Source organism: Panthera leo, chromosome C2 (genome assembly GCF_018350215.1).
Source record: "Panthera leo isolate Ple1 chromosome C2, P.leo_Ple1_pat1.1, whole genome shotgun sequence".
Taxonomy (NCBI): Eukaryota; Metazoa; Chordata; class Mammalia; order Carnivora; family Felidae; genus Panthera; species Panthera leo.
Genome location: NC_056687.1, coordinates 95060191 through 95187957, shown reverse-complemented (window position 1 = coordinate 95187957; position 127767 = coordinate 95060191). Strand labels below are relative to the sequence as shown.

The 127767-nt window shown below is 42.3% G+C and overlaps 1 long non-coding RNA gene and 1 pseudogene across 5 annotated transcripts; both read right to left on the bottom strand.

The window, feature by feature from the left end:
* Positions 1–17259: 17259 nt before the first annotated feature.
* Positions 17260–17439, bottom strand: LOC122229312 (annotated as a pseudogene).
* A 4304-nt stretch (positions 17440–21743) lies between these two features.
* LOC122198516 lies at positions 21744–66090 on the bottom strand. Of its 5 annotated transcripts, XR_006193027.1 has the most exons (6): positions 65683–66090; positions 52229–52540; positions 49499–49560; positions 35273–35469; positions 33398–33498; positions 32574–32642 (listed from the first exon to the last, which is right to left on the bottom strand). It is a non-coding gene; the product is annotated as an uncharacterized LOC122198516 (long non-coding RNA). The 5 variants fall into 5 exon arrangements; XR_006193029.1 differs by lacking the exons at positions 32574–32642; positions 33398–33498 and adding an exon at positions 21744–21863; XR_006193026.1 differs by lacking the exon at positions 33398–33498 and having other exon boundaries at positions 32563–32642.
* Between the last annotated feature and the right edge of the window lie 61677 nt (positions 66091–127767).

Sequence of the window (127767 nt, the reverse complement as noted above, 5' to 3'; positions counted from 1 at the left end):
AGCAGTATGATAATGGCAGGGGGGGCTCTTGGGAAAACTGTCAGGAAGACAGTCTTCTTATAGCAAGGTCTTCTGTCAGCCCCCCTGCTTTCTGTCGACCACAGGGTTGAGTTCAGCCTGTGCTCTTCTCTGACACTCCCTTCTATTCCATTCCAGGGCGTTCAAGCCCAATGACTTGTTTTGAAAATGCTATCATTTGTTAACTTAGCTTTTATCTCGGTTGGATGCCTTTCCTGCTTTACTGTTTTCCTTTCAAGGAGGCTGAGCCAACACTTGACTCTGGGAGTTTTATTCAACACACCCCTGTCGTTACGTGAAGCCAAAGAAATTTTGATTAACAAGCCTACCCAGTTCACGGATGGCCTGTGGTGTGTTTCTGCCACCCTCTGAAAGGGAGATGAAGTGAATGGAGCTTCCGTTTGGAATACTGGCCTGGTAAATAAACCCCCCAGCAGGGTGGAACCAGAGGGAGAAATGTTTGTGTCTGTGTGGGGCAGCACCACTGCTATATCAACTTGTTGTAGTTGCCAAGGGTGACACAGGACTCATGACTATAGTTCCAAGATCCTTGTCCTGCCCAGGCCTTTTCTGATGATGGTCTTCCCAGGCAAAGCAGAATTCCTCACTGGGATTCCGGGGGCTTGAGACACGAGGAGGGAACAAAAGGCAACTCAGAAATTCAGAGATGGGATGATTGGAAAGAAGTAGTTACAGATTATTGGCAAGGAGCAGGACTGTTGGAAATATTGATCATCATCATCATCCTTTTGATGATGAAACTGATACTACTCAAACTTTTTGAGTAGTATTTTTTACATTTTTAAAAATTTACTTTTAAAATTTACTTTCAGGGGCGCCTGGGTGGCTCAGTCGGTTAAGCGTCCGACTTCGGTTCAGGTCATGATCTCACGGTCCGTGAGTTCGAGCCCCGCGTCGGGCTCTGTGCTGACAGCTCAGAGCCTGGAGCCTGTTTCAGATTCTGTGTCTCCCTCTCTCTCTGCTCCTCCCCTGTTCATGTTCTGTCTCTCTCCGTCTCAAAAATAAATAAGTGTTAAAAAAAAATAATAAAAACATTCTTTAAAAAAATAAAAAATAAAATTTACTTTCATAATCATCAACCCACTTGTTTTTTATAAACTTTGAGGGCTAGAATCATTCAGGATAGGGGAGACTATGATATAATGGCATTGATAAAATGTATATGCCCTAGAAGGCTGAAACCATCAGCTGAGGCTCAATATGGGTAGAAAGGACAGAATTTAAAAGTTAAAACTTAAAAACAAAAACATCATAAGATTTGGAAAAGAACATAGGAAACTAATTTTAGCACCTTGTTGGAAAAGGGGGCAGGTTTTGCTTGTCAATTCACAAAATCCAGAAACCTTATAGGAGAAGATGATTTGACAACACCAAGATTTTTAAAAATGTTGTTTTGTTCTCTTATCTTTCATTAGCTGTTTGGAGATTCTTGTCTATCTGCTCATGATTGAGATTGCAAGAGAGAACTGACTGGAACCTGTGTGTGTGTGTGTGTGTGTGTGTGTGTGTGTGTGTGTAAGGCTTGTTAACTCAACTTCCCTGTTGGGTGATATGGGCGAGCCATTTCTTGAGGAATTCCCAAAGTCTTTATATTAGTTTCCTTTCGCTGCTGCAACAAATTAGCACAAATTTAGTGGCTTAAAACAACATAAATTTATTCTCTGACAGCTCTGGAGGCCAGAAGTCTTAAAGAAGTCTCACTGGGCTAAAATGAAGATGTTGGCAGGGTTGTGTTCTTTTCTGAAGGCTCCAGGAAAGAATTTGTTTTCCTGTCATTTCCAGCTTCCAGAGGTTGTTTGCATTCCTTCCTCCTGGCCCTCTTCCATCTGCAAAGTCGGCAATGGCAGGTCGAGTCTTTTTCACATCTTATTACTGTGAGCTCTTCTGTTTCCCTCTTCCACATTTAAGGAAACTTGTGATTACTTAGGTCCACCTAGATAATGTATTTTAGGGTATATATATTTTAGTGTCAGATGATTAGCCATCTCAGTTTCCCTTTGCTGGGTGTAATCTAACCTGTTCACAGATTTCAGGGATTAAGATGTGAACATCTTTGGCGGGTCTTTATTCTGCCTACCACAGGTGTGCATACACTCAGACTGATGAGGGATAGAAGCAGAAAATTGCTCATCTTTAGCCCGGAAGGCTGACCTAATAGCCTGCATAGTTTTGATAAGGATCAAATACGTGCTGGTTGTTACATTCTTAAAGGGTCTCATGACTGCCTGTAAATCTCACCGATAGTTAATGTTGAGCTGAATGATAAGCACCAGAGAAATCCTGTGAAAGTAGTTTTCCGAGTAGAAATTCGAGGAAGACATTTATGATCTAAGACTCTCTGAATGTCCCTCCCTCTTGAGCACTAAGCATAGAACCACCAGCCTCCTACAGCAAAAGTATAGCCCTTTCTGTCCATGAGTCCTGTCCCTGTGCTATTTAAATAACCTTACTAACTTACACCGTAAAATGTTTCAAGAATTCTTTCTTGACCATCACACTCAATGATCCCACAATAAAATGCAGAGAAAAAGCCTGGAATGATATATACCTAACTATATACAATAACAGCGATTGCCTCTAAACAGGGAATGTCCCTTGAGAGAGAAATAAGGGAGAACTTTGATGTTTTACCTGAGGATTTATTGTCCCTTTTACCTTGGAGTAACAAACCGTAACTTAAACATGTTGAAACATATTAATAAAATAGTACTGAATTTTAATTATTTATATTTGTCATTTGAACATAATGTATGTGATATTGTGATAGAATAAGAAATATACTTCCGTGTTCAGCTCCACCTCTGGCCAGAGTTCCTAAAACTCTTGTAATTTCCTAAGTGATAAGAGCAATAGGGACATCTTTTGTTACGGTATTTGGTTTTTGTCCCCGGTTCTGAATAAGTGTGCAGTGTATAGAGAACTGTCCTGTCTCCTTTGGGAACTACACTGGAGTCAGGTGGAGTGGAAGGTGGGTGTAGAGGGAGATCAATGTTGAAGTTCACCGAAAGCTGATGTATTTCCTATCACATTCTTCTACCTTGGTTATGACTTGTTAGTTACATCATCAGGTGCTTCCATTTCATGAGTCATGTGGCATTTCCCTGGCTTTTGTTTTTGGTGCACCACCCTCTGAAGAGGGTCTTCTTTGTCTTAGTCTTTCACTTTCCCTCTTAGTCATTTTTTCTCTCATTGAAGCGTTTCTTCTTTCTTCAACTTCTTTTTTCAACTATTTTTATACTCATTGAATCACTTACATTTGATTAAATAAATATTTTAAAATACAGGAAAGTATTTGCAAAAATATATGCTCAGAGATGCATATTTTATCAAAAATGCTTTTTATGTGCTACTTTTAAAGTAAGTGGCACTAGCTTCAGTTACACTTAAAGAAATTCTAAGCTTACTTTAAAAAATGAAATACTTGAGGGGCACCTGTGTGGCTCAGTCAATTAAGCACTTTGGCTCTGGATTTCAGCTCAGGTCATGATCTCATGGTTTGTGGGATCAAGCTCTGAGCTGACAGCAAGGAGACTGCTTGGGATTTGCTCTCTCCCTCTCTCTGCCCCTCCCCTTCTCATGCTCTCTCTCTCTCAAATAAGTAAATAAACATTAAAAGCACCCAAAACAAAAACAAAAAAAAACCCTGAAATACTTGAACACATATAATTCTTCTAAGGACTACCTATCTCACATCTGTGATAGTAAATACTTGTAAATTAACAGGTGTGGTTCTCACACGATCGTAAGATGCTTGAATGTTCATTGGCTAGTGGGACGACATGAAAAATCACATCAAGCTATGCCCAACTCTTAATTTGAGAAAGAGAGAGAGGTTTCCAAGCACAGAAGAATTGGGGTTTGGAATGGGTCAGTATGTGGTACAGTCTAGAAGAATGGCTGCCCAACTCTAGCAGATTAAGAATTGGGGGAGCAGAGGTGCTGGTTAACTCTATTTGTGGACAATGGCTTCTCCAGGCGGCCCTTTGCCCCATCCAGTGGAGACACCGAGGAAGGCCTGCGGCAAGGAATGGACAAGGTGTGACTGAGAACTGAGGTTAGAGAATAGCACCCTCCAGGGAGGAATTTTCATTTCTGCTAAGGCAGAGAGAATAAGAGAGAGAGACTCTTCCTGTTTCCACAGAGTCCAACAGTAGAAACACCATCCTTTGAGGCCCTATCTGTAGGGGCAGGGAGGGGCATGTCAGTGGTCCTAATAAGTGGTAACAGCTATGACCACAGAAAAAACCTCACACTTTCTTGACTTCATGGCCCAAACCACTCACTGGTGTAGTCAACCCCTGGCCATTCATTCTGTAAATATTTCATCCATTCTACCTATTTACAACTATGACATGTTCTTTGGCAGTCTTTGTGTTTTTTCTACATTGTTTTCTATATTAGGTTGTCTTCTTCAGGAATGAGCCTGTGTTTTTATAGCTTCTTATGAATATGCAACACAGATTGTACACAAATGTACACAGATTGTACACAAAATTGTTGATGAGGGTTGGAACTAGAGAAAGGGGAGCCTTCATTATGGGGAAAATGTCAGGGTCTGGAGCCAACAGCCAAGAAAGAATTCTTGAGGTATCTTTGGTGCAAAAAGGTAGTTTTATTAAAGCATGGGGACAGGACCTGTGGGCAGAAATTGCTGCCCTGGGATTGTGAGAAGTGACTGATTATATACTTGAGAGTTGAGGGAGGTAAAGGTAAGGGGAAGTTTCCAGAAGGATTTTCCTGTGCTAAAGAAAACTCACAGGATCTTGGAAGCCTGGCTATTGTCAAGTTAAATTTATTTTTCCCTTGAGCAAGGCATTAACATTAATACACTTGGGAGTTCCTGGAGGAATGTCCTACTCTGCCTGTCTCAAGTATTTGTCAATGGGCTGTAGGTTATAAGGAAATTTAATTTTATCTATCATTTCCTTCTGCTTTTGTTTCCCCCATCATTCAGACTCATGAATTTGGGCAAATTTCAGAACTGAAATATTTGAAAAGAGAGAGTAAAAAGATTTTTGTTGTTGATGTTGTTGTCATTGCTATTTTCCAACAAAGCACAAGACATTTTGTATCCAGTACTCTTGAGGCATTTATTTTACTCAAATAAATAAAAGTAAAGGGAGTCAGTATACCCATAAAAGACATAAAAAAGTAATATTCCAATTAGAGATGCTAAATTGCACATATGTATTTAATTCCATTTTCTCCCCAAATCCCACTAAAACATCAATAAGGTGATTTTTAAAAATGTTTATTTTTGAAAGAGAGAGAGAGCAGGGGAGGGGCAGACAGAGGGGAACAGGGGATCTGAGGTGGGCTCTGTGCAACAGAGACCCCCATGTGGGGCTCGAACTCATTAGCCATGAGATCATGAACTGAGCCGAAGCCAGATGCTTAACTGACTCATCCAACCAGGCACCCCAATAAGGTGATTTTTAAAGCATAAATTCACAAGAAAAAGAAATGGAGGAGAAGACCATGGCAATGACATTTTGGAAACTGGGATACTAAAGGAGTCATGGCTGGTAATAATGGACCAGAGAAAGCTAAATTCTGAGCTGGCAGATAAGAAAAAAATCTGAGCAGAACTGTCGATGAGCTCAGGATTCGATGGCACCATGACTCTAGAAGCGAATAGTATGCGTGTGGTTAAAGACAAGATTCACTGAACGTACACTAAAAAAACAGTTAGATCCTGAGATTCTGGACCCCTCCCCCAATTCAAATGACTGCCATTTGCCTCTCCTCGATCCTGGATGAAGACTGGAGATTTATTCTCTGGATACTATAACAGAGGGTCTTTGGCATGGGGGACTTGAGGATACTGAATATTGTAGTTATTGTTGCTGCATAATTACCTCCCTGCCCCTCAAAAAACACCCTAAATGGGATAGAACAGCCATTTTATTATACTTGTATATTCTGTGTCAATTAATCAGACAGTGTATGGCAAGACAGCTTCTTTTCTGCCCTATGTGTCTGGGGTTTCCCAGCTGGGACGACTCAATGATTTGGTGCTGGAATCATCCGAGGTGTCTCCATTCAACATGTCTGGCAGTTGATGCCCTTGATTAGGGCCTCAGCGGGGCTCAGTGGCCAGAGTGCCTTTCTGTGGCTCCCAGTGTGGTCTCTGCCTGGGATTGCTTGGGCTTCCTCACGGCATGGTGGCTGGATTCCTAAAGCAAGCATCCGTAAGAGCAAGCGAGGAGGATATGGGTTTCTTGTCTAGCCTCCTCCAAGATATGGTATTCCAAAGAATGAACTCTGCCTACAGTGTTGAATTATCCACGCATATCTCAGAACAATAACCACAAAAAACACATTCTCCATGTCAGGGAATTGAATTTTTCTCAGAGGCTGCTTTGATTTTGAGTCCAACTCTGACAATTAATCCCCATAGAAGCCCCATTTGACTCCCAAAATTATTTTTGCAGGGACTTCAGTTCATGTTGATTCAGTCATATTGACTGCCTTTAGAGCTCAATGGGAATGGTTCTTCTGTGTTAAGTTCAATCTTTGAGATGGTTTGATCACTATGTGACTGACATTAATCAGATAAGCATTTACTTTATATCTTTGGTCACTTCATATTTAGGTTGCAAATTTATCACTTAAGTGTCTGCTAAGCCCAACTCTTTACAGAGTGTTCCTGCAATTTGCATATCCTAACTTGAGGTCATTTGAGGTGTCTTAGTTTTGGTGATCTCGGCTCAGGTCCTGATCTCATGGTTTGTGAGATCAAACCCTGCATCTGGCTCAGCAAGGAGCCTGTTTGGCATTCTCTCTCTCTCTCTGCCTCTCCCCCACTTGCTCTCTCTCTCTCTCTCAAAATAAATAAACTTAAAAAAAAGAGAGAGAGAGAGAGAAAGAAAGTACATAGCAAGAAAGTGAAGTGGTAAAGAAGCTTTGCTTTTTACCCAGCCATCATCTTATGAAATATATTATTTAAAAAATGAACATTATGGAACACTATAAATGTGCTATTTGTATAGAGCCAAATTTAAAGAAATAAACTCCTATGTATATTTTAAGCATCTTATTGACTAAGCCTCATTGATGTTTCCTAAAATTTCCTGTATCTTTCTATAGACAGAGCCTTGACGTTTTTCTCTCCCTTTTTTGATTTTCCATTGAAGTCTCTAAGCTTATATGAAGCTTAACTCTGCAATGGAGTAACATAGATGTACTTATAGCAATCCACAGTTGCTCTCTGTTATTTTAGTCTTATTGCCATTCATTAAACTGAGGAAGAACTGTGAGCAGAGCGAGAAAAACACAGCATTACTCCTCTCCTCCTTGGAGGGGTGCCTCTATTCCTTCCACAGAGCAAAACCCAAAAAAGTAACACTGTGGTCACACTATATTCACACAGCAGTATAAAAACCTTTTTTTAATTAGAAAAAAAAAGTATTCTGGGAAGCTCTCACCCCTCCCCTAAATTCATAAACAACTCCACCCTAGAACCTGAGGTGATATTTTAAACAATTCAATATATGCTGCATCTATGTGGCTCAGCCAGTTGAGTGTCTTGATTTCAGCTCAGGTCATGATCTCACAGTTTATGAGATTTAGCCCCACGTTGGTCTCTGCTCTAACAGTGAGAATCCCTGCTTGGGATTCTCTCTCCCTTTCTCTCTGCCCCTCCCCTGCTCGCTCTCTCTCTCTCTCTCTCTCTCTCTCTCAAACTGAACAATTGAACATTAAAAAACCCTCAATAGACTCACAAATATGGAGAATAAACGGAGGGTTACTGGAGGGGGTCTGGGAGGGGGGATGGGCTAAATGGGTAAGGGGCATTAAGGAATCTACTCCTAGACCAATGGAATAGAATAGAAACTCCAGAATTACCCCCAGAAATGTAAGGCCAAATAATCTTTGACAAAGCAAGAAAGAATATCCAATGGAAAAAAGACAGTCTCTTTAACAAATGGTGCTGGGAGAGCTGGATAGCAACATGCAGAAGAATGAAAGTAGACCACTTTCTTACACCATTCACAAAAATAAACTCAAAATGGATAAAGGACCTGAATGTGAGACAGGAAACCATCAAAACCCTAGAGGAGAAAGCAAGAAAAACCCTCTCTGACCTCAGCCACAACAATTTCTTACTTGACACATCCCCAAAGGCAAGCAAATTAAAAGCAAAAATGAACTATTGGGACCTCATGAAGATAAAAAGTTTCTGCACTGCAAAGGAAACAATCAACAAAACTAAAAGGCAACCGACGGAATGGGAAAAGATATTTGCAAATGACATATCAGACATATCCAAAATCTATGAAGAGCTCACCAAACTCCACACCTAAAAAACAAATAATCCAGTGAAGAAATGGGCAGAAAACATGAATAGACACTTCTCTGAAGAAGACATCCAGATGTCCAACAGGCACATAAAAAGATGCTCAACGTTGCTCCTCATCAGGGAAATACAAATCAAAACCACACTCAGATATCCCCTCATGCCGGTCAGAGTGGCTAAAATGAACAAATCAGGAGACTATAGATGCTGGAGAGGATGTGGAGAAACGGGAACCCTCTTGCACTGTTGGTGGGAATGCAAACTGGTGCAGCCACTTGGTAAAAACAGTGTGGAAAACAGTTCCTCAGAAAATTAAAAATAGATCTACTCTATGACCCAGCAATAGCACTGCTAGAAATTTACCCAAGGGATACAAGAGTGCTGATGCATAGGGGCACTTGTACCCCAATGTTTACAGCAGCACTTTCAACAATAGCCAAATTATGGAAAGAGCCTAAATGTCCATCAACTGATGAATGGATAAAGAAATTGTGGTTTATATACTCAATGGAATACTACATGGCAATGGGAAAGAATGAAATCTTGCCTTTTGTAGCAACATGGATGGAACTGGAGAGTGTTATGCTAAGTGAAATAAGTCATACAGAGAAAGACAGTACCATATGTTTTCACTCCTATGTGGATCTTGAGAAACTTAACAGAAGACCATGGGGGAGGGGAAGGAAAAAAAAAAAAGGTTAGAGAGGAAGGGAGCCAAACCATAAGAGACTCTTAAAAACTGAGAATAAACTGAGGGTTGATGGGGGTGGGAGGGAGAGGAAAGTGGGTGATGGGCATTGAGGAGGGCATCTGTTGGGATGAGCACTGGGTGATGTATGGAAACCAATTGGACAATAAATTTCATATTAAAAAAAAAAAAGGAATCTACTCCTGAAATCATTTTTGCACTATATGCTAACTAATTTGGATGTAAATTAAAAAAAATTAAATTAAAAAAAAACCCTCAATATATGTTTACATAATTTGCAAATGAGCTTTCATCCTTACCAAAAATGTTATAAACAGCTGTCGGTTTCAAAGCAAAATAGTTTAAACTTGATTTTTTTAATTTAAAAATGTTATTCAAAGAACTTTATATGTTTTTTAAAAGCACTTTTTTATAAACTATTTTTTATGTTTATTTTTATTAAAATTTTTTTTTAATGTTTATCCTTTGAGAGAGAGAGAGAGAGAGAGAGAGAGCGTGAGCAGGGGAGGGGCAGAAAGAGAGGGAGACATGGAATCTGAAGCAGGCTTCAGGCTCTAAGCTGTCCGCACAGAGCCTGATGTGGGGCTTGAACTCACAAACCATGAGATCATGACCTGAGCTGAAGTCAGCCGCTCAACCAACTGAGCCACCCAGGTGTTCCTATGTTTGTTTTTATTTTTGAGAGAGAGAGAGAGAAAGACAAATAGAACATGAGTGGGGAGGGGCAGAGGGAGAGGAGACACAGGATCCAAGCAGGCTCCAGGCTCTGAGCTGTCAGCACAGGCCCAATGCAGGGCTCAAACTCACGAACCACGAGACCTGAGCCAATGTGGTGCTTAACCAACTGAGCCACCCAGGTGCCCCTTAAAAAAGCACTTTTAATCTCATTTTTTATGTATTGCCTCTGCGTGCTGAGTTCTACCTGATTGATGAAACATCCTTCTAGCTTCTACTTTTGCCCCATAGGCCCACCTCCAGCTGCTGGTCTCTCCTGCTTTCCTCTGCCACAGGTTATAGGGCCTCTCCTGGATCTTTTCTTCCAACTCCATTTCCATCCCCAGCACCATACAGGTCAGCTTCCTACTTTCGACAGGGCAGGAGCCCAAAAGAGAGGATGTGCCCCATCAATTATTTCTCCGAGTTGGAATCAGTTGGGAAAGTCTCCTCAGCCCCTCAGCTCATCATTCCCAGTGTAAACAGGCTCAGTGGGCACACCTTTGAAAGGGAGAAATAAAGGTGAAGACTTTCTACTTGATCTAATCCAGACTGAGGATGGTGATAAGCAAGGAGCTAGGGCTAAGCACCAATTGTTAGGGGGATACAAATGGACCAAGACTGGAAATACAAGGGAATAAGCTTCCATTTAATGTGGGCAAAAAACAGGGGCACGCGTGGGTGGCTCAGTCGGTTAAGCATCTGACTCTTGATTTTGGCTCAGGTCATGATCTCACCATGACCTGAGTTCGAACCCCACATCAGGCTCTGTGCTGACAATGCAGAGTCTGCTTGGCATTCTCTCTCTATCCCTCTCTCTCTGTTCCTCCTGCTTGTGCTCTCTCTCTCTCTCTCAAAGTAAATAAATAAACTTAAAAAAGTTCTAAAAATCAGACTCTTTCAGGAGGAGATGTGATAATGCCAAAGATAGTCCCATTGTTGCCATTTCTTGAGATGTCCTCAGGGACACAGAATAGAGTCCAGGAGACTGTCAAGTTGAGACCAGTTTCTCAATGAGCTTATAGCATATTAGCAGAAAGAATGTAAATATTAAAACATACCACTTCCCTTCCACCTCACTTGGGAGCCAAATTGCAATCAGGAAAAATATATTCTTATTCTCTGTGCCCAGATGACCTCTCTTATAGTATGGAGATAACTTTGGCCATGGCACACTGTGAAAGAGCACGTTTTGCTAAATTGATTGAGACAATCCTCAGTCAATGTTCTCTGCCGCTGCCCTCACTGCAGTCTCCTCTGATGCCTGTTGACTCGCCTTTCTTCTCTACCTGGCCATGAACTCTCTGAGGGCAGGCACCATGTCTAACTCATTTTACCTCAGTGCCTATGCAGCGGCTGTCCCAAGGCAGGAATGTTTACTAAATCAAAGATTTGATGGGTAAAAATGAAAGAGAATTTGTTTCCTAAGGTCTAAATTTTGAGTAGGCATCTATCTTTGCTACATATAAACTCATTGCATTTTTCCTTTTTCTTTCTTTCTTTTTTCTTTCTTTTTCTTTCTTTCTTTCTTTCTTTCTTTCTTTCTTTCTTTCTTCTCTTTCTTTCTTTTCTTTCTTCCTTTGAATCTGGAGTCATTGATTTTTTAAAAATATTCCCTCTTCAATTCAGGAGCAGATTCTCCTGTATTTAGGAAGCCATTTCCAGGAATCTATCAAGCCTAACCATGGAGCTATTAGTCTTTTTTACTTTAGGGTTTGAAGGACTTGTGTGAGGCAGGCCCAATTTACCAAGAGCTGACGCCATTCATTGAACCAGGTGGCCCGAGGAAGAAGAAAGCCAGCAGGAGCCCGGTAAGAAGACTATTGTCTAATACAACAGGAAACTGTGGAATTAAATCTAGACTGGTGAGTGTCAGACTGACAGTCTGTCCAAGGTTTACATGCCCTTCTCCCTCTATAGCTGTCAGCTTCTTCGGGCAGGGATCGAGTCTTCTCTGCATTCCCAGGACCTGGTGCAGCTTAAGCAGAAACATCTGGAGACAGGCAGACTAAGAATGGGAAAGCCCATATGCAGGAATAATGAGAAAGTGGGTTCTTTCTCATATGGCCCCCATCAGTGGGGGAGGAAGGGAGGAAGACAACTTTTGCTAAGCACTACCTGTAAGACAGACACTGTGTATCATATTTTTACATATATTGCAGAAGGTCATTATTTCCAAATTTTCTGAGACTTGATTTGTCCTATGTTAACAATATTTCTACAGTTTGAATATCTTAACTCCAAAGAGCAAAATAATAGACAAATAATTTTCCAGGCCAAAAGATGTGGTAAAAAAATTGTTTTGAAAGAATTTTGTTTTTAAAACTCCTTTATTTTATGTAAATATATCTTGCAAATCAGTTGAAGGATGTAGCGCGTATCCATCATTACTTTGCATAGATTAAAAACATCTGGATATAACTGAAAAAGGGGAAAAAAAGAGTATCTTGTTAAACTCCTAAATCTTTAGACATGTAAGCATGTATACAAAAAGGATACATTCTACTTAGTTTTTCTCAGAATGAAAATTGGAATTCACGATGCTCACTCATTACCTTAAAACTGGTGTGATACAGGGGCACCTGGGGGACTCAGTCGGTTAAGCAGCTAGGCGTCCGACTTCAGCTCAGGTCATGATCTCACATTTTGTGAGTTCGAGCCCCGCGTCGGACTCTGTGCTGACAGCTCAGAACCTGGAGCCTGTTTCAGATTCTGTGTCTCCCTCTCTCTCTGCCCCTCCCTGGCTCATGCTCTGTCTCTCTCTCTCTCTCTCTCAAAAATAAATAAACATTAAAAAAAAATAAAAACACAAACAAAAAATTAAAAAAACTGGTGTGATATACATATATACAAATATACATATATATGAAAACTTTTTATTCTTTGGAAATGCTTGTTGGTCTGTGGCACTTCTCTCACCTTTGCGAGTTGATATAATTGCATCTGCGAAACAAAAGGTGAGATGACGCGACAGCTTCTTGTAGAAGGTTTCTTGTCCGTCTCCTCTAACAGAACCTTTCCTTTCCAAGCTCCCCTCTCGGCCTGTGCATCTGGAATATTTCCATGAAGTCTATGATGTCCTCACAACGTCACCCAGCCTAGGCAGAGCCATGGTGGCCCATCCATCAGGGTTCCTTCCCCTTCGTCTGTGAGCCATGGCGACATCACTCTGCAGTACGGGAAGCCAAGAATCACAACTATCACACCAGTCCCTGCTGGAGGCCTCCTCTGCTCAGACTCCCCTGGAAATGATCTTCTGTCTTGTCTTCTAATCCTCCTACTAACCACCACTCTACAGGTGAGGCACCTGATACTCAAAAGTGTTTAAATACTGTTAATTTGCCTGTCATCACACATGAAGTAGGGACTGGAATCCAGAGAGTTAGGACTTGAATACAAGTCTGCCTGCCTGCAAAAGCTCTACTCTCTCTACTTCGCTCTGGGAGATTCATTGATGAGAACAACATGTAATTAGGGGAACTACTGGGCAATAGGTATAACTTTAAAACCACAAACTGGAGTATGTGGGAGATGTCCCTGCTTCGTTTGTCCATAACTCAAAAGAATTTATTTGACAAGACCTCATTCTGCTGGAGATAGAACTCTAAGTCAATCCAGGTTGCCTTCCTCCCAATTTCTGGCTCTATCCCAGTCCCTGGAAGACTTTGGGGTGCGGGGGGGCAGAGGTAGGCATCTGGTTCTTATTTGTTGTCTGCTAGCTCTGGGGCCACTAAACCATCCATCCTGCTCTCAGGTCATGCCCAGCATTCCTCAGTCTCATGACAAACACCCTTCATACCTAATAGCTCTCTCTGTTGGTTTTGTGCCCCTCTGGGGACGTGATTCTCATCCTTCAGCACCTCTGGGGGTTGTGTGGAATCAGTCTCCACTTCTGGACCATGTTGTCTGTGGCTGGTGGATTTTGTGAGGTCCTCTGAGGCCTTGTCTGCCCAGACTTACGCAGCAGGTATTTAATCTCTAGGGTATTGCTGTTTTCCGGGTCATGTACCTGGATAGCAGGCCACAGGTGTCCTCTCCCCTCAGATCCCACCTTCTGTTCTGAGAGTTCTGCCTCTTTCACCTGATTGTAAAGTAAGCTCCTTACAGGCAGGGGTTGTGTTGAATTCATCTTTGTATTCCAGTGCTTATTATTGAGTCTGGCAGACTAAAAGGATCCCTATAAATGCTTATTAAATTAATAATTGTCATCTTCCTAGATGTAAAGCTGTATCCACTTTTCCCTGTTGTGCTATGGTCTGTTTTCATAGCTTGCCAATATGAATATGGTAGAGAGCATAGACTTTAGATCATGAATGTTCTCTTTTAAGGACTGGCTTGTCACAACTTAAAGCACCAACCACATTCCAGAAGTCAGCTGTGTGTTCTCTAAGGGTAGATTCTAGCAGATTCTGTTGGAATCTCAGCCCTTTGCCCTCTCTCCTACAACTTCGGTGCATGCCAGCAGTCTTCCAACTACCAATACCTGCATTCCTTTGCCCGAGGGCTTTCCCTGGCCACAAAAGCCACATTGCCACCTGTGTCGCTGGAAATGCCAGGGTATTAATGCCTTCCAACAGGGGCTGTCAGTCAGTGACTGACAGGATTTGGTGAATAAATACCCCAGGTCCCCTGTCCCTAGGGTCGGATATATCTGAGGCAGATGTCTACACCAGCTCCAAGTGATTCTCCAAGTGATTCAGGGTACTAAGTGCCAGTTACACATAGTGGTAATTGGCTTAATAAGCATCCTTTAGTGGCTTCCTGCTCTTCCTATGTCACCTTCCCAGTCTTTTAACTCCAGATAAACCACTTGCCCTTGAATCTTTGTTTCACGGAGCTTCTTGGGGAACCCAACCTAAGAAACAGATTTACTAAGATCCTGCGGTAACTTTTAGTTCTGGATCTTCTGGATTATTTTAGGAAGTTGTATACAAAAATAATGAGAGAAGTATTGAGGGAGGAGGGAATGAGTCTAGAAGATTGCTGTGGGTTGACTATGAAGAAAATTGTCTAACTTTCGTAGGATAGGGCTTGGAATGGCTTCAGAAGTGTTTCTTATAGGCATGCATTTCCTATTGGCTGTATTGTTATATATATATATATATATATATATATATATATATATATATATACATACATATATATATATGATATATGTGATATATGTTATATATGTGATATATATGAGATATATATATATATATATACACACATATATATATATATATATGATATAATCTGAATGTAGGCAAGAATTTTTGCATATAGATGTTCAAGGAAGTATTTTTCCCTAATAGTGACACAACCTAATTGAGGGTCTAGTTAAATAATTATGACAAAATATGCTGTGTCTACTAAATGGAATAGAATGCATGCCCTTAAAATGCATACTTTAAAATTTTATTTATTTTGAGAGAGAGAGAGAGCATGCAAGCAGTAAAGGGGCAGAGAGAGAGCGAGAGAGAGGGAGTGAAAGAATCCCAAGCAGGCTCTCCACTGTCAGCGCAGAGCCCGACACGGGGTTCGAATGCAGGAACCATTAGATCATCACTCGAGCCAAAATGAAGAGCCAGATGCTTAACCGACTGAACCACTCAGGCCCTTCTTAAAATGCGTATTTTAAAACATGACATGCTAACAGTATAGACATGCATGTTAAAGACAATTTCCTTTATCCATTGCTGGAAGCAAGAGTCCTTCTGCTTACACTTCTGCTTATAGTTCCTGTGACCCCTTAATAGTGATGACTTCTGAGACGAAGCTTCAGGAGAAGGTGGAACTGGAAGGAGAACAGATATGTAGTATCTGGCCAAGTAGACAAAACTAATGTAAACAGCACAAACTGAGGGGATGGAATCGAAAGGAACTGCATCTGCTGAGCTCTACTCACCACCCCTTCCCCTCGGGTTGAATGTGTGCCCCCTGCCACCAGCACAGGGGTGATTGCATGTCTGCTATTTATTGTGTGCCTGCTGCAAGCAACGCACTATCTTAACAGTTTTAGAAACATCCTTTATAATATTTCCAACAACCTCTGGGAAGAATATCACAATCTCCATTTTCTCAAATATGGAAAGTTAGGATCAAGATGGTGTAAGCAACCAGTCCACGATCATTCAACCACTCCACAGAATCCAAACTCTGGTGTTTCTGTTGGTTAGAAAATGAGGGCAAGGGACAGAAAAAATGACCTCTCTTATGTGATGGAGAAGTGATTACCGAGCTCCAAAATGCGAGTAAGGAAATGTGTCACTGCAGGAACTTAGAAAGTCCTAATCCATGCTGGGCTGGCTTCTGGTGTGGCCTCCTGCAAGGAGGTTACAAGGTAACCTTGTTCTCATCTTGTTTCCTTTAATTATGTATTGAGCCGACAGTAGACTTGCCACTGAATATGGAACAAAAGCTTGGCCTTTCCCTGAAGTTGCAGTTCTCGGGGCAGCAAACTATCACCAAACAGAAATTACAGCTCAGAGGTGTGCATCTGGCCATGCGCCAGGGGCATCTGCTCCTGTGGAAGGAAGTGTTCCCTGGCTCTAAAGAGGTACAACAGGTTGGCTCAGTTGGCTCTTCTTTGGCTGGAGAGAGCAGATTGCGAACATCTCCCAAGTCTTTTCGATGATGTCCCAAGCGTAGCTTGATACCAGCCATGGTGTAGGTATGTGCACCATGGAAATTAGCAAACACTGTAAGCGAAGGCTTTTATCTTGGAGATCCATTGATTATTGGGCCTTTCCCTGAAGGATCAAAGGCCATTGATTAGATACTGCCATCTGTCCTGCTGTGGCATATACAAGGTGGTCCATGGGTAATATCAACTGAGTCTACAAAAACATATTGGGGTTTTAGGGAGCTGATAAATATACCCATTTTCCCCAACCCAGGTCTGAACTAAGTAAAATACAAAGAACAGTCAGATAGATGGAGCCCAATGTATAAGCTCTTTTGCTGGTAAAGGCTAGGTTGGTGAATGTGGTTTAGGTGCAGCAAGAAGGGACTTCCTAATACTATACTCCAGAATCAAGCAGAACTACCCATCTGTCACAAGCTCATCTGGATGACCAAAAGCTTTTCCATATGGAGCTCTCTTCTTGAAAAACTTATAGTACTGAGAATCAGAACAGAAAGCTTGATTTCTTTGGGCAGTTGACTCTCTAGAATAAGGGTAGAGGAAAGGACTGAGCTCTCTTTGCCTGGTTCCTGTCACAAAGTCACTGGTAAGAGGAGTCCTCCTCTCTGGGGAGGAATCAGAGAGGGACCAGATAGACAGTAGAAGCATTTCTTGTACTGAGTGCCCACCACATGGAGGGAGATATCAATTAGGGCCTGATAACCATTGTTCTATGAAAACCTAGAGACAACCAAGTGGGAAAGTGATGAAAAATGTAAACTGGATTCTGTTTTTCCAGGTTCATAATTTATTGTACAAACTGATTATCACATGGTGAGTTGACATTAGCTTGTCCAGGCATGGGAACTTAACAGATGAGGTACCTACTGTTTAGAGTTCATATGTGGCTTTCATAGCTGGAGGTTTTTTAGACCTTAACTTCAAGTATAAAACTACCAAAGCAATGCCACTGCATGTGGCCAGTACACAATTCATTCTCCCTGTGGGAGTATTGGACTATTTTTTAATACCAGTGAAATGGAATTGGGCATCAGTTTCTGGTACTGCCATGATTTCAATCTCGCAAAAGACACAGATTCTGCAGCCCATACACAGCTACCTCTTGGCCCAGCTGGAAGAAGCCCTGTAAACTGGATTCTGTGGGTCTCAATATGGACACACTCTGCCTTCCCAGTATTGATGTTTTAAAAAGTATCAGATTGTCCTGCATCTGGAGGAATATATAGTGGTGTTCTTATCACACATACATACATACACACACACACACACACACACACACACCCTTCTGACTATGACATTGCAGATAGAGTCTACAAAAGTGATCGTAATCTATGCAAGCTTTTTATTTTTTTATTTTTTTAATATGAAATTTATTGTCAAATTGGTTTCCTTACAACACCCAGTGCTCATCCCAACAGTTGCCCTCCTCAATGCCCATCACCCACTTTCCTCTCCCTCCCACCCCCCATCAACCCTCAGTTTATTCTCAGTTTTTAAGAGTCTCCTATGGTTTGCCTCCCTCCCTCTCTAACTTTTTTTTCCCCTTCCCCTCCCCCATGGTCTTCTGTTAAGTTTCTCAAGATCCACATAGGAGTGAAAACATATGGTATCTGTCTTTCTCCGTATGACTTATTTCACTTAGCATAACACTCTCCAGTTCCATCCATGTTGTTACAAAAGGCCATATTTCATTCTTTATCATTGACAAGTAGTATTCCACTGTATATATAAACCACAACTTCTTTATCCATTCATCAGCTGATGGACATTTACTCTCTTTCCATAATTTGGCTATTGTTGAAAGTGGTGCTATAAACATTGGGGTACAAGTGCCCCTATGCATCAGTACTCCTGTATCCCTTGGGTAAATTCCTAGCAGTGCTATTGCTGGGTCATAGGGTAGGTCTATTTTTAATTTTTTGAGGAACCTCCCCACTGTTTTCCCGAGTGGCTGCACCAGTTTGCATTCCCACCAACAGTGCAAGAGGGTTCCCGTTTCTCCACATCCTCTCCAGCATCTATAGTCTCCTGATTTGTTCATTTTAGCTACTCTGGTTGGCATGAGGTGATATCTTAGTGTGGTTTTGATTTGTATTTCCCTGATGAGGAGTGATGTTGAGCATCTTTTCATGAGCTTGTTGGCCATCTGGATGTCTTCTTTAGAGAAGTGTTTATAGAAGCTTTTTATATTATAGGTCTTCTCCAACCCTGAGACATCTTGTGTAATCTGGCTACAGGTGAGAAATTCTTATGGGACCTGTCAGAGAGTAAGCTTTGCCTTTCCCTCTGCTCTGTGGGGTCTTTTTCCAGGGGCCTTGGGGATATCCAGACTTTACCCTGATACCACTGACTTCCAGTTTCTCCATTGGTTGTGAGCTAATGCAGCTTAAGGTGGCTGATCAGCAGACTTTATGAGGGGTGGCATTCCGTAAGGTGTCTTTACAAAGTTTCCTTCAGTGCATATTCCCCTGGTTTTCATTTAGAAAATGTGGAAATATTCTGCCCTTATCAAACTACTGGTATCCTGCCTGCTACAGCATTGTAGGCCAGAGAAGCCTTGAACGGTGTGGTTGAGCTGCTTTCCAGACTTAGCCCTTAACTCTAGATGTATTACAGAGAAAATTCCCTAGAACTTCATATCCTCTTGGAACAATGAAAGGGCTATAACTCTTTCCACAGACTCTTAGTTTAATGTGAAAGACAACACCTAGTTGGTTACTGATATGCTTTTTGGGACATGAATTTGAATCCTGTGGAATTTCTCTTATGCAAGTTGGGTCATGGTATCAGTCTCCTTCCACTAGCCTCAAAAGTCATCTTCTGTCACAAAACAATCTAGAATCTCTTCTGAGTCTAATTATGTTTGGATTATAATTTTTAAAGCTTGGGAGTTTAATTAAAACCAAAATGGGAGTGCACTTTACATGTTATTGGTTGGAGCCCTTCTGATTAATTGCATTAGATTGTTAGTACCTCCAGAAGATTTTCTTATTTTATTGACGTAAGCCTGGACTTTACAGGCAAACTCAGTGTTTGCCTGTTCATCTATTTAACAGCTGTTTAGTGAACGCCCACTGCGTAGTAGGCTCTGTGCTGGGCATGGAGGATAAATGCACACTCAAGGAGTGGAATGAAGAGAAAGGCACACTGGCCAAACATTACAGTGTAATGAGCAATGCAATGGTGGTTTACTAGAAACAGTGGAAGGATGGGAGAGATGTCGAAGGCAGCCTGGGTGAGTCATGAAGCACTTGAGCTAAACTTGAAGAATGATACGGGGTTTTCAAGAAGACACAAAGGCAAAGAGCCTTCCAGGCAGAATGGAAGGCTTAGAGAACATGGCATTTTGGGGAAGTTCAGTATTGGAACACCAAGGGCAAAGGAAGCAGGGGGTGAGGCCTACAGTTGGCCAGATACTGCTCTTACTGCTATATATTAATTCTCTTGCTTAATTTTGACAACACTATGGAGGTGGTTCAACAGAGGAGAAAACTGAGCCTTAGAAGGATTGTATAACTTGCTCAGGATTACTGACCTAGTAGTTGTTAGGGTTCAGATTTGACCCCCATGTAGAAGCGACATTCATCACTATACAAAACTGCCTCCTTATGTTTATCTTCATGCTTCAGCTCACAGACAAACTTGGTTTTCAGTCCCAACAAGTAGCTGCTGAAGTCCCTGTTTTCACTGGAAATACTTTGTCTACAAGGTCAGCAAAGACAGCTGGTGTATGGAATGCAGCCATTTTACATGATCACTCCTTGACTAAAAGAAATGCAGTTCAAACCCCATTCCTCCAAACATGACAATTGCTATGTGGCAAAGCTTCAAGCTCAAATCTGAGGCTCAATAATTATCAGCTAATCAAGTTGTAGTGCCACCAAAATTCAGGCATACCCTTAAAGTAGCTTCTGCAGGGTTTGAGTTGTCGAGGAAGTTTTGGAGAGAGCTGTTTGAAAGTAGAGGAGTGAGCGTGTTTATTAAAAAAGCATGAGAAAAACAAGCATTAGGGCTTTTACCACTGGGCTTCCTGGGAGGCTCCATTCTCCTGATACCTGAGGCCATGCATGAAGGGCCAGCTTGGAATGATGGAAATGCCGGAGGATCTGCAGTCTTAGATCTTAACTTCCGTCACGTCAGACCCCGTTGGAGTTTGGGCAAGAAACTTCCTCATTTTGATTTCCATGCTTGCATAGAAGAGTGGCTCAATGTCCTGCTTCTGGGGCCAACTGGGTGTGCTCGGGCAAGATGCACAACTCTGTGCTGGTTTCATAGCTGTAAATCAGGGATAGAAATAGTTTCTACCTCGCAGGCTGTTGGGAGAGTAACTGAGCCCAGGCGTAGAGGATCTTAGAATGGTGTTGACAGAGAAAGCACAAGTCACATGAGCTTTCATTACTGTTGTTTTGTTCTAGTTCTGGACTTCCTTCCTCCATCCAAGGCGAAGTGATCATTTCTGCAGAAAATCATTCTTCTTTCTCTTTAAAATTTTTTTCTACTTAAGGAAGGCAAACTTAAACTTCTTTGTGTTGTAGTACACTTGCCAACGTTGCATCGACCTCCAGCCTGGGCATAGCATGTCCAGCACTTTGTTTGCTGCAGATCCTCAAGACCAATGGGAATCCATTTTGTTCAGACAAACAATGGTGACCTTTTCTCCTGTTTGCTCTGTGGCAAAAATTATTGTCTTTTTGCCATAACCAAACATGATGATCTTTGTATAATGGAAAAACAAATATCAGTGAACTTTTTATTTGTTTCTTTCGATGAGGAAAAACCTATTTTAAGTTGGCAAATTCCACTGGAAATAAATCATATTGCTATAGAAACCATGCACAATTACCCCTGAAATGTGGTTGCTATATATGTTCTTTAAAGGCACATGCGTGAAGCATTATATTTTAGCACGTATTGACTTTCAATTCTGTTTCCATAGTGTTAGACAAGGACCCGTCTGCTGACTGCTTCTCTGTTCAGCCTTTTAGGATTCCTTGCTATCTTTGGGATGTGAAATCATGTGGTGAAAACCACAAAAATCTTGTGATTAGTTCTGGCTATGCTACTTCTGTCCATGTGTCCTGGGGAAGGTTTTCCAATCTTTCTGATCCAATAAATTTATACATTCTCTAGACTATAAAAATAATGATAATGTCTCATAAGGTCTGAGTGAAGATAAGTGAGATGAAGTGATATCTGCATAGGTACTTAATGCTTTCTAAAATGCTGTATAAAGGTGAAACAGTTTTGCTTTCAGAAAACCTACCCACTGAATAAATTACATATCCCAAGTAATGTTTGGAGTTCCTGTATTTTTCTTAGAGTTCGGTTATGACAAGTTGAAGATGTGTGAATCCATACAGGAGGAATGCAGACCTACTTGGGGTAAGAATCCAGCAACATTACTCACTATCTATGTAATCTTGGGCAGGCAGCATAACCTAGAGAGGTTATGCTTTACTTTCTTCCTCTTCAAACTGAAAAAATAAAATAAAATGCATATCCAGTGTTATTGAATAGATTAGAAAAAATTTACGTGTCAAACACAGCTCTTGACAGGTAGTAAGCACTTAAAAATGGGACTTGCATGAAATAATGACGTTGTGCCCAAGCTGACACCATTAAACAAATTCCCAACTACTCGGCAATTTGGAACTTGTTCTACCAAAGGGAATACCATCTGTCAGCACCTGGAGATTCTTATCAATTCTTGAAGAACATTTGTTTGGAGATAACAACTACTCATGGGTTCTGCCACAAACGTTTAGTGAGCATCTATTAAGTGCATGGATCAGCAAGGTGAAATGGCTATTTTCTTTCCTTTGCTTCCTTTCCTCCCCTGCCCTTCCTGTCCCTTCTCTTTCCTTCTTTTTTTTTTTCCACTCCTTTTCTTCTCTTCTTTTCTGCCTCTGTTTTAAGGACAATGGAATGCCAGTGGAAGAGCAAATCATTCATTTAGAACTGGCAAATCTCTCAGACTGTTATGCCAGGAGACTCATTTGAAGTTTATGGCACTGAGGTAACAACACGGGCCTCTGGATGGCTGGCAGGTCTGAATGTTGCCTCAAAATTCCTTTATGAGAAGCAGCTGAGCATTTCTTGAGTTTTGTCTAAGGAGAAAATTTGCGAGATGATGCAGTAGAGTCAATAATGTCTTCCAGAAAGGATATGTGGAGATGAATTTGGAATAATGTTCTTCTTCATAAGGAAAGTAGATGAGAATAAATTTTTCACTGCATAGAGTGAATGCAGAATCCCAGGAACTCAGATACAATATAGTATCTGTTGAGTGTATAAACTGACCAATGAGGAAAAAAGGAAGAAGTGTTTATGAAAGTAAAAGTTGGAAGATGAGAAGGAAAGATCACTCAAAGTTCCCCATATCTGAGATAAAGATTTCCACCGTGGGCAGAGAGGAATGGCTGGAGGTAAGATTTCATCATTACAGATTACATCATTGCTCTGAGCAAAATACCCCATATCTGCTTACCTTTTCCTTCTTAAATCACAGCTTCTAGGTTTCCTCCTAATACAACCTTTCTGCACTGCACCTGCTCAGTCAGAAACACACACACACACACACACACACACACCCAGCTCCTATTCCTCTATGCCTGAAACCCTACTACTGAACAATCAGAGACCCAACAATAAACCACAGAGTTCCAACAGAACTTGACTACCTAACTTTGGTTTGCCAGGCAATTCTTTTTGTGTCCTGAATATTCCCATCCAACTGGTTTTATATCAAGATCAAGGCCTGATGGGGAATTCTAAGGGACTCATCTTCTCAACTCCCACCCATTTCCTAGAGACCCTCTGTGCAGAGTGGTTTCATGAACTTGACCTGCTGAACTCAAGGGAAGAGGTGTTCAGGTAACAGCTACAGGTATGAAATGTGCCAAAGGAGTAGGTTTCCGAATTGGGGTGAGCCAGGATGGAGCTAAGATGTAAGCCAGGGGGTCAAAAATGGCAGAGTCAATCACTAGACAGCCAAGAGCTGGATGGGATGTTGAAGCTGGTGGTCAAAGGGAGCTGAGGAAAAAGGAGGAGTTGGCATCAAGCCCACACAATGTAAACAGCCTTAAAGGCAGGAGAAAACACAAAATTCTTGTATTGGTTTCTTCATTTATTTGTTTTAAAATCTATGAGTATGAACTGAAGCAGAGCTTACCTCAACCTATAGGCATTTTGGTTTTTGTTCTGTTCTGTTCTGTTTTGTTTTGTTTTCTGGAATAGGAATCTTTGATCGGTCACCATAGATGTGGCCAGTCTAGGCCCTGGGAGTTCAGATGGTGGCACGGTGTAGCAGTCTGGGCATCACTCAGCTCTCGATTTGAGTGCTAACTCGGCCATTTGTTCCTGTGTCAACTTTGGCAAGTAGTTTAGCTGGCTCCAGATCTCAGTCTCTTTATTTTAAAGTTGGAGTAGTAATAGGTATTCATAGGATGGTTGGGAGGCCCGAATGAGATGAAATGTGTGACACGTCCGAAACAAGGGATGTCCCCAATATGTGGCAGCTGCTTATGATTGTTGTTGAAGTCTACTGCATCTCGCAGACTTTGGCAGAGACCTTCCCATGAATTGGTTCTCTTGGCTTTGGAAGGGAGTCGAGGGAACCGAGGGCAACCTTGAGTTCACGCGAGTTACTCTGGCCCAAGGGCACGTCATGGAGTTGGAGATTAGACTATCTGCCATGGCTTTGTAGGAGTGGCAGTTGGCCCTGCTTCCTACAGCTCTGCCTCAGGAACAACAGGGCCTACAAAAGTGAGCCGCATCAAAGACTCCCATCTTGTGGAGAGCTATAGCCCCATTGTGGTCTGACTTCTTGCCCTTTGCCTTTTTCCTTTTATTTTTATTATTTTTTTAAATGTTTATTCATTTGTGAGAGACAGAGCGTGAGTGGGGGAGGGGCAGAGAGAGAGGGAGACACGGAATCCGAAGGAGGCTCCAGGCTCTGAGCTGTCAGCACAGAGCCCGACTTGGGGTTGGAATTCACGGTGAGATCATGACCTGAGCCGAAGTCCGATACTTAACCAGCTGAGCCACCCAGGCGCCCTGCTTTTTTCCGTTTAGACACACATGCCCCTGGCTGCCTGATGAGAGTTTGAGGAGCTCAGAGCAACAATGTAGTCTGTAATGATGAAATCTTACCTCCAGCCATTCCTCTCTGCCCACGGTGGAAATCTCTATCTCAGGTACAATACTCTGAAATGGCCGTGTTCCCGTTTCTTTTTTCTTTAAAAAAAATCTTTTTTAATATTTATTTATTTTTGAGAGAGAGAGACACACACAGTGCAGGTGGGGGAGGGTCAGAAAGAGAGGGAGAGAATGACACAGAATCTGAAGCGGGCTCCAAGGCTCTAAGCTGTCAGCACAGAGCCCTACGTGGGCCTCGAGCTCACAAATGATGAGATCAGACCTGAGCCGAAGTTAGATGCTTAACCAACTCAGCCACCCAGGCACCAACTGTGTTCCCATTTCAAGTCCTTTTTATACTAGATAAATTCCGGGTTCATTATTGTCTATCTGCCGAATGAAATGAAAGGAAAATATCTTAAATCATGTTTTTAGGGTCTTCTTATAAAATGGAATCCTTTTAGACTTGTAGAGCCAAATGAGCAAACCACTGCCACCGAAAAACAGCAAAAAGAAAGTAAGGGCTTTAGATTCCTTAGCAGACCATGGTCAGATCTGGATCAGGCTGGACAAAATGATGAGAAATGAATGCAGAATATAACGGACATAGTGTGGCTTTCCTGTGTGATAGGTGATAGGCCCTTGGGAGCTGATGAGACCCCACTCAAGGCTAGGGTGTCAGGTGCAGAAAGCCAGGGGCTAGTTCCCTATTCCCAACAGGCAGTATTAACTACCAGACCTCAGACGCTAGGGAGTTGCACCCACTTATTCATGTGTGTCCTCGATGCTGGTAGTTTGCTGGTCTGTTAGAGGGCTAAGAATATTGGTTGTCCTTCTAGCCCACCCATTTTTTGAGAGAGAGCGAGAAAGAGAGAGAGCGTGAGCAGGGGAGGGGCAGAGAGAGAGGGAGAGAGAGAATCTTAATCCGATTCCATGCTCAGCACAGAGCCCGATGTGGGGCTCAACATGGGACTCCACGCAGGGCTCGATCTCACAACCATGAGACCACGACCTGAGTCAAAATCAAGAGCTGGACGCTTAACCAACTGAGTCACCCAGGTACCCCTCATCCAACCTTCCAATCACAGTCCAACCTTCACAGGCTGGCCTAGCTCACAACAAGAAAGACCTGGGGGTACATTCTTGCTCTGCTAGTTCACGATCTATGATCACGGGCAAGTTTCTCATCTGTAAAGCAACACACATTTCAAAGGGTTTTTCTGAGCATTTAATGACGCCAAGGAAGCGTATAGAATGCCAGACAAGTATACACTCAGTAACTTCATATATTCCCACCTATTCCACAGGAAAGCGGCTGGAATGGCACTAAGCCTCATCTATAAATTAATAATACCCATGTTGCTGATTCTAAGATACGCGTTTGCATTTTTTAAGAGATTTTTTTTAACATTTATTTATTTTTGAGACAGAGAGAGACAGAGCATGAACGGGGGAGGGGCAGAGAGAGAAGGAGACACAGAATCGGAAGCAGGCTCCAGGCTCTGAGCCATCAGCACAGAGCCCGACGTGGGGCTCGAACTCACGGACCGTGAGATCGTGACCTGAGCTGAAGTCGGACGCTTAACCGACTGAGCCACCCAGGCCCCCCACGCATTTGCATTTTAATGTCTTGTAACTGGCGGCACCTACAGTCTTGGGCAGCCAGAGGGAAGGTGTCCCATGGGTGTTATTACACTGGTGCCAACTGTGTCCACAGACCACTTGGGGGAGTCTCTCTGAAATATGTAGGTATCACATGACACCATCCTTAGGCCACACTGCTAGAAGCAGAGGAAGAGCCGGAGCTCGGCTCTACAGACATGTTCTGTGAGTGTGAACTGACCCTCTAGAAGGTCCCTGACTAGCGACACTTGAGACGCAGACTCAGCCAACAATAGAATGGAGAGGAAGCCAGGGAACCCACAGAAAGAGACAGAGAACGGAAGCCACCTGCCAGTAGAAGCCAAGATCAAAGAAGCAGAGACCCAGAAACAAAGTAGCAAAGGGATAAGAAAAGCAGGAAGAGAAAGAAGCAAAGATGGAGGCTATCTGAAACAGCCCAATTTACTCCCATCTAACCTAGAGCTGGGATTCAGTGTAATGCATTTCTCAACTTTGCGTTACTTAGGAGATTTTTACAAGGGAATAAAGACACTTTTTAGCTGGTTCTTTATAACTTTCTTTTCTAGTCAACTGATTCGGTGGTCTTTTTTCTTAAAGTATCCTTATAAAACGTGTAGAGATTAGACTTAGAGCCAATTATAATGCCCGAGGCAATTAAATAAAACAATCAAAACATTTTCCCAGCTGCAATTCACAATAGCCAGAAACACACTGTACAGACTACATTTAATTCTCAGCAAATTGTCTTAGGCAGTGATTCTCTTGCTTATGAATTTTGAGAAATGGTTATTTCTCTTAACATATTGCATATTTACTATAATTAAAAGCAGATACATTTTGTTCTCAGTTTAAGCTTCCAAAAGTACAGTCTGTATTATGTTGGTGCTATATTTAATGTTTGCAACACATTTATAATTAAACCTATGTATACTTTGTATATATAACTCTACATTTTAATATAATTATATGTGTGTGTCTATATGTACATATATAATGTATACGCATCTTAGTATAAGACAGAAGGGAGAAACCCACTGAATAATACCACAGGCCAGGCATTGAACTAAGTTTTATTTATTTATTTATTTATTTATTTATTTATTCATTTATGTACTTACTTATTTATGTATTTATTTACGTTTTATTCCTTTTTTGAGAGAAAGAGAAAGAGTGACAGAGCGCGAGCCAGGGAGGGGCAGAGGGAGAGGAAGACACAGATTCTGAAATGGGTTCTAGGCTCTGAGCTGTGAACACAGAGCCTGACAGGGGGCTCAAACCCATGAACTGTGAGATCATGACCTGAGTCGAAGTCGGACGTTTAACCGACTGAGCCACCCAGGCACCCTGGTATTTTATATTTATTATTTTAGTATTCACAAAAGTCACAGGAGATAAATTTACCTTTTACAGCAATTTTCGTTGTTCTCTTGATTTCCGGAAAATCGCTTTCCAGGTCTTTTAGAAGCCATTTCTGAGGGACAAAAAAGATCGTGGCAGATTCTTAAAGCTGCTACCACCCTTTGCAGGTGTCCCCAACTGTCTAGGAAGAAACAGGCCAATGGGTATGTCTTTGAGTTATTGTAATGATTTGCTTAATTCTAAGCAGGACTAAATTGGAACCAATTACCTGGAGAAGGAAGGTACAATATATCATTATCAACTCCTGGCATCATTCAATTACCTGTTTCCTTTATAATTAGATACTTTCAAGCGTGTGGTTTTTTTTTTACTTTAAGTAGGTCTGCCTTTTCTAATCAATTTACATGTTCTCTATACAGAGACACATAACAAATAAAAGATGTGCTAAGTATTGTTGGGATCGGAGGTGGTAAGGCATACACAGGAGCATAATACATATTTCCTGTCTTCAGGAAACTTTAGTCAGGCTAGAAATATATAACCACAGGGGGGAATGGTCTTTAATTCAAGACAGTCTTTGCTATGATATAAGGCGGCTTAAAGCAATAAATAAGTCCTGAGGAACGAAAAGGTATCCATCAGGAGCCTGGTAGGAAGAAGGTGTTAGGTTCAAATTGGGAATTACAGGAGACTTTCCTTTTTTAAAAAGGCTATTTACCAAGGTAAACGTTGGGTGGAACAGAACCACAAAGAGTTCAGTATTTAGAGAGTAAGAGGGCCCACCCATGGCACTCGTTTCCTGGGGCTCAGAGCAGGGTGAGGGGTGGAAAGTGGATCTGAAGGGGCAAACAGAAGGCTCTAGCCCTGAAAGTCGCCGAAAGAGTAAAACTAGACCTCAGCTTTAAAATAATAGAAATCGAATATATAGAAGTAAGAGGAGAGATGAGGATGAACACTATTCAGAGTGAGCATAGGACATAAAGCTTCAGATCTGGGAATATGCATGCTCTGGGGCGACCAAGGACAGGGGGAATTGGGCATAAGATTACAAAATAGTTTGGAGCCAAATTGTGAAGGCCTTGAATGTCAAGCCAAGGAGTTTGTACCTGATCCTGAGGACAATATCCTGAGTGTTTTAAAATCAGTAATGAAGCCAGCATCTTAGGAAGATTAATCTATATCGATAGGGAAACTGGTTTGGAAGGAAGAGGCAGAGTGACAGAATATTCATCGTAGATATGTAACAGCCCCGTGTGAAGTGATGGAAAACAGAGGGAATGAGAACGTGAAGAAACATATGAGACATAATGAAGAAAGCACAAGGCTGAAAACCTGCCTCTGGGATGTTCTTTCTTCCCAAATGGTAATCCTGATTGAAAGGCACCATCAGCAAGTCAGGGCAAACGTCCTGTGCAAGCTGACAAGGTGGTCATCAAGCTGGACTCACAAATGTAGAGCTGGTTGGAGTGTGGAAAAGGCTTGACTTGGACCCCGAAGATGTGATTTGAATCACTGCTCTGCCATGTATGAGCTGGATGTCCTTGAGCAGACCACCCGGCCTCCAGCTCACATCCTCTCAAAGTGAGACACTAACACCTGTGGTGTTAGGGCGGCTGTGAGAACTTGGTCAGGGAGATTTGCGGATCGCAGAGAACTACACTGGGTAAGGACCACAGTGGAGGGTTACTGTCACGCCCAGTCCCTCTGAATGCCTTGTCCCTCTGGGCAGGACAAGAGGAGAGGAAGTAGACTCTTGCCAAAACATTAATTTCAATCCTTCCTTGCCGAAGCTGCTGTGTGATCAAATTTGATTACTATAAACCTCAGCCCCCCCGGTTATCTCTCCACTGCTGGGCAAGAGAGTGCACCTTATCTGACAAGGTGTGTGTGTGTGTGTGTGTGTGTGTGTGTGTGTGCGTATGTGTGTTTTAATCTTGGTTTATTTTCATTCTCTCAGCCCATGACCCCAAAAAGTTTTTTCTCTTGTTTCCCTGAGCTTGTCACTAATGCTAGTTTTGGCTGAAGATAATTTCTCCTAATATTTAGTACTTTTTGGCCTGAGTATTTAGCAATATGTTGAAATACAGATTACGAGCAGTGAGCCCATTTAAATAAAATGCATGTGAAAATTAGTTGTTTTTACAGTTTCAAGGTTTGCATGTAGGCATTTCTATGGATTTCGATGCAGGCACCTCTATGGATTTCCAAATGAAACTGCATTTTTAGGCAATTTTTATAGGTAATTCATTTTCTTCCCATCACAGAGATGTAAAGATCTGATAATAGTGATAAAATAACATGGCCACACTGAGAGGTAGATGTTAAGTAGCTGGCTAGTCTCACTCACCAGCTAAGGCTCAAAACCATTAAGTCCAAATTCATGTTTTCACAAATTATAAATGAAATGGAATTCTATGGTTGGCTTTGAATAATTGAAACCATTACTTTAATCCCGCTAGGGCCAGGGATACCCTCTACCTGATTCCAATGGATTGGCAATAATTTTGGGGCGTAATGCAGAAAGTGGTAGTTTATAGCAGAAAATCTGAGTCTCACTGCCCTGATTTTTCTGTATTTCTCAATGGTTGAAATTTTCTGTATTTCTCAATGGTTGAAACACTTAATTCATAAATATTATCAAAGCCCCTGTTAGGTCCATTGACTGTGCTAGATGCTTGGGAAGAAAGGTAAAGCCTTACAAGATATGATTCCTCTCTTGTAAGTGCTTAGTGGGGACACAAGACCCATGTGGTGGTGATGAATGACTGTCTTCTGCCTCACCTCAGTCTGCAGTCACACCCTAGACCTAGCCGTTTACTGCTTCCCACTCTCAGGCTACTGACCCAATCTTTCCAGGCCACTTCCTCCAGTACTCCAACACCAACAATTATTCATCCTCACCAGGACCTATAATCCATCCTTTTCTGTGTCCCTCACCCCCCTACTCAGCTAATGTTTCATGGCCCAACATTAACAATCTCTCACTTGCATTCACTACCTTTATTCACATTCCCTTTGTTGCTTTTCCTTCTGTTCCTTCCTCACATATGCCAGGTAAAACCCTGCTTAAGTCCAAACTCCGTCTTACTCATCACTGGCACCCCAGCAGCTGATGGGAGTGGGAGGGAATGTCCACAGTCACACTGATAAGTCTCAGATTCAACTCATGATTCCCAGCCTCAGTGGGCCCTTCAAGCTGCTGGCCATCCTTCTGCATTGTTAAGATCCATTCAAGTCTCTGCTTGCTTAGATAACCATTTCACATGTTCTCTTCTCTCTTTGAGCCTCCAGGGCCTCCTCCATCCTTTTACCTCCCTTTCCCTCCAGTTCAGTGGAGGGAAAACCAGAAACTCTCAGAAGAGAACCTCCCTATCCTCCCAACTCCCAAATCCCCCAACTAACTGTATCTGTGCCTAAATGTCCTGCTTTCTTCCGTGTTGCTCTGGATGATGGGGTTGGACTCCCATCTGAAGCCAAATCCTTCCACTGCGTTCTTGTTTCCATCCCTTCTTGCCTAGCCACAAACATATTTCCAGAAATTACCTCTTCTCTTTCCTGATCTACAATATTTTTTCTCCTTTGGAGTTATTTCCAACAGCATACAAACCTGTGGAATTATCGTCCGTCCTACACAAATAAAACAAAACCTCCCTTGACCGCTCTTTGCCCTGTAGCTACTGTTCTCCTTTATAGCAAATCTCGTATTTCCATCTCCCTTCTCTCCAGTCTTTCTTAAACACACACCGGTAATGCTTTCCTTCTTAACACTGCTCCCCGCCAAAATGGTTTTATCAAGATTTTCAGTGGCCTCCATATTACCAAATACAAGACACAGTTTTCAGTTTTCTTATTATTCAACTTAATGGCAGCATTTTATACAGTGGATTGTTTCTTCTTTCTTCACATACTCTCTTCATTTGGACTCCAGGGCATCATTCTCATTTCCCTGCACTGGCTGCTCCTTCTCAGTCTTCTGTCTCTTCTCATCTTCCCAAGCCCTGAAATTTCTTTCAGTGATCTCCAGTTTCACAGCTTTACATTTAATTTAAACACTTTTGACTCCCAAATTTATGTTTCAAGAGTAGGTTTCTCTCTTTAACTCCGGATTCACATACCCAACTGCCTACTAGCTCTCCAGTTGGTCATCTAATAGGTATATCAGACAAATGCCAAAATGAACACTATTGTTCCTCTACCCTAAATTACTCCTCCCAATCTTCCCCATCCTCCCAGTTGTTCAGAACAAAGAACTTGGAGTCATCCTTGACTCATTTTTTCTCTCACCTCATATTCTCAATCTATCAGAAAATCTTTTTATTCCTTCTTCACAATATATCCAGACTCGACCACTTTTCACCACCTCCATTACTACCATCTTGTCTCTCACCTTTTACTGCAAAAGCCCCTAACTTCATTTCTCCTTCTGTCCTTGTTCCTCTGAAGTCTATTTTCAACACAGCATATGGAGTGAGCCTTTTAAAAATCTAAGTAAAATAATGTAACTTCTCTGCTCAAAACTCTCCCATGGGTTCCCAATTCACTCAAACTAAAAATCAAAGACCTTTTCATAGCACCTTCCAGGTGCTATCCTTCTGACTGAGTCTTCTGTCATTCTCTCTCTGGCTCACTCTGCTCAGCCACACTAGTGTCCTTTCTAGAGCATGCCAGGCTTTCTCCTGCCTCAGGGCCTTTGCACTGGCTAGATCCTTTAATCTGAAATTTCATCCCACAGGTTCTTCATGGCTCTCTGCCTCTACTCCAGAATCACTGAAGTGAGGCCTTTCTTGACCACCTGATATCCTTCCCACTCTGGCACTCCATTTTCTACTTGCCCTACATCTTTTTTCATAGCACTTATCATTTGACATGGTACCTATTTATTGGTTACTAATTATGTCTCTCTCCCTGCTATAATGTAAGCCCAATGAAAGCAGAGACCTTGTTCACAGCCATATTTCCAACATTTAGAACAATGCCTGGTACAAAATATTTACTACAGAAATATTTGTTAAAAAAAAGGATGAGTGAATTAATATATTTGAAAAAAATCTATGACCTTTACTGCTGTTTCAGAGAAGGTAGACTATCACAGACTAAAATTGGAGAAGGCCTTGGTGAGATGGTAAATCCAGATGCTGTGGGGTGGGTAAAATTTTGATAAGGTTAGGGAAAAGCATTCATGTGAGAAAGGGGTTAAAAAGCTAAAAGTTGGGGGGCGCCTGGGTGGCTCAGTCGGTTAAGCATCCGACTTCAGCTCAGGTCACGATCTCACGGTCCGCGAGTTCGAGCCCCGCATCGGGCTCTGGGCTGACAGCTCAGAGCCTGGAGCCTGCTTCCGATTCTGTGTCTCCCTCTCTCTCTGCCCCTCCCCCGTTCATGCTCTGTCTCTCTCTGTCTCTCTCTGTCTCAAAAATAAACGTTAAAAAGCTAAAAGTTGGAAAAAAAAAACTCCAGCTATATTTATTGAGAACCTACCACATGCCAAGTACTTTACATTCATTTTATCATATTATCTTCACAATCACTACGGCAAAGAGGTATTATTACATCTACTTTATAAATGAGAAAACTTTGTTTCAGGGATTTTAAAAAGTAGCTCTCTCCCCAGAATCTATAACTGGTAAATTGTGAGCCATTCTTGCCATTGAGGCTTAGTAAACCAGACTCCATTCTCCTTCTCTTTTTATTTCTTTGTTATCATCAGTATTACCAGTGTGATTTAAGCTCATGCACTCTCCACCTATCAAGTTCCCTCGCTCACTACATGATGAATGATGACCCTTATTGGGACACAATCAAGTGATACATAAGACATAGAGGTTCTAACAAATGCATTCTCAAATTCTTCTCATTAAGCTAACAAAGATTAACCCTCTCTGAGCTTACGTACATTGGAGGTACCACAAACTTCCGGCACTCTAGCCAGCATTAACAAGTCATTTCCCTGGCGATCATCCCAACATGAAGTGTCTGTTTATTCCCTCGCAGAGCCTAAATGGAATATTCCATCATTGGAAAATGCACCCTCAAGTTTAAATTTGAAATCTTTATTCCTATCTGGCACGTTGGTGATATCCTTAACAATTTGGAAGGAAATGCTGCTTCTGCTGCCATCGGCTACGAAATGTTGGAAGCCCACGGTGCTGTTTATCACATTTTCATGAATTCCAGGTGAATCTGACCCAGTGGTTACAAGGAGTGAATATTAAGCTAATTGTTATTCTATTCCCCCAGAATATCTCTGATATGGAAAAAGTAATTGAATCTGAATGGAGTCAGAAATCAAAATAAGATTTTGTTCCCATTGAAATTCATAGAACTGCCAGGGAGGGGAGAAAGGACATTTTTCGTTGTCTTTTACAACGTCCATTGCCTTCAGAATAAAGTAAAAAACAAACAAACAAAAACAAAACGAAACAAAAAACACTTACTGGTTGGTTTTGCTCTGGCAACAAACAATCCCAACATTTCAGTTACGCATAATAGCAAAGGTTTAATTCTTACTCATGTTGTATGTTAGTTATGGATCATTGTGGAGTCAACAGTGGGTTTACTGTGTAGGTCATCTGCATTCCAGAACTTAGCTGGAAAAGCAGTTTCCCCATGGGATAAGCATTTGGTGACAGAGAGAAAAAAGCAAGACAGCTATTAGAAACAAAGAATGGCTCTTAAGGCTTCTACTCAAACATGGCATATGTGGTCGACATGCCCTGGCCAAAACAAATCACATGACCAAGCCTAAGGTCAATGCAGCAGAACTGTATACTCTTCTTCTTTTTTAAAAAATTAAATTAAATTAAATTATTAAATTAAATTAAATTAGAGAGAGAGAGCGCTAGCGAGGAAGAGGGAGAGAATCTTAAGCAGTCTCCATGCTTAGTATGGAGCCTAATGTGGGGCTCAATCCCATGACCCTGCGATCATGACTGAGCTGAAATTGAGAGTCAGATGCTTAACCAACTGAGCCACGTAGGTGCCGCGGAAGTGTGTACTCTTCTAAATGGGGAACTGAAAATCCCATGGCAATATCTGGAGATGTGTACTTTTTTTGCAGGAACGAATAATGGAAAGCTGGGAACCTTAATAAAATCTTCTATACGCTTATCATCTTAGCATTCAAAGCCTACAGTAGAGCCAGCCTCATCTCCCACCATAGCCCTTATTTGTCTGTGTGCTGGACATATCAGCTGGTCTCCTTTCCCCTGAACACCGCATGCTTTCACACTTGCATGTGTGTTTCTTAACTGAAAATGCAATTCCCTCCATTTTCTGCCAACTGAAATTGCTCTTAGCCTGCAAGGTCCAGCTCAAATTTCACCTATTTTATGACACCTTTCTCAATCACCCAGTTAAAATTAAACGCTTCTCTCTTGGAGTTAACAAAGCCGACTGGTTGTACGTCTATCCAGCTCTAATTTTAATCTTACTTGGAAAGTCTGGATAAAAAAACTCCTGGAAGGCAGGACCCAGGAATCCTATTGTGTTAGAGCTATTCTCTAGCCTCTTTGGGGTCAGAGTCTGGACCATAACCAATGCTGCATAAGTTACACTGAGTGACTAAAACCCTACATATTCATCATCAAGCTTATCCATTATGTGAAATTACAAGTCTTTTTTTTTATAGGGGGTATATATGGGCAAACCACATAGAAGAATCTTTGGGTATTTTCTTCAGTCAGAACAGCCATGAAGATTATTCTGTTGGTTTCACAATCTAGACTCTACCAGTTGTGTGTGTGTTTTTTTGTGTGTTTGTGTTCCTTACCTTCCCACGAATAAAGCATTTTGGGCACCATGTTTTTGCAGCAACACTGTTTCCCTTGTCAATGATTGGTTCATTGAGAATTGGTGTTTCTTTTCCTTCTTTTTCATCATCTCACATTTGGCATTCCGTGTGAAGCACTTGTCCATGACTGCTCAAGAAGAGGTGTGGCAGAGAAAGGGCAGACCATGGGAGAGGTGCTGTGATGCAATGGAAAGAGAAGGAGCTTATAACCAGAGAATCTGGGTTTGGGTCTTGTCTTTGCCCCTTACTAGCTTTACGGCCTTAGGTAATTCACTTGACTCTACTGTCCATTCAGTTTCATTATTTGTTTAAAAACTAAAAATGAAAATGAGACAAAAAGAAAGATAAGAAAGGATGTTGTATAAATTATCATGTTTGAGTGTGTTGTATTAGCATGAATGTGTGAACAGAGCCTAATATATTATAAGACCCCAATATTGTCATTGTATGTTTTATGCTTAAAAAAACAATGCTGTGAGACTCCCTCATCTCATAATAGATCATTGGTACACTTGGTGTAATTACCCAAATGGACTTGATGTATCACCAGTATGAAATGGGCCATTGGTTTCCAACCAACTTAGCTTCCTTGGCCTGATCCCATCTGTTTACCCTTGGGCTTTAATAAATCCATGAGTCAGATGGGTGTGTGGACATGGCAGAGAAAAACCAAGGATAATAATCCTAAGTTTCTACTTCCTGGGGAGAAAGCCAGATTTTACTGGGAAGTTGGGAAGAGATTTACAGGCTCCTGACCCTCCAGGTCAGTTATGTAACAGCTGCCCACCCCACTTGGTGGTCAAAATATGAAACATCCATGATCAGAGAACCAAACTCTCACTTTCAAAATATTCTTTTCTTCTTCCCACTCAATAGATGTGCTGGATTTTATGAAGGAAGTCTGGAAGGACCTTTGAATATATTGACATTGTATGCAAAACGTTGTTCTTATGTCCTGAGTATGGGCAGAAGATTATAGGTTTTATCAGATTTCAGAGGATATTTCATATTTTATTTATATTTCATATTATATATAAATAAATATTTCGTATATATGAATATGTATATATATATATGCACGCACACATATCCTGTTGGTTCTCTATATATGTTGTAATTTGTAGAGATGAAGATAGATAGATAGATTTAGAAGTAAGGAGGGAGAAAGGGGAAGAGAAAGAGAGATTTTAAGGAATTCATTTTTGTCACTGTGGAGGCTTAGTGAATCCAAAATCTAATGGGATAGGTTGGCAGGCTGGAGACTCAGGGAAGAGTTGTAGTTCAAACCCAAAGGCAGTCTGTGGGCAGAATTTCTTCTTTCTTGGGGAAGGTAAGTCTTTGCTTTATTTTAAAAAAAATTTTTTTTAACGTTTATTTATTTTTGAGACAGAGAGACACAGAGCATGAACGGGGGAGGGGCAGAGAGAGAGGGAGACACAGAATTGGAAGCAGGCTCCAGGCTCTGAGCCATCAGCCCAGACCCCGACGCAGGGCTCGAACTCACGGACCGCGAGAGTGCCCAGGCGCCCCAAGTCTTTGCTTTATTAAAGTCTTCAACTGACTAGACCTTCAACTGCCTAGATTAGGCTCACTTACGTTATGGAGAGCAATCTACTTTACTCAAAGTCTACCAATTTAAGTGTTGATTTTATGCATAACACCTTCAGAGAAACATTCAGAATAATTGGCCATTCAGTCAATATTGGGCACCAGGGCCTGGCCAGGTTGATACATAAAATTAACCATCACAGTAATATAAAACAGAAAATAGCCCATTGTCATGAAAAGCAGGAACAGAGAACAAAAAGAAACCTTTGAAAACATCTAGTCTGCCCTTCCCCACCTTGCAGGTAAGAAAACCAAGGCTCAGAGATTACACATCTCTTTAGCCAGAACGCTGGAGCTAGATCACAGGTCTCTGACTCTATGGCTGCCTAATTCATGTTGATTAATTCAACATGAGATACAATGTAATGCCCTTCTATGAAAATCAGGCAGGGTCAAGTTTAGATTTGGGTTATTTGTGTGGCAGTTACAAAGCACATTGCAACTAGACCCAAGTTTCCTTCTTAACACGATATAAAAAAATATTTGTGACAATAACAACATAAGTGGGATGGAGCGCATTAGGAAAAGAATTTTTGGTATACTATTGAAGCTAAATCAATATTAATTCAGCCCAGATTGTTATACATTTAAGATGTTAACTGCAACCTGCCTTTTCTGAGGTTGCCCAAGCCATGCATTTGGTCTAAATGTAAAATAAAAAATTGAATGTTTCAGTGGGAAATGATGCCTTGTCTAAGGCACAGCCTTCTGGGTTGTCTGATTCTGATTCCATGGGAGGTATTTCACTCAGAAAATTGTAGATAACTGATAGCAATGCAAAATAATTCTTGTCTATAAACATGCAAATGGATTTTGTCCAGGAGGGGGACCAGCCTCCAAGAAAAGGGTTTTGCCTCCATTTGCACATTAATTTCAACATTCTTTTACTTTATATAAATTTGGAGCAGAAATTTGTGCTTCTTTGACTTCTTTAATCCAGTTATAACATCTGCCTGGTTCTCTCACTTAATTAATGAGTCAAATAAAATCTTTAACACATGTTCATTTTATGGCTCTATGAGAGACATAATTTTGCCCTTTTTGGGGAAAATTATCCTTTAATGAATGTCATGTCTTTTCCAGCACATAAAAAGGATGCTCTGCTGGAGGAAAATCAACCCTCTGCACAGTATCCATTCAGCTCCATTCTGCTCTAAATTCTCACATTGAAAAAAAAAATGTTCAATTAGGGTTTCACAGAGTTTGCCGCATTAAAATCTGGGAAAAAAATAGAAGTGGAAATGGAGATGCTGGCAGCAAAAGAAAATAGGTTGGGGAAGAGATGGACGAGCACACGGATTTCTTAACCACTTGGTAAAGGATCTGGGAAATTAGGCAAGCCTGGGAGAAGGTAGATAGAGGAAAATAGGATAAATAGTGGCTCAGAGCAATTGCCTGTGAGATCCGCCCAAACCATCAGTTATCCTACTAAAGAGCTGCTTTCCTCCACCCCCACACTCCACATAAACTTCCAAAATGGGTTATTAGCAAATGTTTGAAGCTCCATTCATCTCAAAACGCTTTAGTCTGCACCAAAGTCTGGGCTCCACCCCTCCTAGGAAACAGCTAGGGAGCATCTGGGTGGGAAGTGTTCAAGAAGAGGACTGAAAGGTGGAAAAGGAAGGGACTCAGGCAAATCTCTGTTCTGAGGTCAGTTCTGAGGTCTTTTCATCCTCCTCTGTTTACTCTGTAGCGTGGGTCCCCCAAAGCCTTATATGCATGTTGGGTTAAGGAGAGAGAGGCAAATGGATGTGCAGGACCTACTCCCCAAGCTAAACCTGGGACCCTCAGCTCTGCTTTGCCCAGGGAGTCTGAACTGCTTCCATGATGTCTCTGCTCCGGAAGTTCTCCTATTGTGTTTGTCTCTGAGCTCCCAGCTTCTGGATGGCTTTGCTGGATATCTGTCGCCATGGCTACTACTTTTTCTAACAATGACTCCACCATCAGCTCCATTATCTGTTTGGCTACTTGTTTGTGGGTCTGTCTGGCTGCTCATTCCTTCCAGACAGTAGAGCTTTCATTTGACTCCAAAGGATGCCTCACTCCTTAACTCCTCACCACCCTCTCTGATGAGGAATATGGGAGAAGCTCCTGGGGGTTGAGCCACAGTTTACTTTTCTTACTCTATCCCCTAAGTCCTCATCTCTAGTCCAGATCCTCATCATCTCTCTTCTGGGGCATGTAACAATATTCTAAGCAAATTGCATTAACTTGTGGAAATAAATGGATCCCAAAGTGTTGATGGTTTAGCACAATACAAATTTCTTTCTTGTTACAAGGTTGATGGGGAAGCTTTCTCTGGCACAATATTTCAAAGACATTGAGTGATGTAGACTTATCTGTGTTCAATATGTGGCCCTCAAGGGCTCTCTGGGTATGAACACTCTAGTTTTCAGAAAAGGGGAACAAGAATGGAAAAACATGCATGGGAGTCCTTTCTGTGTCAGGAATGGAGAAGGCACACCTCCTGTCTGCCCTCATTCTCTCAGAATAAACAGTCATGTGGCCACACCTAAGTTCAAGTAAGTCTGGGAAACAGACCAAGTGTGTGCCCAGAGAAGGAGAGAGGGGTGGAAGTTGGGGGGTGGCAGTGGTGGTCTCCACCATGAAGTTTCCTGCCTCCAGTCCTTTGTACCAACCCCTTTGTGAGAGGTTGAACATGCAGAGTCCCACAACTAGTGAGTAGTAAAGCCATCATCAAGCCCCAGGTTGGTGGACTCTGAATCCCCATGCTTCTGCTAAACCTCTCAGCCTCCCATAGCAGCTTTCCCTCCCATCCCATCTTCACCTCTTCCTTGTTTTCCTCTTTTTTTCTTTAAAGTTTATTTATTTATTTTGAGAAAGAGAGAGGGAGCCAGAGAATCTAAAGCAGGATCTGCACTGTCAGCAGAGAGCCTGACATGTGGCTTGAACTCATGAACCATGAGATCATGACCTAAGCCCAAATCAAGAGTTGGATGCTTCATCTTAATGACTGAGCCACCCAGGCACCCCCACCCCCCTTTCTTTCTTCTTTAAATCTCACTACATTCCCCAGAGTGGGGAGACATAATAAGGGACATAATACATTCTTCCTCCTTCGCTCAACAGAAGCTTGGTGTGGGTATGAAAATCTTTTTTCTTTCCCACAGCTTCTCAGCTGCTTCCTTCCCAGGCCTCTTTCCACGGTTTCACCACTGTGTTCTCAGCTTTGCAAACCCCAAGTATAGCTCTACCCCAGGGAACTGCTAGAATGATCTGCCCATCATCTGTCCCCTTCGAGGACCAGGCGTCTCCCTCCTCTGTTACTGCTTGCCTCTGCTCTTCCCCAGCTTCTGGTTTGTTGGTCAAAGCCAGTCACAAGGCCAGTCCAGATTTCATGTGTTCATGTAGGAATGGAAATAGACTCCACCTCTTGATGTCAGCAGTGGCAAAGAATTTGTAGCTACCTTTAATCAGCCACAAATGCAATAAAAATGAATGATAATAAACATTGCATAGTGCTTTGGAATTATGGCATTTTTTTTAAAGTTTATTTTATTTTTGAGACAGAGAGAGACAGAGCATGAACGGGGGAGGGTCAGAGAGAGGGAGACACAGAATCGGAAGCAGGCTCCAGGCACTGAGCCATCAGCCCAGAGCCCGACACGGGGCTCGAACTCACAGACCGCGAGATCGTGACCTGAGCCGAAGTCAGACGCTCAACCGACTGAGCCACCCAGGTGCCCCTGGCATTTTTTAATACACATTGTCTCATTTGAAAAGGATAGTCTTTATTTTTTCTCCTTTTTCCACATGGGAAAAAACCATGACATGGTGGAATTAGGTGTCTTACCCAATGTCACTTGTCTAGGAAGTGACAGAAAAGGGGCTTGTATGAGGTCTCCTGGCTGTTTATCTCATGCTTTCCCCCATACTTCTCATTGCCTAGTTCTAGCCATAAGGGAACATGCAAGAGAAGGCTTTTATTTCCCATTTGCATTTATTGTAGCAACCTCAAATAAAAATGCTAAACAGCTAGTGAAAGAGTGAAGAGCTATGAAAAATAGACTGAGCAAACAGATGGACTGAAACACATATTTATGACCCTAAATTGTGACTTCTAGGCTTCACTGAAACTATGTTGAATGTTAAGTAAGAGGCAAAGCCCCAAGCAAGCTATTAACCACCCTGTGCTATGTATATGGCTTACATTTATCAAAGAAATGATTACAGACATTTCAACGATGGAATCTTATAGGAGAGGAAGGGTGGATCTGGGCAAGGTGTCCCTTGAGCTGATGACCCACCAAATTAAGTGCAAGCATATAAATCTTGGTTTGTTATTCTGAAATAGCATCTTAGTGCCAGGATGGGGACATGCTAACCACTTTAGCTGACAGAGAGAAAAGAAAGAATACACGAGGAAGGACGTGAAGGAGGCAGGAAGAGACAGTGAGGCAGCTTAGAGAAGTCCAGATCTCACTGAGCTAGCCACTCATTCTGCCCTTCCCTCAGCCATAGTGAGGACATAGCTCTGCAAAAGGCTGCCCTGGATAGTTGAGCAGGTTGTTCTGTAGAAGGGCACCCAGCAGAGGGTTAAGTGGTAGCCGAAATCCCGCCTGCACTCCACTTGCCAACTATGCATTGTGGGAATGCTATGCCTACTCAGAGTGGGAAAGGAGAGGTCCCTGTTTAACTCAAAAGGTATGTCTCTTTCCCAGTGTCATGTACTTGGAGGATGTCTTTTTCTAGTTTGCCACAAATGTGCCTTATATGCTACCAGAAGCCCTGCCCCAGCAGCAGATGAGCTGCTTACTGCAAAGTAGCCTTTGATTCCATGAATTAAAAGGCCATGCTCCAGGGATGCTCTTTCGGAAACCTGTCATCTTTGACCTTGACTCTCATAAGAATCACAGTGACCTCACAGCATGAAAACCGCATAGACTGTATGGGGTTATTCCATTGGCTTTTCCATGGGCCAATGGACAGGTCACTTAGGTTTTCTGTTTCTCTCCTTCCTGTCTCTGAAATGAAGAAGTTGAATCAAGCGACACTGGTATCCCTTCCTGGTTATAACATGTTGTGGCTCAGAATTCTGTCAATGGCAACAAGTCTAGGAGTGGGTCAGACTTGAAAGTCAGTCTGGGCTTTTCTCTGGATAACTTTACTTATCTTCTTCTGTTTGGTCACTTTGTTAGTCTTGACTAACACTGTGCTCAGAGGACTACAGGTATCCAGAGAAAAGAGATTGCAGTTTGAGATAAAGACTACTAAATACTAGCAAACAGTAAGCCTTTTCCTCTCTCTCAGTTCCTCAGTTCACTTTTTGGTCTAAATGCATGCATATACATGTATGTGCACACACCCGTGCGTGCATGCACACATGCATGCACATGCATACACATGCTGAGCTTGGCATGGGCTTCCCTCATTTCAAAGCATAAACAATAAGCGAGCATGTCCCACATATAATCATTTAATGCACTCTAATCTGTTTCTCTAAAACCCAGAAGCAACTAAAGTGCAGACAATCCCTGCCCAGGGCATTCTATTCACATATTTCCATGCACGATTTTGGAAGGAAGTAGTTCATATTGATAAACGAGTTGGTTTGCCTCCATCGCTTTCTCCTCACAGTAAGTACTATCAAAAACCTCATAAATCATTCCAAACCTCCCAGGCTCGTCTTTGTATCACAAAGGAAGCCCTGCACCACTCCGAAGCCTTCTATTTATCTTGCATACACTGTGTGCATTTCCATTATTTATATTTTTTCCAAAAAGCAATGATTCCCCAGCTACCTGAGACAGACATTTTATTCTTTGTGCTATAAGGAGTGGGAGAGAGAAGAGTAGAGGTGGAGAAGCAGGCGGAGAAAGCCAGACTTGGATTCTGAAATGCATGACAATGAGGGAGAGGGAAAATTTGGAGGCAGGGAAGATAAAGCAATTTGATTAATACTGATTAAACGCTTATCCAGTACTGAGTGTGCCACTGCCTGCTAGAATGACTACCTGGTTGTGCCATGGGCACCTGATAATCACAAAGTCCCAGATTGAGCTTGTTACCTGCTACTGTTGTGCCCCTCCCCTCCCCCCATTGTGAAGGATACCACCATCCATGCAGGGATTTTCACGTATTATCTCATTCAACCCTCGTATCTTTTTGTCAACTAGAAATTATCACTCTTGGTTAACAGATGAGAACACTGAGTTTCAGAGAGGAAAAGGGTGATAGGGTGCTAGAGTTTCCGTAACAAAATACTACAGACGGGGTGGATTAAACAACAGAAATTATTTTCTCACAGTTCTGGAGGCTGAGAAGTCCAAAATCAATGTGGTAGTAAGCTTGGTTTCTCCTGAGATCTCTCTCCTTGCTTCACACATGACCTTGTCTCTATGCACCCGAATCCCTCGTATCACCTGTTCTTAAAGAGACACCTGTCTTATTGGATTATGTCCAGCCACATAAACTTATTTGATTTTAATTACCTCTTTAAAGGTTCTATCTCCAAATAGTCATATTGTAAGGTAGTGGGGGTTAGGACTTCAACATATGAATTTAGGGAGACACAATTCAGTCCGTAATGCCAAAGGACACACTCAGCACGATTCCAAAACATCTTTTTCTGCTCTCCTTTACTTACTTTTCAGAATAGATGTAGATGGTAAATTGAGAGGAGGGGAGACTTCAGGGCTTGGAGGATTCGGTGTGATAGGCATGTCATACTCAGGTCTGCATTCAGTGGCCACAGAATTGGCCGCTGATATTCGCTAAGTGCCTATCGTAGTCCAGGTACTTTTTCTAGGTGTAGGCAATATAAAAGTGAGCAAAAGAAACCGAGTCGTTGCACATTGACAGCGCAATCCATACTCAAAGTATTAAATGCACAAGTAAATGAAAAATGTACACTAACGTTCAAATAAATCACCCCTGGGGTGAGCTGTGTGGAGCAGAAGCTGAGGTCTGTGGTGTCATGGGAGTGTGGCCGCGGGGCAAGCCCAGTCTGGGAGGATGCAGTGGCTGCTTGTGGTGCCTTGTGGCTCCCCTGCAGGGCAGGTCGCTGGATCCCCAGTCCTGTGGCTGGCTTTCTGCTGAGTCTTTCTGCAGGAATTGCTATCAGTCACAGAAAGTCTTCTCACACAAGGTACGCCGTCCCACATTCAACGACTGATCTGTGTTGGGAGGAAGGGGTGGTTGGGTCTCAAGAACTGACCTCCTCTCCTTACCTCCTGATGCTCAAGATAGGACACCTCCAAAGGACTGTCCCAGCTCCAGGGTGACTTTGGAATTAGCCGAGCTCTCAATTGCAAATGCCTCACGGTTCAGCTCCTCCCCCTGTCCAGTCTCCTTCTGCCACTCCTCACGGGGGTTGATTCCCAAGGACTCCCCAGTACACTTGCTTAATGCAAACTTTCATTTCAGATTCTGTTTTTCTGGGAATTCAGGATCAGTTTGCCGGCGCTACCATAACAAAGTACCCCTGGGTGGCTTTAACAGAAGTTTATTGCCTCATAGTTCTGGAGGCGGGAAGGCTGAACTCAAGCTGTCTAAAGTGTTGGTTTCTTCTGAGGCATCAGAAGAGCATCTGAGGGGGTCTCTCCTTCGCTTGCAGATGGCCACCTTCTTATTTCTCTTCGTATCATCTTCTCTTTGTGTGGCCCCTTTTTATAAGGACACCAGTCATACTGGATTGAGGCCCACCCCTAAAGACCTCATTTTAACTTGATTACCTTTGTCAAAACACTTATCTCTAAATAAGGTGAGATTCTGAGGTACTGGCAGTTAGGACTTCAACATATGAATTGGGGGGGGGGCACAGATCGACCCATAACATTGCCTAACTCGGAAGACTTTTCTGGGAAGCAGCATTTGAAGAATGGGTTGTGTGGGTAAAGATAGGGGCAGTGAACAAGGATTGTGAGAGGAGTCCCAGGGAGAGGGAATATTCTAAGTAAAGACAAGAGGGGGGTGGGAGTGGGACACAGCCAAACACATACACTTCATGCTGAGGAACTTGAGGCTGCAGGAAGGGTCCTGACCATTCACACACAAGCCATTCACTGCCCATCCCAGCAGGAGCTGACTGCCAGGGTAATACTCAACAGAGTATCCCGGGGCTTGCCAAGTAAAGATGTTGCTCCTTGAAGATTGTAGATTTGCTTCTGTGTGCATCATGACTTAGGCAATAGCTGGGTTTGGCTGGACCAGAAGAAGTGAGATTTAGGTTGGAGTCAAAATATATACCAAAAGGATCTTCGAACTCTATGAATGAGTAGAGTCAGGCAAGGAGAGAAGCTGCCATGAGGACACAGTCAGAGTGGAGAGCAGTACTTAGAGAAGAAGCTGGACAAACGGGACTATTTATAACTAAGGCTGAGGATGCCTGGGGTTCCCCCCACCAAGCCCTGAAAGGAGAAAGAAGCGGAGGAGGAGGGATTAAGCCAGATTACCTCTACTTGACAGTTTTGCCTTCTCCTGATACCCACTGAAAGACACTGGCTACAAGATAAGGACTTTTCACCATTAGGTAATATGGAATAAACTGTCAGAAGAGGCCAGACCAAAACTACCCAAATAAGAACAACACCAAGCAGAGGGGTGGGGGTGGGGTGGGAGGGACTCAATCTTAGCTTTATTCTATTCTGAGCCTTTGGTACACAACACAGAGTCTGCACATGGTAGGAATATGAGGGATACTTGAATATTTGTCTCTTTTCGGGCACGTAAGAGGACATCCCAAGGATACCAAGAGTTTCCAGGTGAATCCTCTGAGGCTGTCCCCAGACTGGGAGAACTTCCCCTGGAAAGGGGGAGACTATCACAGTTTACTTCATTTTCAGGTCTTTTCAATGCCAATTTCGTTTTTGATAATTTATGGCTGCCTGAGGCTTTTCAGTAAGGAGACTGAGATCGCATAGTACACAGATCTTGGAGTTTAATAGCTCTTCTCCAAGAATGAAATCATATTCTTTCTAAAAATTATCTAAAATACTTGGCTTAATTACACAAGGAGAGCATGCTCCCTGGGAAGATGTGGATATTTTTAGAGCATGTGTTTTGAATTTTATATTTTTGGTTCTATTTACCTGGCTAAGTCACATTTTTAACTTTCCTTACCTTCTACCTCTAAACCTTAGGTTTCTTGTTTCTTGGAGGAGGTTTGCTTAGAAGAGTACACAGAATGCAAATATTCCCATCATTAAACTGCTACACTATTTATCAGACCCACTGTTTGCTGGGTTTTGTATTGAGTGGCATCATAACATCGAGAAATTGTCAGGCCAGCTGAATTCTTCACCCCAAAAGGCAGCTCTGAGTAAATAAAGTATAAAGACACCGCTGGAGGCCTGTAGAATGTTTTTTGCCTTTCCTTTAACAGAGGGCTTTCGGCAACTCTAATAAGAGAGCAGAGAGAGAGGTCGGGCCTCCCCAAGGTCTTCTGGGGGAGAAAGTCTGGCAGAAGTAGGAGCTGCTGAGAGCTCACAGAAAGTGGCAGAGGTGAGTGAAAGACTAAGGGTGCAGATGAACAGATTGCCCAGACCTGAGAACATGGATTGAGGAAGAAGCATGCCGGAGATTTTTTACTGGATGTTAGCCATTGACAATTTCACCTTGTTGAGTGCTGGATATTTTTGTATTCCTATAAGAATTTGTGGGATTTGTTCTGGGACATGAGCAAGTTACCTAGAACTAGTTTGATCTTTCTGGGCCTTGATTTTAAGGTATTTTAGGTGGGATTATGGCAGCATTTATTCCAGAACTAATTTTCCTCCTCTCTTGAGGCAAATACTTCTTCAGTACTCAGATGCCTTGTGGATTTTGAGGTTTTCCACTCTAGCCAGTGGGATCAGACACTATTTCCTGCTCTATGGAAGCCCCAGCTGTGTTTTCTTTCACGCTTTTGGTTGGCTCATTTACTGGCCCAGAATTTCCTCTCCTACATGTGCCAATCAGCAGGAAGCTGAAGACCATCTATAGACACCTAGAGGTCTCAGTGAGTGCAACTTTCTCCTCTCTGCCACTCTGCCCTGAAAACCCTAGCTGCCTTTGCAACCCAAGACTCCCCACCACATATCCTCAACTCAGAGAGGCTACAGGACACCTGCATTTCACCTTCCTATACCATAGCTTGACCATCCTCTCCAATAAGCTGGGCAATCATAGCACTTCCTGTCCTTCCTTACTGATGTCCATTGTCTTGGTTGTGTCATATATTTTGTCCAGGCTCCTTTTTTTTCAGGTGGAAATGTAAATCTTACCCTTATTACTCCATCTTTGGCTGGAGTGGAAGTCAGCTCTATGTTCATTTGCTTTTATGAGGAAGTCCTGAGCCAGCTTAGGTCACCCTGTCTTGACAAAATTCCACAGCAGATTTCATTTCTTCACATTGCCTGATCATTCTGTTTAGTTAATAAACAGAAAAGAGTCCACAGGATCTCTGCTGATTAACTTTTCTGTTCATGGTGATACTCTTTCTGAAAAAAATCAGTGCTAGCTAGTAGTGTTTAAGTAATAAAACAGAGACAGACTAAAGTGTCTTTAGTTAGACAAACGTCTAACTGCCTCTTCCACTGATGCTGTCAGCAAAATAGCAAGGGTGACAGATGAGATATGTTAAGAAAGAGACTTTCAATTTATATTATGCCTACCTCTGTACTCTGTTACAAGGAGAATGCATTTTCTTGTAATTTAAAAAAAGAACTGGAAATAATAAAGGACACCATAAATGGCAGTAATATCTGATCGACAAGACCATCGTATTAATTAAAACGATAGGCATGCTCTTAAAGATGGAGTTATAATTTAGTCCATCTTTCCACCATTCCAAGTACGGAGCAATCATATTCTAAATAGCCAATTCACAGATAATACAATCTGTCTTCTACAAAGGTCCAGTTTGCTGTCTTTCTTTTCTGCAAAACCTTGGGAGCATTCCTAAGGGCCCAGTAGGGTTCTGCAAGAATAGTTTGGAATTCCTTAAATGTACATGGACACTGAAGTATAGATTTCCACTGAACGACCTTTGATTGGGCAAACCTCAAAAATGTTGCTGAAGGAAAAATTTAGGCCATCTTTAAAATGGATGGGTACATGGATTCATGATGTAACTTGTTGAGGAGAGATGAGGGAAGGAAGATATAAAGCCTAGTTAGAAAGAAAAAAAGTCAACTTGGTGATTAATATTTACTGCATGCATGCAATTAACCCTAAATTAGCCATTACCTCTAATTCTTTGAATTTCTGGGTCATATCTCATTTTGGTTTTCTCAACTCCTTCCATAATCTTTGAACAGGTATCATAAGCAGGCATATAGCACATTTATTACTTTTCCTTGTTCCTATGGGCAAAGATTGCTAATCGTACTCTTTCTATCTGACCCTGAAAATGGCCCCAGAATCCTTCTCAACACAACAGTCTGGGCAGCCAGAAAATTCAGTCATAGTTGGCATAAAATCCAAAACTTCTTTCCCATCCTATGAAGTTTTCAAAGTTCATTTAGAAGACTCATCCAATAACCTAGCCCTGCAATTCTTATACCTCCTTATTATACTAATATAATTAATTCTTTTCCACTTCAGCCACCCACTCTCCGCCTAGAAACTCATCAGTTGGAATAGTTGCCTAATATCCTTCTAGGTGATAACAATTTTCAATCTTTCCAATGCTTTCATGACTCCACTTCCTCTGCCCTTATTCTTTGACCATGGCGGCTCCATTTTATCCGGAAGTTCCTCTCATGGCTTTTTTTTCCAACCCTGAAGCCTGTGGTAAGAGCCTAAACTACTCTCTGCTAGCATTTTCAAATTCTTTGCCACTGTCCATTCCCTTGTCTTTTGCTATGCTCATCCAACAAAATATGGTACTAGATTTGTGTTATAGTTTCCTTTTTCCTTCTCCAAGAAGTTGAGCACTGATGGAAAAAATCCTATGACCACACAGACTTATGCAATCACAAACTTATGGCACCAAACCTCAGCCAGGCTCTCAGTGTTGCCAGTCAATTCTTGTACTTGACTTTGATCAACAACTTCCTCTCTTATCCTCACCGACTCGAATTTTCTCCATTTTCTTTAAAACTCTTAATCCCTCCATCCTCAGAAAATAATCTTCTCTGTTAATTTACTGCAAAAATCAAAGAAATAGCATTTTTCTGATCTCTTCAGCTTTCTGAGCTATACCTGCAAATATGTCTATAGCAGTGCCTACCCTTACCATCAGTATGCAGACTGTGGTAAATGGCACTGACCCATTTATGTAAGAATATGGTAACAGTTATTCTTACGTGCTTGCTGAGAATCCCCAAAGGCTTGTTGATTGACTTCACCTGAATTCTTATTACCAACTTCAGCTGTACCTCCGTGGTTACCCACAAACCCTGGGATCTGCTTAGGGCATATTTGCCTCTCTCAGGTCCCCAAGACTACTTTAGCACCTCGTGCCTTCTGAGCAGAAGGGGACACTCTGATTCTTAGGTGTCCTCTTTGATGTCTCCTTTCCGTTCCCCTAGAGCTCTTCCTTTATGACTGTCACTGAAGAAGTAACTCCGTCCCTGTGACAGCTATTTCCACCTGTCCAGCTATTTCCCTGGATAGTCTTTCCATCTATGGTTTTGCACCCTATCCATCACTTACTTTCTCTATCATCAGCACCTTTCAGTCTCTCTGTATTGTCTTCTTATTGAAGTCCCTCAAGCCTGAAAAGTAAAATAGAATAAAAATTTAAACTTCCTACTTAATTAAATTACTTCTTCATTGTTCCCTTTTTTTCATCAGAAAACACTTTGCAAAGCTTCACTATTACTCTCCATTTCTCTAAAATCTATTTGTTTCCTAACCTCTTACTGAAACTTGTCCCCTGAAGGTTAACAGTGAGTAACCCACAAAGCTGAGAGTCTCTGTGCTATTATCTACCCAAACCCCACTTGAAATATCTGTAATTTTTTTTATCGTCCCCTTTTCAAAAAGACTTTTTTTTTATGCTAAAATAAAATATGCATACAAACTGTGCATACTACATAAATATACAGCTTGATGGATTGCTTCCCAGGACAAGAAATTAAATAATGCTGGTACCTCAGATATGGGCTGTGACCCTTCCAGTCCCATCCCCACCCTCCTAAAGGCAACCACTACCTTGACTTTTATGTCAATTGCTTCTTTGTTTGTCTCAATTCTTTTACCACTAGGGTGCATCCCTAAATAGTTTTGTCTGTTTTTGAACTTTATATAAATGCAACCACACACTACATACATTTTTGGATCTGGCTTCTTTCACTCAATGTTATATTTGTGAGATTTGTCTGCCATCTTGCTTTCAAATGTAGTTGATTCATTTTTGTTGCTCTTATAGTGTTCCACACAATATACCACAATTTATTTATACATTTTCCTGCTGATGGTCATCTGGGTTGTTTTCAGATGGAAATAGTATGAATACTGCTGCTATAAACATTTTTGTACATGTCTTCTGATGCGTGGCACCCACATTTCTTTTGAGGATATGCCTAAGAATGAAATTACTGAGTAATAGATTGCATGTATCTATCACTTCAGAAAACAATGCCAACATGTTCTCCAATATGTTTGTTCTAGTTTACACGCTCGCCAGCAATATATAAGTTCCCACAGTTCTAAATCCTCACCGAAACTTGGCATAGTCCATTTTGTAAATTTCTGCCATAGAAGTAGATGCGTGTTTTTAACTTGCTTTCCCATTATTACTAATTGGAATCTTTCATACATTTTTGGACATCTGGATAATGCATTTTTATGAAGTACCTTTTCAAGTCTTTGCCTGAATTGCTTTTCCTTTTGTATTTGCAGTAGTTTTTTAAATAGTCTGCATCATGTCCAGTGACAGTCATGTGTGCTGCCAACATCTTCTCTGTGCCTCATCTTTTCCCTCTCTTAATGGTTACGTTTGAAGAACAGCATTTTTTTTTTTTTAATTTGCAATGACATTGCTCTATCTTTTCCTTAATGGCTAGTGTTTTCAGTCTCCCCTCCTTATTCTGGAAGTCCTTTCTTTTCAATGTCTCTGGGACGCTGCAATTTCTCAATTCTCTTCTCCTTTGCAAGGACCTGTCTCAGTTTCCCTTGTGGCTATATCCTCATGCGAGGGCTGCCTTCTGCCTCTTTGCTCCACACTTTCCCCCCTCACTTTCACCTCTGGGAGGGTGCACCCCCTCCCTGGCACCAGGAAAGCACCTCCTTGTACTGAGTGGTCCAATGCAGCAGTTCCGTGGCACAGCATCTGCCAACCAAGTTCTCAACATCAGGTGTTATACTGGGGCCAGGGCTATCAAGGTGAACATCACACAGTCTCTTCCTTTGGGCCAACCACCAAATAGAGTAGCCTATAAGCTGGTCACACTGATGTCTCAAACACTCCAAAATCAACAGTTGTCCATTTCCCAGCATGCTGTCACTGCTGAGATAATGGCACCATCATATTTAAGCACCCAAAGTATGAGGATCTTCCTAGACTCCTCCTTCCTCATGTTCATCTAATTTCCAGTGTCGCTTTGAACCCTACACTTTCAACTTCCATCTTCTATTTTTTCCATTCTCACTGGTGGACCTCACATTTAGTTCCCTAACAGGCTTCCCATGGAGCACTGAGTTAGCCTCCTCACTAACGTCTGTCCATCCAGTCTCTTCCCTCTCACTCCGCCACTCAATTTTCATTGGGTCATTTTACCTTGGGCACAGGCTTTCAATGATCATCTGAATTACTCTCTTATGCCTCCTATTTCCCTGAAATCTCTTTGAAGGCAAGGCTAAACCGTGTCTTGCTCATCTTCATGAAAGACTTACTGGTTTTACCAGGTAACATAAACCTTGAGGTTCTCAGGACTTCATAAGTAACTGGATTTGATTGACCTGGGCACTACACAGCACAATAATGTTGATGACTAAGGGCGAAAATGTTTGGCTTCAGCTCTAAGTGCCATGGAGGCAAGAAGCACTTGAGAAAATCTCACTGTGGCTTTCGCAGTGGATCCAAGAAAATCCTCTCCTCTCTCAATGTTATCACATCCTTCAAAACTTTGTGATTCTGGATTACATTTCATCAGGATACTTTTTCCTGTTCTGAGAAGATGAGAAACACCAGGATGATTCATTTATGTTGTTCACTTTGTCAAAAATCTTCCATGAACAACTCTTTATAGCCCGGCATTCAAGCTCCTTAGGTTTTGACCCCAATCTACTCTAACAGCTTAATCTCCTAGTTAGCATGCCTAATACCAAATCAGATGTCTGGCCATGCCCCCTCTGTGTTCCATGCTTTCTGGCTTGTTATTAGGCTGTCATGTCCCCTTACAAAGCTTCATGCAACATCTCACCATGTCCAAATCTTACCTCTCATTCAAATTTCAGCTCAAATGCCCGCATTTCCCTAAGGTTTCATTGAGGTCTCCAGCCAGAAGCACATATTCCTTCTCTGAACCTCCAGCATTTAATTTTCACTTGCAGCCCCACCAATCACTCTTCCTTTTTGCTGAATGTTGTGGAATCACTTGTCCTCTTAGTCTACAAAGCTGTGTCTTACTCGTCTTTGTGTTCCTCCCAGCCCTGTCAATGCTTCCCACACAGCAGATGTTCAGTAGGTATTTGTTGCATGATCAAGATATTGATTGAGGACACATTATGGGCAAAGCTCAGTGGTAAGCTCTGTAGAAAATACATAAACAAATATAATTCCATTTCTGCTCAAAACACTTATAATCTAATAGGCATTTACATAAATACTAACATAGTGAATACTGGTTTGTTATACATTACATACACAAGGTTCAAAATACTGTATTTTGTCCTGAAGCCAGTCTTTCTAACTTGCAAAACAACACACATAGACCCTTTGAAAGGAAAGAAACTAATTGCACGTCATCAGGATTTACTTGAATTATTCTTACACGATGCTACTTCGATAAGAAAAGACTTAAAGCCTACGTGTATAGCTCTTGATACCAATAAAATCAAAACTCATTTCCAACTTATAATCAAGAAGAATTATTTTTTATTGCATTAGCTCATTCATACCACAAACTGCTTTTAACCAGTCAGGAGGAACTTGGTAGAAAGTGATGCTGGGTCAAGGAGACGTTGGACTCTCAGGACTCACGGCAAAAGCTTCTGCCCGCTAAGCGCTGCTTGGGATCACTCATTCCTGGGAACTAGAGCTTCAGACTGGGGTACATCAGTCTGCACCTCCAGTTACAGCAATGAATGAGGAACAGAAGTGGCAGAGGCAGCCAAACAGAGGAGACGCTTAAGATCAGGGACTCTAGAACTATGAAGAATTGAAAAAGCCAGAATGGATCTCAGGACGCATGTGAAAAGAGCCCCTCCGAAGAATGTTCTTGGGGAACATTTATTCTGAGTCTTTACTCTTTGCTGGGCCCTTTGCTAAACACTTGCCATTCATTCCACATTTAATCTTCACAGTAGATGTAGGCACTATCATCAGCCCAATTTTATAAATCAGGAAATGAGCACCAAGGAAACTCCACAACTGGTCCAAAGTCACAAAGCTGGCAAGTGAGAGAGCCTGAACTTGCACCCAGGTTTGCCTGACGCCGGAGTCTGAGCCTGTAACTAATATGCAGGACCACCCCTTGGCTGGCCTCCTGGTCTAGTGGCCCCACGCATTTGTTTTCTTTTCTTTTGAAAGGCAGCAGGGAAATGTTACCAGGAAAGTAAACCCCAGGCACTCAGCAGTCAGCATCAAGCATGCCTTGTGCTCTCCCAGGCAATGTAGAAAGGGGAGTGGGAGAGCAGGGTTGGAGTGTCTTCAAGAGGGGGCCTAGGGTAAGTCATGCTCACAGGATCTGAATCTTAGAAGGACTTCCTGAGGGTTCTCTCTTGGAACATTTGGTTTCAACTCTAGATATCCTCTGAGCTTGTATTGTGTGCCTAGCCTTGCGCTTAGTGGTGGTTTAATTCAGAATTTTTGAACTATCCCAGAGGTTACTATAGCTCTGATGATATGAGCATGGTATCATGGATGAGCAGTATGTGTTGGATGTATAAGAGAAAGGTCTGGGGTTTGATAAGCTAGTGTTTACAAGAGCCATTTAGGGAAGCGTGAAGGAAACCCTCTCCCCATGTGTGGGTGCTAACACCGATCTATATGTTCACACTAAGAACAATTTTGATAAATTGGTAATATGCCTTTATATGTCTCTCAAAAGCACGTATTTAAAACTCACTGAGTGCATAAAACCTAAGGTATACAGATTTCATATCAGTACTAGCTATGGCCTCTCCACCTCTCTCTGGTTGACAGTACAGCTGAGGAGACATGAAGATTTCAGCTTACAGACCAACGTAAACAACTCAGATTGAAAATGGCACCAGCCGCTCCTAAAAGTTACTGTCCCCACAGATAAGGCTAGTTGCAGATTATGTAAAGGAACTAGGTAGGCAGAGGAACATTGGTGTTCTCCTTACCCCTCTCCCAAATCTTTCCCTTGCGTCCACAAAGCCAGGTTGCAAGACAGATATCTGATTAAAACACTCATTCCTTTTAGATTTTCAGTTCCATGGGACCCAGAATGGACTCATCGTGGTGGTAAGGGCCTGATACCTAAGTGTCCTAGAGGCCCCAAAGGATTAAGAATCAATAGACTTTGCCCTTGAGGATAGAGACTGTGTTTGGGTCATCATCATTCATTACCTGGGGCAGTGTCCAGCACATAGCAGCTGCTTAATAAATGTTGGTTAATGAATGAATACATGATGGAGGGACTTCAAAAGCTTAATGAACATAGCGTGGTAGCCAAGCAATGGGTAGGAGGATGGGAAAAACTTGGTAGCACTTGCCAGGAGTTTCTGATGCTTATTAATGATGCTTGACTAACAGATTCAAAGCAGATAACTGGGTTCCACCAGAGGCCTCATGCTGCTGCCTCTTTCTGGAGCAGGTGCCATCCCACTCTCTGATCACAGCAGGAAAGCAGAAGAAAAAAAACGATATTTTGCCTGAGGCCATTTTTAGAAGATGAGAGAGAATAGAATCATTGCTGCCTGTCACTGCTGCTTGTTCAATTTGAACGAGCAAGATTCAGGAATGAGCAAGCCATTAGTGGAAAAAAAAAAAAAAAAAGTCAGTGTGAATTGCCCAGACAAGAACTGCCGTGTGATGTTTTGAAACGTGGTTTGGGTAAGACTCAAATTCGGCTTGCATTATCATTACTGTTTTGGGACGTTTTGTTGTCCATTTTAGCTTACTTGTCTCACTTTCTACCTCAAAAAAGTACTGAGAAGTCTCCTACTAGTCTATTCAAAGATTTAGAAAGTAAATATCTCACTCTCCCCAAAAGGGAGTTTTGAATATAAAATAAGATATGACAAGGTATTTTTCCTCCTTTAGATGCACAAGCAAATTTGCTTTGGTATTTATACATTTCGTAACCTGTGATACACATTCAAAGAGAAAGCAGCAGCCCGCCAGGGATTTGCTCACGTGAAAAGTGCAGTTATTACATTAACTCAATTAGCTCTGCATTAGAATCTGTTCTCCTGGAAGAAACTGAGCAATAACACATAAAATCACTGTAATCTGAGGTCCTGAGCAGCATCTTGGGTTTCAAAATGACTCACAGAAAAATAACAAGCACCCCAAAACTCACAAATTGGGACCAAAATATTTTCTCCATAATTCTTCCAATATGGTGGGATAACAAGATTGTAGTAGTGGCCATAAAAATAATGACTAATTTAAGATGTTTGTAACACAGAACAAGAGGGGAAATGTTCCCCAATTTTTGAGTCAATTGACAATAGCTTGCAAGAATTGCCAAGTAAAACTGAGGATTTCAAATCATCATTAAATGTTACTGAATTATTTTTCTTATTTACTCATTTGCCCTGGAATTTATTGGTAACATTTGTATACCTACATTTACGTTACCAATGGCAAATAAATCCATTTGGGGAGCAAAATGACAATGATTCATCCTTTGCATATATAAGCAATGTGTACATAAAAGTATATGTGTACGCATTAGTCTGCACATGCATACACATATATGGATATACACACATGTACATTACATTTATATACATATACGTGTGCATTCTTTTTATCATACCCCCTTCTGAGTACACTATGAGGACAAATTGTCCTACAGAGCCACAGTACTGGGATAAGATATACTTGGAATGCCACAGTCATCATTTTATTCAAGTTTTGTTGTCTTTTCTCCCTCTCGGAAACTTCTGGAAGAATTATACATGCAAACCCACAATACCAAGAAATTGTTGGTCAGAAATAAATGGCCACAATGAAACCACCCCACTGATGAACTCTGACTTTCTTTACAGCTTCTTTAAACGAAAACAAGAGGATTGCATTAGTGTATCGGCTTTGCAATTTCTTCACAAATTAAAAATCCTCTTTTATTTTCCCTCCAGCAGATCTGAAACTTCCGCATGCCTGGTATCTAAATCAGTTTTCTGATAGAGATGAGTACAGGCAAGTTTTGAAGCAGCTCAGTTCAAGACAAGAAAGAAGTGATCACCTTTCACCCGCATAAAAATACCCATTCTAAAATGTGCTGATTTGACAACAATAATAATTGCTATGGGTTGAACTGTACCCCTCAAAAGATATGTTGAAGTCCTACCCCCTGGTACCCATGAATTTTACTGTGTTTGGAAATAAGGTCATTGCAGATGTAATTAGTTAAGAGGAGGTCATACTGGAGTGGGGTGGGCCCTTAATACAGTATGACTGCTGTCCTTGGAAGAAGACGAGAAGAAACACAGACACAGACGGAAGACAGCCAATGTGGAGATGGAGGCAGAGACTGGAGCTATGTTTCCACAATCCGAGGAGTGCCTGGAGGTACTGGGCGCCGGAGGAGGCAAGGAAGTTTCCTCCCCCAGAAACTTTGGAAAGAGCATGGCCCTGCCAACGGAATTCTAGCCTCCGTAATTGTTAGAGAAAAAAAATGTTTTATTGTTTTAAGCCACCCAGTTTGTGGTATTTTGTTCCAGCAGTCCTAGGACACTAAAAGAATGATTATAGTGATGATATTAATAACAAGAACAATGTCCCATATAGTGAGTGTTTTTTCCTATGTGCCGGTAACAATTTCAAGTGCTTTATATGTATTGACTTATGGTAGTTACTGCTTATTGCTCTCCACTTCCCAGCTGAGGTAGCAGGCGTAGAAAGCAAAGGAAAGCTTGACTGGAATGTGCAGGGGGGAATTTGTTTTCTGGTAAATGGAAGAAACTCTCCAAGGAGGCTTCAAGAGTAGGCATCTTTCTGCCACAGGCCTCCTGGGAGGAGCGTGGGATAGGGTATCGGGAGATGCTGCCTCTGGCCTTGACTTTGCTACAAACTGCCATGTGGTATTTCTAGGGTATCCATTTCCTCATCTGTAAAGTGAAGGAGATTGGACGCTCTCAGAGGTGCCTCCTAGCCCGAAAACTCCACTGGAGTGGAGATTCTACCGGAAGCTTGTGATTTCAGAGATCAAAGAATAGTGACTTGCTAGGGGCTGAGAGGTAAAGGAGGAGGGGTTAGACCCTCCGCAAGACTGGCTGTGCAAATTCTCAGGACATGAGGCTCTGGTTTTCCATGGAGGCCTGTGGACAAGTACCAAGGTGTGGCTCTGCTCCTCTATCCCCAAGGCTGAGGGACTGACAGGCCACTGATGCTGGGGACCCTGAATGGCCAACACTGGTGATCCTCTATCCTTTACCGCACAGGCCTCAGCTTGTTGGGGGGAGATGTGTGACCTCAAGGGGCAGGGATTTTCCCAGGGAGGCAGCAGGAACGGAAGGCCAGTGGGGACATGTCTGCAAAGCTTGATTCCCAATTGGGAGACTTGAAAACAATGGCTGTTCAACCTCTTCCTGTATTTCTAACCGATTCCATTACGTGACTCCAGGTCTACGGAGTCCTAACAGAGGAAATTCTAGAGGGTCATGGCCACACCTCCTGGCAATGCCCGTTTGATCTCCCAGAAAACCTACAGTACCAGACAAATTATCTTAAAATGTGGAAAATTCGAAAAGCCTCAGATTTGTCACCATAGGGTGGGCTGTGATGCTGGGCCCTGCAAATACCTCCTCCCATTCACTCACCAGCAGATCAACCTCACTGAAGTTTTAGATGGTCTAATGCCATCCGTTTTGCACTCTGGCCCCGTACAAAGTTAGAGTACACAAAACCAGTGTTTTCAAGGGGATGAAACCAGTCGGGTAAGAGGCATATTGGAGCATAAACAATATATAGGCAGGTAGAATACTGCAGCAAAACCTGGATGTTGAATCCAGCCTTATCTTGTTTAGAAGGTAATTTTTAAGCCAACACAGGAAACATGAAGTCAGGTTTAGCTGTCACAGGCTACACCGTTCTCTTGCTTGGCTATGTAGGAAAACTGGAGTCTGTTTCCATAGGATTTCTCCTCCAGCTTTCCACAGAGGCCGTAGAACATAATCATGTAGGCTCTAGAATCAGACTGCCTACCTTAGACTCCCAGATGTACTGCTTACTAGTTCTGGAAGCTTGGAAAGTTACTGGCCTTCTCTGGGTCTTGGTTTCTACATCTATAAAATGGAGCCTAAAGGCACTATCTTTTTCATGGATGTTGTGGGTTAAATTTTGTCCCTCCAACACTCATATGTTGAAGTCCTAACTCCCAGCATCCCAGAATGTGACCTTATTTGGAAGTAGGGTCATTACAGATGTAATTAGTTAAGATAAGGTCATACTGGAGTAGAGTGGGCCCCTCATCCAATATGACTAATGTCCTTATAAAAAGAACACCAAGTGAAAAGAAAGAAATATGCACACAGAGGGAAGACAATGTGAAGAAATACAGGGAGAAAAAGGCCACCTGCAAGCCAACCAGAGGGGCCTGGAACAGACCCTTCCCTCACAGCCCTCAGAAGGAACCATCCCCCACCCCCAACACCTTGATTTGGGACTTCTAGCCTCCATAGTTGTGAGGTAATAAATCTTTGTTGTCTAAGACACTTTGTTTGTGGTACTGTGTTAGGGCAGCCGTAGCACATTAGTACAAGGGGAGATTAGTGAGAATTCAATGAGCTATTGCATGTAACGAACGTTAAATGGATCCTGGCACCGTATGAGAGCAGAGCACAGCAGACGCGGCTTTTGCTTGTTGATACATTAGACTTCAAGGAAGTGGGGGAACAAGGTTCAAATCCCACATTTAGACCCAAAGAAGCTTCAGGATATTTCCCCATGTTCTCCAGTGGCTACACCTCTCTGACCTAGCTCTGCTCACACAATTTGTTGTTAGTTTAATTTTACTTAAAAAATCGATTCATGGGATGCGGGGGGTGCTCAGTTGGTTGGCTGGGCGTCAGACTTTTGATTTAGGCTCAGGTCATGACTTCATGATTCAGGAGGCAGTGCCCTGCTGTGTTGACAGCACTGAGCCTGCTTGGGATTCTCTCTTTCCCTCTCTCTCTCTGCCCTTCCCCCACTCTCTCTTTCTTTCTCTCTCTCTCAAAATAAATACACAAATTAAAAAAAAATTGATTCATGTTCTCCAAAGAACATTCTAATTTTCAGAAAGAATAAAAACATAAAAGCAATCTGCTTTAATTGCTCACTTCTCAGAGGCAGCCAATTTTGCCATATTTATTTTCTATCTTTTTGATGCTTTTCTTATACAATTGGCTTTATTCTCTCCATACACACAGTGCAGTGCCCTGTTTTTTAGTTTTCCATGCCACTCAAGCACTTCATAAGTGTAACTTTTAATAGCCACATCACAGTCCGTCTTATGCAGATGCATGGCTTATTTCCAGCATCCTTCTGTTGGTGCTCATGTACTGTATATCTTTTCACTTCCAGATTGCTTTCTTCTTGTGCCTGAAGTCAGTACCTTGAAAACTGAGTTTCTCCTCACACCTCACCCTCTTGTCCACACTAATGTCTTTCTCTCCTCTCCTCATACTGCCTCTCTCAATCTCAGCTTTATACATTTACATTTATAATGGCTTTTCATTAATACCACATTTGCAGTCAAAATGAGTTTTTTCGCCTTCTACATCTTATTCGCTGTCCGCAATAACCCTCTGGGATAAAGCAGGAAACATAGAAGCTAAAACTCAGAGAAGTGATTTGCCCAAAGTCACTTAACCAGAAAACACCTGTCCAGTGTCTACATCAGACCACTCTAATGATGGTTCCTTTGGATCCGTGTTTTAAAAAGCTACATGAAATACAAAAACATTTAGGAAAACCATTGTTTATGTTTATAGGCTCTACGGAGGGTTTTAAAAATAAAGAAAAACAAAATAATTGACACAGATAAACTTTAGCAAAGACCTTTAAGGGGCATAAAGTGGTTACGTGTGGTTTTTCAAACCTCCTCAGCAAGTACTACACTAGCATCAACATTCAATTCCCCACCATGCTTTAAACTGACCCCCATCCTTTTTTAAATAAGCAAAATACCCTATTTGTTAGTGAGTGTTGAGGATTGTCTCCTGTGACCTCCAGCTATATTAAGTTCTCTCGCTGCAGAGGAATAATGCCCTTCCTGATCACCCCATTAGCTACATCTTTCCAGGTTTAAAAAGCAGCTTTGTTCAATTATGAGGTCAGATTTCCCCCTTGTGCAGGTCTTTCTGGGGCCAATGGGCTTCCTGAGGAGTGTGAAGATAACCAGATTTCCTGGGGCTTCCTCCCATCCCAGATGGTGTTCCCAAAACATCATCTCTGAATTTTATGTTTCCTTTAGTGAAAGAAAAAAAATGAAACATCTCAATCTATGTATGCCTAGAGATTAAAAGCCTTGTGCTTGACCTTGATTTTATCAGTTTTTCAGGACAGTGTTATTAAAACACACACCTATTTCAATAGCTGGAAGAATGCTAGCGTTTTTTGGTAACAATAGCAAGCACCTTTATAGTGCCTGTCACATGGTAGGCACTGTTCTGAGCAGTTTTATGAATTCATTTAATCCTCAAAACAACCCTGTAAGGTGCATTCGATTATTGCCCCATTTTACAGATTGGCAAACTGAGGCGCAAAGTTATTTGGCTTGCCCTAAATTACACATACAAGCAAGAGCCTGAGGGAGAATTTGTAGACACTCCGTGTCCAGTCTGTGATGCCACTTGCCACACTGTGCTGACCTCTCTCGGGCACTGTGCCAATCACTTCATATGTCCTGTCTTATTTAACCTTCACATAGTGTAAGGGGTGATGTCACCTCCGTTTTACAGTTGAAGAAAGTGAGACTCAGTAGGTCCAAGCATCTTGTCCGGACCCCACATTGGCAACCTCAGAGAGAAGTTGTCCATTTGCCTTTCTTATTTCTTTGGTATATAAAGCTATTGATACAGTGATAAACATTTCAGAAAATGATCTGAATACTGATCATAGGATCTTTCTAGAAATAAAGTGGTACAGTCAATTAAAAAAAAAAGTCTAAATAAGGCTGCTCTGCCACTGCATTTCTCCTTAGAAAGTAACTTTTACCACCACCACACAAAGCTGAGCAAGTCCCCAGGGAGCTGGGGAGCAAGGGGGATTGATGGCCATCTGCAAATAGATACCAGAGAGAGAGAAACACTTTAAGGATGGGCTATTATTTTCAGATTAGGTAGAAAAACAGAGGTGGTGAGACAACTACTGAGAGAGTCTTTGAACTTGACCTGAGGCAGGAAGTAAAGTTCAGTCTAATCACTTAATAAAAGGCATTCATCAAAGGGACCCAATCTTACACGGTTATTTCCCACAGGCATCTTGCCCTGGTGGAAAAACAAGCTTGGTTTCCAAATTGTTTTAAGCTTGCATACGAGAGCAATGGGGAGCTTGATTTGGGAGGTAATGAGACCACCAAAGGAAATGAGAGCCATTAGTTGAGGCACAGTGAAAGCATGGAGCGGTTGGTAAAGGAAAATGGTGTTTGTGGAGCTCTGGGTGGGGGGCAAAGGCAGGGACGAAGAGAACAAGAGGGAGTGGTAACTCCTGAGATTGGTAGCAGGAAACTGGAAGATTCTTAAGCACGGAGGAAGATGTTTTTTAATACAACTTTACAAAATGAGGACATAGGTTATTTTTCAGTTTATATCAGGGAGGGTTTCATGTGGAAACAACTTCTCAGCTACAGCTCAGAAGCACAGATCCTTTGGGTGTTTTATTACACTCCAGGGGGTGCTGTTGCAAATAAGCTAGATTTCTTTATGAGCTCATTGGTGCTGTGGATACCTAGGCATGCATTGTGGCTCCATCCATGCTAACCGGACCAGCAGTCGGCTTGGAATTCAATACTGTAATTTCTCTTCTTTAAGATTTCCTCCCAAGCCACCCCAGTCAGTCACGCTTTCTACTCCAAGGAAGCAGGAACCATTCTTAGCAAGAAATATTGACCCTTAAACATTTCAGGACTGACTCATGTCCCATTCCTCACACATGGTTCTTTGCCCCTGTTCCAGCAATCTGTCCCAGAGAACTGAGAGGCTTCCAGGGAGTTGGGGGTGGGGGTGGGGGGGTGGAGCAGGGGTAGGGGCACTACTTATTGGACACAGACAGAAATGAAAGATAATGCAATACATAACTTTCATGTGACCATAGATCCTTGTGCTTTGGGGAAGGAGCAAGAGAATAACAAAAACACTGTTTTCCAAATGTGTGTGGTTGGACTCTGAGTCATCCGGAACCTGATATAAAGTCGAAGTGTTTGGAGAGGCCCTCGGTGGTATTTCAGCTGACCCATTGTTTCCATCCTTATGGGGTCTGGTCGGTTACTTGACAAATGTTAATTGAATGATGACCACAGAGAGAAAAAGCCAGAAATGTGATTAAAAGTCCCCTAAGGAATGCACTAGCCACTGAAGCTGCAGGATTTAAGATTTTGATTTTTAGAAACATGTAGTGTGTTCAGGGGCACAAGCCAGAGAACCAACTCTCATGGAATCATAATGCTCAAACGGGCTGTGTAAGGTCCTTTATTGTCCATCCTTAACTTCGAATGTGACTTTCAAAGCATCCAAGGAGACAGTTTCCTTCATTTCACAAACTTTACTCTTTCTATTGAGAATTAAGAGACAATTCTCCTTGTCCTTTGTCCTGTTTTTCATATTCTCTCTTGAATTTTACAGTTCTTTTCTTGACTAGAGCCAACATCTTTATCTTATATTCAATGTTTAGAACAACCTTTCCTTAATAATTTGGTGTTTTCCTGAATACACACTACAAAGATTAATATTCATTAATTGATATTTATTAATTTATTCATTTTGGATCCTATCCCTGGATCCCACTGATTTCAAAAATGGCTTCACACTGTTGACCCCTATTCAAACCACAACTATTTCCTATTATTCTCTTACTTTGTAGCTTGCAGTTTAGGGAGCTGCCTTAGGTTTACTATCAGGGATTTTCTCCAGTTTCCAATCCCACTTTTTTTCTGGTTGTTTTATGGTCACATATCCCAGATTGTGAGATACCTAGTTGCCTCACACAGGAATTCACAAACTCAGGTTGCAGATGCTAGAAACCACACTTCTCCAAGGACACCCGTCTGCCCCTTGAAGCAGAACATAAATCCCAATATTATTATCTTTGCACAGAACAGTCAGCCTGTGAAATATTGTAATAAAGGTAACATAAAATTAAAAAGCAGACTAAGGGAACATAAAGGAATGTGAGAATCCCCTATCTCTGGATTTACTGTGAAATTCAGCTGTCATTCCATTACACTCCATTAGGTGATCTCCAAAAAAGAGCCATCATACAGAAAGGAAACGAGAAATAAGATAACATTTTCTCCTCAACTGCTTGTGTGTTTCAGCAGTAAAAACAATAGTTACTACTTGAGAACTTCTTAAATGCTCTGCATCGCACTTACTACTTTACATGCATTAACTTACTAAACAAATTCTAATAGGCTCAGGTTGTAGGCGGTTCATCCCTTTTCACAATGCAATAATTGGGTTAAACAGCTTGCTCAGGGTTGCATGGTTACTAAATCCTTAGGCCAGGACTCTGCCTTGGGTATGCCTGACTCCCAAGTTCACACACTTGACCACCAGGCTTTCAACTCCTATGCTTCATGGACTGTGAAATCTTGTCTCATGATTAACAAACAAAAAAATCGACTTGCTCCCACAGGATCTTCCCAAAAGAAAACGAACCTGACCTAAGCAGATGTTCTGTGTATTCTGACAGTTCAGTGGGCATCCTGCCCCTTGCCTACGTTGGTAGGAAGCCAGGGACGAGTGCACCATATAGAGTCACATCATATGATCATTTCCCACCAGCACAGGCCCTGCTGTCTCATGATCAAAGGCACAGACCCCACCGGCTTTATTCTCTGCCTTCCCAGAGTCCCACCACAACCTGCAGTGTTCAGGCCGCCCGAGATTTCCTCTGCCTTCCGGTTATCACCTGACGGCCCCCAGGAAGTCCCTTCCAACATTGATAACAAGATCCTCTGGGAAGTGGAATCACTGTTGCTGAGTGTTGTCTATGCACCAGGAACTTTGCCAGATATTTTGCTTAGGCATTTAATAATAAGCTAATGGTAATAATAATAGTGAGATAATGCGTGTACAGTGCAGGATTCAGAGTCAAATACGGGTTTCAATCCAGGCTTTGCTACTTTCGAACTGTAAGACCTGGAGCAAGTTAGTTATCTGAATCTCATCTGTAAAATGAGGATAATAGAGTTCTTGTGAGGACTGAATAAGATACAGTAGTTCCCCCTTATCTGTGGTTTCACTTTCCATGGTTTTGGTTACCCACAGTCAGCTGTGGTCGGGGAGTCTCCTCCTTCTGACTCAAGGTCAGAAGGTCAATAGTAGCCTAATGCTCATGGCGGTGCCTGTGTCCTTCACCTCACTTCATCTCGTCGTGTGGACATTCGATCATCTCACACCATCACAAGAAGAAGGGTGAGTGCAGCACAAGAAGAGATTTTGGAAGAGACCACACCCATATAACTTTTATCACAGCATGTTGTTATAATTGTTTTCTCGTATTGTGAGCTGTGGTTGTCCATTTCTTACTGGGCCTGATTTACAAATTAAGCTTTATCATAAGTATGTATGTAGAGGGAAAATGTAGTATATATAAGGTTCAGTATTAACTTCAGTTTCAGGCATCCACTGGGGGGTCTTGGAAAATATCGGCCACAGATAAGGGGGGCTACTGGGGTGTATAAAAACCCCTAACAAGTGCCTGGCCCATAGTAGGTACTGAATAACTGTTGAAACTCGAGGATTGAAAAGTAAGTTAAAACTGAGATTTAAGCATCAGTACAACACCAAGAGTGAATCATAATGTAAACTATGGATGTGCCAATGTAGGTTCATCAATTGTAACAAATGTACCACTCTGGTGGGGGATGTTGGCAACAGGGGAGGCTGTGCATTGGGAGTGGGGGTTTGATGGGAAATCTCTGTATCTTCCACTCAGTTTTGCTGTGGACTTAAAACAGCACTAAAAAATAGTATATTCACACACAAAAAAATTGTCTTTCAGAACTCACATCTCGTTTGCAAAGAAAAATCTCAGTTATCTATGTATTTTTTGGTCTGTTGAAAGATTATCTATAACTTGTATAAATAAAGTTTATCTTGGGGTGCCTGGGTGGCTCAGTCGGTTAAGTGGCCGACTTTGGCTCGGGTCATGATCTCGCAGTCCGTGAGCTCGAGCCCTGCGTCGGGCTCTGTGCTGACAGCTCAAAGCCTGGAGCCCGTTTCAGATTCTGTGTCTCCCTCTCTCTGACCCTCCCCCGTTCATGCTCTGTCTCTCTCTGTCTCAAAAATAAATAAATGTTAAAAAAAATTAAAAATAAAGTTTATCTTACCGTTGGGCCTCTATGTAGGAAAAACTGTAATGAAACTTCATTAATTCTTATTTACAGAAATTAGACATTCCAGGCTGCCATCCAGGTTTTTAAAGTTTTTTTTCGCGGCACATGTCACCACACATTGCTTCCTGCTGGCCAGATAGAAGACGGTGTGGTACAGACATGGGTCTCCAACCTGGTGAGGGTACAGCCTAGACACCGGGACTTTGAAACTCTCTAGTGATTCCCATAATTAGCAGCCAAGTTGTCAAAGCACTGGTCCAGGGACAGCCTGGTCACAGCTCTGGTGCTTGCTGGCTGTGTGGCCTGGGTAAGTCACATGGCCTCTCTGAGGCTTTGTTCTTTTATCTATAAATTGAGATAAAAATGGGGGCGCCTGGGTGGCTCAGTTGGGTAAGCCTCCTATTCTTGACTTCAGCTCAGGTCATAATGTCACAGTTGGTGAGTTCTAGCCCCACGCTGGACTCTGTGTTGACAGGGCAGAGCCCGCATGGGGTTCTCTCCCTCCCTCTCGCTGCCCCTCTCCCTCTCATGTTCTCTCTGTCTCAAAAAAAACACTAAAAAAAATTGAGATAAAAATAACTACACTTCAGGGTTGTTTCAAGATTAGAAATATATGTAAAATATCCAATGCCAGTTTCAATATATAATAGCCACTTTTAACAGTTTTATTGAGACATAATTTTCATAGAATAAAGGTCACCTGTTTTAAATGTACGATTTGCTGAGTTTTGGCAAGTATATATAGTTTTGTAACCACCCCTCAATCAAGACATAGGTAGGTCTTAGCTTTGCACAATAGTATGGAACCATAAAAATGACCATGCAAGCTGAGACCATGCAAAGTGATTTTAAATAAATGATGGGAAGAATTTTTATTGTTCCATGACCTACAAAAATTTTTGCCAAAATACTAAAACCTCTTCTAAAGTCCATTATAAATGAATAGAGAAATTTTTTAAAAAGTAGAACAGGTATTTATTTAGTACACTGTAGTTTAAAACATCAGAAACATTGAAAATGATTTTGTTTACTTGTGAAAAGCTTACCAAGAGTAGTTTGAGCAGGGCTGGCCTTCTTGCCATGTAACTTATAATACAGAGTGAGCATCTTTTCTATACCCTGGCCACTGGTCAGCCCCCTCTCTGAGTTTGGATCAGCTTCCAACAGTGTATGCTTGGCACCTTCAATGTCTTCCAACTCATGAAACATCCCTCTGAGGATGCCTTCCGTGGGGGGGGGGGGGGGGGGGGGGGGGGGGACAGGGGGTTGTTTTGTTTTGTTACCAGTGTCACTTCTGAGACATCTCCAACCTTTCATCGCAACAATATTCTTCATTTATGTCGACAATACATTCACCTTCACTGAATTCCTCTGGCTGCTTATCCCGAGTCTCTCAGCTGGTGGCAGCTGTCCTATTCCCACCGTCAGCTATTTCTTCCGCAGCCCCATTTACATTCTATTTGAATTCCACTTCCAGAATTAGCTCTTTTCATTTCTTTGCTGCACCTCCATGTTTGTTGGCTAGTTCCTTCTTTTGATTATCCATGTAAAATCCTATGGGTCTATCACTGGGAACAAGGGGGTAGCACAAAGATCCACTCTGTGAGTGACTTGGAAAACAGGTGGGCAGTGACCAAAAATCAACAGACCGAAAGTGATGTGGTTGGACACTGGTCCTGAGGCACCTCCGTTCTTTACACAGTGATTTGTGAACCGAAGAGCTGACTGCAAAGTTTTTCCCTTACGCGATTACTGCTAGTGAAGGTACTGTGGTAGCTGAAACTTGAACCGTGTTGTTGGGGGGCCAGAGCTATCTAACTGATCTGTGGTAGCTGAGATCTGGGCATTTTTCAAACACACACCCACCAGGGACTGCCTCCCCTGAGCGCTTCCAACACCTCAAGTATCTTGCTGGTGCCCATTTGCAGTCACTCCCCATGCCCAGCCCCCGGTCCTTGGCAAACACTGATCTGCTCTCTGTTGCTATAATTTTGCCTCTTCTAGAATTTCATATAAATGGATTCTGTCTGAAGTCTTTTGTGTCTGGTTTCTTTATATAGCATAATGCTTTTGAGATTCAGTTAAGTCATTGCATGTATATCATGGCTGTTTTTCTTTCTTTTCTTGTAAACCGCTATACCAATCTCTCATCTGAAGTGCTAAATACGGTGAAAGAAAATAAACAGATAAGTAAATTAGCTTCCCTTGATTCTATAGCTGCCCTCCAGCCTCCCCTCTCTCTCTGTTTCCAGAGCCAACCTTTTTTTTTTTTTAATGCTTTTTTTTTTTAACGTTTATTTATTTATTTTGAGACAGAGACAGACAGAGCATGAACAGGGGAGGGTCAGAGAGAGGGAGACACAGAATCTGAAACAGGCAGAGCCAACCTTTTTGAAACAGTCACGCCTTTGCTTTCTCTCCTGCCACTCCCTCCTCAGTCCGCTGCGTTCTGGTTTCACCACACCTCTAACACTACCTTTGACAGGATCACAAACAGTTCCCTTTTTTTTATGTTTATTTATTTGAGAGGCAGGAGAGGGGCAGAGAGAGAGGCGGAAAGAATCCCAAGCAGGCTCCACACTGTCAATGAGTGCAGAGCCTGATGCAGGGGCTTGAACCCATGCACTGTGAGATCATGACCAGAGCCTAAACCAAGAGTTGGATGCTTAATCGACTGAACCACCCAGGCGCCCCAAACAACACCCTTCTTGTATATCCACACACTTCACTTTTATCTTTCTCACCTTTTGAGCCATGTTGGATGCAGTTGAGGGCTCTTCCTTTACCATCTTCTGATTATCTTCCTTCTCTGAGCCCCACCTGCTCAGGCTCCCTTGTAGGCCCCTTTCCTCCATACGCCTTTAATGTCAGTGTTCCCTGGGGTGTAGTCCTGGGACCTCTGTTGTGGCCACTTACATCTGTCTGCGCAATCTCAACTATCCCCATAGTTTTCTCTAGCTCTAATCTCTTTCCTGAATTCCAGGTAAATGTGTGCTATTGTCTAGTAAGCATCTGCATTTAAATGTCCCAGAGTTACCTCAGAGTCATATATTTAAAAATAAACTCATCATTTCAATGCCCCTACTTTCAAGAAAAAAACCTGTTCCTCCACCTATGTTCCCAATTTTAGTGAGTGGTTTTAGTACCAACTATTTGTCCAAACTAAAAACCCAGATTCCCCCCCGCCCCCGCTTCCTTGTATCCCCAACCCCCCATGTTCAATAAACTACAAAGACTAGTCAATGCTACCTCCCAGGCCCCAGACATCTGTACCTTTCTCTCCATTCCTACTCATACTACTCCTGGTTATAGTCACCATCGTGTCTCCCCACAACCACTTTGTTGCCCCATAATCTATTTTCAGCACTATGTGATGTTTCTAAAAGACAAATCTGATCTTTCGCCTTCTTGCTTAAAACTATTTAGTGCGTCTCCGTCCGAAGATCCTAAGGAAGAAAAGCCCTCGTGACGTGTCACATTCCCTGGCCCCCAGCTCACCACCCCAAATTTACAGATAGTCAGTAAATACGTGCCAGCCACTTGGGAGTAAACATTTGACCCTTTGTCCCTTGGGTCCTACACAGCAGAAACTAGGAATGTAACAGAGTGATAGGTTCTTGGTCATTTCCCAGGAGGCTGGGTCTTGAGCAAATGACTGAGGTGGTGTTCACTTTCTGCCTCAGAGGAGAGGGTATGTCCCCCGGCCCAGAGGCACACGAGCTGTGTTCAGGCAGTGAAGGAACTTATAAGGGAAGAGAAGGACACAGTGACGGGAAGAGGAGAGGGAGGAATCCAGAGGCCCCATCCTGGAACTGTGGGGCTCAAGGAAATGGACAGAGCCTTCCTTGCTCTGTACTTTGTACTACCCAGCAGCCCCCACTCCCAAAGAACTTGGTCAAAAGGCTCCTAATGGGAACAAAAGCATAAATAATCTCAGAGTTTTTCTCATAATAATTCAGAGCATCTTTTTAATCAGCCAGCTTGGGTTTAGGTAGTGCTGAAGGGGCCCATGAGGCAGACACTACTCCCTTCCCAGCTGTCTGGATTAGAACAAGGACCAGAGATCCAAACCTGAGCTGGGACCGTGGGATTCAATTTATCACTGAGTACTCATGGTTCCAGCTTTTTTCTCAGAATTTCTTTCTACTCCGCACTTCACATGCTAATTCCTCTTTTCTGAGCAGAGTTACTTCTTTGTGAAAAAGGCTTACTTACCAGCAGGATGTGTGCAGAGACAGCAAGACCATCTTTCCAGTGATGAGACAACCAGGAGATGGAATAAACCCACAATCTAGCCTCCTGCAAATCAAGAGCACCAAAAAATTGTTTTTAAAGAATTTGGTGCCTGTTCCCAAGAAAACATGTCAACATAGTCACTGTGGGAAAAATGAGAACTCCACTGCATTTCTTAACATTTGTTTTATAGTTTCATAGTGTTTTAATTTTAAATTATAGCTGAAGGCATCCCAGAAGTTTAGTCCAGCCAGTTCTGCCGTATGATATGTGCTCAGAAACCAGTTCAACCTCTCACAGGCCCTTGAAGGAATTCAGAGCAAGAAACGGTGCTCCTGAGTAAAGGCAGTTTTCCTCTCGATAACTCATAGACATGACTAGAGCAGTCAAGATGTCTTTAGGGGTCACCTGACCCCCACCCTCCATTTTACATTAAGGAGAGTGAGTAGCTGTGAGGTCAGGTGACTTGTTCAGGGTCACAAATTTAGGCTACTGTCAAAGCCAAGATGGAAAAATCTGGTCTAACTCCAGCATAATATTTTCCCCACAATATTGCATTTGGCTCAGCAATGGTCCGTGTTTCCCTCCCTGGCCTCTATTCTCAAAAGCAGACACATCCCATTTTGGAACTCGAAAGCTGCATTTGAATCTGTACATCCTTGGCTTACAGAGTTGGGTCACGTTGTTTCCTTCTCTTTACGCAGTGTCAGGGTTGTGGGAGGGGTGATGACTTCATCACAGACCACGCAGTGAGTCAGGGACGGAGCCAACTCCCCAGCTCCCTTATCCCTCATTTTCTTTTCTGTGTCTGAGTCAACAGAGCTGGTCAGCCGCCCACGCTGTAAACACCACAGAGCAGAGAAACAATGAGGCTGCTTATTTAGAAAAGACCTGCTTCCCTGCTGAGGGTCACTACACGTCTCCTTTTATGCACTGGAACAGTCCCTTCCTGCAGTTGATCACTACACAAACAGGCCAAGGGATGCCCACCATAAAATAGCTCCTTGAAGGGACTCACCCCATGCCCTCATTGACCAGAACAAGCACCAGACTCTCTTCTGCTCAGCATAAGTGAGCAGCCGATCTGAAGTGGAGGCTGTGGCAAAGGACCAAGTCATTGGTCCATAAGCCAGATGCACCTTTATCAGATCATGCCGCCGAAGAGGCACATCAAGAAATAAACATTACCTCCACCCTGGAAAGGAAACTGTCATCTTTCTGAACAAAGCCAAAGCCTAAGCTTGCAAAGTAGCCACGAAGGAGGGAAGAATCTACCCTCCCTTTCCCATAGGCAATGTTTCTCAAACTGTAGTGAGCACTTCTTCCAAAGGCAGATATTTGGGTCTCACTTCTAGGTGAAGGGAGATCTGGGGAGGGCAGGATGCCTGGGCATCTGCATTTCTGACGAGCATCCTAGGATATCTTAGGTTCCCTTCCCGCTTTCTGCCACTGCCACTGGGTGGCCTCTGAAGGGTGCTGCTCCTCATCTGTTACTCTTACTCAAGTATCTCCCCTTCCACACAAGGCTGAAACATTTAAACAAGACTATGCTCAAAGCCTGGGAATGAAAAACAAGCAAGCAGAGAATAGCTTGCAACTAAACAATCCCATTTGCAAGAGATAGTTTTCTCATCTTCAGTGTGGGGGTCACCTTTGGGGCTATCTCTCAGCTGGACTCCAGCTTGTCCATGCAAGAGGATGTTTTTTACCACCCAGACAGGCATGTGTCCCTGCATATGGAGATGGCTTGAAGTTCAGACCCAGGAGAGGGGAGCTTAGGAGAAGCTGGGAGTTCCCCCTCTGGCCTACCAACACTTTACCTTCTGAGCCCCCCTCTTATGTTATGAAAATACCCACCTCTTTCCTTGGCAGTTGATTGTAAGAAAATCTAAATCAGTCAGGGAAGAAGACAAAATCCCCTAAATGCTCATGGATTTACCTAAGCCAGTGCCACATCTGGATAAATATCAATTCCAGAAAATAGATACAAGAGAAAATTTGGGTGGGGGTGGTGCTTAGTAGAAGGGATCAGTTCCTTTCAACTCAATCTGGACAAATCTTCATGATAAGATTTTGGTGATTTGAGAGGCAGCAGCTTGCAAAAATAGGCCAAGTTTGACATTTCAATTTAGCCACTTGTTTATTGAACCAGTATTTTTTGAGCACCTACTACATGTTTGATCCCATGCTATGCATTGTAAATACTGTAGAACAATCAACAAGACAGACTTGCCCCAAAGAATAAAACGGAATAATTTTCTTACCTATAATTATATGGTCAATTAATCTTTGACAAAGCAGGAAAGAATATCCAATGGAAAGAAGACAGTCTCCTCAATAAATGGTGTTGGGAACACTGGACAGCAACATGCAGATTGAAACTTGACCACTTTCTTATACCATAAACAAAAATAAATTCAGAAGAGGTTAAAAACATAAATATGAGACAGAAGACCATCAAAATCCTAGAGAACACAGGCAGCAACGTCTTTGACATTGTCCTTAACAACTCTTACTAGACACATCTCTGGAGGCCAGGGAAACCAAAGCAGAAATAAACTATTGGAACTTCATCAAAATAAAAATCTGCACAGTGAAGGAGTGCACTTGTGATAAGCACCGAGTATATATGGAAGTGTTCAATTACTATATCGTATACCCAAAACTAATATAACTCTGTATGTTATCTATACTGGAATGATAATAGATAGGTGGATAGATGGATAGGTAGATAGATGGATAAGACAGACAGACTTGCCCTTATAGCCCAGCAGGGTAGACAGTGAAGACAACTAAACAGGAGTTTCTTCTGATGGTCCACGAGCTACATACGGGCTTATACAGAATGTTCAACGTCAAGGCATATCCCATAAAATCTGGATTCCTAACTTCTCTTTAAAAATCAGAAAGATGGCAAAAGTGGGATGGTATTCCCAAATGGCAACACTTGTCTGGAGCTGAGAAGGGACTGTCCATTTGGAGAGCATGTCCCTCTTCAATTCAGTCTTCACCGGTCTTAACTGTCTCGTGTAGGGCCGGTTTCACTCATTTGATTTCCTGTCCTGCACCCAAACAAATTCATTTGAGTTGCAGACTCCTTACAGAAGAATCTGGAAGAGGACCTGATGCAGTCTGGAGAATGAAGGAGGAAAGGGGGTTTCCAGGGTGAGGAGAGCAAGGAAGAGGGCAGGTTTGAAACAAGAGGCAGCGGAGACAGAATCTGCCAGGGCCCAGAGATGAAGACTGGAGATTCTGAGAACAAGGGGACAGGTGTGTCTGAGCAAGCTAGAATACTGCTCACAGCTGGAGCTCCAAGTGAGAAGTGAGACTCAGAGCTGGAGAGGTAGGGGTAAGTCATATTTAAAATGTTGCCCTTCGGGATGCCTGGGTGGCTCAGTTGGTTGAGCATCCAACTTTGGCTCATGTCATGATCTCGTGGTTTGTGAGTTTGAGCCCTGCGTCTGGCTGTCTGCTGTCAGCACAGATTCTGCTTCAGCTCTTCTGCCCTCCCCTCTCACTGTCCCTCTCCCACCCTCTCTCTGAAAAATAAATAACATTTTTTAAAATGTTGGCCTTCATCCCATTACACAGAGGAAGCCACTGAAGGTGTTCAAGTGGAATAATGACCACCATCTTACTGTTTTTGGAAGGATACCTGGGCTGCTGTGTCAAGAGCAGATTGAAGGGAGCAAGACTGTGTTGGGAAGAGGTATTTTAGGACATTCATGAGCAGTCCCCCTGCACAGAAGCCCCTGAGGAATGCCGAAGGATTGTGTCCTCTCTTTTCTTCCTCTGAGCGCCTGCCCCTATTACACAGCAGCAGGTGCACAGAGCAGGAAACGGTTCTGGCTCAAATCTCTGGCAGCAACAATGACATAAATGTTTTAGTCCAGTGGTCACCTCGCTTTGCACAAAGAGTATGCTATGGATTTGCATAGAACTATGACCCTTTCTGCTTGACACAATGGAAAGGGGAAATTTTTGTAAAAAATCACAAAAGTGAAGCCGTTCTAAAGCTATTGACCTTCTCCACCAGGTATTCAGCTCGTCTTTGATTTGTGTGACCCCCCTGTCCTAGACATGACTTTCTGAGAAAGAACACATCGGAGCTGTCAAACCTCCCTCAGATGTCCATCAAGTTTAAGGAAAAGACACGAAAATCTTGCAGACTAGTGAAAGGGGGAAACGTGTGTATGCAAGGGTGCAAATAAAGTGGAAAATGGCACAAACGGCTAGAAAAAGGCCAGCTTTTTTATATCAGATAATGGAGGCGGGAAACAATTTCCAAGGAAAACTTTTATTTTTCAGCGTGAGGCACCTGATTGGGCTGGAGGTTGTAGATCCACTAAAAATTGATTTAGAGGGAGAAGAGACTGTTCATTTCAAAGATCCAGCTCCCCCCCGCCCCCCACCACACAAGTGTCACATTCCGGCATGGGAGAAACCCATTAAAACTCAACTTTATAATGCTAAGGTGGTCTGCTGAGATGCCATCTACTGGAATGTTTATTTTGGATCAAATGCAAGTTCTCTGTGGTAGCCTGAGGGAATTCCGGTAAGATGGAACACACAAGGCATTTTATACACGCACCCAACCCCCAAGTGCGTGCTCCACTTTAAGTTTATTGACTCTCTCGCATCTCTCCTCCCTTTTGTCTAATCTTGGGTTATCTGGGCTTTATTCTGGGATCTCAAAGCTCTTCTTGAGCAGCCATTTTCTGCTTATTATGACAGAGGTTTGAAGTGCATTTCAACCAGTCAAATCAAGACTTCCACTTACCTTGAGGTGAGGCTTGGGGCAAAGTACAGTGTTCCCAGTTGCCTTTGTGCGTCTAACTAATGTCCCCCAAGAACTCCTCCCCTTTCAAAGGCTCACAGTGACCATAGCCATTGGTCATTCACACCCCTGATATTAGGGGATCCTTATCATTGATTATAATAAGAAGGAAATTTAGCTTCCAGGAAGCATCTGATGTTCTGCAAACCAAGGAATGCCTGGCCTTGTCCTGCTGTTTACTTAAGTTGAAGACCACACACTACAGCCCTAATACCTCAGTCCCCATCTTATTTGCTTTAAGCTAATAGAATAAATCCTAGAGACATCCATAAAGCTCTACAAAAACCTATATCCCTAATTTTCACTCAACAAATATTTATGGAGCTTCTGTTATGTTGCCATAAGCTGTTCTGGGGATAGCACTCAATGAAACCGGCAGGTCTCTGCTCACACAGAGCTTGAATTTTACTGTGGGGGAAGACAGACAATAAGCAGATAGCTACATAATGCACCAGGCAGTGATAAGTCTATAAATGAGAAATAAAACAGGATAAGGGGATCAAAGGCAGTTGGGAAATGCCTTTCTGAGCAAGGTGGCATTTGAGCAGAGGCTAAGTGGAACAAGGGAGAAGACACACAATCTGGTAAGTGTTCTGAGGGTAAGAGCCAGCAAAGGCAGAGTCCTGAGAGGAGTGCATGTAACACCTGCCATCCTGTTACACGGCATGTGTGACAGGTGCGTTCCACAGGCTTAGCAGAAAAGGGCGCTGCCTTTCCTTCCTTTTCTACGTTTCCCTTCCTTCTTTTCTTTCCTTCTCTCGCTCCCAGTCCAGACCTTTGCTTACTGAATAAGCCTCCCCAAACCCTTTGCTCTGGGGTAAGTGCACTACAGATGACAAAACTCAAATGTGTTTTGGCAGGACAGGTTTCTCTTTTCTGGAAACTGGTGGCTCCTCAGACTCAGGGGTGGAAGGAAGGCTTTTGCATTGTATCTTAAAGTTGGCAGGAAGCGGATACTCTTGTTAGCACGATCAGATTTATGGCTCATTGTAGCAGGATATCTCAGCGGGGATTGTGTTTGTAAGGACTTTCCCAGGTCAGGTTCTAAAGAAGCATGGAGCATGTGCCCCATGGAGCAGAGGAGCTTGGGGTGTTATACCAGAGTTCAAAGAAGAGGAGAGGCAGAACCTGGAGAGGGGAGAGAGGACAATGAAAAGGCTTAAAAAGGCCAAGGGACTGTGTGTGTGTGTGTGTGTGTGTGTGTGTGTGTGTCGTGCAAAAAAGACAGGACAGGAAGGATGAGTTCTGCTGACTGAGCATTTAACTACAAGGTAGACCCCAAGAGTCTAAGGTGAAGTCTATGTATCTATGGAGAGATCTGGGGACAAGATGAATGGTGTAAAAAAGCTATGTCTGAACCTCTTTCAGGTTCTCCCATTGCTTACCAATCCTGCACCCATCCCTTGTCCACTTTATGTGGGTGAGATTATCCCTTGAAGCCCAAGAACTGAACTCAGAATTTTAGGATTCTGTGTATTTGCTGACTTGCTGACAAGTCTTTTTGGTACTCCCAGTCCCACCTCTTCTTCATGTGTTAAGGAGCATAGGGCATGGATGGCATTCTCAAAACAAGATGACCCAGAAGCTGGTATCCTTGTTTTCCCAGAACAGACTGTGATGAGGGTTTTCTGTTATTTTGCTTCTCTCCCAGTTCTTGCCTGCCTTTCTGCACCTGCAAAAATCCCATCTCTTCTTTTAAACTTCACATTCTCTCAGAGTTTCAGTCCACATCTTTGCAACCTAGCCATAGTGCTAGCAGATCTAGCTGCTAAATCTGCATCCATATTTCCTCTGTCAGCCTCTTATCCATTATGTCATGCACACACAGATCACTGTGGAGCCTCCTTGTATTATTCAAGGAGTGAGAGTTATCATGGATTAGTTTGAACGAAACCTCTGTGCTGTGTTCAGCTAGGGGCTTCCCTGCAGTGTATAAACTGATAACAGGGAGAATTATGAGGTCAAGCTTCGAGTAATCCTTTGTTAATCTTGGACCCAGTGCATCTCCGTATTGTCGGATTACGTGCGATAGAATCATTACATGTTGGATGTCAGGATATCCCACCTAAATCTGGCATATTTGGATTGTACATGATTTCTTTTATTTGTTCTCTTTCAGTGAAAGAGATATCCCTTACTTGAGAAAGTCCTTATCTACATGAACACTGATTATCACCTGTCTAGTTTCACTAGATTAAATTACCTCTGTTCTGGCTGTTTTATTTCCCAACCATTTATTCACCTGGATCTTCCCTTCCCTGGGCTTCCACATAACACTCAGTTTGCATCTTAAAATTCTGTGATCTAGACAATGGGATGCACGTCAATTGGTCACAAAGCCAACTAGACTATGTATCAAGAACCTCAGGGGCAGGTGGACACATAGTTGATCGACTTACTGTGGTTTGGTGGTGTGGCAAGAATTCTTCCATATTCGTGGGAAAGGATGGGACTGCCCTCATAGAAGGAACAATGTCCCTTCCCTAGGAACCAGTTAAGAACCTCCTGGTGGCATTCTTTTCCACATGGCACATGATTTACTGCTGAACACTCCCTCCTCCCCGTGTATCTGTGCCAATGGAATTGCTTTGTAAGATGCCAGGTGTTACTGATGGGAACTTATTACATATATAAACCACCAGGGCCTAAAAGAAGTTGAAATCTTAGAATATAGGTCAACAATACAGATTATGGAAACTGAAATGGAGGAAAAACAGGTCAGTTTCACTTTCACTGCCAATGAGCTCCAATAGGTTCTACCAAACTACCCTTTCTTGGGACTCAACCAAGCTGATTAAAGTCCTATCAGGTCCAGAAGAATGCTCAGATATGAAGTTTCATCTGTGCCCAGAAAATATGCCCTAAGGTTTATCCCAAATCCAATCTAAGCATTGCAATATACTAAAACCAGAGATAGGCTGACCAACAACCTCTTGTGCCCAGGACTAAGGGGATCCTGGGATGTAGGATTTTCAGTACCCAAACTGGGAAAGTTCTGGGAAAATCATGATGAATTGGTCACCCTATTAGAGATCATAATTGTGTAAATAGTTAAGTGCCACCCTTTTTATTTCCAGTGCAAGAAGATGCTTTATTTGACTATAGATATGGAGAGCCATGGTACTTCATGTATAAACTATATACGCTTTGAGGCTTATTTAAATTAAAAAAAATTAATGTGTCTTCTGCAAATACTTGGAACTCAATCAGTGACACTCCAAAATTAGTTTGAAGTGATAAAATTTTATGTAATTATGACAACCATCTCTAAAATAAGGGATTAAATGCTTCAATAAAAAAAAGGAATGGTCTGAAAACAAATCTCTCTGGAATTATAAATATTCTCTAAGATATTTGCCCAATTAGGAGCTCTTTGAATCTTGTTTTTACATTTCTTGCCAACAAAGGTTGCTTAGCAACGGTTAAGCCATCTCTTTTCTCTCATTAGTTTCTTCTCCCACCTTTGCAATTACAGACTAACGGGAAAGAAAGCTACTGCTCTGTGATGACCTCCTCGTCTCAGTTCATAAACAGAAAAATGAGGGTTGTTTAAGTGCAATAGTCCCTAATGCTTATACAGTCCAAAAGGATCTGTTACTAAAAGAAGCTAAATTCTCATGGTGCTCTAACTCATCACGACTCATATAGGAATCAAAGAGGTTTGGGCACCAATCATTCTGGAAGGGCCATTACTTGACTAGCCTGGCATTTCTGTGTCCAAGAATTCTGGCCCAATTATCAGCTGACGAAAAGGCTGAAGACTAATATCATTGAGGTCCAGCTTTGTGCCATACCTTAGATTGGACTGGGCTAGCTCAGGTGAGTTGTTTTGCTTTGTTTTGTTTGTGGGAGAAAACCAGGCAGGAATTCAGATGGAGAGAAATCACGACTCCCAGAGCAGGAACCCCAGCAGGACCTGTCCTCATAAGCCTGGAACCACACTCTAGCCATCCTTGGGGATCTTGGCAAAGATCTCACCTATCTTTCCTCTAGTGTTCCATCTTTAAGAACTCCACTGTGCTCTCCATCTGCTCTTTCTGCATGGCTTATAAAGTTTCCTTTTGCTCCCACTCTCTGCCCTTTATCCATAACCACAAATCTCAGTGTATTTAAGACTCTGCAAACTTTCTGGTTGTCTCTAGACTTTTCAAGCCAAATGCCCAAGAGTGACCTTCTCAATCAGCAATGTCATAGGCCAATGGCCAACTGTAAATCAGAAATGCTGGCCCAGTCAGCTGGTACCAGGGTAAAGGAGGTATTGTGGGTTAAATTGTACACCCTCAAAATTCATATGTTGAAGTCCCAACCCTCCTAACCCTAAAAATTCATATGTTGAAGGTACCTCAGAATGTGACCATATTTGGAAATAGGGTCATTGCAGATGTGATTAGTTAAGATAGGATGAGGTCAAACTAGAGTAGGGTGAGTACTTAATGCAATATTATGGGTGTTTTTATCAGAAGGGGTAATTTGGATACAGACATGTACAGGGGGAAAGCTATGTGATGGGACAAAAGAAAAAGACAGCATCTACAAGCCAAGGAATGAAGCCTGGAACAGATTCTTCTCTCACAGCCCCCAGATGGAACCAATGCCACCAACACCTTGATTTCAGACTTCCAGCTTCTAGAACTGTGAGACAATCAATGTCTGTAGCTTACACCCAGTTTATGGTGCTTTGTTATGACAGCCCTAGGAAACCTTTGCAGATTTGGGTGCCTGAAAGTGGGGGTGCTGCTGTAACAAATACCTGAAAGAGTGGACGTGGCTTTGGAATTGTGTAATGGGTAGAAGCAAAAAGAACTTTAGGGCACATGATGGAAAAAAGTCTAAACTTCTCCGAAGAGACTGTGGTAGAAATGTAGATGCTACAGGAGATTCTAGTGAGAACTCAGAAAAAGAAGAGGGGAGCTATAGAGAAAGCTTCTATTGTCTAAGACAATACATATGTTATCATAAACAGAATGTTGCCAAGAATATAAATATTAAAATGCCTTTTATGAAGTCTTAGCTCAGGCTGCTATAACAAAATACCATGGGCTGGGTGACTTAAACAACAGAGATTTATTTTTCACAGTTCTGGAGGCTGCAATTCCAAGACCAAGGTTTCAACAGAAACCTTGGGTCCTGGTGAGGGCCTTCTATCTTACCTATAGGTGGCCTTCATCTTGCTGTTTACTTACACGGTGAAGAGGTAGCTCTAGTCTCTCTTCCTCTTCTAATAAGGACACTCATCCCATTATAGGGGCCCCACTCTCATAACCTCATGGAAACCTAATTACTTCCCAAAGCCCCATCTTAAAATACCATCACATTGGGTGTTAGGGCTTCAACATAAGAGTGGGGAAGCACAAACATACAGTCCATAACAGAGCTCACAGACAGAAATGAGGGACATGTTGTTGGAAACTGGGAGAAAGGTGATCCTTGTCATAAAGTGGCAGAAGACTTGGATGAATTGTATTCTATCGGATGGAAAGTAGAACTTTTAAGCAATGAACTTGGATATTTAATGGAAGGGATTACCAAGCAAAGTATTGAAAATGCAGCCTAGTTTTGGGGCACTCAGTCAGCTGAGTGTCCTACTCTTGGTTTTGGCTCAGGCCACGCTCTCGTGGTTTTGTAAGTTCAAACCTGTGTTGAGCTTTGCAATGAACAGTGTGGAGCCTGCTTGCGATTCTCACTCTCCCTCTCTCAGCACATCTGTGCTGTCTCTGGTCTCTCTCAAAATAAGTAAATAAATAAACTTAAAAAAAGGAAAAATAAAGTGCAGACTGGTTTTTCCTTGCTGCTTATAGTAAAATGCAGAGGAGAAAAATAAACTGAAGAAGGAACTGCTAAGCCAAAAGGAACAAGCACTTGATGATTTGGAAGAATTCTTAGCCTATCCAGATAGCCCATTCTGGAAAGAGAGCCAAAGGTGTGACTGAACAGCTATTTGCTGAAGAGATTAAGCATGTGACTCAATGGATCACATCCATTGGATCCAATGGATCCAATCACCCATTTAAGCAGAAGCCAGGAATAGAGATGTGGTTATGTAGGAAAAACCTGTGGAGGACCCTCTTGTCTGGTGGCTTGAACCCTTGTGTATTGCATGAGAGGCCAACAAGTTTATTGGCCTATGGTTCTCTATCAACAGAAACACTGCCAACCTGGACCAAAAGAGACAGAGATAGGATGAAATGAAGGAAGAATGAATTTAAAGACAGAGCCATCAATGCTGAGGCTGGCAGCATTACCTCAGCCACTACAGGCCCAGAGGACACAGGCCAGGGGACAGGGCCATCTCCTCCTAAGGTCCCGAGGATGTGGGCCACCCAGGGCCAAAACAAAAGCAGGACCTGGCTGACTACTCCCCGTCAGTGGCACATTTGGTAAGGAGGCTTTCCTTTGAGTCACGGGCATAGAGAATATCTGAGACAGGAGCATTATATATTTTATATAATTTCATTCCAATGGAAAACTTGGCATCAGTTTTATTCTCCTTGGTTTACCAGCTTGGAGACTAAGCAATTTTCCTGAGGCCTCAAGTCTGGTAAATGGAAGAATCAGGGTTCAAACACAGGTTTGATTTCAAGGTCTTTTCAGTTCACCAGAAAGGGTATTGAACCTGGGAATTCGTAATAAGACCAAAGAGGGTAAGTAAAATTAAGTCAACTCATTCAACGGAATGGAAACTAAACATACTTTACCATTCAGATTACTTAAGCATGAGTGGATGAGTATGTTTGTGTGCAAGTGCATGTGCACGTGTGTGTATAGGAATCAGGTGTACAAAGATACGAGATCCTTCCAGAATGAATGTGCGTGCGTGAATGTTTGTGTCCATAAAACAAATAATAAGTAGCCTAGGCCTAGTAATAACTGCCAGAGTTTCAATCCTTCTTAACTAGGAATTGCTGAAACCATTAGCCAGGGATGGCCAAGGGAAAGGTCTCTTTTTCATTTACTGTCAGTCTATAGAATTGTTTCTCTTTGTGAAGGCATTCACCACCCTCACCACCTGCATTTGAAATGGCTGCTTCCTTTTAGCAAAGATTTTAGTACTGTTTTAGAGAATTCAAGAATCTCTTGGCAGCAATGATCTTTAAAGTTCATTCTTTAAGTCTTCATTACATGCTAGAATTTAAGATTTACTCTTCTTTAATACATTCTGCAAAATGCCAGCTGAAGTTACTTATTACCTGGAAGAGGTCTTATCTCTATTTAAGTGGCATGGGATCTCTCTGCCCTTCTTTTTGAGCTTTTTACTCTGATATGTGCCGTACTGCTGTACGTGATGGTAGGGAGAGTTATATTAACTTGTGCCTTTTGAACTGAAAGGCAAATTCTAGCTTGATTCTTCCCTTTAAAATGTCTCCCTAGTATAATAATGCCTGTATTTTACGCTATTGCCCTGATGTACTCCCACTAAACAGCTTCCTGTGTGTAGAAAAGCAGCATTTTGCCGTTTATGCATTTCCTGGCCATTATGACATAAGCTTCGTTAAGCCATAAATAGCCAAAATAAAATTCCAAGGACTCAAAATAACTATTTCAAGATCCAACCTCAAATAATCTCAGAAAGTTAGTCTCTGCTATCACTGCAGTCTTGCTTTTGTTGTCTTGTTTCATTCTGTTTTGTGAACAGAGATGAATACATTTCCCTTTTGTATTTGTCTGTCTTCCAGTGCTGGGTTTTGGGACTTCCTGTAGTTTTTTTTTTAAAAATCAATCCAAGGGTACCATGAAGTGGCAGCTACAGTTTTGCCCAGAGGTCCACAGAGACGCCTGTTGGAGGTCCTTTTGTTTTAATGGTGGAGATCTGACAATTTCCGATGTAAAGTGCCATGAGAATCTGCTGTGTTTACTTGTATATCTTCAATGACCAGAGAAGCATTTGGCACATAGAAAGTGCTAAATGAAGAGAAGATAAATGAAAACAAATTACAAATTCTAAAAATACCACAGCAGAGGCTATAAACTCAGGAGCTCCAGTAAATTCAATTTCATGTGATTTCCATCAAAGAAGGAAAAATGTATGGCACATTTATAACTGCACATGCTGTATTATCAAATATATTCTGGATAGGAGAGCACTTCTGGTTTGATCAAGTGTTAATGAGACTATCATTACCATTTCCTATATCTGATGCTTGGAAGAATTTCCACAGAGTAACTCCTGACTTCATACACTTCAAACCATGTTTTTTTCTCCACTATCCATCCCCAAGTCCTGGATGCCAATTGGACACACTTGTTCACAGTATGATCTTTGACACTGCATCTTCCTGTCAAGATGTCAGGTAAGTTGGCTCAAAGTCATATAGGAGTATTTCTGGAGCCATTCCTATACTAGAATGACTAGAAATATGTGAGCCATACATGGGAGCCATTGCAAAGCAGGTAAATATATCTCACAAAAGCCAAACCAAATGTATGCTCAAGTTGACCGCCCCTATAAATGCCTCTGGTCACTCAACATTGCTGAACACAAAAGAAGGGTGATGGAGAGGAAGTCAGAGTGGAAAGAGATAGGACTAAAATATTCACATTTGCAAATTTTACACTTCAGCTGCATCGGCTTCATCGTAAACACACCTCCTATGTGTTCAGAAATGAACCTGTTACCCACAGCCTGTGAGAGGGCAGAGCTAGTGGGCATCCCAGTCTTTCTTTAGATTAAAATATGGAAGGAAGGACAGGGAATTTCTCCCTCTGCAGAGGTTGCTAGACTGAAACACTATGATGAGGCAGCAGTGTGAGAGCTAACAAAGCCACAAAGAGGGAAACAGATGAAAGGGGAGAAAAACAGAGACATTTCAACACCGTTTGAACTCCTAAGCTGGGCCATGTCTGAATCCAGCTACACTTCTGTGCGTCCCTGTTTTGTAGTTTGGCAAACTTCCTTAAAACTTGAATTCAGGTTTCTGTCATTTAAAGCCACGAGTCCTGACTAATATACAAAATGATAGGCTGTCAGTATTATCTTGCTAGAAATCTGAGATAGTCATATACACTGAGAAAAGAAATAATGTAGGGGCATTTAGATAGTTTCTCCAATGAAGGTCTGGAAGCTGAGTGTACCCTTCAATGATAATCATACGGCATTCTGCAGTTTCCGTGGGATTATATATACATTTTACCTTCTTTCTTCTTCACAGAAGACAAACATGTTCGTCAAAGTTTTTCAAACGAAGAAACTAAAGACTCAGAGAGGTTAAGCCACTTGCTTAAGGTCATCCCGCTGGCGTAGGAAAGAGCTAGAGCAGAGCCTAGGTCTTGTACTTCTTGTCCAGCTTGCTTTCTATGTTATTCCATGTCTCCCTGTGCACACCTGCAGACCCAGAACCTCCATGTCCAGCTGAAATTGTAATTCCTGTCAGGAAATAAACCATCCAATACTTCTGGGCCAGATCCACTCCTGGCCCATGGCCACTACTTCCTTCATCTTCATCATCTACCTTCTAGATTATTGACCCCAACAACTTTAATTTCTGTGACTACGTTCTCTTAATCCTTTACCTAAATTCCAAACTTTCAACCCTTTGTCCATATCCTAAGTGCTGAGAACCAAAAGTACCTGGCCTTTGTGTTCTCAACTTAGTATTAAACCCTTCTTAAATTTTTGACCACCAAGGTCTTCAAACATGACTTCTGGTCTTACTCTGGACACATCTCTGGCTATCACATAACATGGGTTCTTGAATCTCTAATGTACCTAGCTCCAATTCTGATTATTATTGTCTCCATTCTCTACTCTTGTCTCTTTCTGAAGCATTCAGCCATGTATTATTTCCAGAGGAGAGGGAGACACACATAGACAGAGAGACAGAGGGAGAGAATGAGCCACATAGCAACTGTGAAGCTAGTGTTCCATCTTGTGAGTGAGGCTGGCAAACAGAGGTCTACCAGAACTTAGGGGCTCTATTTCTAGGACTTGGAGATGAGGCTTTTCCTCAGGAATGAAACGCCAGGAAATGGCACAGTTTCATAGATGCCATTTTATTGGCAAAGAAAGAAAGTGTTGATTTTAGAGAACACTTTATTACTGACCATTTCAACCACAAACTGCCTAACTGACAGCCTAAATAGAGAAGCCTTCCTTCTTGCAGCATGGTAGAATCAGAGGCAGCCCAGCATGGACTGCTAGGAAGTATTCAAAGAGGCTACTCTGTGGGTCATATCACTGCCATCCAGTCAAGGGGTCCTCCCAAGGCGTTTCCCACCTGAAAGAAGGGAGTGGCCTCCACAAGCAATGGCGAAGACAGGCCTTCATGGAGAAAGGGTTCTGCAATGCATTGCATCTGAAAGGCAAGAGACTGTGGATTTATCTGGGAGTATCTTCAGGAATGGAAGGAAAGCTGGGAACAATGATCCAGCAAGCAATCTCCTACGTAAACACAAGGACCTTATATGAAAAGAGCTGTGCATTTTCAGGAGCAATAAAAGCAGCTAGGAACCCCAAAGCCAGGAATCTCAAGGGATGGGATGGGAGGTGGTATGAGAGCTTTAAAACTTCAAGAGAAGAGCATATAGGGGCGCCTGACTGGCTCAGTCGGTTAAGCGTCCAACTTTGGCTCAGGTCATGATCTCATGGTTCATGAGTTCGAGCCCCGCATCAGGCTCTGTGCTGACAGCTCAGAGCCTGGAGCCTGCTTCGGATTCCGTGTCTCCCTCTCTCTGCCCCTCCCCTGCTCACTCTCTGTCTCTCAAAAATAAATAAATGTTGAAAAAAAATTAAAAAAAAAAGAGAGAAGAGTATATAGAGTGTCTGTTCCTGACACATGGTGCTAGGACTTAGTAATAGAAACACCTGAGAGACTCTCCAATGGAGGTGGACATGTTTGTTGTCTCCCCCAACCCAATACCTAATACCCTTTTCCATATGAGGAGAACCAGATTTTGTTCCACACCCTCCTAATGACAAATCCTGATTAGACCAAGCTAATTATAGTGGCACCATTTCCCTTATCACTGATTAACTTAGTGGTAAGCTTATCCTAACTAATGAAATATGTTTGGGATTCTACCGGAGAGCATGTATCTAGTAAAATTTCTTCTACTTTTTTTGCTTTTTTTAAAAGCTCTTAAAGAGAAACAAAAGGGAAACAGATCTTATTTTTTGGGATGTTGCATATCCATGTGATGTCTGGACCTGTGGCAGCCATCTTGGAAACATGAAGGGGGTTAGTACAGGGCGACTACACCAAGGGTAGTAGACCAGGTTCCTGATGATGTCACCACAGACTTAGGGAAAAAAACAAACATATATATATATATATATATATATATATATATATATGTGTGTGTGTGTGTGTGTATAATAAAATGTATACATATGTACATATATATGTATAATAAAATATGTAAAGACTGATATCCAGAATATGAAAAGAACTCACACAACTCAGTAACAAACTGACAAACAACCTGATCAAAATGGACAAAAGATCTGAAAAAAAAATTACCATAAAACATGTTGAATTCTAGTTTATAGCAGATGAAGCATTTAAGTGTCTGAAACAAAATTTGAATTATGGAAACTAAATGTTGGGTGTACGAATGTTCAATGGACAACAACATTGTGCAACATACAATTCTTTAAACTTTTCTGTATATTTGAAATTTTTTTATAATAAAGTGTCTGGGAAATAATTGTAAACCTTGACTCGTTAGTGGGAAATGAAATCAATTTAATGGGTTAGATGAGCATTTTTAAAATAGTAAAATGGAAGAGGACACAAATAGTGATTTCAATTACACATAGCACATATGCATATATACACCCTAGATCATGATGTAAAATTATTGTCTTATGGGGATCAGGTCAAAAGTATTTGAGAAATAACTACTTTAGTGTCAGAGGTTTCCCAAGATTCTACTTCTTCTCCTCACCATATTGCACTAATATTCTTATTCTCACATCTAATCCATGCATCGTTTGCACAAATTCAGAGTTCTTGTTCTAAAACTGCCTGCATCTCCATCTATCTCTGATCCATTATCACAGTTAATGAACCGCATTTTCTTAAAACAAGTTTCTTCCAAGGGAATTCATAAGGGTCTTTGTGAGCTGTATTTATACCTTCAAAATCCCAGGGTAGCATTTAGTAATTTTCTGCATCAGGACACTAAATGGAAGCTTAAAAGAATTAGCAAAACTCTTGCCACATGGTCTTCCTTTGTTATTTTTTGGGAAGACAGAGGCAAAATAAGCTAGCACCTCAAGAAAATCTACTTTTCTTCCAATCCCTTCCAGCTATACCCTGTGGAAGGGGGTCTCTATGCACAACCTGTACTTATGGAGTGAGGAGTTATATTCCACCTCCTTAAGAGTTGAGTAATACATAAATTATTTGAGATTCTTCTGCACAAATGATTTATCTGTTATTCCATATTTATTTTCCAATCATTTATTTGAAGCACTATCAACTCATAGGTATTTATTTTATGCCTTGGGTTATAATCAAATACTATGTTTATTTTGTAGCTCAGGTTTTTCCAGCTTTGGCCACTGGGAGCTCTTTCAGTTGACTCATGTGTCCCTTTGACACATCCCCATTATTGTGAGTTATTTTTGAGCACTTTCTAACTTTTTGGCACTAGAGAAGCATCTTGTGTATTTCCTGCTCCAGGAAAAGGAGACTTGATTTTTAAGTTTATTTATTTTGAGAGAGAGACAGCATGAGTTGGGGGGATGCAGAGAGAGGTGAGGAGAGAGAGAGAGAGAGAGAGAGAGAATCCCAAACAGGCTCTGCACTGCCAGTACAGAGCCCAACACCGGGCTCCAACCCATGAAACTGTGAGATCATGACCTGAGCTGAAACCAAGAGTCAGACACTCAAACGACTGAGCCACCCAGGTGCCCCTGTTTTTTTAAGTTGGAGAATGGTATTGGAAACCAAGATCTGGGCACAAGGTGTATTCATTACTCTTGGGGTATCATTGCTTCTAGTCCCTCTAAGCTGACAGAGCAAGAAGATATATGTGTGAATATATTTCCATGTGTATAAACTTCCTTGTGTATATACACATAACTATAAATATTCCTAAGGTAACCATGTGAATCTCTATTAAGCTAAGCATGAGTTCATATGATATGTCCAACTTAACTCATTACCACAAGGATCACTCTAACCTCCTCCCCTTGTAACCTCTAACTTTGACAGTGAAAAACCTGTCTCCCACTTTCTGCCATCTATTTGCTTAATTGTTCAATTCTAGTATAAATGTCCAGTGGTTTCAGAATTCTTAACTTCTACCTCTAGGGAAAACAATGTTATCAACTAGAGTACTCTGCTTATGTAAAGTTAATTTTGCCTTTAGTTTTTATAGACTGCACTCATTTTAAAAGATACTTAGATCAGCACTCTCTCTCCCAATGAACAGTAATCAAGACAGTGTTGTATGGGCATAAGGATAGAATTGAGAGTCCAAAAATAAACCTTTGTTTTTATGACCTATTTATTTTCAACAAGGGTGCCAAGACCATTCAATAAGGAATGAATAGTCTTTTCAACAAATGATGTTGGGACAACTGGATATCCAGAGGCAAAACAGTGAAGTCAGATCCCTACCTCACACAAATGCAAGAAATAAGCTAAAATGGACCGTAGACCCAAATGTAAGAGCTAAAACATAAAACTCTGACAGGAAAACATAGGAGTGAAACTTCATGACTAGGCATGGTTCTTCCTTCATGGCATGGCAACTAACCATGGAATCTTCATGGTTAAGCAATAGTTCCTTACATATGACACCAAAGCACAAACAACAACAAAAATAGATAAATTGGATTTCATCAGAGTTAAAAAATGTTTGTGTATTAAAGGATATCATCAAGATAGTGCACAATCAACCCAGGCAACAATTCAAAACACTGACAACACTAAATGGTGGCCAGGACATGGAGCAACGGGAACTCTCGTTCATCGCTGGTGGGAATGCAAAATGGTACAGCCACTTTGGAAGACAGTGTGACAGTTTCTCACAAAACTAAACACACTCTTATCATATGATCCAGCAATCTTGCTTCTTGGTATTTACCCAAAGGGGCTGAAAACATGTCCACACAAAAACCTGCACATGAATGTTTACAGCAGCTTTTTTAAAAAAAAATTTGTTTTTATTTTATATTTGAGAAAGAGAGAGAGAGAGGGAGAGAGAGTGCAAGCAAGGGAAGGACAGAGAGACAGAGACAGAATCTGAAGCAGGCTCTAGGCTCCGAGCTGTCAGCACAGAGCCCAATGCGGGGCTCAAACTCACGAGCAGTGAGATCATGACCTAAGCTGAAGTTAGACACTTAACCCACTGAGACACCCAGGTTCCCCTATAGCAGTTCTAATCATAATCACCAAAACTTGGAGCAACCAAGATGTCTTTTAGTAGGCAAAAGGATAAATAATTGTGGTACGTCTAGACAGCAGAATATATTTTAACACTGAAAAGAAATGAGTTGTCAAGCCATAAAAATACATAGAGGAAACTTAATTGCATAATATAAAGTGAAAGAACCCAATCTGAAAAAGCTACTCACTGTGTGATTTCAACTATACGGCATTTAGGAAAAGGCAAACTATAAAGACTGTAAAAACATCAATGGTTGCCAGGGGGAAGGGAGAAGAAAGGGATGGATGAAGAGCTGGAGGGCAGAGTAGTTTTAGGGCAGTGAAACTATTCTGTGGACACTACAATGGTGGAGGTACGTCATTACACATTTGTCAAAACCCACAGGATGTACAAAACCAAGAGTGAACCCTAATGTAAATTAATCAACTTTGGATGACAATGATGTAGTAATGTAGGTTGATCTTTTGTAACAAAGGTGCCATTCTGGTACATGGGGATGTACATAGTAGAGACGTTGTGCGTGTATGGTGGTAGAAGTTATCTGAGAACTCTCTGGTCTGGTTCATTTTGCCATGAACTTAAAACTGCTCTAAAAAAGAACGTTTTTCTTGGGGTGCCTGGGTGGCTCAGTCGGTTAAGCGTCCGACTTCAGCTCAGGTCACACTCTCACAGTCCTTGAGTTTGAGCCCCGCGTCGGGCTCTGGGCTGATGGCTCGGAGCCCGGAGCCTGCTTCTGATTCTGTGTCTCCCTCTCTTTCTGCCCCTCCCCCGTTCATGCTCTCTCTCTGTCTCAAAAATAAGTAAACGTTAAAAAAAAAAATAAATAAATAAAAAAGAACGTTTTTCTTAAAGTCGATCCATAGGATGGGAGAAAATATTTGCAAATCTTATATCTGATCAGAGAGCCGTTTCCAGTGTAAAGAACACTTACAACTCAGGAATAAAGGCAAATAACCTAATTAAAAATGGACAAAAGATTTGAATAAACATTTTTCTAAAGAAGAGCTGCAAATGGTCAAAAAGGATATGAAATGATGCTCATCATTATTCATCATTAAGTAATTGCCAATCAGAACTACAAGAAGATAGCACTTCACATCCACTCGGATGGCTACGCTACACAAGACAGATGGTAACAAGTGTTTGTAAGAATGTGAAGAAATGAGAACCCTCATACATTGCTCTGGGAATGGAAAATGGTGCAGCTGTTTTGGAAAACAGTTTGGTAGCTCCTCAATCATAAAACATAAACTTACCATATGATCTAGAAATTCCACACCTGGGCATGTATCCAATACAGCTTAAAACTGTTCAAACAAAAATTCCCCACTAAAGTTCAGGAGCATTATTTATAATAGCAAAAGATGGAAACAACTCAAATGTCCATCAACTGATAAAGGAAGAAATGAAATGCGGTATATCCATACAACAGAAACATATTTGGCAATAAAAAGAAAGGAAACAGTAATGCATGCTATATCAAAGAACCTTAAAAACATTAAAATACTAAGTGAAAGAAGCCAGACACAAAGGCCACGTGTTGTATGATTCCATTCACACGAAATGTGCAAAAGAGGCAAATCTATAGAAATGAAAGATTAGGGTTGTAACGAGGGGACTAGAGGGGAGGATGGGGAATGACTGTCGGTGTGCGTGGAGTTTCTTTGCAGGGAGATTAATATGTTCTGCAACGAGATAGTGTTGAAGGTAGCACAACTCCACATGGGTAAATACCACTGAATTTTATACTTTAAAAGGGTGAATCTTAGGGCATATGAGTTATGTCTCAATAAAACTATTGTAAAAACAACTGACTGGCTTGGCAAAAACTCAATAGCTAGAGTGTGGTAATACTTTATTAAACTATCCCAGAGATTCCAGGGGATTAAAAGCATACTTACCATTTCTAAGAATATGTATGGTCAAATTAAATAAATCAAGTAAATACTTGATTTGTGTTTAAAACAAATTAAAAGTCCGCAGCACAGTCCCCAAACTACTCCACAAAGATTATTATTTGATTTGTTGTTTGGCAATGAGTACTGCATTTTCCTTATCAAAGTGCTTCTCTAGACAGACACTATAGAACTGTGTATGGGAGAATTAAGTTCTGTTTATTTCCTGAAATCCTACAAAAAATTTAAATGGAGATCTTTCAGAATAACTCATTCAAAACCTCTTTAATCTTCACTGAGTATAAAGCCATAAACATTGCCAAATTAAGTGAAAATTTTCTCTCCCCAGGATCTTTCATTCAAGAACATAATTTAATGTCTGATCAGCCATGTCTATGAGCTGGTCGCCTTATCAACTGCCCTTTTAAAAAGTTCCGGGTGGAAAGTCTATCCATAGTTTGCATCTACTCAGCCCATTGTCCCTCTTCTTGTTGCTAGGATACCACTTTTTAGTGATGTCAACCTATTGGAATATTAAAAATTTATTTCTAATCAAGTTTTTATTCTACATGGCCTTAGGAAAAGAAGAAAACAAGGTCTGTACTCACATAAAACAGCTTCCAGAAGGACTTTAAATACCTGGTAGTAAATCTAAACTCATTTTTTATTTAAAAATTGAAAAACCTGACTTTGTCATTAAAATTGCAAGTTTTAGCTTTGTGTATTAGTTTGTCCATAAGTGGAAGGGGAAAAGTATCATATCACAGAAACTTTTCCTTCCTTCTAAAATGGCTGACTCATTTTGTCACTCAAAGATGAAATCTCCAGGGTACAGAAAAAGTCCGCCTTCAGAGAAGATTCATTTCCTCCTTATTTCTTAGGGCTCTCTGCTTCAAAACTGGAAACTGGAACAATTTATTTCCCTGAGTTCTAAAAGTGACAGTTTAGAAGGTAAAAAATAGGATATTATACAATTTATTTTTATTCCAATTAATTCAGTTCAGCAATGTGTATTGAACACACTCTATGCATGAGTTCCTAACCAGCCTGTAAAGATGACTATGCAACCATTATGGTCTTTAAGATGTTCATAACCTAGTGAAGACACAGACGTGTGCACAATGTCCAATGTCAGTCTACAAAGGAGCAGGGGACTGAGCTGCTCTAGGCCCAGTGGGTAGAGTCCCAGTATCTGCTTTGGGGTCTGCAGAAACACAAGTCTGGTGCCTGCATTGGTTAGTTATGAACCAAAAGGGACAATTAAGATATGCTGCATTGTCAGGGTACCAGAGTAGCATCAGAGTTACAGCTCAAAGTGGGTTACCACACAAGGGAAGCCAATGTGTGAAAAGATTCATAGATCGGGGCTCATTTGAACATTCTTAGGTGGGGCCTATGGCCTCTGCCTTGGGCACTGAGGGGACCTGGTTAAGAAAGACATGACCAACCCTCACCTATGGTATTCTGGTTAATATTGTGGGACAGGGCGAGTCTATCTGAAAGGAGAATGGCTGGGGTTCAAGAAGGCTTTGCAAGCAGCATCGTAGTTAGGCTGGGTCCTAAAGGATAGATAAAAGACTTCATTAAGCGGAAGTAACAAGGAGTGGGTGTGCAAAGTACAAGGAAGAGGAAAGCAAAATATGAAGGCTAGAGAATGCTGCTGTACTAAGGTTATGACTAGTAATGGTGGACCAGGAATGTGGAATGTATGCAGCTGTGGGGAGGAGACAGGAGATTAAAAGGGGATCTTGGTCTAGATTAAGAAGGGCTTGAAATGCCATGCTAAGTAATTTGAACTTTATATGCGTAATGAGGTTCCATCCAGGATTGTTGACTAATACAATGTGAAATACGACCTTTCCGTAATTAGCTGACTTATCAACCTAGCTCAGGAACAGTTAAAAATTATTTGCTTTTAAACTTATCCTAGTTACTCTGTCCGCTCAGACCCATTTTTCACCATCTCTCTCTTACACTGTGCCCCAGCAGGCTGATTCCAACAGGCTCCCTTGCCCTCTGTCTCCCAGTAGAGTGTAACCAATGGGAGGTACCAGCTGAGTGTTGGAGGTCAGGAGGAAGGAGAGGTAAGGATGTATTTGGTCACGAGTTGTATTTTTCCACCAAGGCATCAGCTCTTGTAAATTGTCTCCTTTCTACATCTACAGCTCTCACCAAGTTCTGCTAACTTCTTCCTTTTCCTGCTCCTTCAGGTTGTAAGGAAGGTAATGGCTTCCTGCTGTTCCTGGTCACTGGATGAGCCCTCCCCTAATGTTTCTCTTTACTCTGCTATATTGGGAGAGGGGAGCTAAGACCACCCCCAGGTAAGATGGTTCACTATGAGGACACACATGGCTCAACATAGAGTCATGTTCATGGTTCAGATTTATTACAGCAAAAGGGAAAATCTGCGAAACTGAAAGGAACACAGGGTGAAGTCTGGGAGAAACCAGGCACAAGCTCCAAGGATGCTCTCCCAGCATCTCTCAGTCACACAAGATGTACTTACCTCTGCCCACAATGAGTTGTGTCAGTGTGTGTGACATGTGGTCCACCAGGAAAGCTCATTAGAGAACTAGTGCCCAAGATTTTTACTGGGAGCTGGCCACATAGGCACCTGTTGTACAGCACCTACCACAATCCCAGACTCTTAGAAAGAAAGTAGGTGTTTAGCATAACCACTATTGTTTGCGGAAAACGTGTGTGCACAGTGAGCCATTCTCATCAGGGAAAAATGGGAACCCAAGCTCCCAGGTGCCAGCCTAGGGCCAATTTGCAAGCAGGCCTCTTGAAAGATAGCAGTTCACTATGTTAACTCTTTTCTGTAAACATGCCCACACTTCTGTAAATGACTTCTACATTTAAGACTTTTTTTTCAGTTTATTTATTTTGAGAGAGACAGAGAGAGAGAGAACACACACACAAGTGGAGGAGGGGCAGGGGAGAGAGAGAGAGAGAAAATCCCAAGCAGGCTCTGCCCTGTCAGTGAAGAGCCCAACTCGGGGCTCGAACTCGCAAACAGTGAGATCATGACCTGAGCTAAAATCAAGGGTCGGATGCTTAACCGACTGCCACCCAGGTTCCCCCTCAGTATTTTTTAAGTTTATCTACTTATTTTGAGAGAAAGAGAGAAAATGAGAATGGAGGAGGGGCAGAGAGAGAATCAAGACTTTTTAGTCAAATGCTTTCGAGTACGTCCCACCTGGGACCCTAACAATAATAAAAGAATATCTATATCTACGTATCTGTTCATACACCTGTGTAAATTGATGGGTAGTCACTTCTGCAAAGTCACAGCCTTTCTCTTCTGGTTTTCTTCAGCATTTCCTAGATCTGAGACTCACTAGGACATGGAGCATCCAAGGCACCCCTAGGCCACTGAGGCACAGCCTCCACTGTGAGTCTCCTCTGCATTTGCACACTCACATGATTGAGTGTCTCTCTCAATTTGTCCTCTAGGGACCCTCTGGGCCCTGTTCCTGACTTTCAGGCTATTCATCTGAGGCTCTGAAACACTTCCTACCACTTCCCATCTCTTTTTTGGGGGCCAGGCCCTGCACCACCCAGTCAGAAGATACGGAACCCAATGCCCCCACCGCCTGACTCTGAGTTTGGCCTCCTTTAGAATCTTCTGTTCTACCAGGGTTGACACTGTCACTGCCTAAATGGATCTGGAGTTTTCAAAGCCTCAGAAGATGCAAAGTTAATTAAACTTTTAGGCGTTTTGATGCCATGATACCCTCCAACTGGGATAGTCCTCCTATGACTCATCCACTAGTCTCTAGCCTTTTTACTCCCTTCCCTCAGGTCCAAGCCCACCCCACTTTTCTTTCCTGCTATCGTGAATATTTTGGATATCTATTGTTACATGTGAAAACCGCCTCAAATTTAGTGGCTTAAAACATCAACCACTTATACCTCATGCTTTTATAGGCCAGGAGTATGGGCAGAACATGGCTGAACAAATCTGCTCCCCATGGTGTCAACAGGGGCCCCTCAGTATATTCAAGGAGCAGCTGGGCTGGGTTGGAGGGCCCAAGATAACAGGAAGGCTGGCTCAGTGGGTCTCCTCTCTACTTCCATTTCAGGCCCTCTCCATGTGTTTCTAGCAAGTTAGTCATATTTCTTGCACAATAGGCAAAGGTTCCAAGAAACCACAATAGACACTGCCAGTCCTTTTAAAGTCTAGGCCTGGAACTGACACAACACTACGCCTGCCATATTCTATTGCTCAATGCAATCAGAGGCCAGCCTGCTACAGGGAGAAAAGGAATAGACCCTACCTCTCACTGGGACAAGTGTCAAAGAACTTACGGTCACCTTTGTGGAGGTTCCTGCATATGTCACGGCCAAATGCATTCAGGTTATGACCAAGAGACTCTTTAAATAAATAACCCTAACCCACATCTTGTTATTCCCAATTTGAGAATCATCCATCAGCCAGAAGTGGAACGCTAATAATCATAGCAGCAGAGCCAACATTAGCACACAGCTGGTGTAACTTTGCTCTTTCGTCTCCCTTCTCTTCCCTGTGTCATTGTGCACGGTAATGTCGCAGTCTAAAGAATCATTTTCCCCTCCGGGCACTAAAGTCTGAGTCCTTCACACCAGAAGGATTATAAATCACAAACACGAGATTGGATTTTGCAACAGAACTGGTGTTGAAGATCCTTTGGCAGTGACTTTTTCTCGCCTTGTCTGTTTTTTTTCAGAGGAGCATCTGTCAGGGGATTGGGGTGTCCTTCTGTGCTTATGATTTCTTTCCCTCCTGGTTCAGGCCAGACTACCCACCCGAGGCGTGGGATGACTGATCTTCTTGAAACCTTTCCAGGAGCCTGTGTTTAGGCCTTGTTCCCAGGGTTACAAGGAATGAAACCACCATATAAGAAATCTTCCTGGAAAAGCCCCAGGACTCAGCCTATAGAACTGCACCAGACCCAGGTGACTTCCTAGTTCACAAACCCCATTCCCTCCTCTTGCTGTGAGGCCTGTCGAGCAACAATTTCTGGGGTCCCATGGGGCTGACGGTCTGTCTTACTTACACCCAAGAGTATCCTCATGATTAATCTCCTATTATTTGAAGTGAATTGAGTGAGTCCTATTTACTGCTTCCAGTAAGACAAAGCAATACAACAGTTGTAATGACCAATTACAACTATGTTCTTTACAAACCAGGTACATGATAAAGAAATGTCAGTGTTCTTAAAAGTTTGGTTTCTCAAATGAGGGTTCATGTTTTTGTGACAATACAGATTTAAGACAAAAAATAAACACCTTTAAGGATAATTTTTACACCTTCTCCCTAGCTATCCTAGTGATACCAGTGACAACACAATGTCACTGGTTCAAGCCTCTATTTTCAACCCAGAGCCCAAAACAGTCAATATGCACTAACCATGGCAGCTAGTTGAAGATTGAGCATCCGACTTCAGCTCAGGTCAGGATCTCAAGGTTCATGGGTTGAAGCCCCGCATCAGCTCTGTGCTAATAGCTCAGAGCCTGAAGCCTGCTTTAGATTCTGTGTTTCCCTCTGTCTCTGACCCTTCCCAGCTCATGCTCTGTTCTCTCTGTCTCTCAAAAATGAATAAACATTAAAAAATTTTTTTAAAGAAACACTAGACCTTTGCACGTACGTATGTGGTCACCAAGCTAAAATCTATAACCTGTAGCCTGCCTGATCCATGGTCAAACAACACAATGGCATATTTTAAATCATGATTACTGCAGAAAATTCATAACATGTGCTAATTTAGCTACAGACCAATCCCATTGCTTGTGTTCTAGCCTCTGCCTTAAAAGGCCATAAACTCCCTTCTAGGAACAATCTTATCTCAGGGCAATAGACAAATGATACATTTGTCAAGATAAGAAGACAGAATATATTTTGTTTAACAGGGTTTTTTAGCTTAATTTATTTCTTGTATATAATGAGACTCCTGGTATGTGGGCTTCCATTTAAAAAAAAATTTTTTTTACATTTATTTATTTTTGAGAGACAGAGAGAGATAGACAGAGAGAGGCAGAGAGAAAAGGAGACACAGAATCAGAGCAGGCTGCAGGCTCTGAGCTGTCAGCACAGAGCCCGATGCGGGGCTCAAACCCACGAGCCGCAAGATCATGACCTGAGGTGAGGTTGGATGCTCAACCAACTGAGCCACCCAGGCGCCCCAGTGGACTTCCATTTCTAGTGTTGCTCAAGTCCTGAGTAAGTTAGGAGTGAGACTGCTCCTGCACTGGCTCATTGGCTGGTCTGTGTGTAATTAACAGAAATAAAGAACATTGTAAGACTCAAAGAAATAGTCACTGACCTTAATTGGTATAATTGACCTACAATTTAAATCTGTTCCCTCTGGGTGCCTGGGTGGCTCAGTTGGGTTAAGTGTCAGACTTAGCTGAGGTGATGACCTTGCCCGACTTCAGCTGAAGTTATGACCTCATGGTCCATGAGTTTAAGCCCCACATCGGACTCTGTGCTGACAGCTCAGAGCCTGGAGCCTGCTTCAGATTTTGTGTCTTCCTCTTTCTGCCCCTCCTCACCCTCTCTCTCTCTTTCAAAAATTAAAAAAACAAATTAAAAAATTAAAAAAAAAACAACTTTCCCTCAAGGAAAACTGTGGGGAGGGCCTCTTTTCCAGATCACATTGGACAGATGTCCTCACATTCGTACTAAGGGACCTGTCCTTTGTTGAAGGTTTGCAGGTTTTGCAGGGGCTCCTTGGGAGTCAGCTATGCCCCTGCCCTTGTAGTCTCTGCTTCCCATCCCAATTTGAGAAAACTAGAATATTTTGCTCACAAAAAACCCTGTGTTCCCTTATTTTTGATGAAACAGCTGCCTACCAAACATGGTTCATCACTCATACTCTAAAATACAGGAATTGAAAGTCTAATCACTGGCTTGCCTTGTAATGACATTAAGAAAAATTTCTCAGATGAATAATCCAAAGCTTGCTAATGCTTTTATTAGAGGTTGAGATGGGAAATATGTCTTTCCTTCCCTTAAGAGCTTGTTTGGATCACCAGAAATGTTCGTTTCACTTCAGTTTCAACCTCAGGGCATTTTTTTTTTCTTTACATTTTGGTAAAGTGTCAGTTTCTATTTGCTTCCTCTGATACCCTTGAAGGTAAATGAATAAAATAGTGTGTTTGAATTTTTTTTCCTGCTTTAAGCCTTAATGCACAGAATATTCTTCTGACTTCTTTAAAAGCCACCTAAAACAGCCTCTTTCTCAGAAATCTAACTGTCTAATGTACAGCATAGAGAATGTAGTAAATAATATTGTAATAACTTTGTATAGTCACAGGTGGTAACTAGACTTATCATGGGGATCCTTTCATAATGTCTAAAAATACTGAATCACTATGATGTATACCTGAAACGAACAGGATATTGTATGTCACTTATACTTTTAAAAAATCTCAACATGGTTTCTACACAGATAATCATTTTTTTCTTTCCCCTTTTTTAAAACCATGTGTTGTTATGACAATCACCCACTTGATTTCAAACAGGCTTTGCAGCACAAATGTGACTATTCCCTAAGGAGCAAGAATGCTGATTTGTCCTTTGAGCTGAAAAAAGGTGCCGTGTATGTGGTCTCTAGCTCAAAATCAGAGCACCAAATTAGGAGTTAGGAAACAGCTCAGACACCAGTTAGATGAGGCACTCTCTGGATTCCAGCCTCCTCTTCAGAGCAGGAGACTTATCTGAGGTCACTTCCAACCCAGAAGGTCTATGATTCCACAGGTTAATCTCCTAATTCTGGAGGAAATCTCTGGAAAGTTCCAGAGAGGCTCAGTCCAGTAACTCTACCAGGGAAGCAGCTAATTTTCTTCCTGTTACTCTCCAAGAGAAAAGTAAAGACAGAATGAAGTGCACAAAGAACAAGATCATTTTACCATAAAATCTCATAGAAGTAGAGATTTCTTAATAATATCAAGTACTTGTACAATGTCCCCAGTGTGGCAGAAACTGTTCTAAGAGTTTCAAAGGTATTACCTCATTTAATCCTCACTGCAACCCTGTAAGATGGACAATGATACTACATCCCAGTTTACAGATAAGGAAACTGATGTAATTGATGCTAAGTGACTTACCTAAGGTCATTCAATTGTCAATCGTTCACTGGGATTTGAAGCAGAGAGATGCAGTTCCAGAGTCCAGATACTCACTGACCACAGTAACCACTTCCATCTGTAAATCAGCAGACGGGTGCGGTGGGAAATGTCTGAAATTTGGCGTCTACTCCACTACCTCAGTGGCTACTTAATCTCTCACAGTCTCAGTTGTCTAACAGTAACACACCACTTCAAAGGCTGGTAGTAAGGTTTTCACCAGTATTTTGTAAACCTTACAACCTTGAGCGAACGGTAACAATGAATCTATCTTTGGTAGATAATAGCTAAAAGCAGCAGTTTCATTAAGCAAACTTAAAGTCATAAGCTGAAAGACATAATTCCAACTTTAAAAATACAGGTTTCAATTTCCTTTTGGGGGGACAAGAAATGAGGGCCAAGGGCAGAGAAAAGTATGGCATTTTAGGGGGATTGAATCTTCCCAAGGGCCTAAAATAACACTACTTTGCCTGAACCAAAATAAGAGGAGGCAAAATGGCTTCTGAGTCACTTCTTTCAAATCATCTCAGTGCCATCAAATACTGGAAGGATTTTGGAGCACCTGGGTGGCTTAGTCAGTGGAGCATCTGACACTCCGTTTTGGCTCAGGTCATGATCTCTCGGTTTGTGAATTTGAGCCCCGCACTGGGTTCTGTGCTGAATGGTGCAGAGCCTGCTTGGGATTCTCTCTCTGCCCCTCTCTCTCTGCTCTGCTACCACTCACACCATCTTTCTCTTTCAAAATAAATAAACGTTAAAAAAAAAAAGGACAAATACTGGAAGAATTTGGGCAGGATTCAGAGACCACTGCAGAGGGGTGGGATTCATTCAATAGTCTGATACAGAAGCCAAAAAGGTCTAAGTGGGAAAACACAGAAACGTCCAACATGGGTTTGGCCCAGTTTCCTTGGCGGTCTGGTCCTCTCCACCCTCAGACTACTCACCCCAGATGGATGCTGTGAGTTAGCTTGTTAAAGGGTCTGGAAGCCCACCGGCAGGTACTCCCCCATCTTCCCTTCTGTTCTCCATTCTTCCCAAGGGTCCCAAGAATTCAATCTGGGTTTATTTCCTTTTCAGCGTTGCCTCCTCTATCTCCTACGCTGTACTTTGGGCTTCCTCTTCCATTAAGATGCGATCTGACAGAAGGGCAGTGTCCCCAGCTTCCCTTGCCTTACTAGCTCCCCAAATAAACATTTAAGCCTCTTTTATTTTGAGGATTTTAACACTACCCACTTAGAAGAAGCAGCCAATGGGTAACCAAAGGATCTTAGAAGCTCATGTTACACCTTCGTTAGTCTTCCCTGCTTCCCAAATGGCCACAGAACCTCCTCAGAGAGCAGAAGACAGTGTGAGCTAGACCAGATCTCGCACCAGCCAACTCTGTAGATTGTGGTTCCTACAAGCTACATCCTAGTTTTGGCTCTGAGGGTCAACCCTTCACGCTCTCTTCAGGTCGATGGCTTGAGTTTCTTATACGAGGAAAGTTCTTTCCCCCTTGGCTTCCAAGGACACATTCTCTGCTTTCAGGTAAGTTTGCCCCACACAGCATTTTCTTCACCTTCCCACAAACTCCCTTTGTCTCAGGCTCCTGCCCCTTCCCCCCCACCCCTCCAAGCCCTTTCCTGTGTGTTTTATCTGTAACCAGAGAGGAAAGAAAGTGAGATCATATTTGTTCTAAAGTGGTGCATTTTTGTTTCAATTGGAGATTTTTCTCTTCTTTTTTTTTTTTAAACTTTTCTAAATTATGGAAATAATGCATACCCACTTTTCTAAGTCAAACAGTCCAAAGAAAGTTTGTAGTCTCCTCACCTGCTAACCAATCCCGTTCCACTAACTTTACTAATGTCATCAGTTTGTTATGCATTTTTTCCTCCAATCCTTCGAAATTGGGATCTTATTATTCACATTGATAGCTATTCTTAATCTTTTTAGAGTCCCAGGTCTCTCTGAGGATCTGATAAAAGCTATGGACCCTCTTCCTAATGCCTATACACAGATAATGTATGCACACACACAGACACGTTTGCATTCGATTTCAAGGGGTCTATAAACCCTAAGGTAATAACTCCTATTCCTGAACTTGTGCCTCGGGATCAACTTTTCTTGCACACATGTGCTTTCAGGGACTAGTCCCATAATCCCTGAAATTTACTCGTATTCCTCCAAGAGTTGCCAAACAGATGCCTCTTTGAAGTGTCTCTCCTATGAGCAGTCCTCACTCTGGAGACCCCCACTGCAGTCCAGTTTCCTGTCTGAGGAAGCTCTGTCATTGGCAGCTCTTTTTAAGAACTGACAAGGAAGCAGAAATGGAACAGATGCTAAACTAGTTGTTCTAGTGCTGACCTCCTGACTTCTTGGTAACGAAGGTCTCCACCCACCCTCCCTCCACCATCCTCTAACCTTGCCCCATCCCAAATGTCATTCCCCCCCATCCCCCGCCCAGTGTAAAATCCCTCACATCTGAAAATAACTGAACTCACAGAAATGAGAATAGATGGGTGGTTGTGGGGAGGGGAGAGGTGAAGGTGGTCAAAGTGTATAAACCCCCAGTTATAAGAAGGTAAGTTCTGGGGATGTAATCTAGAGCATGGTGACTATAATTAACAACACTGTCTTGTGTATTTCAAAGCTACTAATAAAGTAGATCTTCAAAGTTATCAACACACACACACACACACACACACACACACATCTACATAAAACTGTCACAATATAAGGTGATACATGTACTAACTAACTTTATGGTGGAAATCATTTTGCAATATATACACATATCAAATTATCACATCTCACACTTTGAATTTACACATTATAGGGGCGCCTGGGTGGCTCAGTTGGTTGGGCGACCGACTTTGGCTCAGGTCATGATGTTGCAGTTTGTGGGTTCAAGCCCCGCATCGGGCTCTGTGCTGACAGCTCAGCACAGCAGAGCCTGGAGCCTACTTCAGATTCTGTGTCTCCCCCTCTCTCTGCCCCTCCCCTGCTCACGCTCTGTGTCTCTCTGTCTCTCAATAATAAGTAAACGTTAAAAATAATTTAATAAATAAATAAATAAATTTACACATTATATGTCAATTGTAGCTCAATAAAGTTGGAAAGAATTAAGATAAAAACAATCTTTTAAATCTAAAAAAATAAATAAATAAGAATAAAACCCTTCATACTCAAAGAGACATTAATACACAATTTTCCGTAAGGGAAGGACAAGATCCTTCCATTCCACAGTCACTCACAAGTCTTCCCTCTGACACTGAGGACAGAATAAATCAACAGAAACCTTTCAATATCTTCCTTCATAGCAAAAGGTTCAGGGTATGGGCAAGAGGAAGTCAAGGATAGATCTCAAATGGCACTTATTCCCAGTTCTAATCCTTTCTGGTGCTATAGGTGCTCCTATGATTAACATGTCTGTTTAACAACATCTTCCAAGGAAGAACTCTGGGAGAAGCTCTACATAGGAAGCACATAGTGTGAGCTTTCAGTCTTAATATAGTTGAAAACCCAAACAGTTTGAAGCTGGAGAAAAACTCTTGTTGACTTGCCAATAATCACTGGGACGGTGTGCTCCAAACGGTATCATATAAGTAATAAACTCACAGTGGTGAGATTAGCCTTTGCTTATTTCTTCCCTGAGGAGGAGATATCGATTGTGATTTAAATTCCTCAGGAATAAAAGCCTTTAGCTGGGCAGCAAGTCCTCCTTGTGGGGTAACCAAAGTCAATGGCCAATGGCCAATTTGGCTTTGAGATTGGATTTGAAACACCTCTGAGATGCATAAATACTGAGCAAAATATGCAGAAGACATACTCTATGATCACCTTGGCCCCAGACAGACATCACATAAGCACTTGAGTCTGCTTTTAGGTAAAGGAGACAGGATGGGAGGAGGGGCAACTTGACTGAAATGCTGAGCTATTTTCTTGGGTGTTTGGAGGGATGGAGGGTGTTGTGAGCTGCAGACCTGCAGCCTAATCTTTTCCAAACTCATGCCATCTCAAAAATGGTGACACTATGTTTTAAATCCAACCTAACTCTACAAAGAAATTCTCCTAAGAATATTAAGTAAGAGACATCGACAAAGTGGACCAATTTTCCTGCAATCAGAATTAAAAGACTTAGAAGCATAGTTTGAGTGTCCTCAGCCTGCTTGACATGGGGAATTCACTGGGGGCTTCTCCTATGTGACCTTGGACTCCAGCTATATTCTTTCTTTTTTTAAGGAAAACTCCTTTCTTTTTTATTATTTTTAAAATTTATTTATTTTGAGAGAGAGAGAGAGATAGCACGAGCAGTGGAGGGGAAGAGAGACAGAATCCCAAGCAAGCTCCTCTATCAGTGCAGAGCCCGAAGTGGGGCTCAAACTCACAAACTGTGAGATCACGACCTTTGCTGAAATCAAGAGTCAGACGCTTAACCCACTGAGCCATCCAGGCACCCCTCCATGTATATTCTTTAAAGGAAACAGTTGGTATCTCTGTCACTTTAGACATAATGTGTTCATCATTTCTCATATCTGTGTCCTGTTGTAAAGGACTCATCCAAGCCAGTGGCTTCCCCCTTCAGACCCTATAACCCAAGGCATTGACTTCTTTTCTCTTAATAGGGCTTCTCCATCGTCCAACAACTATTTCCTCTCCAATCATACACACACACACACACACACACACACACACACACACAAATAGAAACAGACTCCAGAGGAGAGTCATATTTTCTTGGTGGAGTGGTGGTAGAATTTGTTGAGTATATTCCCAAATTACAAATCCTAGCAAGAGAATAAAGTTAAATGTCTCTGTAAGAACAAACAATCCTAAAATTTGTGTGGAACCAGAAAAGTCCCTGAATAGCCAAAGCAATCTTGAAAAAGAAAACTAAGGCTGGAGGCATCACAATTCTGGACTTCAAGCTATATTACAAAGCTGTAATCATCAAGACAGTATGGTACTGACACAAAAATAGACACATAGATCAATGGAACAGAATAGAGAACTCAGAAATGGACCCACAAATGTATGGTCAACTAATCTTTGACAAACCAGGAAAGAATATCCAATGGAAAAAAAGATAGTCTCTTCAGCAAATGGTGCTGGGAAAACTGGACAATGATATGCAGAAAAATGAACCTGGACCACTTTCTTACACCATACACAAAAATAAACTCAAAATGGATGAACGACCTAAACTTAATACAGGAAGCCATCAAAATCCTAGAGGAGAAAACAAGCAACAAGCCCTTTGACCTCGGCCACAACAACTTCTTACTAGACACATCTCCGGAGGCAAGGGAAACAAAAGCAAAAATGAACTATTGGGACCTCATCAAGATGAAAACTTCTGCACAGTGAAGGAAACAATCAGCCAAACTAAAAGGCAACTTACAGAATGGGAGAAGATATTTGCAAATGACGTATCAGATAAAAGGTTGGTATCCAAAATCTATAAAGAACCCATCAGACTCAACACCCAAAAAACAAATAATCCAGTGAAGAAATGGGCAAAAGACATGAATAGACAATTTTCCAAAGAAGACATCCGAATGGCTAACAGACACATGAAAACATGCTCAACATCACTCATCATCAGGGAAACACAAATCAAAACCACAATGAGATACCACCTCATACCTATCAGAATGGCTAACATTAATAACTTAGATAATAACAGATGTTGGCAAGGATGCAGAGAAAAAAGAACCCTTTTGTACTGTTGGTGGGAAAACAAACTGGTGTAGCCACTCTGGAAAACAGTATGGAGATTCCTCAAAAAATTAACAATAGAACTACCCTATGACCCAGCAATTGCACTACTATGAATTTATCCAAAAGATACAGGAGTGCTGATTCAAAGGGGCACATGCACCCAATGTTTATAGCAGCACTATCAACAATAGCCAAAGTATGGAAGAGTCTATATGTCCATCAACTGATGAATGGATAAAGAAGATGTGGTATATATATATACGATGGAATATTACTCAGTGATCAAAAAAACCCAAAATCGGGGCGCCTGGGTGGCTCAGTCGGTTAAGCGTCCGACTTCGGCTCAGGTCACGATCTCGCAGTCCCGTGAGTTCGAGCCCCGCGTCGGGCTCTGTGCTGACTGCTCAGAGCCTGGAGCCTATTTCAGATTCTGTGTCTCCCTCTCTCTCTGACCCTCCCCCATTCATGCTCTGTCTCTCTCTGTCTCAAAAATAAATAAACGTTAAAAAAATTAAAAAAAAAAACAAACAAAATCTTGCCATTTGCAACAATATGAATGGAACTAGAGTGTATTACGCTAGCCAAAATAAATCAGTGAAAGAAAGAATAATATCATATGACGTCATTCATATGTGGAATTTAAGATACAAAACAGATGAAAATAAGGGAAGGGAAGCAAAAATAATATAAAAACAAAAAGGGAGACAAACCATAAGAGACTCTTAAATACAGAGAACAAACTGAGGGTTGCTGGAAGAGTGTTGGGTAGGCAGATGGGCTAAATAGACAAGGAGCATTAAAGAGGGCACTTGCTGGATGAACACTGGGTGTTATATTAAGTGATGAATCACAAATTCTATTCCTAAAATCATTATTATGCTAAATGTTAACTAAGTTGGATATAAGTTGAAAAAATAATAATAAAGAATAAAGAAAGAATAAGCTAAATGTGGTATATCCATATGATAGAATGTTATTCAACTACAAAGAACAATGAACTATTGACATATGCTACAACATGAATGCACCTTGAAAACATAGTGCTGAGTGAAACCAGACACAAAAGGGTCATATTTATGATCTCATGTATATGAAATGTCCAGAACAGGCAAATCCATAAAGACAGAAAGTAGATTCTTGATTGTCAGGGACGGGGAGAATGAAAGGGACTGCTAACAGGTACAGGGTTTCCTTTAGGAGCGATAAAATATTCTGGAAGTAGACAGTGGTGATGTTTGCAAAACCTTTTGAATATACTAAAAACCAATATGGTGTATATTTCAAATGGTTAATTTTATGCTGTATAAATTATATCTCAAGTTTTAAAAATAAAATTTAGTTGTGGTTATGGTTGTATAACTCTACAAATATACCAAACACCATTGAATTGTATGGTACATGAATTATATCTCTCAACCGATTGAGCCACCCAGGCGCCCCTTATGAATTATATCTCAATAAAGCTACTACAAAAAAAAATGAGTGTTTCTGTAATAAGTTCCCAAGTAAGGGGAAAAAAAAGCCTTGCTTTTAATCTAGTAGAAGAAAAAAATAGAAGCAATATGCATAGATCACTAGCCCTTTTTTTATTTAAAAATTTTTTAAATATTTATTTATTTTTGAAACAGAGAGAGACAGAGCATGAGTGAGGGAGGGGCAGAGAGAGAGGAAGACACAGAATCTGAAGCAGGCTCCAAGCTCTGAGCTGTCAGCACAGAGCCTGACATGGGGCTCAAACTCATTGACTGCAAAATCATTACCTGAGACGAAGTCAGATGCTCAACTGACTGAGCCACCCAGGCCCCCCCAATAGCCCTTTTTTAAGTGTGATGTCTAGGGAAATCCTAGAGCCAGACTGCCTGGGTTCAAACCATGGTTCTGTTATGTATCAGCTGTGTGACATTGGGCAAGTTATTTAACCTCTCTCTGCCTCAGTTTCCATCTCCAAATAATGTTAAGTACAAATATTAATCCATAGTGTTATTTTGAGGGTTAAATAAAATAATAGATGTAAAGCACTTAGAATAGTGCCTGGGATATACTAAGCACTGTACATATCAGCTTTTATTAAGCTTGGCTTAAGAGGTTGGTTTGTTTCAACACGGATAATTAAAAGTTACTTGAAGGTAGAATAAAAGAAATACATGCATGTGAGATATATAATGGCTTAGCAGTGCCTGGCACATAGTAAGAGAACAAAGAAAGTATTACTATCATTGGCATAGCCACAAGCTCAGCTGGCTGGAAGACAGTGCTAAAAAGCTCTCTGTCTTATGGGTACAGCTGCTGGACTTCAAAGGAGGTCCAGTTGAAAGGAAGCAATAGGTGGGCAACATTATGTCGTCAACCACATAAAAATCACCTTCACAAATGCCAGGATGAGTGTCCAAATTTGTGAAGGTCAGCATATTCTCTGGAAATAACACTATTTATTTTATTTTATTTTTTAAAAATTAATGTTTATTTTTGAGAGAGACAGAGACAGAGAGACAGAGCACGAATAAACCTAACCAAAGACGTAAAGATCTGTATGCTGAAAACTATAGAAAGCTTATGAAGGAAATTGAAGAAGACACAAAGAAATGGAAAAACATCCCATGCTCATGGATTGGAAGAAAAAATATTGTTAAAATGTCAATACTACCCAAAGCAATCTATACATTCAATGCAATCCCAATCAAAATTGCACCAGCATTCTTCTTGAAGCTAGAACAAGCAATCCTAAAATTTGTATGGAACCACAAAAGACCCTGAATAGCCAAAGTAAAATTGAAGAAGAAGACCAAAGCAGGAGGCATCACAATCCCAGACTTTAGCCTCTACTACAAAGCTGTAATCATCAAGACAGCATGGTATTAGCACAAAAACAGACACATAGACCAATGGAACAGAATAGAGACTCCAGAATTGGACCCACAAAAGTATGGCCAACTAATCTTTGACAAAGCAGGAAAGAATATCCAATGGAAAAAAGACAGTCTCTTTAACAAATGGTGCTGGGAGAGCTGGATAGCAACATGCAGAAGAATGAAACTAGACCATTTTCTGACACCATTCACAAAAACAAACTCAAAATGGATAAAGGACATGAATGTGAGGCAGGAAACCATCAAAACCCTAGAGGAGAAAGCAGGAAAAAAAACCTCTCTGACCTCAGCCGCAGCAATTTCTTACTTGACACATCCCCAAAGGCAAGCAAATTAAAAGCAAAAATGAACTATTGGGACCTCATGAAGACAAAAAGTTTCTGCACTGCAAAGGAAACAATCAACAAAACTAAAAGGCAACCAACAGAATGGGAAAAGATATTTACAAATGACATATCAGACAAAGGGCTAGTCTCCAAAATCTATAAAGAACTCACCAAACTCCATATCTGAAAAACAAATAATCCAGTGAAGAAATGGGCAAAAGACATGAATAGACACTTCTCTAAAGAAGACATCCAGATGGCCAACAGGCACATGAAAAGATGCTCAACGTCGCTCCTCATCAGGGAAATACAAATCAAAACCACACTCAGATATCCCCTCATGCCGGTCAGAGTGGCTAAAATGAACAAATCAGGAGACTATAGATGCTGGAGAGGATGTGGAGAAACAGGAACCCTCTTGCACCGTTGGTGGGAATGCAAACTGGTGCAGCCACTCGGGAAAACAGTGTGGAAAACAGTTCCTCAAAAAATTAAAAATAGATCTACCCTATGACCCAGCAATAGCACTGCTAGGAATTTACCCAAGGGATACAGGAGTGCTGATGCATAGGGGCATTTGTACCCCAACGTTTACAGCAGCACTTTCAACAATAGCCAAATTATGGAAAGAGCCTAAATGTCCATCAACTGATGAATGGATAAAGAAATTGTGGTTTATATACACAATGGAATACTACATGGCAATGAGAAAGAATGAAATCTTGCCTTTTGTAGCAACATGGATGGAATTGGAGAGTGTTATGCTAAGTGAAATAAGTCATACTGAGAAAGACAGATACCATATGTTTTCACTCTTATGTGGATCCTGAGAAACTTTCAGAAGACCATGGGGGAGGGGAAGGAAAAATAAAAGTTAGAGAGGGAGGGACCCAAACCATAAGAGACTCTTAAAAACTGAGAATAAACTAAGAGTTGATGGGGGGTGGGAGGGAGAGGAAAGTGGGTGATGGGCATTGAGGAGGGCACCTGTTGGGATGAACACTGGGTGTTGTATGGAAACCAATTTGACAATAAATTTCATATTAAAAAAATTAATGTTTATTTTTGAGAGAGACAGAGACAGAGAGACAGAGTGCAAATGGGGGAGGAGCAGAGAGAGAGGGAAACAGAATCTGAAGCAGGCTCCAGGCTCTGAACTGTCAGCACAGAACCTGACATGGGGCTCAAACCCATAAACTGTGAGATCATGACCCGAGCCAAAGTTGGGTGTTTAACCAACTGAGCCACCCAGGTACCCAAACACTATTTTTTAAAAATGTTTATTTATTTATTTTGAGAGAGAGAGCAAGAGAGAGTGAGCGAGAGAATACCAGACAGGCTCCATGCTGTCAGCTCAGAGCTTGACATGGGGCTCAATCCTGTGACTATGAGATCATGACCCGAGCCAAAAATCAAGACTCCAATGTCCAACTGAGCCACCCAGGTGCCCCTGGACGTAACACTATTAAAATGACAATGACATAATGCATCTATCTCCAACACACACCTACAATCCTTCCCTCCACAACTCCCTCTAATGTACTCAATTATTTCATTGGAAAGAATGTGACGAAAATGCCAGGGAATCATTAAATTGTGAGTCATATAATCTCTAAAGGTAGAGATGAACTCATCCAACCCCACTTGTTGAGTGAAGGTGAGGATGAGGAAAATGACTGCTGGGTCGTATTGTAAAAAGAAGAGTTGCCCCAGGTCCCACAGCCAGCCAGTGGCAGAGCCAGATTAGATGCAGACTTCCTGATTCTAACTCCTCCCTGTGCTACATTGCCTCCTATTCCATTCTCTTCACCACTCAACTCAGAATCTTAAACCCTATAGCACAACCAGTGTCTCTGTGCATCTCTGGAACATACTCCTTCTCCAAGATGCCACACCCTTATGGACTTTTAAATCCTTGTTGGCTGCTGCCACCTAGGGAATTAAAGTGAGTTATTTTCCCTGGGCTGTTGCCTTGGGACAGCGGCCATACACATGAATTCTGTTCAGTGTCTATCTCCTTAATGATCATCTTTAATGCTCAGCTCATCAATTAGAAGAATTATTCATATCCAAGATATTCAGATAATACCCATCTGATCCTTGTTGATGAACATCCTTTTGTTTGTTCTTTGGAATATTGTTATTCCAAACTCTGGGGTTTAAGAATATTACTCTGGGGTTTAAGAATATTACTCCAGGAGTGTTGATTGGTAGCTGAGATCCAGTTTGATGTCTGATCTTTTTCAAGGTGCTGGTAAGAAGGGACTGATCTACTTCATCCCCAACATTGTAGATAGGAGCGTATCACACCAAGTGACTCAGATTCAGTGTGTTAAGACCAATTAACTCAAGTTCAGTTTTAACCATACTTCCACATTCCCTCGATCACTCCTCACATCACAGTTTTATACCCAGAGGCTAGTAGTTGACAACAAAATAGCCATTCACTCCCTCAATCTCGGTAACTTGAAAGCATTCACTGAACCAGAAACACCCACAAACTACTAGATCCTGAGGGATGAGCCCCTCGACTTGTTACAGAAATGATGAAAGGGACATCTGACAAACAATCACAGTCCAGGTTGGCTTCCTATGCAATTAAAACCAGACTCCAGAAATTTCCAATTCAGGAAGAGGACAAATGAAAATAAGCATAGTCAATTATTTTTCTAAGCAGGGAAAGTTAGAAACCTTCCTGTTTTAGCATGTAAGCTTTTTTGCCAGCTGCATCATTATACAGTGCCACACAGAGATATCATCGTTCCCCCTTTTGCTATTGTTTTAGATTTTTAAGAGATCTTCTAAATAATCTTATAGGCCTGAGATTTTCTCCATAGACTTAATGCTCTCATGATGCAAAGGATAACACAGTGGTTTAAATACCTGGACCTATAGACAGTTACACTTCAGTTCAAATCCCCACTTGACCACTTGCAAGCTGTATGGCCTTGTGTAAGTTTCCTAACATTCCTAAGAGTCAGGTGCCTCATCTCTGAAATGGTGATAAGAATACCAATGTCGGTGACAGCTGCTGTGAAGGTTGAGGGTAAGGAAGGCTTGGCCCTCAGCACACTGCTTGCTTGGTCTGCAAGTAAGTGATCAGTAAAAGTCAGCTGTCATCATCATTTGCATAGTCATTGCCAATATAAAGATCCTGCATTACACGGAGAAGCTAGAGAATAGGGAGGAAGATTTCAGGTAGTTCTGGAAAAGTAGACGAAAGCATTGAAGCCAGGACTGGAAAATATGCTCGTTTTTAACTCAGAATGTCAAAGTTCAAATGCCAGATCTGGATGACCATGAGAAAGGTACTTAGCTTCTCTGGTCTTTGGTTTCCTGCCGTGTCAAACGAAAATAGTACTAGAAAGCCTGCAAATTGGAGCAAAGATTAAGTGACATAACGACACTAAGAGGGTTCAGCCCAATACCTGGCCCACAGGGAGCAAGCTTCCCCTCCTTCCTCCTACAACTCTCAGGGTCCTTGCCAGTTGCCCTACCCCTGCGGAGAAGGTGGGTGGGGCTAGCCCTCACGGAGAATGCTCTGGGGAAACCTGGCTTCATGCTTTCAATCTTTTTATCCCATAATCCCAAATATAAAGAAGGCCCTCAGAGGTTCTCTCTTAAGCATCTGAGGGAAGAAAGCAGGTTACAGTGTCTGGAAGACTTGAGACAGGCAGGCCCAAGAACGTGAGGAGCACGAGCAAATTCTGGTGCTGGCCATGAGCCACAAATTTGTGTATGGGGCCAGGAACAGATAGGGGACGGCTGTGGAAGTAGGACCTGGGGTTACCTCTGACCAGTGTCCCTGGCTTGGTGGCTCCCTCTCCCCCTGGGTCTTGGCAGCCTGAGCTGATATACCACTGTTTACTGAGATATAAAAGCTCTCTGAAATATAGGCAGTATTTTCACTCCAGGTGTATTTTTAAAAGATGGCTCGATTTGGATGCAACGTTTTTTCCAAACTGAAGCAATATTTAGACAGTGTGTTAATGTATTTAAGTCAGTAAGCATGTCCATTAGTGAGCGTGTGCGTGTGCGCATGCACACATGCACCTAGGTGCAAAATGTTCTCCTGCACAATGCACAGCATGCTCACACAAGTAAGTTAGTTGTCTTAAAGTGAACAGTTACATGTTTGGGACATCACATCCCAGAACTCTCCAAGGACTAGGATGTAGGGACTGCTAGGTTTATAAAGGTCAAGGCCAGGTCAACACACACTCTATCATTCCTTAAGTAACTAGGTCTTTGACCTCCCTCCCCAAAAAGCACAACAGCTTCTAACCCCCACTCTCAATACCACACTGAATGCTCCACCCTAAAGTCATATCCCCAGCGATGCGGGTCCTTCCATCACTCTTCTGAGGTGAGCGATGCCGAGCGCGCCCCCTAGTGGCCTAAGCGTGGTAATTGCACACCCAGGCCTTTTGTTCTTTGTTGATTGACGGTTTTACCAGCCAGGCTGTGGTCAACCTCAAGTGTCAAATTCAAGGATATTTTTGGGTTGCAGTGCGGACATTTAGTCATATCTAGTGAAGAGTGTAAAAGCCTTTGGGTCTGTGTAGCGCACATTTTTCTGTTTGGTGTATCTTCTTTAGAGTTTCCTTTTTCCACAAACCTTGCTATGTGAAAAGGGCTGGTGGCCTCCTCCTCTCGTGCCAGCCCGCACCCCAGATTTTCCCACTCGAAAAGTCTGTCCCTTCTACCAGGGTGCCTCTCCACGCTAACTTGTAGCTACAATCAAGGGAATGGTGCAGTGCACATGAGAGAATTTGTCCTAGACGGCCAAAACCTCAGGACTTCAGGAAAAGCCTGTGTTTAAGTTTTGGTTCTGCCTAAATTCATTCCCGTCTCTTAATTCAGACTTCCCAGAAACTGATCTAATCGACACTTTTATGAGCCTTCATGTACAACTTCACCACAGCAAGCAAATAGCTCTATCACCACTTACCAGAATATTTGTGGAATTTTCTTGCTCAAGATATCATTCCCGTAATAAAGGCCACACAGGAATTACCATGTAATGTAGACATCTGTTTTCAGGGGCCCCACAGTTCGTTGTACCTCCCATGACTCTAATGGCTATGGAGTCAGTCCCTAGAGTAGGAGCTCCTTCGCCCAGAGATTTATGTCTTCATAAATCACGATTCTCAGCACCTAGCACAGGGCCCAATACATGCTACAGACTGAATTGTGCCCCATCACCAAGTCCGTATGCTGAAACCCTAACCCCCAGTATGACTATATTTGAGATAGAGCCTTTAGGCAGATGATTAAGATCAAATGAGGCCATGGGGATGGGACTCTAACCCAATAGGACTAGTGTCCTTATAAGAGAGATAACAGAGATCTTTCTCTCTCTTCGTGAACATAGAGGAAGGGCCATGTGAGGACACAGGGTGAAGGTAGTCTTCCACAAGCCAGGCAGAGAGACCTCATTAGGAAACAACTTACTGGCACCTTGACCTTGGACTTCTAGCCTCCAGAACTATGAGAAAATAGATTTCTGTTGTTTAAGCTGCCCAGTCTGTGGTATTTTGTTATGGCAGCGTGTGCAGTCTAATACAGAAAGGAAAGCTCTTTAACAAAACTCCTACAACCAGACCACAGTACAGTTCTAATTTCCAAAGAAGGAGAAGGATGGAAACTAATACGTATTGAGAACTGATGTAAGGGGCGGCTCTGTACCAGCTGCTTCTCAGAGACATTCACCCATTGTTTTCCTATCAACTAAGCCCTCCCGGGAAACTTGTGTACATCCATCAGACACCCATGGGTGAAGCATTTCCCCTGCGCTGTTTTCCCCCCAACTAGAACTTTCCCAGATGTTGACTGTCAGTGATTTCATGGGTATGTGAGCTTGAAATCAACTTTTCACTAGGTGAGATGAAAATTAGGCAGCACGAAGCTCTCCCCTGCTCCCCTCCAACCCATGTTGCTCCTTGACATTCTCATGAATGTCTGCGAGCTCCCAGGAGGGAATGCTGCGTTTCTCACACTGCGTTGGATTTTATGGCCTTTGTTCCATTTTGATCAACAAAATTTAGTGAGAAAACCAAGCTTCCTGTGAGGAATGAGCCAAAACCAGTGTCAGGTTCTCACCATGAACCTTATCTTTCCCTTTAATAACAGACACCAGGCCACCTGCAAAAACATATCCACAGTTACTGATGACTTTTTAGAAAATAAATATTCACTACAGCTTTGTGAGGGAGCAAAGGCTGTTGCCTCTGAACTTCAAGTGGCCATCTTTGATCATGGAAGCCGTATACGTGGGTAAGAGCAGAGAGCTGTGCAGGCTCACATCCCATGCAGGGCTCCCTTGGAGATGCTGGCCTTGAATCCTGAGTGCCATTCACCAGATGCTAGATGTGACACCTTGAGCACGTTACCTCACCTCTTCATGTCTTAGTTTCTGATCTCAAAACTGGTGATGATAATACCATAGTGAGGATTAAATGAGCTAGGGCATACAAAACACTCTCGAGAGTGCCTAGCAAAGAGTAAGTGTTCAATAAGTTTTCAGTAGTAGCTGTCCTTCCATCAGGAAGAGAATAAAAGGGAAAGTGATTGTTAAAAAAGTGTAATCTTCTCGGGTGGGGGGGGGGGGGGGCCTGGGTGGCTCAGTTGGTTAAGTGTCCAGTAAGTGATCATTAAGCATCCAACTCTTGATTTTGGCTCAGGTTATGGTTTCATGGTTCATGAGTTTGATCCCCACGTTGGGCTCTGTGCTGACAGCCCAGAGCCTTCTTGGGATTCTCTCCCTCTTTCTCAGCCTCCCCCTGCTTGTGCTCTCTCTGTCTCAAAATAAATAGATAAACTTAAAAAAAAATGTAACCTTCTCTATAAAATAATTCTTGCAAGATTTTTCCTGCAGCTTATTTTGTTGGCTTATTGTAAACATACCCACACACACACACACACACACACACACATATAGTACATGTAAAGGATAGTATTTTAAGATGTTAACATCTTTTCCCCGTGTTTTCTTAGGAGAGCCTCTCCCTCCCCCATTCAGTTAGAAGTTTTTATCAAGCCAGGTAAGGGTAAAACCAGAGAAAAGGACAAGGTATGCCCTTGGTGACTAAAGTCAGAATTTGATTTGTAAATCCTATACCAGGACAGGAAGCCTGTGAATAAACAATAGATTTGGCACACAGCAGGTGATGCAGGAGGTAGTTTGCCTGCTTCAGGGAGCAACACATTCTCTGGGTAGAAACACAAAAGATCGCACTGAGAAGAGGCTCCGTGCTGTGCCCACGCCTGCCCCAGCCCCCAGCCAGTCTCAGGGGAGGGGGGCAAAAACCCACAGGAGGGCTCAGGATATCCCGGTGAAGCTGAGGAGGGCAACAAGCGTTTTGCAGCAACCCCAAATGCAACATGGGGCATGGCTACAGGAGTACCCAGGCAGCGGGGGCTGAGATTTTAGCAAGGACAATGTTAGTGATGAATTGCAAGACTTCGCGCCTTCCTAGCCTCCCTCCTAATCCAGCCTCACCACAAAACTTTCTGGAATTTGCCTAAAATATTGGATAAGGAATTAGGGTCCTCAATTAGCTGAGCCCAGGACCATCATACACAGGAATGCAGGCTGTTCCTTGCATCGAGATCCCCAGTCCAGGCAGCAGGAAGAGGCCAAAATCTGGTTGGCACTTGGCCATCACACGTTGCTGGTTATGGGGCTGCATTGGCCTGAAGGGGCACCTGTTCCGATTTGCACAGTGATGCTATAGGCTAGTGGTGGCTGGGCTGAGCGAAGCTGGACTGAAACAGAGATCCTTCTGAATTGACTGAAAAGTTTTCATCACAAGCAGATTGGGGCTCACAGTAGAAATTAATTTGTACTATATAAAAATAAAGTCACATCTTTTGCACATCTGAACCCATGGCCTGAGGTTTGTTACCTTTATATAGAGAAAAGTATAAAGAAACCCACTCCTCCCTCCCCACACACAAACCCACCTCTAATTGCATCACAGTTAATTTGGGGGTAGATTTTTTCCAGCCTTTTCTTGCTGTATTTTTCTCTAATTAATATCACACAGAATATGCTATTTGTATCACGCATTTTCTGCCTACAGTTCCATCATGAGGGAAATCACGTACACAGTGGACCTCGACCTTGTGTGCATTTTTGAAACATTGGGGTGCTTACGTAAGTGTCAGTCCCCAAGGCCAACTCCCAGGCCGATGGAATGAGAAACGCCCATGTCACCAGGTGCCAGATCACTAATTCAAGGTGCACAAATATTTAGAGTAGAGAAGGTGTCTGGAGATTGACTCTTTGAGAGCTCCTTACTTGGATCAGTGCTTTTTGAAAGTTAATGTGGTGTGACCCACCTGGAGGCGTTGTTAAATGCAGACTCTGACTCAGCAGGGCAGGGGTGGGGTTTGCGATTCTGTCTTTGTCACAGATGAGTCCACTGGTCAGTGACCCACATTCCAAGTACCACAGGCTTAGAGGTTGGGAAGATGAAGAAGAACCAGAAAAATCATTTCTTTTTTAATTTTTATTTGAGAGAGAGAGAACGCGTGCATGCAAGCAGGGGTGGGGCAGAAAGAGAGGGAGAGAGAGAGAGCCCCAAGCAGGCTCCACACTGTCAGCACAGAGCCCCGTGCAGGGCTCAGTCTCACAATCTTAGGATCATGACCTGAGCTGAAATCAAGAGTTGGATGCTTAACTGACTGAGCCACCCAGGTGCCCTGAGAAATCATTTATATTTGAAGCACTTTCTAAATTTACTAAAAACTGCTTCTTAATATTTATGTATTTCATACAGTGAATAAGCCATATTTTTTCTTTTTAAAAAAATTTTTTTTAATGTTTATTTATTTTTGAGACAGAGAGAGACAGAGCATGAATGGGGGAGTGTCAGAGAAAAGGAGACACAGAATCTGAAGCAGGCTCCCAGGCTCTGAGCTGTCAGCACAGAGACAGACGTGGGGCTCGAACTCACAGACTGTGAGATCATGACCTGAGCCAAAGTCGGATGCTTAATCCACTGAGCCACCCAGGCGCCCCCATATTTTTTCTTAACCATTCCCCTATTGTTTGTCATTTAAATTGTTTTCAACTTTGTTATTATAGCGGATGCAGCAAAAAAACTCCTTTGTGTGTACTTCTTTGTCAACAATTTTTTTTAATGTTTATTTATTTAAAAAAAATTTTTTTAACGTTTATTTATTTTTTGAGACAGAGAGAGACAGAGCATGAATGGGGAAGGGTCAGAGAGAGAGGGAGACACAGAATCTGAAACACACTCCAGGCTCTGAGCTGTCAGCACAGAGACCAATGCGGGGCTTGAACTCACAGACTGCGAGATCATGACCTGAACCGAAGTTGGACGCTTAACCGACTGAGCCACCCAGGCACCCCATAATGTTTACTTATTTTTGGGAGAGAGAGAGACAGAGACAGAGCATGAGTGGGGAGGGGCAGAGAGAGAAGGAGACACAGAATCTGAAAGAGGTTCCAGTCTCTGAGCTGTCAGCACAGAGCCGGATGTGGGGCTCGAACTCAGGAACAGTGCGGTATGACTTGAGCCAAAGTCGGGCACTTAACCAACTGAGCCATCCAGGCACCTCATTCTTTGTCACCAACTTTTAAATGAGCAAGTAATTGAGGAAGTGATGGAGGTGGTGAAGCAGGCCCAGAGGAGCACAACCATTCAAGGCACACATGCCCTTCCAGCATGGCCAGCATCACTGTGTCCTCGGGGAAGTTGAACCATGTTTCCTTGCCTCAGTTTTCTCTGCTGTACAATGGGCTCTTTCTTTTCTCATATCTTAGACTGAAAGGAATGAATAAGTGATCTCTAAGTCAGTACTTCCTTCTGCAGAGCCACAGTGTTATGAAATATTTGCCACAGCTCGGGAACGGTGGCCGAATATGCCCACTGCAATCCCTGACATCGCCTGGCCCCACAGCCTACCAGATGCAGGATCATGGGTGCCACAGTAGTGAATAAACATGGGGATTTGGCCCACCCTTGGCCGTTTGGATTTCAGGGGTAGGAGGTCCGAAAGACATGGGAAAAAAAAAAAAAAAAAAAAAACCAGCTGAATTCCAAGGCACTCCTTCAGATAAAATTTCCTTTAAAACATTTGTACCATTCTTCATCAATATTTATAAAGTGATCACTCGATGCGGCTACATTCCTCTCAGGCTATGTGTACGACACACCCATAATACCTGATCAAAATACAGTTGTTGTTTCCTGGGAGAGAGGGGCACTTTTATAGGCAAAGTCCTGTGAAGATAAAGAACCAAGTCAGCCCCACACAGCAAAAAATTAAAAGCAAAATCAGGTACATGAGCACAAAAAGATGAATGCAATTTTTCAAGGTTAGAAAAATCATGGGACTCAGGGTCCTGGGTTTGATTCTTGATTGGCCTCTTGTTGCAGAGATTAACAAGCAAGGTAATTTGCCACTTGGAGCCCCAGTTCCTTCCTCATGGGGTACTACGGAAGTTCTCATGAGTGCAGAGAACAGTACAACTTTTCTAGAAGGAGTTAGTTGATCTCTCTGGCCCTTTAAGCAAACAGAATGTTAGTAACATGTTGAAGATTGAGGCCTCTTAGGATTTCATCCCATATTCTCAGTCTAATCTTTGAGACACAGCAGGAAAGGGATCTAGCTTTCAAGTAAGCCCATCAGGAGATGTCATGTGGTGCCCGTAATTTCCAAACCACTCATCTCTGGGCTTGTTATTCTCATCCCTCGCTTCTATCAGAATTGCCTGAGAAGAATTTTTTAAATGCCACTGTGCAGGCCCCACTCTCAACCAACGATGGCCATGCTCAAGGTATTGTTGAGAGTTCCCAAATGATGCTGACGTACAGACTGAGCCCAGAACCACTGACTTATATACAGTCTTAAGACACCTGTTAAAAATCCAGGGCAGGTTGGGGCGCCTGGGTGGCTCAGTTGGTTAAGCATCTGACTTCAGCTCAGGTCATGATCTCACAGTCCGTGAGTTCGAGCCCCGCGTAGGGCTCTGTGCTGACAGCTCAGAGCCTGGGGCCTGTTTCCGATTCTGAGTCTCCCTCTCTCTCTCTGACCCTCCCCCGTTCATGCTCTGTCTCTCTCTGTCTCAAAAATAAATAAACATTAAAAAAAATTAAAAAAAAAAATCCAGGACAGGTAAAACTGTAAGTCATTTTCCTTCCAACGACCCCAGTTTCAAGAAACTTATCACATTAGCTTGTCACTCCCTTGCAGTGCACTGTAAGAAGGGACAGAAGCAGATGATTCTGAACATCCCAATGAGGCACAATAGAAAGAAGTCTAGAGCACCATGGAAGCATTGCACCTCTATGAAGATTCAGAGAGAAGAGGGAAGAGGGAAGAGGCAATGAGATAATAAACCTGTCCGTCCTCAACTACCATTTATTGAATCATTACCAGGTACCAAGCTCTGTACATGAAGCATTTCATGTTTTGTTCTTCTTTTTTTTTATTTTTTATTTTTTTTAATGTTTGTTTTTGAGAGATAGAGAGAGAGACAGAGCATGAACAGGGGAGCTGCAGAGAGAGAGAGGGAGACACGGAATCCAAAGCAGGCTCCAGGCTCCTAGCTGTCAGCACAGAGCCCAGCACGGGGCCTGCACCCCTGAACCGTGAGATCGTGACCTGAGCTGAAGTTGGACCCTTAACCTCTGAGCCACCCAGGTGCCCCTCACATTTTGTCCTTACAGTACTCACATAGAGGCTGGAGACAGGGGCAGACAGAGATAGTGGTTATGGAGTAATAAAATAGTGCAGGTTTTCTGGAAACCAATTGGACAATATGTGTCAAGAGCTCTCAAAACGGTCGCATTCTTTGGCCAAAGAATTTCACGTCAAGGTGACAATCCCACGAAAAGGGTCCCAAATGCTGATGGTCCTTTTGTTCGCAAACATATTCATTGCAGCATGGTTTATATTAATAAGAAATTGGGAATAACCTAACTACCCAATGAAATGGATGGTGATTACATAGATGTTGCCACATCACACACTGGAGTTTAATGCAACCATTAAAGACATTTTCCTCCATGAACAAGTTTTATGACACCGTAATTTTATATTATAAAATATGAAATAAAACAGAGTAAGAGAGCAAATGGTCACGTGATTCAAAATTCCAAATATGGAAAATGACTGTAAAATGTGTGATATTTCAAAGCTGGTTGCCATTGGCAGAACTCCATTTGTACCCATGTCTCCTTCAGAGAGCAAAACTCCCAAAGGTTGCGAGTATATTGCCGAAACGAAAATCTTTTAAGAGTAAACACTGGAACTGAGCGCGCTGTGGTGCCCTGTTTGGGTTGATGCGCTAAAGGCTGGAGCGTGCGTTTCCCCCTACAAACAAACCCAGGCAGGGAGGCAGATGTAAACAGGGAGAGGAAATGGAAAACAAATGACAACTGATTTGTCATAGGACCAAAATATTTGTTTCCCAAGTTTTCCTCACTCCTGGAATCAGGTTCTCTGTGGGTGTGAAAAGAAGAGCTGCTGAGAACGAAGGGCAGATTTGCAGAGGAGAAGACAAAAGGACGCGGAGAAGGTGGGCCACGGGTGGGAAGCAAACAGAATCCCGCTGCGTGCTTGTGTGGGCATCCTGGACTGTCGACCCAGGCTATTTTTATGACAGGTAGACAGATGATACATAATAATGATGTGCATGGCAGTTATACGATGAAGAATATAATTGTGACATACCAGAAAATAGGATACTTCTCTCAGTTCTTCAATCTGGAAAGTAGGATTTAATTCAACGCAGCAAAAGTGAAAATATGGGAAGCTGAACCTCAAAAGAAAATACAAGACTCTGATAGTGTGTCAGGTTGCTGTGTACTTGAATATAAAATCGCTCTCCCGAGTATTTCAGAGCCAGGCGGATGATTTTTAGTCTAAAAACTAAGTGGTTAAATTAAACTGGGCTCTGGGGTCCTTCGAGAATATCAGTGTTTTTTAAAGATTTCTTGTATTCCAGATGTTTAATTTCTTGTCCAAATCTCTTTGATCAGGGCGAATCCACCTGGAAACATATCAAAATGCAGCTTTCCTATGAGGTTTTCTCTTTCCTTATCACATCTGGGCTCCTATTAAGTCAGAGCCCTCCCAGTGACTTGTCCTTCAGCATAATGGCCCCTTGTTGCAAGGCAGATTGTATGTACATTTAAATCAGTTATAAAAGGGGGTGCCTGGGTGGGTTAGTCGGTTAAGCGTCTGACTCTTGATCTCAGCTCAGGTCACGATCTCACAGTTCATGAGTTCAAGCCCCGCATCGGGCATGGAGCCTGCTTGGGATTCTGTCTCTCCTTCTCTCTCTGCCCCTCCCCTGCTTGTGTGCACACGGTGTGCATGCACTCTCTCTCTCTCTCTCTTTCTCCCTCTCTTTCAAAATAAATAAATAAACTAAAAAAAATTAAAAAAAAATAAATTAGTTATAAAAGTTTGTAAAAATTGCTTAAAGTATCTACTCCTGTTTTCCACCGTTAACAGGAATCACTATCCCCCAACCTTTGCGATCATCTTTGCTTTGCTTTTTTTTTTTGTTTATTTATTTTTGAGACAGAGAGAGAGAGAGAGAGAGAGATGGAGTGTAAGCAGGGGAGGTGCAGAGAGAGGGGGAGACAGAATCTGAAGCAGGCTCCAGGCTCTCAGCTGTCAGCACAGAGCCCGATATGGGGCTCGAACCCACAAACTGTGAGATCATGACCTGAGCCGAAGTCGGATGCTCAACCAACTGAGCCACCCAGGCACCCCTCATGTTTGCTTTTAATTGCCAAACCAAATAACTGTAACTTCAAGAAATCTAGTACGGGGCACCTGGGTGGCTCAGTCGGTTAAGGGTCCGACTTCGGCTCAGGTCATCATCTCACGGTTCTTGAGTTCGAGCTGTGCAGACAGCTCAGAGCCTGGAGCCTGCTTTGGATTCTGTGTGTGTGTCTCTCTCTGCCCCTTCCCAGCTCTCTCTCTCTCAAAACTAAATAAATGTTAAAAAAGAAAAAAAGAATCCAGCACCTTCCACAAGTTTTTCTGGGAGCACTTACATTATCCTGGTATTCCCCTGTCACCTGTCATGCCAAACCTCTCCTGGTCTCGTTTCCATCCCCTCTGCTTTCCTCATCACTGCTCTTACCAGCTGTGTCCTTTCCATGACCACTTTGTGCCCAGTGTGGACACACTACCCTTTTCCTCATTCTCCAAGTCAGTGCCGTTTCCTATAACAGACCTGTACTGGATGTTTGGAGGTAAGAGAGAAGAATCCTAGCACAGATTAAGGAAAAATTCAAACTGAGATATGCAACATCAGTGTTCTTGAATTTCGCTGGGCATGCTTTCCCAGCTTGCTTTCTTGCCATGTGTTAGAATGAGAACTAGAGGATGGGATGTGGGGGAGGTAGAAGAGAGCCATCATCACTACTGCAAGACCAAGTCTGGGTCGCAGATCAATTCCAGGACCCACATGGCCCAGACTCACACTGTATTATATTCAAAGAAATGGTTCAGGAGCAAAAAGACGTTTCGATCTATAATTGCATCTGCTGAAGGATTTGAAAGGCATTTGGCCCATTGCCCTCGGAACCCTCCTCCCCTCTGCCGCTCCTGCTGTCACCTCCTATGGGTATTCTGGAGCCTCCCACTCTAAAACTCCTTGCTCTCAGTTCTCCTCCATGACTCTTCCCAATGCCCAGCCAAAGTGGATTCTTTTTTTTTTTTTTTTTTAAGTTTATTTTGAGAGAGAGAGAGAGAGAGAGAGCAGGCAGAAGAGGAGCAAAGGGAGAGGGAGAGAGAGAGAGAGAGAGAGAGAGAGAGAAGCCCAAGCACACTCCATGTTGTCAGGGCAGAGCCCAACGCGGGGTTCAAACTCGTGAGCTGCGAGATCGTGACCTGAGCTGAAATCAAGAGTCAGACGCCTAACTGACTGAGCCACCCAGCCAGCCCCCGACGTGGATTGTCTCCTTTTCTATCAGACTCTCCTGTTTCCATCAGTTCAGCCTCTCAGGCCTCTTTGAGTTTTGGTTTTGTCTAGTTCCAGGATTCAGCATGATAGAAAAGAACGCAGGAGTTGATCATCAAGCAAGAATTGTCACCTACTGAGAAGCTGGGAAGGGGAAGAGGAGCGGGGGGCGGAATCTGAACGCATCTACATTGATCATCCCTGTCCCTGTGCATTCATATTTTTCTCTGCTGTAGTGTAGCAGCCGAACCCACCTTGGGAGGTTAGGAACATAATAAGGGCCTGTTAGGAAGGCCGCATCAGGACCATCCTAGTAGTGGGGAGTCAATAGAACAATGGTTCTCCGAGTGTGGTCCCTGGACCAGCAGCCTCAGCACTGCCTGGGAACTTGTTAGAAATGTAGTCCTCCAGACCCCACTGCAAACCTACTGAGTCAGACACCCCGGAGTGGAGCCCACCACCGTTTCAACAAGACTTCCACGCCATTCTGAGGCAGCTAAAGTTTCGGAAGTAAATTTGTTTTCCTAGCCTGGAATTCTCCAGACCGAGGAACCCATTGGACCTGATTCCTGTTCCGTCTCTGCCTCTTTCTAGTTCCACGACCTCCAAGCTTATTCTTGGCCAATTGTGGGTTCAAATTTGCTTCCCCAATGCCCACATGCTCTATGAAAATCAGCACCCTTGAAATAGGGTAAAGCTCTCTGATGAGACGCAGAAGTTCCATTAGGCAAGTGGCTCACTTATAGCCAGTACAGGACCCCAGCAAGGGGTTAAAACAAAAAGTTGAAACAATGTTTCAATTTTAAATACCTCTCTCTCTCTCTCTCTCTCTCCTCATCACTTCCTAACCTCTCCTTCTTTCCAGCAAGCTCCTAATTATTATGGGTTAGAGTCCTCAGTAGCAATTTTTTTCATTTTAAGTCATTTAAAACTTGCCCTAGAATCTCTGTCCCTGGGGAGTGCAGCCTTAACCCATTGCCCCTTAGTGCCTGAGCAGAAGGCTTTTGGCCAACTGGAGGACTGCTTCTGCCTGGCTTCTGATTCTCTGGGCTCTGGGCTTTTCTGGAGAAAGTAGCAAATAACCCTGGTTGACGTTGGGCACATCCTCATATGCAGCATAAGCCAGAAGCCATAAAGGGGGAATGAAAGTGTGGTTCCAGAGAGCCAAGAGATACACCTGGAACGGACTTGCACACATGCTGGAAAGAAGGAAGGCAGGAAATAGAAAGCCATCTCCACACCCTGGAAATGCACTCACGCTCTCCCAAAGAAATTTTCTGCTACCTAAACAAAAGCTTCCCAAATATGAATGTGCATATGAATCACCTGAGGATCTTATTAAAATGCGCATTTTGATTAAGTCGGTCCGGGTGGGCCTGAGATTCTGAGATTTCTAACTGGCTCCCTGGAGATTCTGAGTCTACTGGTGCAAAGACCACATTTTGAGAAGCAAGAACCTAACTCCTCCATTTCTGAGGTCCTTCACTAAGGGAAGGAACTGTAAAAACCCAAGAGATTCATTAGCTGGGAATAATACCAAGCATTTCTGCTGAGTGTTATAATCAGCAGAGTATAAATTAAAATATTATTTTGCTTGGATTCTGTTTCCACCTTTTTCAGAAAACAAGTATTTTGAGTAGTATGAGTGTGCTGTTGCTGCATGTGCATCTATGGGTATTATAGTTCTATTGTTTTAGCTGAGTTTCTGCTTAAATATAAAACTAATTCTAAGGAGCATGATAGAGGGGTATAAGTGTTACTCCTAGCGGTTCAGTAGGTAGATCACGGGGTTCAGAACCAGGTAACTGAGGTTCCCAGCATCGGGCCGGCTATTTTCTGGAATGCCACTTAGGTCAGTGCTTCTCATAATAACACTACCTCACAGAAAGAGACCTTTGAATCCTTTAGTTGGAACCAAAGACATGCTGAAGATCTTTGCTTCCGGTGCTTCTGCAGTGACCTAATAAAGCACACCAGGACTTCTGTTGCTACTGGCTATCATTTATTTAACACCTACCATGTACCAGATACTATGCTGAGGGCTTTGCAAATATCTCAGTGAACTTGACAACTTGCTAGGTATTTTATTACCTCTATGTTAGAGATGAGGGAAATAAAAATGCCTCCCTGCTAGAGTTTGCTCCTCATTCATCTTTCTTTTCGTCTTTTTTTTCTTTTTTTTTTTATGTTTTATTTTATTTTTGAGACAGAGAGAGACAGAGCATGAGCGGGGGAGGGTTAGAGAGAGAGGGAAACACAGAATCCGAAGCAGGCTCCAGGCTCTGAGCTGTCAGCCCAGAGCCTGACGCGGGGCTCGAACTCACAGACGGTGAGATCGTGACCTGAGCCAAAGTCGGAAGCTCAACCGACTGAGCCACCCAGGCGCCCCTCGTCTTTTTTTTCTTAATGTGTATATATTTTGAGAGAGAGAGAGAGAAAGAACGAGTGGGGGTCGAGGGGAGAGAGAGAGAGAGAGAGGGAGACACAGAATTGGAAGCAGGCTCCAGGCTCTGAGCTGTCAGCACAGAGCCCGACGGAGCCCAGTGCAGGGCTTTGAACTCATGAACTGTGAGATCATGACCTCAGCCGAGGTCAGATGCTTAACGACTAAGCCACCCAAGCACCTCAACTCCTCATTCATCTTTCAATGGGCTACTTACCAGCCCATGATACCAGCTCCTTCTCCCTTGCTAGAAATTTGCTTTCTTCACCACTAAAGTAACTTGTGGCTTTTGGTGAAGCAAGTCTCCATGGCAGCATTAACCCTTTCTGAGTCAAAATGCCTTCGACCATCCATTGGAGAACATGGGCCCTCTTACCAGAAAAATTCATACAAGCAAATACACCAGGTTGCATTCAACTTCAGGGTGCCAAGCAAAGAACTTCTATCCTGCAGAGTTGAGGAAGACAAAGAGAGCTTTTACAGGCTTCGAACTGAACACGACCTGCTATTCCAAGCACTGATCTGAAATGTTTTCCTTAGCCATTTTCCTGATCATTTTAGTTTTCAAATATTTATATTGATAAAAGATTAAACAAGCCCTAAATGTCAAAAATGTTTCTTGGCACCAGGGTGCCTATAGAGTTTCCAAATTTTTTTTAGGCACCAGTCATCAAAGAGACTGTCTTTTATAAGTAGGCAATATCAGTTGAGAGTAGCGAATGTCCTGAGAATGCTTGCTTCTCTTTCTCTTGGTATTTAAACGAAACAAGATACTTAAAGCATAACAACATTATTGCTCCCTCCTGGTTTTTTGACATAAGAAGAGACTTGAGCTGTTGACAAAAAATACAGAGATGAGAAACACAGAGTTTGGTGGTTTCTATAACCCCCAAATATGAAAAAACTGAAGCAGGAGTGGGGAGAGAGGGGGAAAGGGAGGGAAAAAAGACAGAGAAGAGATCAGATATTTATACTCAGAGTAATTTGAAATTAACCTTTGTTGTGCATCTTGCACAGCCATCGTTCTCCAAGGGTGCCCTCTGGACCAACAGCATCAACATCACCAAGAACTTGTTAAAAATGCAAATTCTCAGCCCTCACCTCAGGCCTGCTGAGTCGGAAACTTTAGAATGACACCCAGCAGTCTGCTTTGAACAAGCCGTCACGGTGGTTCTGACTCATACTAAAATCTGAGAACCAGTGGGGTGGACAGACCTTCTGTCCACAGACAGAAGTGACAGAGGGACAGAAGTGACCCTCCCTGCTGATCCTAAATCAAACCACTGACTCTGTAATGAACAGGGAGCATGAAGAGCATAATGGTGAGACTAGTGTTCACTGAGTAACAACTATAAATCGGACATCGTGTGCTCATGGTCTCACTTCACCTCTTCCATAAGCCCTAAGAGGTGTGATCTCCATTTTAAAGATTCTTTTTAAAAGAGAAGGATTCCAAGAGATAATATAACTCCTCTAGCTGACAGACCTACTAAGTAGTGGGCTCATGTTAGTATAAAAAGTTATAAAGAAGAGTGTAGGAATACCCACAATGCCCCTCAAAACAAACACTACTAACATTCAAGGTACCTCCACATAGTATTTTTCCCCGATGTAAGACTCCTCTGGATTTAAAAGCTACTTTGTGATCTCTAACAGAGTTCAGGCTCCAGAGAAGGTTCCTTTCTCTGAGATCTGAAGACCAAGGAACCAAAGCCTTAGCTCCCAATTTTGTCCTCTTCCCCCACTAAAAGCTGATGTCCGGATCCTTTAGTTCTCTGGCCATCCCTATGTTTGATAATACACAGAAATAAGAGCTTAGTGAATTAAACAAGTGAGTTACAGTAAATGCTGAAAGCTGACCTAAAATGAAGTGGGAGCTGAGACCCACCTCTAAAGATTGAGCAGAAATGGACTTTAAGCCAGATGTAAAACAAGCCATTTATGCGCAGTTCCCTACAAAAAGGATGGAGGTTTGTTCTACGACGTGTGCATCTTGTGGCAGGGTTGGGGGGTGGGTGCTAGAGAGAACTGCTGTTTCTGGCACCCGCTGCAAATATCTGTCCAGGGCAGGACATCACGGTCTCTGCACCACGAGCCAGGCATTGTGCACCAGAGTCAGGGAATGGAAGTCATCAAAATTCTGGACGGCACTTTGTGATGTTTGGATGGTTCTCTGTTTAACCCCCTATGGAGGCTGGTGTATGTCTGTTTCATGCCAGACTCAGAGAAAATAGTAAAGATGAAAGACAGGAGGCTTAGGCTTATAGATGTTGTTTTCATAAAGTGTTTGTTTTCCTTGCTGTTAAGACCACTTGTCCAAGTGAATCATTTTGAGTTGTGTTTGATTAAAGTACCTCAGAAAAAAAGCCAAATGTTTTT